The sequence below is a fragment of the Callorhinus ursinus genome, unplaced genomic scaffold (assembly GCF_003265705.2).
Source record: "Callorhinus ursinus isolate GAN/ISIS: 27379988/994484 unplaced genomic scaffold, GSC_fseal_2.0 scaffold3, whole genome shotgun sequence".
NCBI lineage: Eukaryota > Metazoa > Chordata > Mammalia > Carnivora > Otariidae > Callorhinus > Callorhinus ursinus.
Genome location: NW_027397065.1, coordinates 59,406,479 through 59,550,657, shown reverse-complemented (window position 1 = coordinate 59,550,657; position 144,179 = coordinate 59,406,479). Strand labels below are relative to the sequence as shown.

The following is a 144,179-nucleotide window of genomic DNA, read 5'->3' as shown; positions in this document are numbered from 1 at the left end:
TGTTCCCTAAGGATAATGAAGTTCTTAACTTTGACGCATAGTCAGAATTACTGAATTGTAAAATTGTTCTGAAATCTTTATTGTACTGTCAAATTTCCTGTACTAAATTAAGCTCTTTGTAGAAAAGAATTAGTTTTGTTCTTTCATTTGCCAATAAAAACCCTTGTCATGGTCTCAATTTCCATGTTCCAAGGAGAGTAGGAAATGGGAGAAAACAGTTGTCAGCAGGTGTGGAAAGAACACAAAGTGCTAATCATTAAAATGATCCTCCAAAGAAAAAGGTACTTAGGCCAGCCTTCCCCAGAACGTTAGGGCTCAAAAGGGCTTCAGGTCCTGCCTGTTGTTTGAAGTGTTGAGTCTGTGCCACTTTTCCCTTTCCAGATCATTAAGAATCAGCTGTAGCAAGATTTATAATGTAATTTGGGTTTGAATAAAATGACAGCAGAGTCAGACTTTCATGCCAGGTTATCCATACTCTATTTTCAGTCATTCTCACCATACGACATCCCAGCCTTTGAGCTGTTACTAACCAGGAAAGAAAGAACTGGATCAGCCTAAAACAGAAGTGGCAAACTGGCCACCCGAAAGCCAGACTCAGCCTGCTAGATCCTAATGTGTCATTAATTTATGTTATATGGATTTGCTACAAAATGTTTACATGCTAGGGAATTTCCACACAAAAATCCAGATTTCCAGGGGGATCTTTACCAACTGAAAGATCTAGTGAAACTCAGTTGCGTGGCAACCTGTGCTGAAACAGAGGACCAGCCATTCCATTCGGGATGACTTTGCAACAAGCCTGCTTCATTCATTTGTGTGACCCGCTTGGGCCCTAAAGGCTGTGAGGCCCATCATCCTGGCATGAAACCCGCCATAACGCCCAGATAGCTAGCATGTACCTCAATGCATCATCCTCTGCAAAAGCGAGAGGCACACATAACAAAGTCAAGCATCAGACATTCGGGAATCTTTGCTTCCTGTCATTACAATTGTGTTGTGTTTTTCTATGTTTTTGACATTTAAAATATTCATTTAGAGATGCAGGGCCAAATAACACAGCAGGATGACAGAAGGCAAAGGGCCTGGGGTTTGGAGTTAGGTACTTTGGATTTGAGCCCAGCTGTGCCAAAAATTAGCGTATGATTTGAATACATTCCTTAAATCTCTAAACCTTTCCACAGATCATGTTACCTGCCTCCCTACTAGTTATAAGAATTAAATGTGTAGTGTATGGTTGGCAAACTTGTTATATTAAAGGGCCAGAGAGTAAATTTTTAGGCTTCTGGGGCCATGCAGTCTCGGTCACAACTCCTCAGCTCTGCCACCATGGCATGAAGGCAGTCATAACAATGTGTAAACTAATGAATATGACTGTGTTCCAATAAAACTTTATTTACAAAAACAGAGAGCAGACCAGATTTGGCCTTCAGGCCATTTTTTGCCAGCCCACAGGTTAGTGCAAAATATATCTTATGGAGTCTGGTTTATCAGAGGCATTCAAAAAAATGGTAGCAGTTATTATTAATAATTTGTGTTTTTCCTATATCTTCTATACATTGGTACAAATTTGTTTTAACACTTGCCCCACTAAGTAAACCTAGTAGAGAGCTACTTACAGCAGTTTAAAAAACAGAATTTGGCTTATTCCTTGGTTAGGTAAAAAGGCAAATAGAAATATTTAGAGAATGGGTTCCCTAGACTGTCTATTCACATTAAGTGGAATATCAGCTAATGTCCCAAAAGCAGTTTTATCATCCCTGCCCAACAGTGGCATCTCTGACTGGTAGGGTCTTTTAAAACAATAAATGAGTTGAATGGAATAGCTAATCTCTGAGCTTTTTTCCAGAGCTACAATGTTAATTTTAAGACGTAAATTCTAGTTAGACTATTAACGAACTAGATAAATGTGGTATTCAGATTTATTCAAGAAGTGTTTATTGAATACCTTCTATGTGCCAGGAATTGTTCCAAGTGCTAGGGATACGATAAAGTGCAAGACAGGCAGAATAGACATTGAAATGAATTATGGTCAAAAAATAATTTAAAGGGGCACCTGGGTGGCTCAGTTGGTTAAGCGTCTGCCTTCGGCTCAGGTCATGATCCCAGGGTCCTGGGATCGAGCCCCACAGCGGGCTCTCTGCTCAGCAGGGAGTCTGTTTCTCCCTCTCCCTCTGCCTGCCATTCCCCCTGCTTGTGCTCTCTCTCTCTCTGTCAAATAAATAAATAAAATCTTTAAAAAATAATAATTTAAATATTTAGAACAGAAATTTTAAGTGCATCATAGAATTGGATATATAGATTCATATTGATCAGTTAGAACTAGTTCTAATCTAGTCTTTCCCAAATGTAATGAACCCTGCAATGACACCTGGTTTATGAGATCATCTTAGATAATTTTATAATTAATGTGAGCCATGTGGTGCAAACTTAGCTTAGTCCATCCTTTTTTGAGGGTGCAAATAATTTTGACTTCATGTGAATTGGCTCTTTCTTTCTTTCTTTTTCTTTCTTTCTTTCTTTCTTTCTTTCTTTTTCTTTTCTTACTTCCCCTTCTCAGCAAATTACTGACAAGATGTACATTAAAATTACCATCCTTATAGACGAAATAGAAATTGGCCTTAGATAGAATCAAATTTCTCATTCCCAAATACTAATGCTGGCTCTCAATAAAGACATAAGGGAAAAAAGATTTTAGGAAACCATGTTTTATTTAAATTGACTTCACATGAGGGCCTTTTTTTGTTGTTGATTTTTGTTTTTTTTCTTCTATAGTTTTTCCTTATCATTTACTACTTAATATTTTCTTTCTCATATTCTACATATATGGAGCACCAGAATATTTGAAATCAGTAATAGTGCCACCAATATTTTATTCCTATCTTTTGAAATAAGAGAATGTATAATTTTGCAGATATGTCAAACCAAAATTTCATTTGTTTTCAAGGATTAAGATGCTGATTCTTCCCCCAGTTCCAGTTCCAAAGATTAAAGGAATTGATCCAGATCTCCTCAAGGTACTTAATAAATTATCTAAGTGACAGATAACACTAATCAAATGCTACCTAAAGACCATTGTCTTCTGTTGAGAGCTTTTGCAAGCTATATGTATCACGTTCCATTTTTTAACCCCTCTGGAGGAAAGTGTTTCAAAATAACTTATCTTAAAATTAGGAGAATTTAAAAGTTCTAAACTAATGTGTTTTTTATTATATGGTTTTGTTACTATTGGTCTTATTGTAACTGTAATTTTAGTCTCTGAGTGTTATTTGCCAAATCCTTTAATCACTGTGAGTTTCTTTTCATAGATTTCATTTTCTTTCTGCTTTCTAGGAAGGAAAATTAGAAGAGGTGAACACAATCTTAGCCATTCATGACAACTATAAACCTGAATTCTACAACGATGACTCTTGGGTTGAATTCATTGAATTGGATATTGATGACCCAGACGAAAAGACTGAAGGATCAGACACAGACAGACTTCTCAGCAACGACCATGAGAAATCACTTAACATCCTCGGGGCAAAGGATGATGACTCTGGACGTACCAGCTGTTATGAGCCTGACATTCTGGAGACTGATTTCAATGCCAGTGATGTGTGTGATGGTACTTCAGAGGTTCCTCAGCCACAGAGGTTAAAAGGGGAAGTAGATCTCTTGTGCCTTGACCAGAAGAATCAAAATAACTTACCCTCTACTGATACTGCCCCTACCACTCAGCAGCCCAGTGTTATCCTGGCAAAGGAAAACAAACCAAGACCACTTCTGATTAGTGGAACTGAGTCAACTCATCAAGCTGCCCATCCTCAGCTGAGCAACCCGAGTTCACTGGCAAACATTGACTTTTATGCCCAGGTAAGCGACATTACTCCAGCCGGGAGTGTGGTCCTTTCCCCAGGCCAAAAGAATAAGGCAGGGATATCCCCGTGTGACAGGCCTCCGGAAGTGGTCTCACTCTGCCAAGCAAACTTCATCATGGACAGCGCCTACTTCTGCGAGGCCGATGCCAAAAAGTGCATCACTGTGGCCCCTCACGTCGAGGTTGAATCGCGTGTAGAGCCAAGCTTTAACCAGGAAGACATGTACATCACCACAGAAAGCCTTACCACTACCACTGGCCGGTCTGGGACCGCAGAGCGGGCTCCGAGCTCGGGGATGCCCGTCCCGGACTACACCTCCATTCACATCGTTCAGTCTCCACGGGGCCTCGTGCTCAATGCGACTGCCTTGCCCTTGCCTGACAAAGAGTTTCTCTCATCGTGCGGCTACGTGAGCACAGACCAACTGAACAAAATCATGCCGTAGCCTTTCTTGGATTTCCCACAAGCTGCGTATTTAATGGTAAAGAGTTGGCTAGGGCCTGAATGCTTAAACCAAAACAATGTTTAAACTTTTCTGGGGGCGATGAGGGGGTAGATTCTAAATGCCTTTTCCTGAACTGTTGAAACAGAATATTAAAAAAAAGAAGAAGAAGGCCTAAGCAGATAGATATTCCTATTGTGAATTGTAAATATTTTAAAGAATTGTCTCAAAGACTGTTTAGTGGCACTGATTGTCTTGTTAATGTGGGTGTTAATTTTGTGATACTAAGCATTGAATGGCTATTTTTAATGTATAGTAAATCATGCTTTTTGAAAAAGCGAAAAATCAGGTGGCTTTTGCAGTTCAGGAAAATGGAATGCAAATCAGAGCACAGGCTAATTTTTTTTTAATAATTGGGAACTAAAATTATAGGTAGGACGGCAAAAAATAGTTTGGATATGTAAAACATTTATTTTGACATAAAATTTATAAAGATATTTTTAATAATTTACACTTCAAGCACGGCTATTTTATATCACACTACACACTGTGTACTGTAGTTCATGCAGACCCATCTAAAGAATGTAGCGACTACAGTCTAAAGCTGGTTTACTGCTTTGGTCGGTACACCTAAAGAAAAACAAATAAGCAGGTTAGTTTTTTACCAGGCCCTTTTTATACCTCCCCAAACTCCTTAAACAGTTCTAAAATGATTGTAGTTACCTGCATTACTGGAACAGGCTCATCTTATTTAAATTTTTTTTTCAAATATTTGTTAATTGAAAAAACTTCCAGATGGATGCACAGGTCAACTTGTCGTGAACCAAAACAGTCAGACAAAAAACTCTTTCTTACCTGAATTTTGGTTCATGTCAGAGAGCTCCATAGTAGGAGAGGTAGAAAGGATAGCCAGGCCCTGTGGGCAGGCTGCTTGGGTGCTCCTGTTGTGCGGGGAGTGAGTTTTTAGTGCAGGCAGATCGTGAGAGGTAGGCCCCAGAACCTCTGCAGTAGCATCTCTTCAGACATGACTTGATTTTATTACATGATTACCGAAGAAGGGAATAAAGTACAAGAAGCATTTTGTAAGTTGAAGCAGGTCGAAGTGAAGTTCAGCCAGATCATGGAATAAAAAGTTCAAGAAACAGGTTTTTGTTTCACAGCCGATAGCCAGACATATACCCACTCTTCCTGGTAACAAGAAACAGAAGGAACAAGATTTTAAATCCGCACAGAGAAGTCAAAATTTTCTTAAACCCATAGCGGAAACTTTCTTCCTCACCAAACCCTTTCTCGGGTTTATTTAAAGTAACAAACGAAGAAGTCTCCTCATTTTTTATTTCCCCTCTGAGTGGCTTGGCCTCAAAGCGGGTAGTCAGAAGGAAAAGAAGGGGCCTGAAATGATGTATAAATTATTGTTCAATCCCTTAGTAACCTCAGCACCATTCTTAGGAGTGTTGGGATTGTTCCCCAAAAGGTTTGTCAAAGGAGAAGAATCTCATCTCACTGAAGAATGCTTCTCACTTTAAGTATTTTTTTTTTTTTTACATTTAATGAAACTTTAAAGTTAGCTGTAACTTAAATAGTAATTGCCATTTAGCTCAGACCTGTTTAGGAAACAGCTTAATGGTTGGTAATTTTAAATTCCCTCTTTCTTGCAGGAAGGACAGTGAAAAGCTAGAACTGGGTGTTCCAAGTTCAACATGTTACTTTGTAATAGGTGTTTAATAGGTTTTCTGCTACCTTGCTGCTATGGTTTTCTCTAAGAGCTACATAATTTAGTTTCATATACAATTTCATCAATGTAGAACCTAATTCAACTTAAAACTGTGTGCTTGGGAAAACTATCTTACTATTTCACAATAGGCTGACAACAATTTCTATAGCCAAAAATAGCTAAATACCTCAATCAGTCTCAGAATGTCATTTTGGTACTTTGCTGGCCACACAAGCCATTATTCACTAGTATGACTAGTTGTGTCCTGCAGTTTATATTTAACTTTCCTTATGTCTGTGGATTTTTTCCTTCAAAGTTTAATAAATTTATTTTCTTGGATTCGTCGTGGCATGCTTCTCTTGTCAAACACCCACATGAAAGGCGCCCTCAACCAGACCACAGACCCTTCAGTTCTCACTGGAAGGGGAGCTTGGCACAATTGGCTTCAACACATTGGCAAGGGATGTGGAGATTTTTGCGATGTGCTGGCAGCTCCCTACCTCTCTTTTTTGAGGAAACAGGAGCCCAGCTCAAAAATATTATTCTGGCTTGCCTGGACTGTGCCTTCTCCTCAGGCTGCAACACCCCATGGGCGGAGGCTCTTAGAGCCATGTTGTGGATGCGTCATAGCTTGTGTGACATGGAGAGCGGGGCCCATGAGGAGAAAAACGTCTCGAGCGTTGTCTTTAAGCGACATTTCTAGCTGGAGCATGTTGCCTGGGAGGAGGGAAAGCAGCTCCTCCCGAACCGTGCACACATGAGCACCAGTCGGTCTGTCAGACTACTTGTCATCACGGGAAGCATGTAAGTCGGGCCTGTGTGGGGAGGCTGGGCGGGTAGGCTGTGTAGGAGCCTGAGGGAGCAGGAAAGCCGTGAAGCGGATTCCTCCTCAGGAGACAGGCTCCAGGCGGGTTACCTAATAAACAGCAGTCTCTTGTGCAAGCGCTGGGTCCTGAGAAGCAAAAGTCTGTGACAGCATTGAGAAGCCCACAGAACAATTATTTGTTGCTGCAGCAAGTTGAGTGCAAACTGCCACAACTCTTCGTTTACACTAGAGGGTTTACGTTCAATATGGAAATAATTCTCTACCTGCTGCGTCTGCCCTTTTTGAGCAACTATTACCTGAAAGAACCAAGGGTGAAGCCTCAGGCTTTCCTACTTCCTTATTTGGAAATATGGTTTAGAACATCATCTCCCTTCTGTCACTAAGATATTGGAACATACACTGCCTTAACATTTACAAAACCAGCAAAAGCTCACCACTTTCAGCACCAAACGTGTTTCTTACATATGCTTTACAGAAGTCAGCCTTGTGATATTACAGGCTTATCGTTCACATGAGGCCCTTCGAGGTATCAAGGAGGGAATGGGGAGGAAGGCCTGTTTACTTCCCTTGGATTGAAAGAAGACAACCCTTTCTATGACAGAAGATTAATGACATATTGAAGATGGTTACACATGTGTTTCTGTATGTAAACTTCTCTGGTTCTACTGAGGCACACTAACCCTGAAGTCTATTCAGAAGTTATAGTACTTACATATTTACATAGTTTTACATCAAAATACTAAATGTTTATGTTTTCTGTGCAGGGTAAGAAATAGGGGGAAAATTGCACATTACTTAAATCCAAATGCTTTAGAATCCAAGATTTTACGTATTTGCTCAGTCTTCTTTGTGAGCTTAATATGTAAAGGCTGTGTATAAAGGGTACAGCTTCTGAACAAGAATTTGACCTTTGGTTTAAGCTCTGTTCTCTTGGAAATCTAGTAAGAGTATTATGCCAATTACATTGACATAGGCAATAAACATCTGCCTATGCCTCTTCCTGCACCTGAAAAGTTCCTAATTAACCAAACCTGCCTGTCGGAATTTTCCTCATCCTTCATGGCCCAGCTCAAATGCCTCCTTCATGCAACCTCCATTTCCCTTCAGCTTAAGTGATTGTTCCTGGTTCTAAACCATTTTTAATGGTGTTTATAACACTCTAGTCATTAGCTCAACTAACGACCACGTAAGATGGATTTACCAACATGTATTCTGGGGCATAACTGTTCTCTGAAATGTTCTTATGAGTAATTCTGTGGTCACATAAGTTTGGAAAACATTTCATACTACACTTCCCTCTGGGAGAGCCGGTGTGCCTCTTGACATTTTAAAGCTTCTGCAACACACACACACACGCGCGCGCGCACGCGCGTGCGTGCGCGTGCACACGTGTTTAAATTTAACACACCATGTCCTACTTTATTTAAGAGCGAAAAACATAATGGGGAAAGAATACCCGTTATTGTATCTATTAACATTTGGGAAAAGTTGCTCTGAGAATTCGTAGACCTAACGTGAAATAAAGTTATGATGAATTTCAGTTGAGTCTGAACCAAGCATCTTTATGTGATGCCATTAAACTTACTTTCTCTATAAAACTTCTTAAATAAAAGGCAAAGCAGCTACCTCTTTGAAATAACTGCAGATTCTTTGCAACTCAGATACATACCTGTTTTTCATATACGGAATGATATTTTCTAAGAGCTCAGAAGTCGTAGAGCATTCGTTGTCTTCTCTGTGGCAATGACTGTCTCCTTGCTGACACAGGCTGCATTTCCCGCCTCTTCACTGGAAGAACGGAGAATAAGGATGAACACATGGGACTGACCACCAACAGCAACAAATTCTCAGGCTTCCTTGGCACACCTGGTTTTGTCTGAAAGGCTTGCAACACTGAGAAATTATGATATCACTCCCCATGAAGAGGAGCATATTTTGCTGTAAAACTACAGAATAATATTACCTGGTATTACTTGAACAAAAATAATTCACTCCTTACTGCTGTCTGCTGAGTTAAAAAAAATTACCCAACAGAACTTCAAATATAATAGACTATTACACAGTAGTCCCAGGAAGCAGTCTTTGTAGGATATGTAGAAAAGCAATTTTCTATTGATTTATTTTTTAAAAAAAAGAATCTGCATATGAATCATTCTGTAGGCATTAAAAGAGTTTACTACTTCTGAGTCTTCCATAGGACCATGGTGATGTCATCCTGTGCCTCTCCCCTTTGCTCCAAGTTTGCTGTGGGCCACTGAATGGGACTGGACCACAGACCTACTCCTTGCATTCGTGATACAGTGAACTGGGGTAGGTCAAATTTCTTGATACTCTCTGCTCCCTTTATTTCCTAAAGTACCTCCAAACTAGGCTGTGAAGGAAGGTGTGATTCATGGTTCCCTTTCAGTCACCAAATGTGGGGGTGTAAGAGAAGAAGCAGACCCCAAGTATTCGTTCCCTGCCCATGAACTCAGTGCTTCCAGCTGACGATCCCTCAGAAGACCATCCCGGGCTGGTAGGTAAGATAAGCTGGTAGGCTGTGCAGGCCACCTCAGGCCTGATCCATGTATGGGCAACACCTCTCCTGGGAGGCCAGGGATGGTCCCGTTCTGGGGCCCGACAGCCAGTCATTGCCTCTCTCTGGACCTTGCTTTCCCCATTTGTTAAATGTTCTGGGCAGATAATCCAGAAGTGTACCATTCAGTATAGTAGCCACTAGCCACATGTGTCTTGTAAGTATAAAACACACGCTGGATTTCTAAGACAGTACAAACAACAACAACCATAAAATATCTCATTAATAAATTTGTATTTTGATTTCCTGTTGAAATGATAATATTTTGGATATACTGGGTTAAATAAAATTTAGTAGTAAAAAAATTATAAAAGGTTGTGATTAACTAGAGAGAATTACAACATTCCCAAGGAAATTTTATTTTATGGAGCATGTGAACACATGAAGAAAGTAAACAAGGTTACTCTCATGTTACTCAATAGGGTTCCTCTCACGAACATCCCCAAGCCATTGCCTTCCCCACCTTCCTTCCCAAGGCTCACCATTCTCTCTGAGAACCCAACCTCCTTCAAACCATTCAAGTGTGATTATCTCACTTCTTTAGAAAATCCCTATTTCCACAAAGGTTGGTTTGTCTCATCTCCCTACCTCCACCCCCAATAATTGGTGAGACAATACAGGGTCAGTTATCTTCCTCCACAGTTGAAAGGTAAAGACCTTGAGCTTCCTCAGGGTGTAAAAGGTCACAGTGCCAGTGAGAGGCAGAAGCAGGATTGTCCCTCTGTCTTCAAAGCCAGCCTTCTCACTAAATCCAATGCTTCCGTCATGCCTCCCTGACCCCAGGGACAAGCGTATCCACAGATCTGGAGCCAACACCATAAAGAGGTTTTAACAACAGTTACTGTGTGCGTACTGTTCACCAGGGATTTTCCAGATGAAGAGGCTATGATATAAGTGCAACACAGGTTCTGCCCTCAAGATCACAGTGGAGACAGGGTCAATCAGATGCACAGTGATAAATCCGTGTTAGCGCTCCGCACGGAACATAACAGAAGCACAAATAATCAGGGAAATAATCTGCCTAGAGCGTTTGAGGAAGGTTTTGGTATAAACTGAAGAAAAAAAGGGACAGCCATATATACTGCTCACATTTCTGCCTATCGGAAGGATTTTTCGTCACTATTGTCTTTGTAGGACACTCCTGATTGTGACTATAAATGTGGTTGGTACTAGCATATCATGCAAAACCATTTGTACCAGACCTGGATTTTTCCATCCTTAGTCAACTGGTCATAAGAAATTGCTCATGAGATGGGGCACCTGGGTGGCTCAGTCAGCTAAGTGACCAACTCTTAATTTTGGCTCGGGTCATAATCTCAGGATTGTAGATCACATGCCCCCCCTCCCCGGAGGGCTCTGCACCCAGCATGGAATCTGCTGAAGATTCTTTCTCTGCCCGTCCTGCTTTTCACATGCTCTCTAAATAAGTAAGTAAATAAATAAACAAACAAATAAAAATCTAAGGAAGGAAGGATGGAGGGAAGGAAGGAGAAGGGAGGAAGGAGGAAGGGAGGAAGAAAGGAAGAAAGAAAGGAATTGCCCATGAGAGTATACATGCAGTCTGAGAGACTGAGGGACAGGAAGCACGCAGGAAGAGAAGTTGTAGGTTTGAACCATCTGTTCATGCAAATTCCTTGTGCGTTCAGTGGCCACTCAAACCCACACTTAGACCCCTTGCCCTTGATGATGGATTGCTGCTGCACACTCCCAAACTGAAAACCTGATGAGCTAGTCAACACATAGTTCCTCACTGGCTTAGTTCCATGGCCGTTTTATGGCCCATGGTCAGGCATTCAGACTCTGCCAGGATCCAGTATCAAACCAGGAACTGTTTCTCAAAAAATAGAGGACAACAGAGAACATGATTTGCTCCAAAACCCTAGGGATCTGTACGCGATTCTCCTACTGGCACCATTCAGAAACTCCGTACAGCATCTCTATTTGCCACAGAAACTTTGAGCATTGTTGAATCTTCTGTACCACAACTCTCAGGGGGGCAGGGCTGCAGAAGCGCCTTTTCTTACTCCGGACCCACTAAAATCCAGCAGCCGTATGCGTTACCAAAAAATGTTTCAGAACAGCACATTCAAATACAATACATACTGCCTCCAAAATCCAAAGAATCCTGCCAAGCATTTTTCATGCTTACAGTTCAAGGTGCAATAGCTAGTTTTATACTTTGAAAGGAATAGTTTGACATATTCCAGACCACTGCCCCCCTCCCCAATCACTTATATTCTTAGACCATCCAGGCTAAAGAACAACACAAAGTGATATGGAGCAGGTAAGGGGCAAAGAGCCTTCTTCTAACACACATTTTAGTCCTGAGACTGTTCTTTGGCTTCTTGACACCATGAATGATTATTTGATGTCTTCATATATCTTTTATGGATTCTTTCCCTCTTATCTTACTTTACTGGTCCATTGTTTTAGTTAAAACTCTTGGTTACAAGTAACAGAAACCAAAGGCTGGCTAAAGAAAAAAGGGGAATTTATCTATAAAGGCACAGTGGTGTCTCAGAAAATCCAGGAAGAGGAATGAAGAGCCTCATGATGAATTGAAAAGGTGTCAAAATCCTGAAAGAAACTTCACGCCGTCATTCGGTTTCACTCTCTCGCTCTTTCTCTTTCTCTCCCCCACTCCCCTGAAAACTTGGCTTTCTGTTCCCCAGTGCAATTGGAAGTAAGAAGGCAGCCTCCACACAGCTCCTTGGTTGATATCACTTCCTTTCCAGCCAGACCAAAACAATAACTGATGATGTTTGGATTTCCATTTTAAACATCAGGAGGAGAATGGACTTTGCCCAGTTTGGGTCCCATTTCCACGTTCATCCATGTGTTAATATGTCAGGTTTGGTGTTTCTTTGTTTTGTTTTGTTTCTGGAAGAAGGGGTCACATACCATAATCAGGGATGCTGAAATTTTCAGAGAAAGGGGATTGAGTTGACATCAGATAAAACTATCTACTAGAATTATTTTCCCTCAGTGAAGAAGTTTCTTTCATTCTAGATTTTCATATTTTTTCTTTATTTTCCTCATTGTCTTTTGATATTAAACAAACATCTATGCCCAGCTTCTTTTAAACTTACTACATTCTGAATTGACCTTTTGAGATTTACAGAAGGAATTTGTTTTTGGAAGAGCAAGTGATTACTAGAGTCAACATAAGGAAAGTGGAATAAGCCACTAGCCAAGTTTGGGCTACTGGTCCCGAACCACCAGTCTAGACGAAGACAGAAACCAGCCAGTTTTCTCTGGTGGTGCATTGATCAAAGCATGTTTTTATTGTTTACATCTGTTCCATTTTAGTTGACTGAAGCTTATGATAAAATGTGCTTTTTTCTGATTAACTTTCCAGAAGTTAAATTTTTTACTTAAGAATAACCTTAATTTATGTGGTTGAATTTACTACAGCAAATTCTTCACCTACCAAATGTTCCACATCACTACTTAGTATGGCAAGAAGAAAGTTTCAGAAGGAATCATAGCTCTTACAACATCAGCATAGTGACACATAAAAATCAAAGGAAAAGTGGGTGACTCTTGGCTAAATGTTGAGCAGAAAATAAACATTTTGATAGTTTGGGTGCATGTGAGGGAACTGGAGTGTTTTTGCTGTCATCTCGTCTTTGAAGAGCATATATCTGGGAGGTAAGATGTAATCACAGAGGAGGATGAAAAAATCTGACCCGTGGACTGACCAACACCTCTTGGACATGCTGCGAAATCTGGACGGTTTGAATCTCTGAGTACCCAAAGCAGTGGCTGATGCCAGGTGATTCATCCTTCAGGCAAGAACTCCTAAACTACAGTACATGGGAATATTTTTATGATATTTTACCTGTATTTTTGGAACTATAAGTTCTTATTGCAATTAAATGATGGCATAGCTTAATACATGCCTTGTAATTACTAACTTGGATATTTTCATTCACCTTAGAGGATAACTGAGTTTTCTAGTCCTAAACCTATACAGTAGTTTACAGTCTAAAAGTTTACCTTTTTAAAATGTCCACCAAATATTAAGGCAAAATTAGCATAACATCTTACACATGGGCATTAACTGCATTTGTTTACTAGCTTTAGCCAAGTGTTTTCACAGAAAGTTTATTTTCTACTTACTTATGAGGTACATAAAAGAGGAATTACGCTCCTATCCGATTTGAGTCAAAGAACTTAATGAACTTGCCTAGAGCCTCACAACTACTTAGAATATCCCGTACTACACTCACATCTTCTCACTAAAAGTTCTGTGTCCTTTACTTATTTAAACTGTGTGGCCTTATTCAGACTGAGACTGAAAAAATTATGACTATCCTATTTATAACAATAATCAAATGTGAATGTATAGAGAAAAATATGTGATTTCATTGGTCTCTGTTCTGATTTTAAATTTATAGGTCTTCATTCTTTTTCTTTCTAAGCAGAATATTCTATATCTTAGTAATGCTGTTAATAAAATAACACTGATAAAATAAATTGGGAAATTTGACTTTGTTCTCTGGAATAACTTAAATAACAAAGAGCTTCTTTAAAGTTTTGATAGATCTTGATCCAGTGCATTTATGGAAGTAGATTGCTAACAAATTTTGCAATTTCTTGTATTTTGTTGAACTCTTAGTCAATGTCAATTGTCTGTGCTTTTCCAGTATTTTATCTAAATCTCTAATTGGTCATGAATTTTATCAAATTTATTTAGCTGCAGCTATATTCTTTCTCATTTGATTGATATTTGTGTTTTCTTTCTCTTTTTTCATCATTGAACTCATCAGATGTTTGTCTATTTCACTGCCCATTTCAAATATTCATTCTGGGTTTTATTAACAATTTTAATTGTTAAAAAACTCCTAGAAGAAAAAAGTGGAAAAAACTTGCCTGGCATGGATCTTGGCAATAATTTTTTGGATCTGACATCAAAAGCAAAGGCAACAAAAGTAAAAATAGACAAGTGGGATTATATCAAAATTAAAAGCTTCTGTATGGCAAAGAAAAAATCAACAAAATGAAAAAGCAGCCTAAAGAATAGGAATGGATATTTGCAAACCATGTATCCAATAAGGGATTAATACTCTCAATATATAAGGAACTCCTACAACTCAATAACAAAAATAAAAATAACCCAATGAAAACATTGGCAAAGAGGGAATTTCATGTCTATGTGGATTCCCTCTACATATGCCTATTACACAAACAAACAAACATGAGCAAACATCCTAAATAGATACTTCTCAAAAGAAGAAATTCAAATAGTAACAGGCATTTGAAAAAGTTCTCAACATCTTTCATCACCAGGGAAATGCAAATCAAAACCACAGTGAGATACCACCTCACACCTGCTAGGATGGCTATTATCCAAAAGACAAATGATAACAAGTGTTGGCAAGGATGTGGAGAAAAGAAACCCTTGTTCTTTGTTGGTGGGAATATAAATTGGTGCAGCCGCTAGGGAACAGTATGGAGGCTCCTCAAAATATTAAAAATAGAACTGCCATATAACCCAGCAATTCTACTTCTGTATTTGAAAGGAATTGAAAGCAGGATCAGAAAGAGAGATCTGCACTTCCGTGTTCATTGAATCATTATTCACAATAACCAAGATATGAAAACAACCTAAGTGCTCACCAATGGAGAAATGGCTAAAGAAAATATGAGACATATACACATACACACACACACACACACGAATATTATTCAGCCTTAAAACAAAGAAAATCTGCCATTTGTATCAACATGGATGGAGCTAGAAGAAGTTACACTAAGCAAAATAAGACACGGAAAGAGGAATATTGCATGATCTCACTTATATATATAATCTAAAATAGTCAAACTCACAAAAGCACAGAGGCTAAGGGGTTGGGGAGAGGGGGAAACAGGTTGATATGGGTCAAAGGGTACAAAGTTTCAGTTTTGCAAGAGGAATAATTCCTGGAGGTCTAATGTACCACATAGTGATGATAGTTAATAATACTGTATTGTATACTTGTCATTTGCTAAGAGGATATATCCTGAATTAAATCTCTACCCTCCCACTCCCCACACACAAAATGGTAACTATGGAGAGATAATAGGTATGTTAATTAGCTTAATTGTGATGATGATTCCACAATGTTATGTATATCAAACATCAATTTGTATGTCTTAAACGTACACAATTTGGGGGAGCACCTGGGTGGCTCAGTCGGTTAAGCGTCCGACTCTTGATTCCTGCTCAGGTCATGATCTAAGTGTTGTGATATCAATCCCTGTGTCAGGCCCTGCACTGGGTGTGGAGCCTGATTAAGATTCTCTCTCTCTCCCTCTCTGTCTGCTCCTCCCCCCCCACACACACGCTTGTGATCTTGCTCTCACTCAAAAAAAAAATTTAATTAAATTGAATGTATACAATTTTTATATGTGAATTATATCTCAGAAAACTGTTAAAAAAAAAAGTTATTTCAAGGAATCCTGGTCAGGTATGTGTTCCCTAGGAATGCAAACACCAGCTATTTTTTTTAGAGCATTTTTTTTAAAGATTTTATTTATTTATTTGAGAAAGAGAGAGAGAATGAGAGAGAGAGAGCATGAGAGGGGGGAGGGTCAGAGGGAGAAGCAGACTCCCCGCTGAGCGGGGAGTCCTATGCGGGACTCGATCCCGGGACTCCAGGATCATGACCTGAGCCAAAGGCAGTTGCTCAACCAACTGAGCCACCCAGGTGCCCCAACACCAGCTATTTTTGAGAAAGGATAGAAACGAACCAATGAAAAGAACTGAAAGTCTTGACAATGTGATTTTGACATCACACATGAGACTTAACCGACTGAGCCACACAGGCACCTGTAAAATTAATATTTTTAAAAGGATATAAAATGCTCATAATACAAGAAAAATGGAGGGTATAAAGCAATATAGTCAATATGGTCTAAACTTGATATAATGCACACATGTAATATATACACAAGTACTTGTGTATATTCTATAAGATGTGTTTATGTTATATGGAAGATTTATGGTATATATATCAAAATGTTAATAATGGTTATCTCTGGCAAGTGGGAATATGGGTGTTTAAATTTTCATATGTTTGCTTCGATGTAATTTCCTGCATTGTCTATAATCAAGATTTATTATTTTAGGGTCATAGAATAATATGTAATATATTTTAAATTTTCTACTGAAACATATTCTACCATATAACTCTTACTCCCAAAAATCAAAATGTAGGGAAATGAACATGAGAGTTCTAGTTTGTGGTTTTTTCTCAATCGAGGTTTTCATATTTTGTTGTTCCTATTATTTAACTTTCTTTGAAATTTTATATGCACAAACTTATTTGAAATATTGCCCTCATTCATATGAGCAGTGCTTTGAAGAGAGGAACCCAAATTATTGCAGAGTTTAGGATTTTTCCAGCAATTTCAATTATCGGGATTGCTCAGAACAATCATTGGCACACAAATCTATAATTATTTACAATAGATGGAATATTTGTAAAATGAAAATGTCATCCATAGCCCTGCTCAGGAATGTGACTTGGAAGTCTCTGAAATACCCATTACCCTGTCCTTTTATTAATATCCTCACTTCTACTACCTTTAGTTCAGGCTCTCATTATCTCATGCCTTAGTCTCCTAAATTGTCCCCCACTTTGCATTAGATTAGGAAAGTTACCTTTCATCCAATTTGAAAAAGATCATTTCTGGAAAATGGCAATAAATGAAAAAAAATAGCCAAACTCTTTCCACGGCAGATATGTTACACTCTCTCGCGTTTCCAGTAAGAGCAATATACTCAGCCTTCGCTGCCACTCCAAAACTTAGTGGCTTAACACAGCAATCATTTATTAGCTGGCAGGTTGGTGGGTCGGCCATTTGGGCTGGACCCAGCTGGGCAGTTTTTCTGCCTGTCTCAGCTAAGCTCATTCACTCATCCACTGTCAGTTGATGGCTTGGCTTGGGCTGGATGGTCTAGGATGGACACACCTGTTGGGCATTTGGTGCACTGTCGGCCAGAAAGGCTCTTCCACAGGGCCTCTACAACAGGGTAGTTCAGTGTTGCTTACGTGGGAGTAGTGGGGGAAAAAAATGAGAGTGAAAGGTACAAAGCCTCCTGAGGACCAGGCTCAAAATCTCACAACATCTCTTCTGCACTGTCATAAGGCCAATCCAAATTCAGGGGATGAAGAAACAGACCCACCTCTTGAGGGCAGGAGCCATAGGAATCTTTGGCCATCTTTAATCTACCACAGTATGTGATGATTATTAATACATTAAAAAAGTAAGGAAGTTTCAGATGACCAAACAAAAGCAATTTAATAATGAGTTTGATGTCCTTTATTCAAGGAAAAACAATCCACGGATTGGGGGAGTACAGTGCCTTCCAAGCATTGAAGCAGTCTTCCCAAGGGATTTTGGGCAAGCTTGAGTTTTATAGCCTCTTAGAAGAAGCAACATGGAAGCAAAGCAGGATTGGCTAGGAGGTCAGAGATTTCATTATAAGGCCAGCAGATTGCATTTTCTAGAGTAAGGTAAGCTAGCTAAAGCTGGGTTGGAGGACTATGGTTACTGTATGTTAGGTTTCCTTGAGAGATGTTTCTTGTAAGAGCAGGCTGAGTTAGGTTTAGATTTGTGACATGAGCTGGGCCACTAGGGCTGTCTCCATTTTGTGGGTCTCAACATACAAAATAACTTTATTAGAAGCAAAGAAGGTAACATTCTTAGCTACAGAGTCAGACTCGAATGGTGACTCAACAGTAACTCTTATTAACTCTTATATTTCCTCAGAGGCATTCATCTGGCGATCTCTCTCTCTTCTAATCATCTCACCCTATTTCTGTGGCTCTGATGCTCTTTTTCTATATTCCACCTTTCACTTCCTGACACTGTCTAAGAAGGTTCTGATTTGGTCGGGTAGTCTCAAACCATATAGAGCATACGTATAAGGCAGGTCACACTAGATCACCTCCAGAGGGCACCGGCTGCTTAAAGATTTCTGAGGAGAGGCGGGTCAGCAAGAAACTCCTTGCAAAGAGAGCAAGCCAGGATCACCTGTACATATCATGCTTTCCCTTATTCAGCTTGAACAATTCTAAGCCATCCTTCTAGAATAGGCTGAAACGTACAAGAATGATCTTCACTGGAAGATCTCTCTCTTTCCTTTTTTTTTTTTTTTAAGATTTTATTTATTCATTTGACAGAGAGACAGTGAGAGAGGGAACACAAGCAGGGGGGAGTGGGAGAGGGGGAAGCAGGCTTCCCGCGGAGCGCGGAGCCCGATGCGGGGCTCGATCCCAGGACGTTGGGATCATACCTGAGCCCAAGGCAGACGCTTAACGACTGAGCCACCCAGGCGCCCCTGTCTCTCTCTTTCAAATAAATAAATAAAACCTTTAAAAAAATTAATCTTCATTGTAAAGCTTCCCAGCATCCATAGGCAAAATCACTGTGTTCCTCCACTGTCGACTTGTGGTTATCTCAATTTCTGGACTAGTTACATTTTATAGTAATATAGTGGACCCAGCTCTGGGAAGGGTGGGCAAGGTTGTAGAAACATTTCTCCTAAGTAAAATGGGCTCAGATTGAAATTTTCTGGAAAGCTGCCTCTTGCGGAGTTTACTTCTAATGGCCTAAAAGTCTAGTATTGACTCAGCCTCATAGTTTTTGTAATGCTAATAGAAGGCAAGTCCTATTACACTGCTAAATGAATTAAACAAGGAGGCCATTGGGCTGAGGAGGCTCTAATGTCATGCAGGTTTGTTTTTTTTTTTTTAAGATTTATTTATTCATTACAGAGAGAGAGCATGAGTGGGAGGGGCAGAGAGAGAGGAGGAGAGAATCCCACGACCCTGAGATCACAACCTGAGCCAAAAACCAAGAGTCCAGTGCTTAACTGTCTGGGCCACCCAGGCAACGCACCATGGAGGTTTATCTCAGCAAACCAAAACCTAAGACTGTAAATTCCTCAAGGTTATGATATCAAACCCTAAGGACAACTGATCACAAACAGCCAGTTAGGCTTGAAGCTATATTCTGTTAATAATTTCCTTGCTTTGCTTCCACCTTTTCTCTATAAAAAATCTCTCCCAGCTCCTGTTGCTGGAGCCCTCCTAACCACTTCTGCTTTGGTACTGCCTATTCAAATCAGTTTTTGTTCAAATAAACTCTTAAAATTTTTAATATGCCTCAGTTTATTTTTTAACACCACCAAAGCAACCTGAGAAGTTCATTGATTGTCTAAGGTCACACAAGGGCAAAGACTTGCATCTCAATGAGATGTATTTCTGAGTGGTTCTCAAATGGACTCAACCAAAAGATGACATTTCATGGTCTTCAGTTCTATTTCTCTACCATTCTCTCACTACCATTTCTACTGAATCTGAAATGATGGGCTATTTCCTTTCAGATCTGTTTCAGAAACATAATTCATTGACTTGTAGATGACTCATTACAAACGATGAATTTCAGTTTTAGTTGTCGAACAAGAATTTGCTAAAGAATAAAGCAAACAGGCATTTTTTTCAAATTTTTATTTAAATTCTAGTTAGTTAACATACAGTGTAATATTGGTTTTAAGAGTAGAATTTAGTGGTTCATCACTTCCATAGAACACGAGTGCTCATCATAACAAGTGCCTCCTTAATGCCCATCATCCATCTAGTTCATCCCCCACCAACCTCCCTTCATCAACCCTCAGTTTGTTCTCTACAGTTAAGAGTCTCTAATGGTTTGTTTCCCTCTCTCTGCCCCCCTCCTTCCCCTATGTTCATCTGTCTTGTTTCCTAAATTCCACATATGAGTGAAATCATATGGTATTTTTCTCTGACTAACTTATTTCACTTACCATAATACTCTCTAGCTCCATCCATGTTGTTGCCAATGGCAAGGTTTCATTCTTTCTGATGGCTGAGTAGTATTCCATTGTGTGTGTGTATATATATATATATATATATACACCACCTCTTCTTTACCCATTCATCAGTTGATGCATGCAGGCTCTTTCCATAGTTTGCTTATTGTTGATAGTGCTGCTATAAACATGTACCCCCTCAAATCTGTATTTTTGTATCCTTTGGGTAAATACTAGTAGTACAATTGCTGGGTCATACGGTAGTTCTATTTTTAACTTCTTGAGGAACTTCCATACTGTTTTCCACAGTGGGGCAGATAGGCATTTATTTGGGTAATTAAGGAGACACAGATTCAGGTAGAAACCCGAGTTGCTGTCTGAGGAGGTGGGGTTATAAAGGCCAAGGGCTACAAGTGTAGTTTTTAATCATGTCCCTTATGCAAAACACGGTTTGAAAGCAGGTAAACTGGGCATGGCTGAGTTAGTATGCAAATGAGAGATTGAAACTTGTCAAATCACATTGGCTCCTTTCAAAGTGAAGAACACAAATGATTCAGGTGTCATGCTGAGGAGGGAGTTAAGCCCAGGCTGAGGGCTTCCAGCTGGCAAAAATTCATGATTCCTCCCATCAGGAGGTGCATAAATTTCTCCTCCCTTACCACCTCGCCTCTGACCCCATTTTAAAAGAGACTCTATTAGCTAGGCTTGCTTGCTCTGTTTTAAAATCTCCTTTTACATAATACGGTAACTTTGCTAGAGTCAGAAAATCCATTTGTACACTGTTACTATTACTGAGGAGGAAAATTTTCCCTTCTACTTTTCAAAGTCATGTGGTCTGGTCTAACAGTTAAATTGACATGAGACAGAATACCAGAAGAAAAACTACTTAAATTATGTTTGTACATACAGGAGGCCTGCAAAAGGAGCCAGATAATTGAAGCTTATACACCTTAGAGGGGCCTCGGGCTTCAAAGTGGGGGGAAGGCAATTTATGGGAAGATGAAAAGAGGAAATGTTTGTTAAACAAGGGTTACCCTGCCAGCTAGATAAATCAGAGGAAGTTACTGCTGGTAATAGGTCTCTTCCCAGGACAGGCCCCCTCTCTGATGTAAAATTACCCTTATAAAAAGGGCAACTTCTCTGTTTGCAGAGCTTCTCCTGTGTCTGTGGTTTCCCAAAGTATTCAGCTCAAAACAATCTATACGCCAAAGAGGACTACGCATCACATAATGCCTTGTGTTATTGCAACTTTTATCAGGATTTTTGGGTAGACATCCGTCTCGGCTGTATTCTAATTATTTGGCCTTATTTAAAAGGAGTTTATTGGGCAATGTTTAATTTTCCTTGATAATTTCAAAAATTATAACGGGCTAAATCTCTAAAGATGTGGCTGCAAATGGTAGAAGTCAAAAAGCTAAATCTCTTGGTTTGTTACTACCTTTCTACATAGAATGGAGGTCCCCCTATCTACACTCACTCCCAGACAGGAATTCTACTGATTTGTTCTAACTCTGATACTCGCTGATGAGGGAGCAGAAGGCAAGCTGAGGACAAAACACAAGCTAATACCCCAAAATCACCCCCCCACACACACACTCCCAGGTGGGATCTGTGACCTTCCTCAGGCACTCCTGGTCGCCCTAAAGCAAAGGGAAGGAAAAACAAAGGGTTAACTTAACAGAGATCACACTCCTGCAGGACAGGAGTCTCCCTCAGTTTACAAATATCTTAGTGACTTATAAGAAAAAAGCATTCTTATCAATAACCTAACTTACAGAAGGAAATGTAGGTAAAATTAAAAGTCCTTATAACCTGCAGCCCATTGACAAATACTTGAGGCTGGCAGAGTCCAATGTTGCTCCAGGAAGCTCCCAACTGTCTTCCTGTTTATGCCTTAGTAGAGGGAAAAACAACCTAAACTTGACAACGGCCTCGAGTATCTTGTAGGTCCTCTTTAGCATATGAAAGTTCTTTTGAAAACCTCCCTTTTTCCTAACCTCCCCAACCAACTCCCAAGTATATCATCAGCCACCCCTCACAACCCCAGGGCAGCAGCTCTTTCTGCCCACCGGTCTGTCCCCGGGCTTTAATAAAACCACTATTTTGCACCACAGACGTCTCAAGAATTTTCTTGTCACCAGCTCCGACCTCACCCCACCAAACCTCACCTACATTCAAAAACTACATCACTCCCTATATCAAATAATGGTGTCAGCACTTATGATGACCTCAGTTACACAATATCTAAGCCCTAAATATCCACTCTCTGACCTCCAAACACCCATTCCATTGCCAAGATTCAACCTCCACATACTCCTTGAATTTTGAATTTTCTCTTTTAAAAGTTCAGACTTTTATTGTCTGATTTCCCAAACTTCTCTTCCATCACCTCTGGTCTCACCAGATTTGTCTTTCTAAAATATAGATGGGATCATGCCAATCCTTTAGTTATAACATGTTGCTGACCTCCCCCTGCCATCAAGGTAAAATTTATCCTCCTTAGCCTGATTTTTAAGGCCCATCACAAATGGGTCCTGTGGCCCCGGCCCGCTACAGAGTTTCCAGCTAGGCACTTCTAACTCCTGTCTCAACCTAGCCAATCCTTAATCAAAATTCTGAGCTTTAACTCTGGTCTGAAGATTTAGATGGCCCGCGTGGATTCTATTTTTAATTAAATGACTTAGTGGTCTTACCCCTGCCTTGTGTCCTCTCTCAGCCTAAAGCCATCAAATCTGACCAATAGAAAGAACAAGCTTTCCTCCCCTGATCATAACAAATACATTTTTGAAATATCCAAATTCACCTGTATCCTTTTGAACAGCTCATTGACACGATGGTTTCTGAGCACACTTTAAGGAATTGTTTGCACTCGTTCATGGCTATAAAACAGTGACTGTTAGTGATGAAGCTCTAGAGGGAACCAAATGCCCGCATTCCTCTCAGGAGGTTTTGCAATGCTCTGAAGTAGTTGTGGGAGGGCTGTACCCCCTCCTCCTCAGCATCTCAAGCATCCCCAGTGCACAGACTACAACCCCTAAGCTTCCAAGCAAAACAAATAAACAACAGGGGAGCTTGAAAAACGTAAAAATCTGTGGGATGACAGTGCGGGAGTCAGAGGCACGGCCAACTTCATGGATATGTGCCCCGTGTAGTAGCCCAGGGTCGAGCCCCATGTAGAGAAGGGCCTATTCCTGGTTTAAGGCTCTGCTATTCTGTTCTGAAATTCTTAATTTTTTTTAACAGGGGCCCCACATTTTCATTTTGCACAAGGGTCCACAAATTATGTAGCCAGTTGTGGTCAAAAGATTTGAAGCCTGGCACTTTCAGCCACATTTAGCCTTTCCTATGGAAAGATTTGATGTTGAATTTTCTTCATCAATTTTTTTTTTAAAATCCAGGTCCAGTCATAAAATCTTTCAACCCCATTTCCCCGAACATTGGTTAGAAGATATTCTGCCAGCGTCTGTTTCATTTTAGCACTTGCTAACCCTAGGCAGTTGATTTTCTCTATTCCTTCAGTAAGCAAGAGGATCCAGGTGGGATTTAATTATCTCCAATGATTTCTTGTGTGTTTATTTTCCCATTCTTCTCCCTGTTTTTGGCAATATTATTTTCTAATATTTTACAACAGCTGTGATGGAATCAGCTTCATTTTTGAGAGCTGGTTTTGAGTGTTTGGCCTAAAGATCCAGGTGGAAAGGCTGGTGCCTTCAGCCCAGCAGCTTAGAGGTGTTTAACCCTTCAGCTGAGTCTGTGAGGCCATTGTAATTTAGGTTTCTATGGTAGTTCAGGTTCTTGAAGCTTAAATTAGTCGCATTGGTTCTCAGCAGTATTTTATTTCCCACTGTTGTCTTATTTGTTGCAGAACAAGGCTTTAAGAGGATTCAACATACTTTGGCAAATAAGGCAGCTCCTGACCTTGTTGCAAGCGGAAATCACCCAGTGGGCTTCAGACCAGCTGATGAAGGTGTCGAAGGGAGGTTATGACTCTAGATTCTCTCCTTAAAATTCTAACATAAACTCTGTAGGGATTACAAGATCGACTTAAATGGAACTGGAAATTGCCTTTTTGCAGCAACATCAATTAAGAATTGGACAAGAAGTCTTCATAATACATGCCATGTAGCAGAGGAAACAGTGACACTAAGCAATTTGAGAATCATGCAATGCAAATGAAGCCAGTGGATAAATTGTTTCATAGGAGTTGTAAATGATATTCAAGTATATTTGTCTCCTTAAATCTCTTTAAACTATATATACAATCGGTGTACGATTAAATTGCTATTGATGCTTCTTGGTAAAGATGAGAGATAAAAACAAATCACAGAATCCCATCACTCCATAACCTAGCAAGATGAACAAAACATAGATAAAACCAGTGACAAAGTTCAACAACAACAAAAACCAAATAAAAGAAAAGCCATAACCCTAGAACATAAATTGTAAAAGATGACAGCCAAGAGAATAACACAGGTAGGTTAGGGAGGGCTCATCTACTCACCCTCACCACCCACAGACATTACTGTTGAGTCAGAAAAGTCCTGACTTTATACCTTCTAACTATGGAGAGAAGTGGACTAAAGAAATAAGCTCCTCGGGGCACCTGGGTGGCTCTGTCGTTAAGCGTCTGCCTTCAGCTCAGGTCATGGTCCCAGGGTCCTGGGATCGAGCCCCGCATCGGGCTCCCTGCTCCGCGGGAGGCCTGCTTCTCCCTCTCCCACTCCCCCTGCTTGTGTTCCCTCTCTCACTGTCTCGCTGTCAAATAAATAAATAAAATCTTAAAAAAAAGAAATACTTCCTCATGATGGGTAGAACAAAGGGAAACACTTGGGCTGAGTCTCCGCTGAAACACGAGCTCTGGTCCTCCATGAACAACCCGAGAAAGAACCTATGTCATGAAGACATTCTCCCATGGAGTAGAATAAGTTCTTTATTAAAAGAACTTATTAAAAGGAAAATTCCATTAGTGAAGATTGAACACAATCTCAGAGGAGATGGCTAAGCCTGTTTTTCCAATAAAGGCTGCAAACATCTTCATCCAAGTTGTTCCCACATTTTATATACAGAAAAATGGTTAGAACTTAATTCCCAGTCTTCAACTATAATTCAGAGGCCAGATAGATTTGTGAACGAATTAAAGGCAAAATAGGAGATTTATATTTGAATGTATAATAGATATTACTAGAAATTACATCCCTTCAAACTCCATCAAGCTGAAAGCCTCTCTTAACTTGGTCATGAGATTCAAAGAGTGAAAAGTTCCTGTTGGGGATGGTCATGGAAAAGATGTGACTGCAGACTGACCCATGAGCTGGACCTGGGTACTCAGAGGCTCTTCATCCCCTCTGCTGTCCTTGAAAGGTGGGTTCCACTTGCCTTTCCCACTCCTAGAGGCTGCATAGCCTTGAAGACACAGCCTTGAGATAGTGATGTGGTGTTAAGAACCCCTGCACCGTATACATGACTGAACCTAGTTATGGTCTCTATGTAAACTCTGAAGGTTCGGCAGGTGGTTTGGTGATCCATTCATCTCATTGCCACCCAACACAAACCTCATAAGTTCCCTTTGTTTATTAAAACTGCCACCTACCAACGTGGAGTGGTTTGCTTCTTCCTTTGGTCTCTCCCTCCCTCGGAGTAGGGGGTGGCTGGTTTCAGGGAAGCTCCCTGGATGGTTACAAACCAATGGTGCCCTAAAACTCAAGAAGACAAGAACCAATTTCCTTGTAAATAGTGCCCATGGGAGATCTAGAAGCCACTAAGAGAGATGAGTGAAAAGTAAGAATAAGATCACGGAAAGTGAGCATTAAGAAGAAAGTGGGCAGGGGCACCTGGGTGGCTCAGTTGGTAAAGCATCTGCCTTTGGCTCAGGTCATGATCCTGGGGTACCTGGATCGAGTTCCACATCATGTTGGGCTCCCTGCTCAGCAAGGAGTCTGCATCTCCCTCTGACCCTCCCTCCTCTCATGTTCTCTGTCTCTTTCTCTCAAATAAATAAATAAATAAATAAAATCTTTAAAAAAAGAAGAAGAAGAAAGTGGGCAGAGAAGGGATGAAGGGAGTGAAATTTCCAAGGTACATTGCTGAAGGTGGAGGCTGTGTTTGCCTGGACCACCACAGCAAGGCCAAGTTAAGATGAAGCCATCTGGGGCAGTGTTTGAGTGCCAATCTATCAGGAAATGTAACAAAATGAAGAAAACCACCCAGAACTCCTCTTCTAGACAACTATGTGGGATTAGAGGGAATCTTTTAATAATTGACTTGGGTTGGAATCTGAGAGCTCCTGAGAGTTGATCCCTAAGGAGATAGGATCAGGTTAAGAGAGTGACTGAAAATTTGGAGTCAGGCTAGGAGTGTTTGGGACATGGAGGAGGGAAAGAAAACTTACAAGCAAAGATGTGGCTTTTCACTTTCTCAGCTTGAAAGTGAAATTCAAAGGCTCTAGCTAAAACATCAAATTCTGCCTGAACTGTATCAAGAACATGTAATAAAATTTTGCAGAAAATTAGTGAAAGAGGGAATCTACCACTTACAAAGGAAAAAAAAAAAGAGAGAAAAAAACCCTCGCAAACTGTCTGAAAACATCAGCTGTATAAACCCGAAGCACAACTCAGGGAGGGAAATGGATGAAGACCCGGGGAAAGAATTGGAAAGAATGACTCCCTTCTATCAAGGGCAGATTATCTCCAGTGAGAAAAAAAAAAATCTAGATGGTTTAGGCTCTATCCTGGAATCATATCCAAATTCCTCCCTGAGGTTGAGTCCAAGTAACATAGTTCCACAGGGTCATAGGGCTGGTGCATGGGATGGCTTTTACTTAATGAGTGTGAGTGGTGCTGCCGTCAGGCAGCCATGGGCCGGGACTGGAAGTTGCAGCTGAAGCTGAGACAATATAGTTCAGAAGTAGATATTGAAAAACGGGAACCTGATAAGGAAATAAGAGCAGGGAGCAGTGTGTCAAAAGAGCAAGCAGGAGGTAAGAAAGGCAACCCTGACGTTTATCTGTTGTTGGCAACTAACTTTTTGATGTACCCTACACATCTCATTTTCATCTGATCTGCTCAAGACTTCCCTTGACCACTATATGTAAAGCACCTCCCATTCACTTTTTAGTCAATATCCTGGATTTGTGTTTCTTTCTTTGCTCTTATTACAGTTTTTATTTATTGGGTTACTATTTTTCTCTCACAAACCAATGGTGCCCTAAAACTGTAAGCTCTCTGGGCTCAGGGACCACACCTGATTTGTTTATTCCTGTTCTCACATATCCCAGTACAGGTTTGGTGCCCAACAAGTATTTATTGACTAAATAGATGGGAAAGTGCCCAGGTCTTAAGAACGCAATCCTAAGAGACTTAAGTTCCAAATTAGGAGAATTACCTTACTTGTCTTTCTCTCCATAGTGCCTAAACCCTCAGTAGCTGGTACCTTGCAAGTACTTAACAAATATTTTTGAATGAAATAAGAAATGAAGCTGTTTGTAACCTAAAAAAAAAAAAATCAATGTTTATCACTCATCTTAAGAACCTTATATGAATAAATCAGTAACCTCGGGTTTCTTTACAATTGGGTAGGTTCATATGTTTATTTTCCAAATCAAGTTTTTTTTTTTTTAATGGATTCAAACATTGCTTTCTCTGTACTCCCTTTGTTAGTATGGCACAATAATGTAATTAATTCCTCTCTTAGGTTTCCCAGGCAGTTTCTGAGCAAATACTCAATGACTCCTTTCTGTTTCTCAGTTGGATGATACTTGATAAATAAAACTGTGAATACAACTATGAAAGGCATTCCCTTTTTAAAAATGAAATCAGAGGAAGCTCATATAGTTTCTCATTGACAGATATATTTTGAACTCACTAGACTCAAAAAAAAGCTAGTATCCATAAACTGGAAGAGAAGCTTATGACTCATTTCAAACTAGAAAAATCAAGCTAAATTTTTCTGACTTATTTCTGGTGTGTTGGTTCATTTCTATTTATTCTGACTATGCTAGACATTATGGAGAAAGATATATATATACATATATATAAAATAAGGTTTAGATGGGCGTTAAAATGGGCTTGTTTCAAAAAGCATTATGATATGGGTTACATGGAACATTTAAATGTTCTGATCAGATAGAACCAGTAATTCAAAAGGCCATTTTTAATATACTCATGTGTTGTTACTAATGTCAAGGAAAACTTACTGAGTAGTCAGAAGTTAAAAAATTTAACGACATATTTATATATATGACTAGGTAATATACATATAAATAATATATATATTTTGTGTGAAATTAATGAGCTAAAAAACATGAGAAAATTACATTTTTAAAAAACATTTTGATGAGCAATGTTTTGTCATTAGACCGGTTTAAAATCCTAAAATTTTAGCTTTGTTATTTAGTCCACTGCTCTTATTTTAAAATTGAAAAAAAGGGAGGTTGGTGCTTGGGAAGATGAATCAACCTTCCCAGATTACTAACTGCAGAGAGAGGACTCCATCCCACATTTCCTACTTTGACCTAGTTCTCTTGCCACCATGCTATACTACTTTTCAAATAATAAAGTATGGATTATCCTATTACAGTCTACATGTATCTGCTTGCCAAATTTTGGCTTTCATAGGAAATGGAATTAATAAAAATATATCTCTCATCTCCCACTCAAAAAAAAGTAGATAGTGCAAAGTTGGCAGTGGATACACTTTCAAACTGTTAATGACCAAAATTTTTAAATTATACTAACTAATATTTTTGAACACTTACTTTATGCCAGGAACTGCATTAAGCACTTTTTAAAATGCATCATTTCCTTTAATTATCACAACAGCCCCATGAGGTAGGCATTATTATTTAATGTCTATTTTACAGATAAAGAAGTGGAGGCAGGGGTGCCTGGGTGGTTCAGTCGTTAAGCGTCTGCCTTGGGCTCAGGTCATGATCCCAGGGTCCTGGGATCGAGCCCCGCATCGGGCTCCCTGCTCAGCGGGAAGCCTGGTCTCCCTCTCCCACTCCCCCTGCTTGTGTTCCCCCTCTCACTGTCTCTCTCTCTCTGTCAAATAAATAAATAAAATCTTAAAAAAAAAAAAAAGTGAAGGCAGCTATACTTAAAAACTTGCCCAGGATCATTCGGTTGATAAACAAAAGAGTTGGGGGCTTGAATCCACACAGAGTCCTATGCCCGGAACCATTAAGTTACCAAGATAAAGCTTTGTAGGTAGGAGACCAGATCCATTAGCCGGCTCTGGACAGCAGAGACAGCATTATATTCCTGCTTTCATCTCCATCACCTAGCACAGTCTCCTGGTACCTTATAAGCCTGCTTCCTAAGTTTTCTCGAATACATTTAGATAGTTTATTATTTATTCAACGGTGCTGACTCACTGATCAAAACTTAAAGCCAATGGGATTTATTCTTTGGTTGGGGAAAGAGTTAATAATATTAATAATTATGTATCTGGCAGCCACTGGGTGTTGAGTCCTGTCCTAGAGGAAATATCTAAGAAGCAGCAGATGCCGAAGGGAGCAAGGGCCGAGGAGGTAAGGGAGGAGAGGAGGTGGAACGCGGGTCGGGGCACAGGTGGGGCCAGGAGAAGGGCGGACCTGATGTTGGGGGAACTGGCTTCCGGGAGGGGACAGCCGTGTGGGGCGGACCGGCACCCGGAGGAGGAGGAGGTGTGGGAAACTGGGGGGAATCTTGAGGCGAGGCAAGTAAGCTCCAGACATTTTGTCGGTAGGTTCGAAATTCCCACTTTGCCCTTGGAAATTCTTTTTTTCAGTCCCCCTCACAGACTCCCAGCCCCTCCCCTCGGGCCCGGGGGTGCATAGCCCGCAGGGGAGCTGGGCTCCTCTGGCCCCCCGCACGCGAGCGGAGGGAGCAGCGCCCCGGGCTTCGCGACTGAGTGAATCCGCAGAGGGCAGCTGGGACACGGGAAGAGGGAGGAGGTTGCGAGCCCCTCCTCCGGCGGGCGGGGCGCACGCGGAGCTGGGTGGGGAGAGGGAGAGGGGGAGGCCCGGATGCTAGTCTGCGGTGGGGCGGGGGGGGGGGGGGGGGGGGGGGAGGGGGGGGGGGGCCCACCGGGGGGGGGGGGGGGGGGGGGGGGGGGGGGGGGGGGGCGGTACCATGAAGACACCTAGAAATGGACCGGATGGCTTTTGAGCCTGTGTGACAGACAAAAGGGAAAGCATGCAGTAACAGCCAGTGGAACGTGAGCGATGGTTTTATAAAGAAAAACACTCCCAAGAGTCTCATTAGAGGAAAGGAGTTGGGAGAAAAATCAAGCTGAAATTAAAATGAATTTAATTCAAGAGCTGGGATCTGAGACAGAACCGAAGTAAAACCTTTTTTATTTAAAATGTTAGGAACTAAAAAGAAAAAAGAAAGTTGGGAGGGAATATTTTGCATTAACTACTTCAGATTATCCTGTAGTTCTTTTAAAGAATAACAGTTTATCAAGTAGAGGTGATTTTTGAATTTTACCCCAAAAGGAGTTTTGCTGGATTTATCACGGGATGCTTTTACAATTATTCACCTGCCTTAAAGATCAAGTTGTAACTTTCTAAGGGATTTTATAGAGTTTTACTTGAAAATGTGATGGAGGATAATAATTCAATAAACTGAAAATATACAGCTAAAATTCTTTAAAAACCACTAGTAGTTGTTAATGTCATATAATATCAAAAAGAGAAAGGAAATGGGATTTCTTTGTGAAGTAACAAATTGTCAAGCAATGTTTGTTTTGATGTCCCTCATTTTAAAGAAGAACATGACCCCTAAAATTACCTTCAGTAATCACTTTAGGAATTTACTTACCTTTTACTTTGGACTAGCTGCCACTACCACTTTCACACACCAGGCACTGGCACATGGTCTTTCCTCAATCTAGAACATCTAAATTTCAAATTTGTATTTTCTCCTTCCAATTTGCTTGTGAAAAGCCTAAAGACAAGTGTCTCATACTTTTAGATTGCATTAATCCTAATTCTTCTATACACTCTCCCATCCCCAAATGTAAATGCTTGCAGTTTTGCAAAAGTCAATTTCTTCATCCTGACTGGAGGAGTTTACCTCTGGAATTCTGCAGAATTTCTTATGATTGGTTCCATAGGACTAAAACAAACTCATTCTTCACCTCAGCAGTTAGCTGGCTAGACCCAAAGGAATTGTGGGGGCAGGGGATACAATTCAGTCCATGGCAATAGCACACCACCAGGAAATAGGGCAAAAAATATCAGTGGCGTGACAGTTAATAAACATTTTAAACATCTTAAATTGAGACTACCTATATTTAAAAGTCACACATCAGATTTAACAATACACCAGATTTTAGTGCTATCACACTGATGGCCAGGAGATGAGTCGAACATGGCATAGTTTTTCGTATAATAGGAACAAATAATTTCTACATATGCACATAACATTGCACTAATTTTAGATTTGTTTAGAGAAAACTTGACTGGGGTGGCGTGGAGAGGACTGAGGAAGGCTTAATGCATTTAACTATTATTAATAATGAGTATAACAAAAATTTTCTGAGTGTAATGGAGCTCAAGTAGGTGCTCTGTGGGTAGAATACAGAAACGTTAGTATTTGAATTATCGCCACTATTGTAGTGCTTTAGCATTTGCTTATTTCTTTCATCTGTTTCTCACCCTGTTTACTCTTCACTAGTTTAGACATGAATCAAAGCAGCGAAGAATGTATGAAAAAGATCAGCAGTGTGAATCTTGACAAACTTATAAATGACTTCTCACAGATAGAAAAGGTATGTAAAGATATAAAACAGTTATAGTATAAAAGGAAAGGTGAAACAGATTTTGTCAGTGGGAGGAGCTGGGAATAAAGAAAAACGTAACAAAAAATAAACAAAGTAAAGATAATGGAAATATATTTTGCTAAGCCCTGTCTCATTTTTAAAATCCATATTTCAAATATATTTCATTTTGGATCATTTGTATTAATATATCAAAATGTTTCTGGTACAAGGAAACAGTTGATATACTTTGGCTAAAGTTAAAGGGAAAATACATACTTAAATGTTCAAAATGTCCATAAACCCAGGAATGTTTTAGTAAAAATTGAAATAGACTCAATGCACAATGTCTTACCATTATGACTGATATTTTTTTTTTACTTTTTCCTATCTGTCCCTTTTCCTTCTCTTTTGCCTAAAAACAGATCCCTTTGAAGTCTTCCCCCCTCCCCCGTCCCCCGCCACCCCTCTAACTCTGGACAAATCACATGATAGACCAAACCCACAAGCATATATTAGGTGTTTTCCCCCTCGTCTGCCCTGGAGAAGAATAGGAATAGCTGTTGAGAAGATGTAGGTAGATAAATGAAAGATTTGGGGAGTGGGCTTCTGAAGCAAAGGTGGGAAGGGGAATAATACCTACCTTTATTTTCTCTCCTTATCATTCTTTCCTATTCCTTCTTTTCCTCTGCACAGGATAGGATGGCCATAATAAAAAAATATCATGATGATGGGTATTTTGAGGTAACATTATCAACTTTTTTAAAACAATGAACTTGAGTTTTCTTAACCAAGTGACTCTTACCAAAATAAGAGAATAGAGAAAGAAATAAGAAGCGCTGTTGGTGGGAGAGGAATTGGTGCAAAGTTTTTGGAGATTATTCAGATATATCTATCCTATCCTTAAATATTTTAAATAAGAAATATTAATTTTTATGTGATAATGGTATTGTGATTATATTAAGAATTTTATCTCTTAGAGATACATACAGATGGTGAGATTTATGGAGTTGCTTTGAGATAAATTCAGAAGCAGAGAGAATAGGGAAGTGGGTAGAGATATAGATGATACAATGAATTGAAGATTTCTGAAGCTGTTCCTAGGGTATATGGCAGCTATTATACTAGGCACAAAGATACCAAAAAGATATGTTTATTCATTGTTTGTAATAGCAAAAAACTGGAAACAACACAAATTCTCAAAAGGGAGACTAGTTAAATAAATTACAGGGACACGTGGGTGGCTCAGTTGGTTAAGCCACTGTCTTTGGCTGGGGTCATAATCTCGAGGTCCTGGGATCGAGTCCTGTGTCTCAGGCTTCCTGCTCCCTCCTTCTCCTCTTCCCCTGCTCATGCTCTCTCTCTCTCTCTCTCTCTCTCTCTCTCTCGTGAGGGCGCGTGCTCCGTCTTTCTCTTTCAAATAAATAAATAAAATCTTAAAATAAGTAATACATAAGTAAATAAGTTACAGTGTACTCATAAATGAAACTCAATGGAAGTCTTTAAAAGAATGAAGTAGATCTATATGTGCTTATATGACGTAATCTCCAAGATAACATTCAAGTGGAACATCCAAGGTGCAAAACAGAGTATAATATAATCCTTTCCTATAGTTGTATAGTCATAAAATATCTTGGAAATATATATAAGGAATTTTTAACCATAGGACTGAGGGTTGGATAGTTGGAAAGAAGGGGATTCAAGTTAAGTCATATTTTGAATTTCATAACTCTTTATAACTGTTAATCTGTTTTAATTTTTCCCATGTTACTTTTTAAAATTAAAAATAAATTAGGAAGTTGACTTACATAAAATATATCCCAGAATTAATTATTAGAATTTTCAGTATTAAGTGGTCTGTATTTTCATTAGTCTTCATGTCATTAGGTAAAAAAAAAAAAAAAAAAATCAAAATAGCATTGCTTTGGTAATAATATATATTATTTCTTCTACAGAAAATGATAGAAACCAGTGGAAAGAATAATATACTGGATATGCAGTTGGAAAAAACTAACTATTTGTTAAAAGTAATGCAAACAAAGGAGGTCTCAATTAAAGAAGGTTAGTTCTTTGCTGCCTGAAGAAATACTAATTCTAATGAGTATTTTTTGGTACAACAGTAATTAATATTATACCATACATTTGTAGAACATTTTAAATTCACATAGAACTTTCTGGGCTATCATTTCATTTTATCCTTACTAGAGCCCTGATAGACAGATAGGGTTGGTATTACTAAGCCACCTCAGTAATGAAGAAACAAAGGATGAAAGAAGTTAATCTGTCTGAGGCTGCTAAACTAAGAAATGGCAAATCCAAGGCTCAATCCAGGCCTTCAAAACCATGGGAAAAATAACAGTTGAATTCCTACCTCACAGTTACACCAAAAGAAATTTCAGATGGGTCAAAAATTTTAGTGCCAAAAATGGGCTGTTCTAGTCCAAAGCTCCCCCCTCACTTCCGGGACAGCCAGTCCACATATACCTCTCAGCTCCCAGCAGCCAGCTACCCTCCCAGCTGTGGCCCCGCTTGTGCTCTACCCTCCTCTGCCCACCTGCTGGCCTGCGGGGAGCCTGAGAGCCTGGGTTCTTTGCAGGGCAAGGTGCTGCTCTTTGAGAACGTCTCCTTGCTTTGAGACACAATGGTCTGGGACGACACACAGATAAATGAGCTTCAACTGCACCTCCAGTCCCAAAGCCTGGTAGTGCTTGGCTTCCCTGTGCAACCAGTTCAAGGCATCTGGAGAAGTCAAGAGAGCCTGAATTCCCTCAAGTTTACCTGGAACTTTGAGATGTTCCCAGGGTGTCCTGACAGTGTTCTTGTGCCTGACACTGAAACCCTGCTGTCCTTGGGCCCAGCTGTGCCTTAGGTGCCCCTGTTGCTTGGGAGTCACAGTGCTATTGGGGTGGAGGGGGTCATCCATGATGGAGTTTTCTCTAAATTTGCATGGAGGAATGCTTGCTGTTCAGGGGTGTCCCCAGGCTGGGCACTGATCCTGTTCATCCCAGCCACACTGTTCCCAGACCAACACTCCTCACCAGTAAGGTGCCCTGTTTCTGGAGGGGAAAACAGCAACAATGGCAACAAAACACATACACAGATATTCCCTTGCTATGTTAACTAAGAGGGCCTAAAAACAGCAACAGGCGCAGTAGCAACAGGAACCCAGATCTTGGTTTCCAATACTATTTTACAATTAAAGGAACCAGGGCTCCTTAGAGAATGGCTGATTCTAGGACCGAGGCAGGAAATATATTAAGATGAGCCTGAAGCGTCTTGCAGTACCAGAAAGCAGGAAAATGCTCAAAAAGATAAAACACTCCACAATGATGGGGGTATGTCAAAGGGATACAAGAGCCAACTGAAAGAGTTCTCAATGGCAAAGCTGAGACAATTTGGCCAACAAACTAAATAAAGTAATATTGGGTTGTAACCCAAAGTATATAATAAATATCTATGAGCCCATACTGATAAGAATAGATAAATAAATAAGGGAGAAGAGACATCTTTTCTGCAGAATTCCTGATAACTTATGTAAGTGGTGTTCCCTCAAAGAGGCAAATCAGAATGCCCCACTCATGAAGTGTGGGTTGTGTAGAGTGACTTTCTTCACTGTGTGAAATATACAGTATAGAAAACAGGGTGGTGGAGAGTAACTATACAGTGGAGAAACCTGACATGTGTCACTTAAGGCAAACGATCAAGGTCAACTTGATGCCACATTGATAGTATGTACCCTTGATATGGTGTGATGAAAATGGCACTTCACCTCTGTGATCTTACCCCAAAAAACCCATAACCCCATCTAACCATGAGGTAAGCATCACACAAATCCCCATAAAGGAACATTCCACAAAATACCTGACCAGCACTCTGCAAAACTGTCAAGGTCATCACAAACAAGAAAACTCTGAGAAACTATCACACCCAAGTGGACACAATGAGTAAATGTAATGTGGTATTGTGAATGGGATCCTGGAATAGAAAAAGAACATAAGGTAAAAACTAAGAAAACCTGAATAAAGCATAGATTTTAGTTAATAATGTATCAACATTGGTTCGTTAATTATTACAGACATACCATACTAATGTTAGATGTTAATAGGGGAAACGGGGCATAGGATATTGGGCAATTCTCTATAATACCTTCCTGGTTTTTCAGGATATGTATTTAGTATAAAACCATACCAAAATATAAAGTTAAAGGTGAGAAAAAATGAAACCACAGAAAAAAATAGAAGAGAATATGGGTTTTTGTGGGGGTTTTGTGTGTTTGTTTTTTAGACAGAGAAGACCTTTTCAAATGTGACATTCATCTGATTAAATAAATTATGGCATATTTATTTAATGAAATACTAAGCAGCTAATAAAAAGAATAAAGTAGCTCTCTATATGACATAGAATAATCTCCAAGATACGGTAAATGAAAGCAACAATGTTCACAACAGCATGCTATCATTTTTATAAAAATATCTTTGTGCACACAGAACACCCTCTCCCTTATGCATCTGTGTATCTCTGGAAAGATAAACAGCATCAGCCTCCTGGTAACAGTGCTTGCTTTGGGGGAAGGGAAACTGATTAGTCTGGGGGCAGAGATTAGAGAGATAATCATTTTTCACTATATTATTGTGTTTCATGTGTATTTATTATTTGAAAAAATAAACACTTTTTAAAAATCCAGTTCTACTTATTCTCAATCTAATGGCCTTTTCACTGGATAACACACAGCCGTAGTAAAAGAACTAGTGGGAATAACAGCTTATAGAGCCAAGTGTGTACTAGTTCAGTTAGGAAGAACAAACTACGTATATGATTGGCTTTCTTCAACAATAAAGAACGAGACCATGATATTGTATTTTCTACATTTGATACCAGATAAAGAATTTCTGTGCCAGTTCAAGATGATAGCAATATTAGTATTGAGGGCCAAGTGAAAAAAAAAAAAAAAAAAAAAAATCCTTTTCATACAGAATTGTATTCAACATTTCCAAGTGCTTTGTGAAGTAGATATTAATGTTCAAATTGCTAGTTAATGGTAGAGCCTAAATTTGAGCTCAAAATAACCATTTATTTAATCAATTATACAGTATAAGAAGTAGCTTAATATTCTGAACTCTAACTTTTAGAAGAATTGGATAGGATAGTATTAATTGTAAAATCCAACAGAAATGATGTGGGTAAAGGTATGCAAAGAGAATTAAAAGCCATTATTCTAAAATAATGAATGGTATTCCACCTTATGAACAATATTTTTATTGAGCCAGTTTCCTTTGGGAAAAGAAGAAGTGTTGAGAGAGCCACCTCGTGTTCATTTTTGAAAACACACATTTTTTTTAAAAAAAATCAGTATACTTTCAGTTTCAGGGCTCTGTTTTCAATTTGCTGATTATAGTTGGCCCTTGAACAACACAGGTTTGAACTGCATGAATCCACTTATATGTGCATGCTTTTTCATAAATACAGTGCAATACTGGAAAGGTATTTTCTCTTCCTTGTGATTTTCCTAGTAACATTTTCTTTTCCCTAGCCTTATTTTATTGTAATAATAAGGCTATAATACATAACACAAAATATGTGTTAATGCACTTTATGTGATCAGTAAGGTTCCGGCCAACCGTCAGCTATTAGTAAAGTTTTTGAACTTTTTTTTTTTTTAAAGTAAACTCTACATCCAATCTGGGGCTCGAACTCACGACCCTGAGATCAAGAGTCACATGCTCTACAGAGCCAGCCAGGTGCTCTGGTAGTTAAGTTTTTGAAGAGTCAAAAGTTACACTCCGATTTTCAACTGCACAGGAGTCAGCACCTCTGATCCCCAAGTTACTCAAGGGTCAACTGTACTGAGATAACTCTAGCTACCATATTTCATGAATTGCTGGATTTATTCCTCTAAAAGACACAAAGAGAAGTGATGGCAGAGTCTATGCTTCCTTAACTTTTTTTAAGATATTAAGTAACTCTATACTCATGGTGGGGCTCACACTTACAACCCTGAGATCAAGAGTCGCATGCTCCACCAACTGAGCCAGCAAGGCACTCCCTTAATTTTTTCTCTTTTTTTTTTAAGGATTTTATTTATTTATTTGAGAGAGAGAGTATGAGAGATAGCACGAGAGGGAAGAGGGTCAGAGGGAGAAGCAGACTCCCTCCCGAGCAGGGAGCCCGATGCGGGACTCGATCCCGGGACTCCAGGGTCATGACCCGAGCCGAAGGCAGTCGCCCAACCAACTGAGCCACCCAGGCACTCCCTTAATTTTCTAATTGTAGCAACTAACATAGCAACATATGAAGTAGGCAATGTCAAATGTGATTTAACCATCATTCCGTTACTGGGAAATACCAAAGGAGAAAAAAATGGAGGATGGTGGACACTTTGAGCGGATGGGAGGGATGGTAGAGGGGATACGCAGAGGAGTGAAAAACCACAATAGTAGAACCTGATATCTGCATAAAGCTTTTAACTTCTACAAAATACTTTCATTTGTTGAAGAAAGTACATGGAGACTCAGTTCAGGACCTCTAATTGAAAGGCAGAGTTTTGCATTCTCCCCTCACGATATTGGTTCTTTCCTTTAGTCAATAAATAAAAATATTATCGAACACCTATGAAATAGTCACCATGTTAGGTGCAAGAAATATCAAAATTAATAAGATATGATCTTTACCTGAAAGAGTTCACCTTCTAGTGGGAGAAGCCACAAATAACTAAAATGAAATGTGAGAAATGGAGAGAAGAGATATAAACAAATTGCTGAGAGGCAGAGGAGAGAAATAAAAAACAATAACAATCTTGAATATGTGTGAGTAAATTTAGAAAGTATTGTTTTCTCATTTGGTTGTCAGAACAGTCATATATATGAGAATAGTTTTATATGTGAGGGAGGATGGGTATTACCCATACTTGTATTTTGCAGATGGAGAATATAAAATTCAAATAGGGTGTCATAGCTAGAGAGTGAAAAAGGAAACTCTACTCTAGTCCCTCAGACTCCAAGTTTCAAGGTTTCATCAGCATATCCTATAATTCCTGACAAAGTATTGAATAGAAGATTAACAGTAGGATTTGAAATGGGGAAAACCTATGTTTGAGTCCATACCTTCCATTTACTAACTCTGGAATCCTGGGCAAGTAACCAAACCTCTATGGATGACTGTCTCCCTTTGTAAAATCAGGCCAATAATACCAACCTCTCAGTATCATTGTGAATACTAATTGGGGTAATGTTTATAATGCACTTAACATAATGCCTGGCAGAATGAACACACAATAAATGGTATTATTATTATTATACCTAGATATCTTTTTATTATCAGATACAAATATGGTATTTAATATTTAACCATCAAAACAGATGCCCAACTAGAATGGAAGCCAGTCAGTATGCCATTTTAGTGCATATCCATCTGAATATCCATCTTGGGCCTCTAAAACTGAATGAAAGAGAGTAAGACTCAATATTTATTAGTTGTTAAGCCAAGCACATAAAGGTGAAATTGTCCTACTAAAAAAAAAAAAAAGTTGAAATTGTCCTTAAACTTTAAAGTTTTTTTTAATTTTTTATTGTTTTGTTAATCACCATACATCATTAGTTCTTGATATAGTGTTCCATGATTCATTGTTTGTGCATAACACCCAGTGCTCCACGCAGAACGTGCCCTCCTTAATACCCATCACCAGGCTAACCCATCCCCCCACCCCCCTCCCCTCTAGAACCCTCAGTTTGTTTTTCAGAGTCCATTGTCTCTCATGGTTCCTCTCCCCCTCCGATTTTAAAATTTTAATATTTTAAAGATATTAAGTTATTCTTTTGTGGGCTTTTCATCACTATATATTTAGCTAGTGTAATTGTAAACTTAAACTAATGCAACCTGTGCCCCCGAAACTTCTAGTGAAAATGAAATAGCAATAACTATCAAAAAGAGTCTTTCTCTGACTCTGCCCTCTTTCCGGGGCCTCCAACCTACTCTTATTACTCTAGAAGACACTCCTGAGCTAGTCTTCTTTATGGTAGTAAGGTAGTTAAGTCATAGGCTTTATTGCTGGACTGGTGGGGTTCAGGTTGTAGCTCTACCACTTACTAGTTAAAAGTGTGACCTTGGGCAATTTACTAAACTTCTGTGTGTCCATTTCCTCATATGTAAAATGAGGCAACTACAAGGTCCCACCTCATAGGGTTAGGAGGGCTAACTTATTCAGTATTTGCAAAGCACTTAGAATAACAATATAACATGTTCTTTTCAGGCCAGAGCTTTTCCACTTACCCCTTTCTTGCTTCAGTTTACTATAATATTGCCTGTCTATCGATCAATCACTCAAAAAATATTTATGGAGTGCCTGGTATGGACCACGACTTCTCTAAATACTAGGGAGAAATGGTGAACAAAACTGATGTCTGGAACTTACAGCCAAGTGGACTGTTTGAATTACAGAAGTTTCCATCTCTATTGCTACCCACCAAAGGTTTAGCTATTACTAGTTATAACCAAGAGTATATTGAAAGCTTATATTCACATGACAGGGCATAAATGCTTGCAGTGAAGGCCCCCAGACATGTCCAAGTATACCTTCCCTCTAGAACAAATATTCCTAAAGCACATGGAGCTGGGGATCCCTCCGATGCTGTATTTATTGTGCATAGAAAGCTCATGACCAAATCCCAGAATGCATTTGACTTGAAGGGTAATTAAAAGGTACTTATTATATTACTTACTTCGAGATAGCTTGTTGCTTTATTAAGATCTCATAATTGTCAATTAAGTATTTTATTTTAAGTCTTTCAACTTTGAGACAATAGTTCCAAAAAGGAAGCAAATAATTTTCAGATAAATATATCTTTCATATTTTAGAATGTGCTACTCTTCATAATATGATAAAAGGGCTACAACAGACCATTGAATCTCAACATGATTTGAAAGGTAAGTTAGAAAAAAAATCTTTAAAAATATGTTATATTTGAGTACCTTTAAAAATAGAGTTTTTACATCACTGACAGTAAATTTCTTTTAATCTGGTCTTGTTAAATTGATCAGCTAATGGCAAAACTCCTTATTACCAAATCATACTTTCCTAAATTATTATGAAATAAGAAATAACACGATGAACAGGACAATTCAGTCTTATTCTGACAGGGACATCAGGGATGTTTTATAATCAATCATAATAATTGTCTTTATTATTTTCAAAAGTTTAGAAATATATTTATTCTTGGGAGTACTTTTGGTCTTTAAAGACTGTGATTCAGTTTTGAAGGGTAGTCATTTACTGGTAGTTATATGATGAAGATACTATTCAAACTGCAGTGATAGTATGCTATTTAATTTTTTATCATAAATGAGGCTATGTTTGTGTAAATGAAGCCAACATCTTCAGCTTACCTTATTTTTGCTAGTCATGCTAACCCAATGTGCCTGTTCATTAACAAAATGGACAAAGCAACAAAGTGTTTTGTCCTGTTCTGATTTAGCTACAGTGCAGTGTTTATGGGATTTTCCTCTACTATATTGGAGATTGGATGAAATTGCCTTCAAAGTCCCTCCCAATATAAGACTCACATCAATTAAGAATTTTTCATTTTAGTCCTCTATTTTTATGATAAAGAACATACTTTATATATGGAAGGGAAGCATAATAATGATCTTACACACCATTTATTTGCTTTGGCATATTATTCCTTATTGTCTTTATAATGTTCTTTTTTTTAAGATTTTATTTATTCACTTGAGAGAGGGAGAGAGTGCACAAGCAGGGGGAGAGGCAGAGGGAGAGGAAGAAGCAGACTCCCCACTGAGCGGGGAGCCTGATGTGGGACTCAATCCCAGGAACCTGGGATCACGACCTGAGCCGAAGGCAGTTGCTTAACCAACTGAGCTACCCAGACAGCCCTGTCTTTATAATGTTCTAATTGAGATTTATCCTTAAGAATTACCATTAGTTCTTACTCCCCACCCCATTGTTTTACCTTAAAATATTTTTTCAAGGGTTGATTAAACAAATATAAAAATTATATTAGCAGACTTCACGTTTACACTGTCAAACAGCATCTGCAGTACAGAAAGGATTCATTTTCCTGGCAATACACCACTAAAAGCTGTTCCGGAGATCAAGGAGGGTAATAAATGGGAAACAACACCATCTCCAATGCCTTTTCTTTTGGCTGAGTCCTGCAGACTTCTGATCCCCTTATGTCCCATAGATTTTCACTTTTCTTGGCTCTAGCAGTCTGCTCACTTTTTTCACATTTGAATCCCATCCCACACCTGGTTTGGGCTTTCATTTTCCCATCTCAATGCTGATGGTTCAAAACAACTTTTCCCTTCTCTGTGACTAAATACACCTAAATTGTGGATGTTCATAATCCTTAGAGTGCTCTTATTCTAGGATTCAAATGGTATTTAACTGTTCCCAGGATTTGTTCAAATAAAACATCTACCAGAAATTAAAGTTATTTTGAAGCCCTAGAAAGGTAATGTTTAATATATTCATTACTGAATTATAATTATTTTTTGTAAAAAAGATACCAAATATTGACCAATAGTCAAGGATACAATCTTTTCACAGACATAATTGCCTGTCTTTGAAGTAATGTATGTTTGGAGTTTAGAGCATGGACATGGGTCTTTAGAAATAGAGTATGATTCATCACAATATATCAAATGATAGGGATTTTTCCTATATTATATTACTGTATATTATCTTATATGCTAGTTTAGGAGAACCCCCATAATTCATTGTATGAAAGATAGTGTCATTCTGACATCTAACTTATGGTTAGTTACTACCAGGGCAAAGAAAACAAGATTCAGAGATTTTTGTTCATTAAAAGAGGACTCAGGAATTTAAGAATTCAAACACATGGGCAGGGTGTCATGGAGAAGAGAGACACATGAAATCAGCTGCAAACACAGAACACTTCTAAAATCAGTAGAATTCAAGCTTATTTTTGCCAATTATCTCTAGATAATTTCTTGCAATTTAATATTGCTTTTTTTCCCTGTCTGAACTAAAGCTGAGTAACTTGAATTTATTTAGGCCCTTATACTCTATCAGGGTAGGTTTCCAGAAGGACACTGTTATGTATAGTACAACTTTACTTTACAAAATCAATCAATCATAGTAAGCAAAATGATAATCAAAATTGATCACTGATTAGAATGTTTTTAAAAGGACAATAGCACATGGTTGAGTGTATTCTCTAAAAGAATTATCTAAGAAAGTAAGCTAATCAATGATTAGTTTACTCCTAAAGAAAAAAGCATTGCTCAATTTAAAAGTAGTTTGAGGGGTGCCTGGGTGGCTCAGTCATTAAGCATCTGCCTTCAGCTCAGGTCATGATCCCCAGGGTCCTGGGATCGAGCCCCACATTGGGCTCCCTGCTCAGCGGGAAGCCTGCTTCTCCCTCTCCCACTCCCCCTGCTTGCGTTCCCTCTCTCACTGTGTCTCTCTCTGTCAAATAAATAAGATTTTTAAAATAAATAAATAAATAAATAAATAATAAAAGTAGTTTGAAAAGTGTAGAAATACTTCTTTCAGCATACAATAACTTAACATGTTAGCTTCTATAATATCCTTGGAAAAATGCTACATTCATATAAGCACATTCCCCATATGGAGAAATGATCTGCTATGAGTATATACTTCAGAATCTTCGTTATTTAAAAATTGCCTCTGTCCAAAAGAAATTTGCTAAAGGCACATTAAAAGAAAGCTAAGAACAAAACCCATAAACAAGACTAACTACATAATTTGCAGGGCCCCACACAAAAATGAAAATGTGGGGCCCAATGTGCCAAAGGTAGGGAAAAGTAACATTAAAGTTCTAAAATATAGAGCTTTTTTCTTTCTTCTGTGGTCTCTCTCAATTTGCCAGGGTTTTATACTTTTGTTAATGTTTCTTTAAGTAAAAAAGAATAAAAATTTTTAGTTAGGAACATAAATATTATGTTAGGAACATAAACATTTTAGTTAGGAACATAAACATTCATCTTTATATTGTACAAGCCAGTTTTGAATTCAAAGATACACAATACACAAAAGTACCCAATTAATACTTCATAGCTTGTACATGCATATCTGTTTCATTCTTGCCACAATAGTGAAAATGCTGCACAAAACTACCTAAACCATTTATTATTCATTTTACTTCTTGATACCTGCACATTCTACCAATACTCTCTACCTTCACTTCCTGATGAACAAAGAAGGACTAAGAGGAAAAGAAACTGTGAATTTTCCTATCCTTCTCTTTCCTTTTATGTCATCCTCTTTAACATAATTAGATGTTTAAGAGAGGGAAATAACAGAATTGAGAAAGGATATGATAGAGTTGCGTGGTCATTCATGTTTCTTAGAATGCTATTTCTTTCTTTCTGAATTTGAAGCAAGTTCTAGTTCAAAAGAAAATAAGGACCCTTGCTTACCTAGTTGTAAATGGAACATGTTCATCTTGTACTTGTACCTTTGAGTTTTGCTGAGCTCCCAGGCATCCTAAGTCCACTAGAATTCTGTGGTCATGGGGCATTGCAAATGAGGTGTATGAATATAGTGTCAAGGAGGAGTGGACATGGTTATGGCTCTTACTTTCTCTGCTCGCATGCATGCTGCATTGTCCAACTGGAATTTACTTAAAAATGTAAGTGCAAAGACAAAATTAGTAAGAAGTTCAAAGACAGAATTATCAAGAATGTGCAGACATTGAAGGCAGAAGCAAGGACAGCAGCCTTCTGAGTGCAGGGTCCCATGCAGCTGCACAGATCGCACACCCATAGCGCTAGCCCTGCCAATGAATAAGAAGAGAGTTAGGAAAATACTTGGATCAGAAGCCTAATCTACAGGTAGTTGCTTCAATATAGCACAAAAGTTAACTCTAAATCTTCTAGAAACCAAGGCAAAACAAAATAAGACAAAGAACAATGCAGTTATATAACTATTAATTTCCAATTAAAAATAATAAAATAAAAACACTCAGTTAATTAAAAGACAAAAACTTTTCCAGGATCTGAGTAAATGCTGCTGGAGGACAGTTCCAGTTTAAATCAACACAGCCTTCATTCAGGCAACCATGTAAGGAAACTTAATGTAAAAATATCTAGCTCATTATGGAATGAAATTATTACAAAGCTATGCAATCCAATCATCAATGATATTTTTTAAAAAGCCAACTCACTGTAATTGTATAATGAATACAAAGACAGTGTACACTTAAGGACCTCCCAGTTCAATACCAAAGGAGAATAACTAATTTTAGAAAAATATATCACAAAATTATTGGAGTCCAAGAGAATAAAATGAATTTTGCCTAGGCCAGAGAAAGATTATTTGTCAAATATCAGGACCAGGCAGACTCTACAATGATGCAAAATGCTATTGGAATTTATAGATACTCCAGCCAGAGCAGCCTTACACCTTAAAGAAGTGGCCAGAGTGGGAACCTGTGTTTGGAAATCTAACGTAGGGGCACCTGGGTGGCTCAGTTGGTTAAGTGTCTGCCTTCGGCTCAGGTCATGATCCCAGTGTCCCGGGATCGAGTCCCATATCGGGCTCCCTGCTCAGTGGAGAGCCTGCTTCTCCCTCTGTCCTTCACCCAGCTTGTGCTATCTCACTCTGGTAGGATGATGAAAAAACAACAGTGCCAACGATAATCATATGTTGCTTGTACTACAAATGAAAGCCAACATAGAGCCAACTGAAATGTAATATAAAGTATTAAGGAAGTTAGCTACATCTTCAGAAGGGGCTTTAGGTCACAGATAAGTTCTGTGGTTCTATTTAGCAAAATTATAGACGTGCCTAAGTCAGATAAGATGCAAGTAGTTTAACATTTAGATGGGTTGATCAGTTTTTCTGGAAGAGGGAAGATTTCTTATCATTAAAATGTCAGTTGTCCTCAAGTTAATATACACATTTAGTGCCATTTTAATTAAAATTCTCAATTGGGGATGGGAGAGATTGTATAAAATAATCTTAAAGCTCATTTGACAGAAGAAACAAATAAGAAAACTGAAAAATAAGAAGAATGTGGAGGAGGGAGAGTTTTGTTACCAGGTAACAACATGCCCCGAAACTGCTGTAATGAAATCAATATGGTATTGGCATAAAAACTGAAAAAGACATCCCCAGAAAGAATAGAGAACTAGATTCTAGAAACAGGCCCCAATATTTGTCAGTGTAATATATGACACAAGAAATATTTCAATTTATTGGAAAAAGAATGGCATTTTAACATATGGTACTAGCACAACTAGCTTTCCATCTGGAAGAAAAGAAAGTTGGACTCTTTCCCACCACATTAAAAATAAATTCCAGATGGATAAAGCTGCGGTGTAAAAAAGAACAATAAAAACTTAAAAGAAAATTCAGGATATAACATTAGCTGTATGCAGGATACAACCTGGAGCTGTGGGGTGTCCTCTTAACCAATCTGAAAACCTCAGATACTATATAAAGAGAAAAAAAAAAAAGACCGAACTTTCGTAATAACAATACAATAAAAGTACACAACAGAGGTGCCTGGGTGGCATAGTCAGTTAAGCCTCCAACTCTTGGTTTCAGCTCAGGTCATGATCTCATGGTCTTGAGATCAAGCCCGCCATCGGGCTCTGTACAGAGCATGCAGTCTGCTTGAGCTTCTCTTGACTTCTCCCCTCTGCCCCTCCCCTCTGCTATCTCTCTCTCTCTCTAAAATAAGTAAATCTTTTTTTTAAAAAAAAAGGGAGAAACAAAAATAAAACAACTTACATGTTATTTTGTCACACAAAAGTAAGAAAAAAACAAGTAATTTATTCAAAAAAGTGTTTTCAAGTACCAGTGTAGTTTTTTTTTATTTTTTATTTAAATTCAACTTAGATAACATATAGTATATTATTAGTTTCAGGGATAGAATTTAGGGATTCATCAGTTGCATATAACACCTAGTGCTCATTACATCAAGTGCCCCCCTATTGCCCATCTCCCAATTACCTCACCCCCCACCTCCCCTCCAGCAACCCTTCAGTTGAGAGTCTCTTATGGTTTGCCTCCCTCTCTGTTTTCATCTTATTTTATTTTTCTTTTCCTTCCCCTGTATATTTTATATCTACAATATACAACGAGCTCTATAAATTGACCAGCAGGGATAAAAAAGAATTTTTAAATGGGTAAAAGATATGAATAAAATTATGGAAATGTGTATGTGTATGCATATATATGATCCAGAGGTTAAGTGCAAGGGGAAAAGCTGATAAGGAAACACAATTACATCAGGGGTGTGGGAGTAGGAGAAAGAAGGAGAAAAAAAGAGGGAGAGGAAGAAGGCAGAAAGAAAATGAAAGAAGAGAAGGGAAGAGTGTCCTAAAAGTAGCTCAGAGTGTTTGATATGATCCTATTTATTTAAAATTATAAAAATGTATGTAGATATATGCATAAAAATTGCAGACTTGAAGGAATGTCCATTTTTAGGAAATGTTTTTTGCAAAGTAATATATATAGTATAATTTTATATTGGTAAAAATAAATAAAACCAGTACAAATGTGTGATATGTTTATAAATAATTATATAAGCTGGGAGAAAAGTAGGGAAGAAATACAGATCAGGTTGCTAACATTGATAACTTCGGTGAAGTAAGTGGTCAGGGAAGGTGTGTAGAGATGATTGGCTTCCCTTTACAGATGCTTCACTTACTAAGACAAGCAAGTATACTTTTATAAATTAGAAAACATCAAATACCTTTTCTTTCATCTTTCAGTAATGGATGCTACAGCATTTCTAATAGATACATGAGGTATTAGTTGCCTAGTTAGCACAAAGTTTTTTAGGCTGCTCCCAGCCCTTAATTACTGTGACAAAAACAAAACAAAACAAAACAAAAATAAAACAAACAAAAACAAGTATCTGCTTTTCCTTAGTTAACAAGAATGAGTAGAGAACCTGTCAAGCACTGCTCCTTCTTCATCATCTGGTGTCAGGAGATGGCTTTTGGTTATATATAAAAAGATGTTGACTATGGTAGGTCTGAAACAGTAGGGCAAATTAAAGATGCAAAACCATATTTTAATACATTTCATTTCATTGTTTAAGTTTTACATGAAAATACATTAAGTAAATATAACTATGCTCTCAATAATGTTTCTGTAGGATAAAACCTTCCTCCCTTTTTAGCTTAGATATCTAGCTTAGAATATCATTTATCTTCTCTTTTGGGAATGGTTTTATTTTCCTTACCTTTTCTAATACCAGTTAGACTAATCCTCAAAGATGGATCAATCCAACCATACATCTGCTTACTTATAATACTACAGTTACTGAAGGTTACTGGTAAAAAATCATACATTACAGACCCACATTAATTTATAAATCTCAGTTTCAACTTCATTTATCCTCGCTTTTCAAACTTTTCACCTTCAAACCGACTTTAAATCTGTTTCTTTCTCTTTGAACTTATTTTACTTTCTATTTCACTGAAAAAAAATGAAAGCTGTCAGACATAAACTACCTCGTTCTTTTTTATAGATTTTTATTTATTTGAGGGAGAGAGAGAACACGAGGTGGGGGGAGGAGCAGAGGGAGAAGCAGACTCCCCACTGAGCAGGAAGCCCGATGATCTCTGATGATTCCGATCCATCCAGGGATTCCAGGATCACGACCTGAGCCAAAGGCAGAACCTTAATGCTGGGAAAATACTAGGGTCTCCTAAAAAGGCAAACTTAAAAATTCCACACATAAAATGGCCTAAATATCATTAATAATTACATTCTCCATAATCTTTTATCCAAAAACTTCAAAGCTATCCATCTCTTTTCGTGCTTTGAATGAGCAATCAAAATAGTCCCATTTATTCAAGTTTAAAACTAAATTTCCCCTTTCTCAATATGGAAGCATAGACGGAATAGACGATAAAAGTTATTTCATCCAACATCGTGAGCCTACAGATATGGAAATCATCTATAACACAATCTCATAAACTACCTAAATCTTATAACCTACTACCTCTTCTTCCCACCGCACCCTTTCTAAAGATATACATACCTGGACATATCCTTACTACCTTCCTCCTTCACTTAAAAAAAAGAAAATCCTTCCTATCCAAAGTTAATTCCTCCACTTGGGTTTAACTCTTATCTCTCTTCTGGAGTATTGCGTCTTCAATTGTCCCTTCTTCTCTGTTTTTTATTTCTCTCTTTCTGCTGTCCATTCCTTCAGCATTTAAACAACTCAGATCTCTCCCATCTCTTAAACAAACAAGAAAACAATGTTTCCTTGACTTTGGATTTATTCCCTCCAGTTGCCCTCACTCTTTCCTTTTACAATCAAACCTCAAAGGAATGGCCTGTACTCACTATCCATTTCCTCATCTTCACATAGTCCTCATCGTCACGTAGTCTTCAACTTAAAATAATTGGGCATTTCCCAAAGTTTTCAGATTTGAAGTGCTTTCACTTGATCTTTTTATTGCGTTTATTGCCACTGATTATGACCCCTTTAACCTCTCTTTTCTTATCACCACTCTCTCCTGCATCTCTGGACACTTCTCAGTCTCCTTACAGGATACTCTTCTTTGGCCACTTCTAAATGTTTCTCAGCCTACCAGAAATATTCCCTGGAGGGCGCCTGGGTGGCTCAGATGGTTAAGCGTCTGCCTCCTGCTCAAGTCATGATCCAAGGGTCCTGGTATTGAGTCCCCGATCGTGCTCCCTGCTCAGCGGGGAGCCTGCTTCTCCCTCTGCCTCTCTCTCTCTCTGTCTCTTATGAATAAATAAATAAAATCTTTATTAAAAAAAAGAAATATTCCCTGGATATCTCAAGCAATCAAATTTAGCATAGTAAAGACCTACACTCATCATTTCACTCCTAAAATCTTCCTCTAATTTTTCCCAAACTGATGAACATTTTTCAATCACCCAAACAAATTACCCAACCTACAAAGCAAAGGTTCCCCTTTCTTTTTTGCCTCTGCTATCCATTCAGTCACTAAGTCTCCTGGTAATCTTACCATCTTACTATCTAAATAATTATATTCATTTTCCTTTTATGTCCTACTGCCACTGATCTAATTTAGGCTCCTGTTATTTCTTACTTGATCTATTTTTACTGATACCAATTTCTCTAGGGTCAAAACCCTCCCATTCATCCTTTACACTGCCAGATAATTTTTTTAACCTGTAACTAGTCATTTCACTTCACTGTTCAAAATTCTTTGACTCCGTAACCTAGAAAATAAAATATAAAGTCATTCATATAGAATATATCCACCTCCTATTAGGATATGACTTCCACCTATTTAGTACATCCTCCTCACCGTTTACACTCCAACAATAATGTACTTGAATTGTAATTTTCCCAAACATGCGATCCTCACTCAAACCCGAAGGCTTCTGTACAGTTTTCTGTATGTGAAATGCCTCTCTTCAGCATGGAGTAACCCGCATCATTTAAGTCTCATTGTCAATGGCTCCTCCTCGGTAAATCCTTTCCTGGCTTCAAGCTGATTGAGGATTTTCTTCCACAGGTTCCCATGGTCTTTCAGACACGCTACCATTACCGAGCAATTATCATAGCACATCGTAACTACTTCCACATCTGTTTTACCATTAGGCTCTTCTTTGAAGAGCTATAATTTTCTTTGTTTTAACATTCCCAGTGCTATGCACAGAGCCTCATGTGCAATAGAGGCTGTATGTATGTATTGAAAGCATACATGAATGGAAACTTGAAATGTTAAATATTTTCTCATATTAATTAAAAAGTACTATGTACTAGGATGCCCTCTGGTGATTTTTACACAGGTGAAAATGAACAACTAAAAAGAAATGCTGATCTTATGAAAGAGAAGTTAAAATCTCATGAACAGGTGAGTTTATATATTTTTATATTCAATCAAATTCCTGTAGACCATTTGTCTTCTCAAATTAGAAGAAAAGGGGGGTTGTTCTCATTAATGAATACAGCCAAAATTTGGAGAGGAAATAAGTATGTGTATATGTGTGGCAGAATTTTTAACGAATAAAAATCTTTAAAGAAATAACAATTTGAATGACTCTAGTCTCTTTGCAGACTATAATGCACTAATATATCACTTGCCTTACTTTTTCTTTCCACCAAAAAGAAATGCAACTATTTTGCTACATATTTACATATTTTTAAATTATGTTAATAGAATTTTTACTCTAGAGTATACTCTATTTTTTTCAAAGACTTTATTTTTAAGTAATCTCTACACCCAACATGGGGCTCAAACCCACAACCCCAAGATCAAGAATCACACACTCCACTGACTGAGCCAGACAGGCAAACCTAGAGTATACTCTATTAATTAGCATTTAAAACATTTTTTATTATAAAATAAATGAATCATTAATCTTTCTGACTTGAGTAATCTGTGTACTTTTATTGCATCATCCAAATGAAAGGAGGTTTTTATGTGGATCACCAATTATTTATCTCCCAAAGGCTACCATACCCTCTGCTACTTTTTCTTTTCTTCCATAGGAACAACATATGGCAGCAATTATAAAACAGATAACACAGTACCTAAACATAAAAAGTGCTCAGTAAATGTCAGTTCCCACTGCCCTTTGGGAGGTGTATTATGATAATTTTTTTCTCATCTCTCAGGAGCCAATATGTCAAACTCTGGCAGACCTCAGGTTTCCAAAACTCAAATTGGATCTTTATCAAACTTAGAACTTGAACTTGAAGGATCATTTCCAAATTCAATCTGGTCCCACACTTGAGATAGTTTAAATATCTCTGGAATATATCCCACCCTTTATTTTTTCTTTCTTTTATCCCTTTCTTTTCTTCTTTCCCACTCTTTCCTTATTTGGCTCTAAAGCTCAACTATACATATATATATAAAAGTTAGGGTATAATTGGGGCAGAGAGAGAAGGGCGAGAAATGTTTGCCTTCTTTCTCTTCTAAAATGTCAAACCATAGAATATTGCTTTGCCTAGGATACTTTAGGAGTTTTCAAAGGGGTGGAAATTAAAGAGAAAATACCATAATCCAAGATTCAGAAGTTCTTAATTAGCAGCTGTTCAAAGCAAACTAAAGATAATCTCAATCCAATGAGAAGTCTCTAGTACAAAATGTCCAGGTACATCCAAAACATATGGAGAACCACTCTCTAGGAAAACACTCAGGAGGTACTCAATGACCTTATTTGTAAGACTGGAAGAGGTTTTGTAACTTGTATACAGAGGATCCTTAAATTTTATAAAAACAAAACACAACATGGGGGTTTTCCCTCACAATTTAAAGTTTCCAGAAGGCAAATGAAAAGAAGGCAACCAAGAATAACTTGTTGGGACTTGGTCCCCTTAGAAAGAGAAAAGAATTGGATTCCTCAGAGCTGACACAGACTAAAGTTGGGGAGAAGAACCTAGTGCGGTACAGCCAGGCCCGAGCCCACATATTAAAATAGCCTTTATGCCTAGAGGCTGGAGTGAAAATCCTGTCTTTCCAAATTAATGGACACTTTCCACTTCAGTGATGGCATCTTCACGCGGCAAAATCAATGGGGAATGAAAACATACATAGACTTGTCTCTTGCAGTTTCTCAGAGCAGCAAATGCTTAGTTGAGTCAGGAGTAGTTTAGGAAAGCCACTCTGTGGTTGCCCATCTAGAAATCTAGATACATGCATGTGAAAAGTGACAGTTTATGAGATTCGCCTTTATATTCACCTGCCAAGGTTTAATCACAGCCAACGGTTAGATAGTTTGGCCATTCCTACAAGTTGCCAGGCGGGTTGAGTAGCACAAGTAGGTATCCACACTATCTCCCCTTGAACTTATATAATCTCGGCACACGTACCTCCATGTTTAATTGTGGACACCTAACCTCTTCAATACCACTGAATATCTGTTGAAAGCTGTGAGCACTTTCTGAGAAAAATGCTCAATAGTACACATGCATATATATATGTGTGTGTGTGTGTGTCTAATTTTCATACAATTTCAGAAAGTTAATGGATCTTCAAAAGCCCATTTACTGGGCTTAGGCTAGGAACTTTTGACTTAAATAATTCGTGTTGGCACTCTTATTCAGTCAACAAATATTATCCAGAGATATACAGGGAGTTGAGGATACAATGGTAAGTAAAAACCAAGTCCCTGCTTTTATGATGTTTAGTTTAGAAGCTTTTCTTGAACCTCTTGCCTTCCCATTAATGTACCTTTCTTAGTATCCTCTTTTACTTTTATTCTTGCCGCTTTCCTTTTTCCTGCCTACATCTTAGGCCTGTGAGTGGTTTCTTTATGTAGAAACATCCCTCTGGAAAAACTGTAAATTTTATCTTTAGGGGCTTTCTCTTCCAACACATTAGCACAATAATCACTTCTATGCTTCGGCAACCTAAGAAACCAATCACAGGCACCTGGTGAGAACTTCTCAACTCCCAAACTCATCCTTCTCTAGCCTCCTCCTTATAAAGCTAACCCTTACCATGGGTAGTACTTAACCTCCTTCTGGGAATTAGGGATGTATATATAATTTTCAGAAATAGAACTTCAGGCCACATTCAAAGGATTCATCCTATGTTACATTAAGCCTGCCAGTTATCAAACAGAACTTACTATTGGCTCTAAAGTATAGCTTTGGCTTTAATAGACATATTTTAATGCTATCATGGCATTTATTCGTTAACAATTAACAAAATATTTTGAGCATCTATGATATGTTAAACACTGGTGATGAGTATTCAGGAAGCAAAGATAAGATGTTCTCTCTAGATGGTCTCTCTCTCCCTGGACCAGAAACTGATCCTTCTCAAAGCTGATTATTCAAGTGATAAGCAATATCTTTCCCCTATAGATATGATTACTATTAAAAATTAACATAAACTTTGAGAATTTCACCTTTCTAATTAATGGAAGTTTGTTGTGTACACATATGTAATTGAGGAATGAATATATATTTTAATCTTTAGGAATATAAAAATAATATTGCCAAACTTATGAGTGAAATGAAAATCAAAGAGGAGGGATATAAGATAGAAATAAGGAAACTTCATCAGGATATGCAGCAAAAAAGTAAGTTTTTTATTTTTAACTTAATTAATTCTAAGACATCATAAAATAATTTAAATGCATGTATAAACTTTTTTCAGTAATTGCCAGTTTTCTTGAATGAACATTGCCTTGATGCATTTTAATTTAAGTTTTGTACCTTTCTATATATTTATGTGATATAAATTACAACATTTCTAAACTGGATTTATGGTTTTTGTAATTACCATTACTTAATCTGAAACAGTTAATGTCCTTATAAGATTACAGTGAAATGTATAATTAATAGCTTTGATATTTATATGGTCTGCATACGGAATATTATTTCAGTAATGAGATTTTCTTCCCTCACTAAAGCAGGTCTCATGAACTTATGTTGAGAGTTAACTGGTTTCATGAAAGTAATAGATACTTTTCTTAGTATGGGCTCATACTTATGTACAATATATGCAAAAATTTACTAGAAATGGTAAGTCAGAATATAAACCTACATCTACAAACTGCTATAAGAAAGCATAGAAGATAATCTTTGTGAACTTGAGTTAGCCACAACTTCTTGGAAAGAATTAAAAAGCACAAACAATAAAGGAAAAAAATTCTAAGTTGAACTTTATCAAAATTACTCTGTCCTTCAACACTGTTAAGTACGAGGCCCTGATCCCAAAGAATGAATATGGCTCAGATTCATTGGGGAAGATGGGAAAAAGAGTCTCTCAGCAGAGAGAAAATAAAAGCCAAGACAAATAGAGGGGGAGACGTAGGACATTTTAGGGAATAATAGTCCATCTCCTACCTTGTCTTTGTGCCATATGGAAAGGTTAGCAAGAGAAAAGCCAAAAACTGTGGCTAGGGCTGGATTCTTTGACCCCTTGAATTGTAGGATAAAAGAAATGGGAAGTGATTAAAGGTTTTTGAGAAGGTGATGGCCATACTTAGAGGTATGCTTTAGGAAGACTAACCTGGCAACAGTGATTGAAAGCCTGGACACAGAGTCCAAGTGAGGAAAAACAAGTCTTGAAACTAAGTAAGTAGTGAATTGGTCTTGGATGGAGAGCCCTTATTGGTGGGGTTTGTGGATGAATTGACTCTTTTCTCCCTAAAGTTGGAGATTCCCTTGAGGCTCCCATCCTGAATGACATGGTGTCATTAATAGGAATAGGAAAGTTGAGAGAAGAGGAAATTTGACGTAGCATAGAGATGTGGTGTGAATATGACAGATGCCCAATCATGTGGAATAGAGTTTAGCGGGGGTTTGATGTAGCTCTAAAATCATCCAGTAATTTGGAGTCCTCTGTACCTAGGAATCCAAGCTTTGTGTCCCTCTTTAACTACTAAGTCTCCTATTTATTCTCTCTCTATTATATATATATTATATAAAATTGATGTTTAAGAATACAAATCAGTTTATTTGTTCAAAAGTACTTCACGGGTAATTTTTGTGTTTCAAGAATTTTGTAGGGCCTTGTCAAAAATATATAAAAGCCACCCTGTATATAAATGGTTTCTAAAATATTTTTATTAATAAAATTTACTTTCTTGTGGATTGTTTAAAGTGCTAAAGATATACAAGTTTATAAGATTTTTGAAACATTAAGATGAATTAATTTTATTTACTTTTGTTCAGTTGAGTCAAATGAAGAAAAGCATAAAGAACTAATAGAGAAAAAGGAGGTGGAAATTTCAGAGTTAAATGCAAAGTTAAGAACTCAAGAAAAGGAAAAACAAAGTGAAATAATCAAATTACAGTTAGAGGTAAGTGTGTAAGAGTCTGCTAAATTTGAAGATGCATCCCTTAGTCTAGACTCGACTTTGTTGTTTTTTTTTTTCATCACAGTAAGATAAATTTCAGGAGTAGTTAAAACCCTGACACACACACACACACACACACACACTCACACACACAGAGGCTCACTCTCCATCACACATAGTTCTCAAACATCTGATACAACTAGCTACCCTGCCTTTCAGCACTTGGCCTGAAGGTGGGACTCTTCAGTCATTCAGAAGGTCCTGGTTTCCACAGAGGGTACTGTTTCCTCTGAGACTGAAGACCTGTAACTCAAGATTTCCCCACACTTTGTAGCTGAGTCTATGCAAGCTTCATAGGTCTACCATTCCAGCAGTGGAGAGAATGTTTCTAATCCTTAACATTTTTCTCTCAGCAGAAACTGTGGAACCCTGGTAAACCAATTAGAAATTCCTTTGGCTTTATTAAAAAGAGACAAGTTGCTCCCTAATAAATGTGTGGAAAATAGTTACCGTATGGGCAGACAAACCAGATTTTTTTTTTTTAATGTTAAAGGGACTTCAAATAGGGCATCTCAAAGGCTACAGTTCCAGTTCTAAGCTCTAAAGCCCTTTCAGGAGGTTGTTTAACTAGATGTCAGAATCTCAAAGACACGGATGTTTGACAGTATATTTGTTCTTTAAAATTTTTATCTAGATTCTACCCATCTCCACTTCCATCTTTCTTCCATTGCTTTTCCCCAGCCTGACTCCCACTTTACCTTGTGTTCTCAGAATTCACCAGCTTAGTTAGCTTACTATTCATGTTCATGAAAGTTTGGTATCTCTGGGGTGCTTGGTGAGGTCCAATACTGAAATCCATATAACCTTTGAGCAAAGGGGGCTGATGCTGACTTGAGAGGCATTTGGCTGCTGCTACTTTCTCTGGTCAATATGCCCACGACCCACGGACGGGAAGGGCCGGGGAGCCAACTGAGATCCCGTCGGACATGTTTCAAGACTTACCATCAACTTCTAATCCCTTTATTGAAAATGTGCATTTTGTTTGCCATTTGGCCCTGTCACTGGTCTAACCCAAGTCTGTTGTCTACATTGATATACAGAACGTTTTGTTATTCATCTTCATTGTAACTATCCATTTACCTCCTTAAACCAGAACACAATCTCACTGAGTTTGTTTTTAGACCACAAAGAGGATACACTGACCTCAACCTGAAGGGAAGAATTATAATGAAAGACTCTGTGGAACACCTGGGTGGTTGAGTCGGTTAAGCGTCTGCCTTCGGCTCAGGTCATGATCCCAGGGTCCTGGAATCGAGTCCCCCATCAGGCTCACTGCTCAGTGGGGAGCCTGCTTCTCCCTCTATCTGCTAGTGCCCTTGTTTGTGTTCTGTCTCTCTCCATGAGAATTTTTAAACCTGATTCAGGTTAATGTCAAACCAGTTAGAGTTCAAACTAAATCAACAAAATTATATCCAAATTCTACTACTCAGCCTCAAAGAGTTTACAGCAGAGTATATGAGTTTTTACCCCACGACTGTTGACTACACTATGTTTTCGTTACAAAAGGACATCCATGGTAACATGAAAATATTTTTATCCATCTTTAAGTTAACTAGATTCCCAACCCTGGTAATCTAGATTCTCTACCTAATATCTTAACAAAAATTTTGTGCTGACTCTATCCCAGAATCTCTAAGGTACTGCCCAGGCATTTGGTACTTTTAAAAATCTCTCCAGGTGGGGCACCTGGGTGGCTCAGTCGTTAAGCATCTGCCTTCGGCTCAGGTCATGATCCCAGGGTCCTGGGATCAAGCCCCACATCGGGCTCCCCGCTCGGCAGGAAGCCTGCTTTTCCCTCTCCCCCTCCCCCTGCTTGTGTTCCCTCTCTCGCTGTGTCTCTCTGTCAAATAAATAAAATCTTTTTAAAAAATAATAAAATAAAATAAAATAAAATAAAATAAAAATCTCTCCAGGTAATTTTAACATGCAGCAAGGTTAATCTTGTTTAGGTGTTCTTTGCTCTTTCTTAAAAATTGTTTCTTAAAGAAAGACTTCTCTATCTTGTGTTAGAGAATATACTTAAATTACAGATTATATGTTAAAAAACATAATGGATTATGCTTATATTTATAGAAATAATTGTTTTTAGTTGTTTAGCTAGAATGTTCTCAATAACTTTCTTTTTAAACTTGATTCAGTTTGATGCCAAACTAGCAAGAGTTCAAACTAAATCAAAATCATATCCAGATTCTACTGTTTTGCCACAGAGTATCTACAGAAGGGTATGTGAGATTTTATTCCGTAGCTACTGTTTAAGAAAATAAAGTTTCTTAGTGTGTTTCTATAAAAGCTGTCTAGTGTTTACTAACAATATACTTAACAGTTTTTCTTAAAATATATCACACAATCAGATCTTAGGTTTTGAATAATCTTTAAAAGTCATTTCCAATTTGGAGGTGACTGGGTGGCTCAGTTAAGCACCAGACTATTGGTTTCAGCTCTGGTCATGATCTCAGGGACATGAGATCGAGCCCCGCATGGGGCCATGTGCTCAGCCTGGAGTCTGCTTGAGAGATTCTCTCTCTCCCTTTCCCTACCCCTCCCTACTGCATGCATGTTCATTCTCTCTCTCTGTAAAATAAATAAAACTTTAAAAGTCATCTTCAATTTAAAGTAATAAATCTTAGCAGTAAATTAAAACATCAGAGAAGTCTTTGACTCTTCGGGCTATCTAAGGAATTCTGTAATATATTCTGAACTAGGGCTGACCTACTCTTCTGAAGTTATTTAGGCACTCAGATAATAGATTTCTTTTTGTTCAACTCCTCTTTTATGGTTTATAACTTCAAGCTATATAGGGAGAAGGGAATGAACTAGAACAAATGGTACTAATACGTATTTTGGTATCCTTATTCCAGTTTTACCCCATAAGCTTCTAAAAATAAAATTATAAACCTTTCAAAATAAGCTGTCTTTTAAAATATCTACTTAAACCAGAAATGCAGTTTTTGTTGTTGTTTTGTTGTTTCTTGTATTTAATCTTACTATTTCTGAATTTCAGTAACACATTTCTTTCTGCTTTATTTAGAAGCTTCAACATCTGCAAGAAGAGAAAAACAGGGAGATTGCATTTCTTCGTAATACCGTTCACGATTTAGAGCAACGCCTCTCCCTTGGCAAAGAGTCTCAACTTAACTCTACTGGCAAAGGCTCTTACCTTAAGCGTAGACGGTTTTGAGTAGGACAATAAATTCATTAGTTTCTACTTAATTTCTTTAAAAGAAGTTGAAAATTTGCTTCTGTCATTAATATACTGCCTAAACAATAACAATGAAAAAAAGAAAGCTTTAAACTTTTTAAATTGAGTTTATTTAAACAAATCCACATTCGTCCAATCGTATACTACATGCTTGCTTAATAGTATTAACCATAAAGGAGTTCAGGTTTATAGGACTTGGTTTACCTACTGAACCATCATTGACTATGGAAATACTTTCTAAGCAATCAAGAGATAGACAACATTCTTTTATCTTTTCCATTACAACTTTCAAGACAGACTATCTTAAATTTAAGAGTGTGATACAATGCTAGATAAAGAAAACAAGATATAAGGGCTTCATTCATATGTAATAGTAAAAATCAAGATATGACTCTTAGATATACAAAGTATAAATGGATATTTAAAATGTAGTCCTAGCAAAATATTCATGTGTCAGTATTTCTGAAACTTAAAAGACAGAATTCACTGAGTTCTTTAAAGGTTTAGTCAGTTAAAAACATAAGATTAAAAAGACAAAGATAATATTTTTTTGAGAAATAAGAAAAAAATGGAAAACATGTCTTTGTTGTTCTTTCTCCATTCTAAATTGCTAACTATCCAACAGAAACCCCTAGGTCATAGTTTACGTCTCTGTTCTCATTGAAGCAAGCAGAATACTGGAAAAAGAGAAAAAAAAACATATTAACCAAATGCTGCAATCACCTTTGTAATAAAATAATGAAAATATGGTTTGGGTCAAAATTTCTTTGACTTAAATTTTAAAATTTTGAAGCCAATATGATAGATTTCTCCATGTTTGTACAAATCCAATTCTTATTTTTGGGTCATTATTAATTAGGTGGCTTATAAAATGCTGGAAATGAAATTGTCTAGACTGACTTGGGGAGTATGTCTTATTTAAGTATTTAGTATGAAGGTCATTTTCACATTTTGGCCTTATGTTTTCAGCTTCAATTGGTGCTGGCTTCTGTGGGCTGAAGCTGCTGACTTGCTTGTCAGGCAGCTGGAGGTAAACGTCACTGTCAAGATTCAATGACGTTCTCCTCTGCCCAAAGTCCCTGTCAGCTGCATAGAGAGGGGAGGCTTTCTTTACATTGTCAGGTGATTGCAGACCTTGTTTTTTCAAATATCAGATGTCGTCAGTGTCAGCAACAGCTGTTAGGGGCCAACCCTGAATCTTTAGGCAATTTGCAGAGTAATTGATTTATACATCCCTTTCGTCAGAGCCTCTTTTGTGGAACAGAAGGTTGTAAACTTTCACTTCCTGCTGGCAGATCTCAGGTCTCTGGGTGGCCCTCTCTTTGGTGGTTCTTGTGTTTATGGTGGCAATGGAGGCCTCAAGGAGTGGGATGCTCAGCAGCATCTGGGGCTTCTGGTTGCTGATTCTCTGAAACCCCATCAATCCCATGATGCTGATGCCCATGCTTGTGATGATGACGATGGTGGTGGTGGTGGTGGTGGTGATGTGGCTGGGGAGCCTCAGTTGTGTTTCCCACAGTAGCCGAAGATACCATTTTACAGAAGTCTTCAGATTCCAGGGTCTAGAACAAATTTATAATCATTTATCAACAAATGTATAGGTATAGCAGGAGTGCACAAAAAATTATTTGTAGAGCTAAAATATGTAAAATGCAAACCAGTTAATTAGGATTGAACTGGCTTTGTTTTTCTAGTGTCATATTAATGAGATAAAAATTTGATACCGGTTTCAACACCTAGACTTTCTATTAAAATTTGGTTCCCATCATACCTAATTATAAACTGCTTCTTGTGCAAAGTTTGCATTTAATCAAGGAATCCTCAAGCATCTTACAAGGAAATTAACATTAATGTTTTCCAAATAGATAAAATAGAGCATAAGATGATTAAAATTCAACAGTTCACCTAAGCTTCTATACTGGTTAAATCAACAGCAGAATTCAAATTTTCCTAATCAAGAGCATTTCCTAAATTTTTAAGAATTCTGAAGAAGAATTTAAGAGATACATAAGGCTTAAAAAGAAAGCAAACCACTTTACTTACACTGCAGAAGCAAAGCTAAATAAACTGGTTAAAAGAACTTACATTGATTGCAGTCAAGTCAAACAAATATCAAATCTTAGAAGCAGCTGAACTACATGGAACCTTTCACACCTGTGTCAATCTACCGTTCTATCCAAATTTAATGTTACATTCTGAAGCAAATTAATTTCTCTCTGATAATTCAAAAATGCCAATAAACTGCTCAAGATGAGTCATTTTTCATGCCTCAGCTTATGTCAGGGAATGTTTTGAACTTCACTAGTTTTGTTACTGTGTCCCTCCTGTCAAGCTGCGGTGGGCAAGGAGCAAATTCCTGCCCATCTTCCGCTGAGCAAGAGGTTCCATTCTGCATCAATCTAGTTAATTTGCTGCAAGTCTTTTTTATTGTTCAGTGTACCCATAAATCATAGGCTTAAAGCTTACAGATATAGCAGTGTCATACGAAACTTCTACCTGAAGTGATTTGTAAGTAAAGTTAGTGAGTCTTTGGTCTCTCAAACTGATCTTCTAAGTGTTATGGTTCATTGTTTTGAAAAGTTAAAAATTCCACTGGATTTTTGCATGTAACTATTAAATGGTACATATTTTGGTTATTTCTAAATTACTTTTGAGAATTCAACGCAATTTTTAAAGTTTGTATTCAAATTCCACTTAGGTAACATAGTGTAATATTAGGTTCAGGTGTATAATATAGTGATTTAACACTTCCATACAACACCTGGTGCTCATCACAGCAAATGAATTCCTTCATCCCCATCACCTATTTAACCCATCCCCCACACCCACCTCCCCTCTGATAACCATCAGTTTGTTCTCTGTAGTTAAGAGTCTGTTTCTGATTCTTGGTTTGCCCCCTGCCATTTCTTTCTTTCTTTTTTTTTTTTTTTGCTTTGTTTTTCATTTTATCTTATTTCTTTTTTTTCCTAAGTTTTTACTTAAATTCCAGCTAGTTAACATTCAGTAAAATATTAGTTTCAGGTATAGAAGTTAGTAATTCATCACTTACATATAACACCCAGTGTTCATCACAAGTGCCCTCCTTAAAGGCCATCACTTGTTTAAACCATCCCATCTCCCCCCCACCTCCTCTCCAGCAACCCCTAGTCTGTTTCTATAATTAAGGGTCTGTTTCTTGGTTTGCCTCTCTTTTTGTTTTCCCCATGTTCATTTGCTTTGTTTCTTAAATTTCACATATGAGTAAAATTATATGGTATTTGTCTTTCTCTGACTGATTTCACTTAGCATAATACTCCCTAGCTCCATCCACACCATTGCAAATGGCAAGATTTCATTCTTTTTTATGTCTGAGTAATATTTCATTATACCCACACACATACACACCACATCTTCCTATTCATTTATCAATCAATAACACTTGGGCCATTTCCATAATTTGGCTATTGTAGATAATGCTGCTATAAACAAGGGTGCATGTATCCTCTTGAATCAGTATTTTCGTATTCTTTTGGTAAACACCCACTACTGCAATTCCTGGATCATAGGGTAGCTCTATTTTTAACTTTTTGAGGAAACTCCATACTGTTTTCCAGAGTGGCTGCACCAGTTTGTGTTCCCACCAACAGTGTAAGAGGGTTCCCCTTTCTCCACATCCTCCCCCAAACCTGTTGTTTCTTGTGTTATTGATTTTAGCCATTCTGACAGGTGTGAAGTGATATCTTGCAGTAGTTTTGATTTGCATTTCCCTGATGATCAGTGATGTTGAGCATCTCTTCATGTGTCTGTTTGCCATCTATATGTCTTCTTTGGAAAAATGTCTATTCATGTGTTCTGCCCATTTTTTATTTGGATTATTTGGTGTTGAGTTTTAGAAGTTCTTTATATATTTTGGATACTAACCCTTTATCAGATATGTCATTTGCAAATATCTTCTCCCATTCCATAGGTTGCCTTTTAGTTTTGTTGATTATTTCTTTCACTTTTGAGAATTTAATACTATAAATAATTTGATAAACTTAGTAACAGTTTGATAATGTTTAAAATATACTACATAATGTTCTAAATGTCCAAAGATTGGTAGTAGTAGTCTAATTTCAAAAAGCCAATTACTATATTTTATTGATCCTACAATGTATTTTTTTCACATTTTAATGTCTTTAAAATCAGAATGCATCCTACTGTTGGTGTTGTAACATTGTGGCCCACCTTAACTGACAGCATTTTTTTAAGTAGTACATAAAATAATGTGTCATTTAATTGACAGCATCTAGGATACAATGAAATAGGAAAACAATTTGCTTTGGCATATCAGATATATATGGTATATTATTCCTATTTACAGGTGACTCATAAATTTTAAGCATGTTATGGGAACTGTTTCTGCCTTTGTTTCAATATAACTGGGTATATTTGTAACTATTAGGCACTTGCGAAAATGCAAAATACTAAAATAATCCCAGAATATAAGGAATCAATATAGCTAGCATTTATTAAGCACTTAGAAGTTAGACATTGAGTTAATACTTTATTTGCATTATCTCAGTCTCCCCCTCTTTAAAAGCAGTAGAATAAGCTTCATAGGATTATAATGAAGATTAAAATGTGAAAAATTATATAACTAGAGTAATTAACCTGTTGTGCTTCATAACAACTAAATTAGTTAATTAAATAATTCATTAAAAATTGAGATGGCTTTCTTTACACCTGGAAAAATCTGAAGGATGTATAGCTCACAAATAAAATTCAGAATTATTTTTAGGGGCGCCTGGGTGGCTCAGTCAGTTAAGCGTCTGCCTTTGGCTCAGGTCATGATCCCAGGTCCTGGAATCGGGCCCCGCGTCGGGCTCTCTGCTGAGCAGGGAGCTTGTTTCTCCCTCTCCTTCTGCCTGCCACTCTGCCTACTTGTGATCTCTCTCTCTCTCTCTGTGTTAAATAAATAGATAAAATCTTTAAAAAAAAGAATTATTTTTAAACCTGAGTTCAAATTTTGCCAATTTGCCCTATTAAGGAAAATTGTTTGGAATTATTTTCCTTTTCAACATGGGGGCGGTTCTAGTTAATATATAAATTAAAATCAATTCTCATAACAAGGAAGAAATATTCTCACAGTTGTTAGGAGAGAAGTATCAGTAACGAGTAGAAAATCTATTCCATTGTGAAATAAACACAGTGATTCTGGCTACAGAATGGGCAGACAGTGTAAGCGCTTCATGGAAAAGCTGATAGTCTTACATCTTTGATAAATTAAGTAGCTATCTGGGCCCCAATTCCATTTCAGGTAATGCCATGGATAAGCTTTGCTATCAGTATGCTCTCTTGTGAACATATTCAGGATATTACAATAATGATATTTTATGTTAGCTGAATTCTTTGAGCACTTGGAACACATGCAATATCACTTGGTGGTATTTGAAATATGTGATCTATGCTGACTTTGTTTTCAAAACTCCTTCTAGATAAAAGCAGCAATATGGATCTTGAAAAGATGTCTTACAGTATATGTTACATAATAGAAAGAATGTGTAATTATAAAAATTACCATTGTAGTTTATTTTTAGTATAACCAACAGAAACATTGATTAACTAATTGGTCTTGAAATGACACTAACTTATTTAGATAGCCCTTAAAAGATTTTCTCTTTTCTCCCAGTAAAAATAATTAAGAAAAATAAAATACCATGAGAGAGCAGCTTCCACACTTCTCTTTACAATAAGTAATTTTAATGGCTTCTTCTATATACGGGAAAGTTAGGAAGGAGTAAGGCAAACCAAGATGGTATACAAGACGGCCACATCTAAAAAAAAAAGGGCAAACATAGTATCATTACAATGTTTTCTGTATCATGATCGTATGTAAGCAGTTTGGGATAGGTACTGTTGGGTTTAATGGTCTTGTAACGAAGACCCATCCATTCACAACTTCAGTAAATTTCCTTGAATGGGGTCTCAGATGAGCTCCCTGGCACTGAATACCAGCTTAGGTCACAGCAAGACTACAGTGAATCTAACACTAGCATTTCAAAATGTTACAGATATACCACTATTAATAATATCAAAACTACGTAGTTAAGTCACTGTGACTTGGTCAAATACAATTTGGTAAGAGACATAAATTCTACCAATGCCCAAACCACTTACTTATCATAAATTGGGCTCTGCAAATCACATGAGGTTTTCATAACCACTATGGCAGCACAAATTCCACACAACACAAAAATCACAGCATAACAAAAAAGATCCTCATGTCTTGGCCAGTAACCCATTTATTTAAAAAATATATCTGATGCAACAAAAATTTCAGCATAATGAAAGAAATGGAATTACAATACTTGGTATTCCCAAAAATGGTGGAGTTGAAATGTCCTTCTTGCCCACATTTTATCCAGAATATATAATATTATGTGAATATCAAAGAGCTACACTTTGCAACTATCTAAATTAGAAGTTTGCAGTCTGGGGCACCTGGGTGGCTCAGTTGGTTAAGCGACTGCCTTTGGCTCAGGTCATGATCCTGGAGTCCCAGGATTGAGTCCCATATCGGGCTCCCTGCTCCGCAAGGAGTCTGCTTCTCCCTCTGACCCTCTTCCCTCTCGTGCTCTCTCTCATTCTCTCTCTCTCAAATAAATAAATAAAATCTTTAAAAAAAAAAAAGTTTGCAGTCCGAAAAGAACATGTAATATTAAAAATATTTAGAGTAAGATGAAACAGAGCTTAGGCCTAAACAGAGTCTGGCTCACCATTTCTGGAGAGTCCAAAGAAAATAGAATCAACTAGTCATGTTGGTCATATCAAATAACATAAGCATCGAGGTTCCCTCAAAATACAAATGTTTTATTCACCCAAGGGATCAAAAGCAGATTTATGCAGGTTGGACTTAAAAGATTAACACACTTTATAGTTCAGAAATTCAGGTATGTCGCTTTTAAACTATTAATCAGATTAGAGATAAGCAAGGGGTCTGCATAGTATAGTTATTCATCTGAAAAATTCTTAGGTTAGAATTGTACATGATATACAAATTGCTCCTTTCTCGGAATTCCCATCTACAGGGGGGATGAGTCTAGTCAGTTTTCTGTATTTCCCTACTAGAATGGTAAATTCTTTTGCACAAAAGAAAGTCATTTCAAAAACATTAAAACCAAACATTTTAATGTGCTCGCTGAGTGTCTGGTAACAAAACAAAAGAAGATGTCTTATTTTAAATCACTTACTATTAAATTAAATGCAAAGGTTATATTTTAATTTGGGGTGTGTGTACACACCTGTCATATATGAGGAAGTCCTCCTTTTTCCCATTTAAGAGCATCCAGACATCTGTTTGGTTTTCTTCTTGTTGATAAACAGCAATATACTCTGAAACCTTATTTTTAAGATGCATATATTTTAATTGAGAAGAAAGTCCTTGATGATTAACAACAACATAAGAGATGTTCAAATATCCTTCTTTCTCCAGTTTTACTCGCAGGTCTTCCAATCTAAAATATTTAGGAAAAATACAAAAAAGGAATAATCTCATTTAATTTATTAGTGAATTCTCTCTCCTTGCTATTTTTTTACATGAAACTCTTTTACTATTTTTTACTTATATCTCTTCTTTATATTGTTGTAAAAAACTAAAAGTTACGTTTTGTCAATATTTACTGAGCACTTGCGCTCAGTTAAAACCTTATGCTGACTGTACAAGCAATAGCTCATTTGGTTCTCAAATTAATCCTACAAAGTGTATGTTTTTTAATCCATCTGACAGAGAATTCTACCCAATAAATACTTACTGAAGAACCTAACAAATATGTTTGTTATACATATAATTTATATATACATATACATATATATGTTTGTGAAATGACACAAGGCATTTGATGGCAAGTCTAGTGTTGATTGTACTCCAGCAAAGCACTCGCATTTGCTTTCTCTATCAAAATAGCTAACCCATTTGCAGGATTACATTTTAGAACATTTCATTACACAAGTAATACATATTTAGTAGGACATTATAAAATATAGGTCCACAAAATGAAGAAAATTTTTCTATAATCCCAGGAAAACCACTATATATATTTTGGTATATATCCTCCTAGTATACTTTCCTCTAACATGTTTTATGCAAACATGTATAGTTTTTCTAAAGATGTGATTTAATAAACACATCTTTTCCATTTCTATGTTTCTTTTATGTACGTATGTATGTGTTCGATAGCGTTCCCCTTGAGAAATCCTAGAGCACAGAACGGCTCTCACCTGGATGCCTGCAGAATGCACAGGTATCAGCTGGCTTGAAGAAGGGCCACCACTGTCACTGAACCACTTGATTTCACCATTGGATTTTGATCCCCTATGCTCCAGGCTGGAGGCGGCTTACAAAGGGAGCTTTGTCCCTGGCTCTCTGCTCCTCCCCATGGGAGAAGACAGAGAGCCAGGGCAAGCCCCAGGCTTCTCCACATTGCTGGGCTTGTCCTGTAACAGAGGAAACCTTGCTGTCATCTCCACAGGCGATTTTACAATCATAACCGGGAATTTCTATAAATCCAGCCAGTACCGTTCCCCTTCCTGTCAGGAGCTAGCCCGGGGATTCTATCCCAGTGTTGCTGGGCTCATTATGTTCGGCCTCCTTGCACCAAATCTTCCCAGAACAGTTTCAGAAAATCAGCCAGAGGCAGGGGAGTGGTCAAAGCACCTCTGAACTACCTGGCTTGGCAAGAAACTTCAGTAAGCATGCTGTGGAGATCTGCCTGAACAGGCAACCAACTACTTGTCTAGAACATGAAGGTTGAGAGTTGAGACTGTGGCCTCTATAACCAAGTAACATTCTGCAAACGTATTTTTGTTTTTATTTGAGATGCGGGGTGCCTGGGGGTTAAGAGTCTGCCTTTGGCTCAGGTCCTGATCCCAGAGTCCTGGGATGGAGCCTCAATCAAATCGGGCTCCCAGCTCAGCAGGGTGCCTGCTTCTCCCTCTGCCCCTCCCCCATCGCTGCCCCTCCCCCCCTCAAATAAGTTCTGACTGCTTCTTCCCACCCTCCACCAATCTAAGAAAGGAAAGGGTAAGTAGGGGATTCTGCACAGAAAGGAAAAGAGCCAGCATGGGAAGAGAACCCAGGAAGAAAGGAGGGAGCAGTGAGGGCACAGGTGGGGCCCTCAGCTCTGCAGGTTCAAGCATCCTGTATTTCGGAGTCTCCTGGCTTTGGTTCCTCTTTTGTTCCTCTTATTCTTTAAAGTCTAGCTCTATGTTAACAATAAAGGATTTGAATCTTTTCAGGTATAAAACCGCCTGCCAAAATGTTACTATCACATCTGAGGTAACTATGACCAAAGAAAAAACTCTGACCAAGGAGAAATGTCACCAATTGCTGTCCCTCTACCAAACTCACTGCAGTTTACACTCCGTCTATGTACTAGCAATCATGACTTTCAGAAGTTTCTGTGACTAGATGGCATGCTCTTGGGTAAAAAGATGCCCTCCTCTGAGTAGAAAAGCTCAGTATCTGACCAGAAATATCCCCGAACTAAGGCTAACTCTCCCAGCAGAGAGGTACACATAAAACAAGGGATCTGTAAAGAGGTGGTAAAAAGAAGGAACGCATTCAGCAGAGACGAGCAGTAAAAGAAAACTCCACCCATGAACAGGCTTATTCTGATATAAAAGTCTGTGGAGAGAGATCAGGACAACATGCTAGAACTGGGAAGTTGGCACACTTTCAGGCACTAATCTGGGATAAGAAAGTGAAAGTACATTTGGGGGAGGTAGGGGAGGGAAAGAGGGTGGGCAGCTAATGATAAGTTACCTAGAGCGAGCCCAGAATTAAGATGAGTGTAGAAAAGCTAGAATCAGATTGACTGGGGCTCTGGTGCACCGGTAGATGTAGATAGAAATTTTAAAAACCGGACTATCTTTCACATCATTTAATACCACAAAATTCCTACCTATATAGGGTATACTGATAAGAGCCTAACTAAAAGAGAGGGAAATTAAATGATTTATTAAGGCCATCCCAACTATTCTAATTTTTTAGGTTTCTAGTATTTAAAAAACAGAGGCTATATCTGGACTAAATCTAGGGCATTTCTTTAGGATGGCATTTATATTGACGGCACAATTACCCTTATTATAGCTACCACTCATTGAGCATTTATAGAACTCTACACGGGTGGTGCTAAGCACTTCTCTGTCAGTTAATCCTTACATCTATGTGACCGTCACCTCCTTCTGCAGCTCAGGAAACCTTGGCTAAGAGAGAGTTAGGCATCTTGCCCAAGTCCACACAGGTGGCAAATCACAAAAGAGACTGGATTCAAACCAGTTCTGCTAAATCCAAAACAGGACCTCTTAGCTATTAGATAGACTACCTCTAACAATTATAGTAGCCAGGGTTTTATTTGTTTATGCCCGAGGATGGCAAAGAGAACATCAAAGTAATTCGAGCTGTTTTGTTTTTTACTAGACTGGAGGGAGATCTCCTACTTTCTAGAATATAATTTCAGTAATTATAGAATCTTCAGCATAAATTCAGCACTTGGTATCCTCACTTCACCATATACATACCCTTGCAAGGGGCTAAATAGTAAATATAAAGGAAAAGACTTCCCCTTATTTCCCTCATTTAGTTTTTTGATGAAAAAAGACATAAAGCCATTGGCAGAGGGTAGTGGATTATGGAGTTCACACACATTTTCTTCTACTATATAATCAATAGGCTGTTCAACTATTTTTAAGATCATTTTTTGCATAATAAACATTTGATTATAATTATAGCTATCAGATAGCTGTGTAAAAACAATGAAGATAAATAACTCAACTGCAATTATTGGAAGCTGTTGAAAGTAGTTCTATATTTCACTAATCCCACCACTATTCAGTTAGGGAAACTAGATTTTTGGCCAGTTGCAGAGTTACATCTGTTTTAAATTCCCCATTAAGAGTTGGCCATATCTCAGTCTCGGCCCTTCAAACCCAGGGGCTGATTTTTCCTGAGAGTTCTCACTCTGCATTTCAGTGGGAGATAGTTAAGCTTGAACACGCAGTATTGCCATATAACAACACAACGCTGCAGAGTCACGGCGTTGGATTTCTCCTGCCTCCCCTGCTCCCATCTTTGTCCTGCGGACAGGGCAGAAATCAGCAAGGACTGCCTTGAGCCGAGGCAGACCCTCACCTGCCCCACCCAATTCCACATTCTTCTGTTCTCTTTCTTTTGTATTATTTTTTTTTTTTATTTACCCATCTCCCTTTTTAAAACTCTGTGCTAAGGACAAAAACATTTTATCAGACTTAAAATCAAATTATTTTCCAAACTCTAAAAGAATCAAGGTTGAATCAAATATTGGAAAACACAAAGTTCCTACTTACACAACCCCTTCCGAGCAGTCTCCTTCCTCTCTCTTTGCTCAGCTCTGCAGCTCCTTCAAGTCACAGCCAGAAGCCCTGATATTTATAGTCCTGTTGTTTACCTCTCTCCAGCCATAGTCCAAAGTTCATTGCTCGCTCTGGCTGTGACCTTGCAAGCTGAGCAAACCCTTGAACTGATCATTATAAACAACTTAAAAAAAAGTAGCAAGGGCTGCCAAGCATAAAATGGGGAGAAAGGGGTTTTTTTTGCAATTACTGATTTATTCCCTATCCTTTTTAGTCACCCCAGTATCTAGGATTTAATGGTACAGTCGGGGGCGGGAGGCAGGGCTAAGGGTAAAAGGGCCTCCAAGTCATGTTCTTTTTCAAACTATCATAGGGAAAAACATTTGCTGAGCCAGCAAGTGAAACTGCAGCTTTTTAAAAAAGAAAAAAAATGGGTGGTTATTTTTTTTTCCTTCTGCTCTGTTGTGGACAGGTTAGCCTAACCCAGACTGTGTGAGCTTTCTCAGAAAAGTCACCTGCTGTTTCAGAACTTTCTGGTCTCCTGTGGTTACAAACCTGCTTGGATTGTTTTGCTATGTTTAACACTTGGATCTGTGTGGGATCTCACAGGACCTCTGTGTGGTCATTGAAGGAAAGGAATGAGAAACTAGGGCTCCTAGCTGTGGGAAACCAAGCCTCATATTCTCATCATCTAAATAAAAATTTCTAGGGGTAGTAGTTGGACATGGAAAAGGGTATAGCTATTTCAAATTTTTCACAAATTAAATGAAAAGTCTTTTTCTTTCAGAAAGGGGTGAATTCTTTCTACTAACTGCTACATGTGAGCACACCATGGTGTATAAAGTGAGGAGCACTGTCAAATGATGCCATCCCTGGATAGTGATGGCTTTCAAGTAAGCCTTGCTTTGCCTATGAATGTATTTTGCCCAAACAAACCCCTGTTGACTGTTGTGTGCTGGGTACGTTGTATCACGGTCGGTAAATACAATGAGGCTCAGATGTTAGCCTTCCCACAAAGAAACATTGAATTAGAAGCTTGACTTTTGAAAGCCAAATTCTGTTTACTCACACGAAGCAGTAGGTACTAATCATTTTGGGTTCCAGATCCCTTTGAGAAATACTTAATTTCTCCCCAGGGGAAAAAAAATTGCAAATATACAAACTCACTTTTTGAAAGAATCTTGTGAAAAATCTTTGTATAAAGCAGATAGCCCCCTGGTAGCTCATTTCCCAAATTATAGGAAGAGTCATCTTTGGTCTGTCTGCAGCAGGAAATCCAGTATTTTCTCATCACCTCCTTTCTTTACAAGTGGCTTAGCAGCTGTCTCCCGCCCCAAAAGTTTCCCCCCACCAAGTGTGCATCTAGCTGCAAAGCAAAGGACCCAGGATTGTGTGTGTTCAGGCCAGTGTGTGTCTAAAACCCCGGGAGGCAAAAGGAGAAGATGGGGCGCTTCTGCCATCTGAGGAGAAGCCATTCTTAACAGCCTCTTCTGTGCCAGGCAACCTGCGACCAGTCAGCATTTTTAAGAAAGCAGAATATTCAAACAAATCTTTATTTGATGTTAAATCCAATTACATGAAATCAAACAAACATTTATTAGGTGCTTATGATAGGCACAAGTTCCCTTGTCCTCAAGGATCTCAAAATCTAATCGATAGACACACAGGTAAGCAGAAAAACAAAAGAAAATGAAAAAAAACCCACTATAAAGTGTGATTATGTCCTAAGGGCTACATGCACGAGGTTCTGTTGGAAACTTGGAAATGAAAAAAGGAGCATCTTAATCCAGCCTAGAGATAGGGCCAGCACGCTAGATTAGTATACTTCAAGCAAGTTCAACAGGCACGTTCTTAGATTTTACTCTCTACTTCAGAGCACCCCGCAAATCTGACCACAGCACTGTCTAGAAAGCTTTTTTTGTTCCAATTTGTATGAATGATTAAAATCTCCTGACCAGTTGCTCCAGCCACACCACACAATCGAACATTAAGATCATTGACTATATTCTTGCAAGTTCAACTTCATCCTATTGATCTCGTCTCTTATGACTTCCAACCCTGAAGCCAAGAATTTTCTTCATACTGTCTCATTTCTTCCCCATTCTTATTATTTGTCCCCAGAATGTTTATGCATTTATTTAAGCCATGTTTGTAATAAGCATGCTCACCCTTTTATAGTTAGTAGATAATTTCCATGGAGGATAGAATCTGAGTCCAAGATATACTTAAAAGAGAGATAAGCTATAAATATGACTTTATAAATCAGTTTATTAGCTATAGCAGTTGATCATACAGCATTGATCTGTTAACATTTGTAAAACATTGATGTCTCAAAATATTAGAAAGTGAAAGACTGCCATTACTGTGTAAAATATTAGCTCCCTTAGCTTGGTTGTTAGGTGGTGTTTTACATGCAAAGGGAAATGAAGACCTTCCCAATATATTGGGGGAAATAGCACCTGTTGAGCTGAATGATTCTTCCTTCCCTTGCATGTATAAGAAGGTGCCCTAGACTTTATCTTCTGCATTGTTCCAAATATAATATTGTTTGAGCATCCATGTTGAAAGATAAGCCACTGAGTGTGGAAGAGATGTCTGGAAAAAAGCAAGATGTTTTCAAAGGAAACGAGATAAATGAGAACAGTGGTCAAAAGAAAGCATAGAAACAGCAACTTTGGTTACATAAGGACGAACTTGATCCTTTGAGATCCATATGAAACTGAACTATGCTTTGAAGGGAGCTTTTCTTCAAGCTCACAACTTTACAGATCTGAGAACTGTTTGATATACGAAACACAAATCGTTAAGGAGGTACAGCGCCAAATTTCATGTGGGACTGAGCACAGAGAGCAATAAACAACAGACAAATTTTGCCTGAAATAGGATGTTATTAATTAAAACAAACAAACTTGTCAAAACCAGAGCTAATGCCCACAGCCCCTCATGGGATAGAGTGTTGGCATCAACATACAAGGAACAGGTAGGGGCCTCAAAAGGCCCCCAAATGACATAATCCCCTGAATTAATGAAACACCACATTCGTAGAATATGCCGTTTGTGTTTTGACCTACAGCAAAACCAGGTACATATTTAAGTTTTATAACACATTTGCTAATTGGTAGAATTTTGAGGGTTTTTTTAAAAAAAGCTTAGTTGTTAGGCTTTTTTTTTTGAACAATGAGATTAGTATTAATGATTTCTAAAATATTCATTGTTTGAAAAAATAGGGACTAACATATTAGCTAATTTTTAAAGCATTTTAATTAACATGGAATTTTTAACATTATGATGACATACCAAGAATCACATTCTCTGAAAAACCAATGTTCAATTAATTTATTTTAGCTTATCTTTTAAAATATCAGTATTGTTTCTCTTTTTTTTAAGATTTTATTTATTTATTTGTCAGAGAGCAAGAGAGAGAGAGCACAAGTTGGGGGGAGCGCCAGAGGGAGAAGCAGGCTTACCGCCGAGCAGGGAGCCCGATGCGGGACTGGATCCCCGGACCCTGGGATCATGACCTGAGCCGAAGGCAGATGACCAACCACCTGAGCCACCCAGGCGCCCTCTTATTCATTTTTTAAAGCCTTGCAGAAGTATTCTCTGTGTTTTAGAGTGGTGTCCACCTGACAATAGCTGCATTGAGGCTCTAACCCACACACAGATGTTGAGCTTAGAGAGGTGCTTAGGAGATTCTTGGGTCAACTGCAGCCACACTAGGCAGAGGTCATGTGGGAAAGTGGTGTCCTGTTTCACACCATCTGCCCTGTACCACAGGTACGGGGACCCCGTCCTCTTGGAAGAAAAAGCACATCGATGTCAAAGTTAACCAGCATTCCAACTAAATGTGTGGCTTTGATCAAGGACTCTTCCTGTGAGTCTAATAACTTTTAGAAAACTATTTTTATAAAAAGAATATTCCTGGTAAATCTGGCAATTATTTTGCACCTATAATAATATTGATCAATCCTTAAGTCATTTGTTTAGATTGGTGTTTAGAGTAGATTTTATGGAAAATTTTCCTAAGTGTCCCATCTAGTGTTCCCGAAATCTAAAAGGAAATGCAACTCTGGTTCCTAGTCTCATATTTTCTTGCCCTTTCTGTTTAAATAAATAAATAAATGACCCTTGCCCTTTCTGTTTCTTCCACTAGCCATTACCAAACTGCACTTCAAAGTGTATCAGACTATACTCCCACCCTAAAGTACATTGTAGCACTTGTTTCCATCATCAAATAGTTGTTTAATTTGAGTTTATTTCGCCATTTGTAAGTGTATTGACTGATTAGTTTGCTACAGCTGCCAGAACCACGTGCCACACATCGGTTGGCTTAAGCCTCAGGAATGTATTTTCTCACAGTTCTGGAAGCTAGAAGTCCAAGATCAAGGTGTCAGCAGAGTTGATTTCATTCTGAAACCTCTCTCCTTGGTTTGTATGGCCATATTCTCTGTTCTCACATGGTCTTCCTCTGTATGTGCCTATGTCCTAATCTTTTCTTAAGAGGATACCAGTCATGATGAATTAGAGCCCAGCTGACATCATTTTGCCTTAACTACCTCTTTAAAGGCTCTATTTCCAAATAGTCACATTCTGAGGTACTAGAGGTGAGGACTTCAACATATGAATTTGGGAGAACACAATTCAGCCCATTATATTGACCATTTGTATGTCCTCCTCTGTGACATGCTAGATCATGCCAGCTGGTATTTTACTATTAATTGGTTCCCCTTTTTAAATTTATTACAAACATTATTTGTATATTAAGGAAATTATGCTTTCTCTTTGTGTTTTTCTTTGCTGTTTTATGTATCAAATTACATAAGTGCATCTTTTAAATTCGGGCTTATTAACAGTATAAGTCTAGGTGCAGAAGGGATTTTACTTCTCTTATGCCCTTAAAATACCACATAGAAGCAAGACACCCCAGTTTTTCTTGGGGTTTTCAAAGTAGGTTTTGCTATAAGAGAGTTTCAATGTAATGTTGGTAGCAAGGAGACCTCTTAGCTATAAAATACAGAAAGCCAGTACTCGTATTCAGCTCTAGGTTCTCCTCTGTTACAGCCTTGTTATTAACCCTCTCAATTGTGCTGGAGCAAGCGGTCCTTAAAAGGGTCATTCTAAAACATTCTAAAAAGAAATAAAGAAAACAGGGTGTCTGGGTGGCTCAGTCCTTAAGCATCTGACTTTGGCTCAGGTCCTGGTTCCTGGGTCCTGGGATCGAGCCCCGCATCGGACTCCCTGCTCCGCGGGAAGCCTGCTTCTCCCTCCCCCACTCCCCTGCTTGTGTTCCCTCTCTCGCTGTGTCTCTCTCTGTCAAATAAATAAATAAATAAAATCTTAAAAAAGAAAGAAAGAAAACAACAGTTTGTGGAACCAGCTGTCTTTTTAGGCAGATAAATAATCACCTATATGGTTTAGTTTGAGAGGCACAAAAATACTTCCTCTGTACCTTACGTCCTCCCAGTAAACCTGTCCTTGGCTCCAGGAAGTGCTGGGATATAGCAGGTGGTAGTAGAGACGAAGGTTACTATCAGCACAGTAACTCAGCACTGGGACGAGGTCATGGGCCTAAGGAAATGAGGCCCAGGAGGGTTCGATAATGAAACTTAGAGCTCAGAACCGTGGAAAATACAAAGAGTCACGTTGTCATCACCACACACTATTTATCACGCCCTTCCTGGGTGGTGGTGTTCACCGAAAAGACACATGGTCCCTGGGTCTGTGGGAATCCTCATGTGAAGAGGGGAAGAAATTGGGTAGAGAATGTTCCTTCTGGAGGCAGAGAGTAAACAGGAGACCCACGGCTCCACAGTTCTCCCTGGAAACTGGAACTTCAGTACCCTCTGTTCCGGTTTTCCAACTTGTATAACAGTATCTATGGTTTTTTACTACCGGAACCTAGAATCACACACTGTCAGAGAAGGGAGACATCACCCTAGGCCAGTTCATCCCCCTCAGTGACAAATAAGGGAGCAGAGCCCCCATTTAAATAAAATGACTTCTCTCCATTGGGAAGGAAGGGGAGGAAGGCGGGAGGAGATCAGTTGGGGAAAGGGAGGTGTTAGCTATTTGAACACTATTGGCAATTCATCAGTAATTTACAATTAGAAAAGCAATATACTGGATTTCCCTTTTGAAATGAAACACAGGTTGTGTAAATAGGTGTCTGTTTCAGTCCTAAGATCTTCCATGGTTATGTAATTCAAAAATATAAATATTCGAACAAAGCAACCAATAGCAGAATATATACTTTCCCCAATTAGAGAATTAATGGGAAAATGGCATTTTTGAAAAATGACTCCATGATAACTGTTAAAGCAAGTTTTGACCTTTAGGTCAATAGCTTAATCCTGAATACATATTTGGGCAGGATTATCTAAAAGAAGCATAGGGGCGCCTGAGTGGCTCAATTGGTTAAGCGACTGCCTTTGGCTCAGGTCACGATCCTGGAGTCCCGGAATCGAGTCCCGCATCGGGCTCCCTGCTCAGCAGGGAGTCTGCTTCTCCCTCTGACCCTCCTACCTCTCCATGCTCTCTGTCTCTCATTCTTTCTCTCTCAAATAAATAAATAAAATATTTAAAATAAAAATAAAATAAAAGAAGCATAAAAGTGTGTGTGTGTGTGTGTGTGCATGCACATGCACATGAGCATGACCACACACACATGCACTGAGTGTGACTCCAGAGTGAGAGTAAGCAGAAGACACGCACATGAAAAAGAGTGGGAAGATATATTCAGAATTAGCCATGGTTTTCCTTCAATATAAGGGTGATTTTTAGTTCTTTGTGCTCAGTTGTTTTTTTTCTAACAAGTCTACAATAATAACGGCTGTCATTTATCACGTACCAGCCACGACCCTAAGTCTTTTCCAAACCATGGCTCACTTAATCCTCAAGCAGCGTGGGACCCATGCTTTATAAATGGCATGAGGCAATGAGATGTTGAGTAGCCTCCCCCAGATTTGGATCTAGAAAGTAGAGGAGCTGAGATCAAACTCATCAGTTCCAGAGCTCAAGGGTTCAACTGCTACAATAAACATGAATTTACTTCTCCTTGTAAATGTGTGCACGCGTGTGTGTGTGTGTGTTTGTGTACAGTCGACCATTGAACAACATGGGTTTGAACTTCATGGGTCCACTTACTCGCAGACACATTCGCAGTACTGTACTGTATTTATCAAAAGTATTTTCTCTTCCTTATGATCTTAACATTTTCTCTTCTCTAGCTTACTTTATTGTAGGAATACAGTATATAATACATATACCAGACAAAATATGTGTTAATCAACTAAGTTATCGGTAAGGCTTTTGGCCAACAGGAGGCTTTTAGTAGTCACATTTTTGAGGGGAGTCATAAGTAATATGGATTTTCAGTTGCACAGGGGTTGGCACCCCTAAACCCCACATTGTTCAAGGGTCATCTGTGCGTGATTGGCTGTATTTAAGGCGAGGCGCACGTATGCTGAGACTTGGTATATTGAAATAAATGCATGACACCTAAAGCTGAATTCCATTTTCCCGGTTGCTGGAGAAGAGTCACTATAACTATTTCCCAAACTACCTTAACTGCTAGGCCTTTTCAACTGAAGAAAGAATAAACATGCAGGAGGAGAAAGAAGGTACTGCAAAGCCTCTCCGGCTGTTTGCCTGGCAGCCAACCCAGAACAAAGAGCACGCTCTCAGATTATCCCTAGGAGCCTACAGTTCAGACGCTTCAGATGAGCATGCTGTGCAATTGTATTGTAAAGACGTAGACTTGAAGTCTTCAGACTCCCTACAGGAAAGCATTCTGAAACCTCTCTCCTAGGCTCTACATAAACACTGCTGGTGTGGAAAGTCACCACTCAGAGGTGGTATGCTGTCTGCCGAGTCTCCCACGTCACAAGTAATGTCTCCTGACACGCACCCGAAGTCTCATGGTGCAAACAAGCTCCATCCTCAGGAGCTACACAGAAAAGCAGATGCTCTAAACCTGCTATGGTTGGTCGTTTTGCACAGCTCCCTCCTCATCAAGTCTACCTTTTCCTTGTGAGATAACAAAGGTAAAGCTAATATTTGAGAGTAGTAAGTTCCAATGGAAAACATCTCTCTATGTTGCCTTGGTGTCATGATAGTCTGGGCTCATCATGTCCCCTCAAAGTTTAAGTAACTACGGAAGAGGAAGCTGGTGCTAAGTAATATGCCAGTAATGTTCCAAAGGTGCTGGAATGGACAAATATAGCTATAAAGCCAATCAGGCCTTAGGTAGGTAATATTCCAGGGTTCCTTTGACTCTCTGACCCCAAACCATCAGGCCCAGACCCTGGCCTCCAGCCTCAATATTCTTAAGACCTTTGGAATCATCCAGCCTTCAGAACACACCTGGACTCAGCCTTGGCTATTGCTTGCATCTTCCAACTTCAGCCTTGGGTTTGCCACAAACTGTGAGTCCTGGCTTTGCTCATGTTTGACATCTCCTGATGTACTGACCCTGGTTGTATTTGCTGAGTTGGCTTTTGCCTTCCAAACAAGGTTTTCACTTCTGGCCAGCACTTGCCTATTTATGCTATTATTTTTTTTTGTTATGTTATGTTAATCACCATACATGACATCATTAGTTTTTGATGTAGTGTTCCATGATTCATTGTTTGCATATAACACCCAGTGCTCCATGCAGTACGTGCCCTCCTTAATACCCGTCACCAGGCTAGCCCATCCCCCCACCACCCTCCCCTCTAGAACCCTCCGTTTGTTTCTCAGAGTCCATCGTCTCTCATGGTTCATCTCTCCCTCTGATGTCCCCCCCCATTTTTCCCTTCCTTCTCCTAATGTCCTCCCTGCTATTCCTTATGTTCCACAGATAAGTGAAACCATATGATAATTGACTTTCTCTGCTTGACTTATTTCACTTCGCATAATCTCCTCCAGTCCCATCCATGCAAGTTGGTACAGCTACTTTGGAAAACAGTGTGGAGGCTCCTCAGAAAATTAAAAATAGAGCTACCCCATGACCCAGCAATTGGACTACTGGGTATTTACCCCAAAGACACAGATGTAGTAAAAAAAAAAGGCCATATGCACCCCAATGTTCATAGCAGCAATGTCCGCAAGAGCCAAACTGTGGAAAGAGCTGAGATGCCCTTTGACAGATGAATGGATAAAGAAGATGTGGCCCATACATACAATGGAATATTACTCAGCCGTCGGAAAGGATGAATACCCAACTTTTACATCAACGTGGATGGGACTGGAGGAGATTATGCTAAGTGAAATAAGTCAAGCAGAGAAAGTCAATTATTTATGTTATTATTATTTCAGTGTCAGGACTGACAATTCTCATGACCCTGAAGGCTTAATCAGGCCGATGAAATGAGTCCAGACCACTATTCCCACCTTATCTCCCACCACACCTCAGGATGGCTCCCCTGTTCCAGCCTGAGGGCCTCACTTGCCTCTGGCACTCCGCACCGCCCCCCAACCTGCACCTTTGTCAACACATCCCCTGCCCCGAGGGCCGTTCCCTCTGTGCTCCAGTTCAGATCCTAGCTCAGGGCTAGAAGGTCAGGCTCTGGAATCAGACTGCTTCTGAGGGTGTCCAGCTTTTCTACTTATTAACTACACGACCCAGGGCAAGTTACTTAACAGTTAGTGCTTCGGTTCTCCCCTGTGTAGAACAAGAATAACAGTATTCTCCGTGGAGGCACTCTGGCTCCTATCCCGCATTTCTTTCCTCTCCCTCAGTACACAGCTCTGAAGTTTTGGTGCAGCTCTGTGCTCGGGTTAAACAATAAAAACCAAAAAGCCTCCATTTCTCAGCCAGTCCTGCCACTCGTAGGTCTATATGACACAGCTGTAACCAATGGGATGGAGTCTGAAGTCTGCGGGGGACCCCTAGGGCAGTTTTTCCTTCCACTTATGAACACTTGTGGTTTTCTTGATCTTTCTGCTGGGATGCCAGTGTAATGCCTGGAGTGGATCAGCCACTTTACACCAAGGGGATAGAAACCACAACTAAGCCGGTGGAACAGGAAGCTAGAAAGAGCTGGAAGCTTGATGATTTCTCAAGCACCTGCGTCAGCCCCAGACTGCCTGGCCCTGGACTCCTTCTTATATGAAGACAAATAAGCCTCCACATCATTATGCTGCTATGGTCGGGTTTCTGTTACCTAACAGCCTCAGACAGTTGTTGTGAGGATTGAATAAGAAAATACATGTAGGGTGCCTGGGTGGCTCAGTTGGTTAAGCGACTGCCTTCGGCTCAGGTCATGATCCTGGAGTCCCTGGATCGAGTCCCGCATCGGGCTCCCTGCTCCGCAGGGAGTCCGCTTCTCCCTCTGACCCTCCCCCCTCTCATGTGCTCTCTCTCTCTCTCTCTCTCTCTCATTCTCTCTGTCTCAAATAAATAAATAAAATCTTTAAAAAAAAAAAAAAAAGAAAATACATGTACACACTTGGCACAATGCCTGATTTAGTAAGTGCTCACGAAGTGTTTGTTGTTGTTGCTCTTTCGAACCCCTACTCAAGTCCCGATTGCTCCACAGCCGGCCACCCTGCCATGAGACCTCCCTCCTCAATGGACCCTCCAGCTTACATTCTGCCCCACTCAATGAGCCTTAGGTCTCTTCTACTGCTGTAATTTTGGTATTGTTGTTATTGAACTTGCATTTCCTAACTCTTCAGGGGGATAATCTGTTGTAGGGGGAATGTGTGATGCTCCCAGGTCTTCCCCCAATGCTTAGCCCAGTTCTGTGTGTACAGGTGCTACTCAGTGAATAATCAGTTGTTTGTTCAGGAACGTTAGGACTGCTGAAGCATTTGAAAGGTTGTTTTCTCACATTTTTGTTGTACTTCATGGCCAGATTCTTTAAAACTAAAGAATTCTCTTGATGAATTATACAGCCAAGAGGTTTTTATGAAATTATATAGGTAATAAACTTTCTTTAGCTTTTGGCTATAGAATCGATATTCTATCAATGGCAAGTTTTGAAAGGCCAGTGATTCAACATAGATTTTAAGAGTACATTAGCTATAAATACATATTTTCTTACTTATCAAGTGATACAATATTCCAACAAGCTACCCTCACCCCAGGCATCGGACTATAAACAGACCTAAGACTGGAGGAGAAAATGCACTGTCCAGTGAACTCTTCATACGCTGTCCTCTCCTTCACTTGCCCAAATGGCAGGTGGCAGGCCCCGCCTGCTTCCCCATATCTTACCCTATGCATCTCTTCTGTCTGGGTGTTTCTGAGTTATATCCTTTCATAATAAATGGGCAATCCAGTAATAAAATGTTTCTCTGACTCCCGTAAACTATTCTAGCAAATTAATCAAACCCAAGTAGGGGTAGTTGGAACTTCCAACCTAGAGCTGATTGGTGAGACACACAAGTGACAACCTGGACTTGTGACTGGCATCTGAATGCGGGAGGGGCGGCTTGTGGGACTGAGCCCTTCACCTGCCGGATCTGATGCTATCTCCATGTAGATAGTGTCAGAGTTGAGTGAAATTGTAGGACACTCAGTGGGTGTCAGGAAATTGCTTGGTAGTGCAGGGAAAAGACACACACATTGGAACTGGGTATCAGAATTATACCCTACTATTTAAAAGTGGTATAAAAATAAAAAAATATGGCAAAAGTCCCAAGAAATCTCAGGAAGGGAAGACATGGTGTTTTTAGTGTCTTGGTCACTGTCCCTAAGATGTGGGTTTTTTTTGTTAAATCAACAAATAATTATTGAGTATATAAATGTTGATATTATTCTAAGCACTGGATATATATTAAAAAGAAAAACTAAAACACCCATTCCTACTCGTATGGCACTTATGGTCTAATGGTAGAACAAAGGTCAATGAGGGCTATGCAACAGAGACTAGAAAACAGGGAAAGTAGCTGGTTCATAGAGTTGGTGAAGGCTTCCCTGATGAGGTAACAATTGAGCTGCAACCCGAATGAGCTGTAGGAGTGAATCAGATGTGAAGTTAGAGGAAGCTAGCAGAACACAAGCAAAGGCCTCTGATGGGAGCGAGCATGGCAGAAGGAAGGAACTGAATAAAGCCTGTGTAGCTGGGGCAGGGCACAGCATTGAAACTGGGGCCATGCACAGGGGCCAGACCAGGCCAGACCACACTGTAGACCTTGTGGGAGTTTGTGAGTAACAGAGCAGATTCGGATTTTCAAGGACCCCTTTAGTGTACAGCGAGGAATGGGTTGGAAGGTAGCAAGAGTGGCAAGTGTAGACCAGATAACCCAGAAGAGCTTCTCCAAAGGCCAATCGCTGCCTTTTTAGCCAGCAGCCCCCTTCTTGCAGGTGCCCAGGAGCTCAAAAAGGAGCTTGGAGGGCCCACTGACAACACTTGGCCAGAAGAGTTTGGAGCTGGAGGAAGGGCCAAACTCAACTTAAAGAGTTGTTCTAAGGTTTTTGCTGGACTCATACTTTCCCTCCTCGCTTTCAAGTGAGACTCAAAACTCATGCCTTGCCAACCTGGTGACCACAAATGCATATTCTGTGTAGTTTGTTGTCCTGAGAAAAGGGAGTCCATTTTTTTCTCCTAAAGTAATACCATTTAGAGTCACTATGAAAAGTAGAGAAGGGACTGATAAAGAAGAATCAAGAGTCTTCAGAAGGTTCTGTGTTTGTGTTGGGAAAGAATGTTTCACCTCAGGCGTGTGTGAGTTTAGCATAACAGCCTGGCGGGGGAGAAGAGCTGCATGACTGGCTTTCTGGCAGATTTCCAGAGGCTCCTATCTTCCTGGGTTTCCACTGCCAGTGTCTGGCTACAGCCCCCCCAGGCCTGGGGCCAGGGAAGCATGTATTTTGGTGAAAGGGAACACAGCATTCCTCAGAGCTGAAGACTTCACTCAAAATCTTATTTGCATTTGCTCTGAGAAAAGCTTGGAGTTTTCTTTTCTTGATCTGAGTCCAAAGGCAATGTATTCTGGAAAATATGAGAAAAAAATTTATGCCTAGCAACTAGAAGCCTCTAGAGAGGAAAAACAACATGTTTTTCTTTTTCTTTTTTCCTGAAGAAAGCTCCAGGAAGCAGGCTTGCAATCAATCTCTCCAGCATTCCTAAGCCCTTAGAGAATGCACACTAGTCATTTTATAGTTGCACAAGAAGTATCATTTCACCAGTACTAAATAAACACCACGAAACCTGGGTCTACATAAGATGTTAAAAGTTGCTTAGCAACAAAACTGGCTGTATTCCTACCTCCATTTGTTCAAATGAAACAAACAAGCAGCAACACTTAGCAACATGTTGGAGATCACAGCTGTGCGTCCAGGGGAAATGTTTCATGAGCCTGAGATCTGAGTCCCCAGGAGTGGAGGCCCTGACCTCAGTCTGAGCCATCAGGCTACACTTGCCTCAGACCCAGTTCTCATAGTACTTTGAAGAGATCTGTCTTCCTCGGGCCCAGGCGGTCTTCCCATCCTGCAAACTCCTGCAAAAAAATATGCTGAAGGTCACAACAATGTGTATATACTTAACTACTCAACTATACGCTTAAAAATGGTTAAGATGGTAAATTTTATGTGATTTTTTTTTTTTACCATCATAACATGCCTAAGGTCACACAGCTAGGAAATGAGAGAGGTGGCACCAAAGTCCCTGCTCTTACCCCTACCCCATACTACAATTCACCTTCAAGCTTAGTCTCTCACTTCATCTTATTTTAGTGCATGTCACAGCTCACACCATCACTAGTTTTTCTAGGTGCTTATTTATTTCTGTATTTGTTTATTATCTGCCTCTAACACTAAAACCAGGGATCATGGCCATCTTATTTCCTTCTGCAGCCTCAGCATCCAGGAGGGGTGGCTTAAACAATGGGAATCTCTTTTCCCACAGTTCTGAAGCTAGAAATCCAAGAACAAGGTATTGGCAGGATTGGAAGCCCAGCCTGCAGTACTTTATGATGGAAGCCCTAGCAAACTCATACTGAAGCCTTTGTAGTTCCACAAACGGAAGAAAAAGAATTTACTTAAAACTATAAAAATCATCTTTTCATAGTAAATATATTTTAACTCATCTATAACAGGTTTGGGACAGGTATCCCCCACTTGTCCAAAGTTTGCCTTACACCTCCTCGCTTGTACAAGAGACTTCCATTAGTACTTATTTTTGCAATCCAAAAGAAATCCAAAGAGGAGTTCTGCTTTTATGGAAAAAGGCCAACAGTGACAATAGCAGACAGCGAGCCTTGTAGGGGCAACACAGCCCGAGCAGCGAGAATGGCTCCACCGAGTTGCTCCCAGGGGGCTTTGCTCAACATCTCAGCATCACGCCATTTAGAGCTTTGAACCGTGTCTGTGAGCATCTGTGTTTTATCTTACTTAATTTTATGCATCTGTTAGTAAGACGTGTTACGAGGCATGAGAAAAATCTAGAAGAGGTTATTTTGGGGGTCTGGGAATGCTCAAAAATGTTTCTGTATAAATTAATGGTAATTTCTTCTTCGTCTTATGATATTTGGGCTCTGGGAGGTTTTATAGACATGTTCTACTTTCGGATAGTGGGAGAAGCCTCTATTTGGTGTAAGTTTCTTACTTAAGGAATAACCTTCTGTTAACAAAAGATGTGCATTGGAGAGAAATTAGAAAATAGGCATAAGCAAAATGAAGAAAATAAAAATCACTCATTTATCCTCAACTTATATTCTAGTGTAGCACCAACGATTTATCTTTGCAGATCTATACAGTAATGCTCCACAGTGTTCTAATGGATTATGGACTTTTCCTACATATTCTCAATGTGACTTTAGTCAAGTGTGACCAAGTCAGAACCTCCATGATCTCACCTGTAAAATGGGAATAATAAGAATGGCCTCCCTGACCTGGAAAACCTGCAAAAATAAGTGTTTTGTGGTTTATCTAGGAATAATACAGAAAATATTGCCGATATTTTTGGTGAAGAAAATCAATTTTGTATAGTTTATTTCAACCTAAATAAAATGTGACTTTTGTTTAAAAAACAAAAAAAAAGAATGGCCTCCCTGGGTTTTTGTCAATTATATATAATCAAGTACTGTGTATACTGTGGGTACTGTGTAATATATATATAATCAGGTATTGTGTATAAAACACCTGACTAAGTGCCAACTAAGTAGGCAAACAAAAAATACTCTGTATATTTTTACATAGCCAGCTTGTATTTTACCAAATGCGCTTGTTCTGCACATGCTATTTTTGCAATCTGGCTTTTCTCATGTTTGGCATAGTTTCATTACTAGCTATTTATTAAGTTTCATTTCTGGGTATATAAGTGCCCCACACATAAGAATGTTTTTTCTGGTCTCACTTAACAGCCTTTCTTCAGGCCTCTTGGTAGAGAATTCCATGCCATTCTAAGACTGCTGGTCTTTTAGCAGGCTCCTTGTGTTTGGGAAAACTTCCAAAAGCAGTTGAGTTTGAGAACATGTTCAACTTTGAGACATCGCCAAGGCAGCAAAGAATAAACAGAACTGTTCCTGCTGACTCTGCATTTTGCTGCCAGATGCCTTGGTTAACGTGTGGGAAGAGGAAACAAAATGGAATTATGAAATGAAATGCTTGGGAGCCCACAAAATGATGGTAGCCGAGTGGATGTTCGCTCCTCGGGGGCTTTTAGCAGTGGTTTTAAGGGTCAGCTCTGTCCCAAGCCCACGTGTCTGAACCAGAGCGAGGCTGCCGCAGGATGGAGGAGGCCATAGGAGGAGACTCCAGTGGGGCTGCCAAGGGTACCAGGAAGCTGTCCCCCCAGTGCACCTATCTTGGCACTCCCACCAAAAAGCAACCTCATTCACCAGAAATTCTGTCCACTGAGCTTTCCTAAAATGCAAAAACACATGAGACTATTTAAACCTGAAGTTCTTGGGATAAATGAGTTTCAAGTTCTTTCCTAAAGCAGGTCCTAATGGGGGAAGGGCCACAGCTGGAGAGAACACATGGCACGTGAGGGTAAGAAAGACACCCAATTCCAGAGGGAAGGCTGGAAGTTAAGTCCTGCTTACCTCCAACTGGGGAAGGACCAGTCTAAGCTGTGCTGGGCCATAGGGTGGTGTGATTGGTACTCAAGGTCTCTCATGAATACCCTATAGTTATCATGAGGAAAAGTCTACCTTCGTCCTGGGCTTCAGGGTATCTCCCAAGGACGTGCAGACCGGGATGGCTTCCACATAGATAACAACTGCTTCTATCCAAGCGGCACTTTGTGGAGTGAGCTTCGGCTCTATAGAAAACACAAGACAGAGAGCACCGTGGGTGCCCGCCCATCAGCAGCAGTTCTTTCTTCCAGTAATTCCATCCCATCAAGTCAACTCAACAAATATTTGCCAGATGTCCCTTGGGAACAGGACACTGCATCAGGGTTGATCTGCCAAATGAAGGCAGCGGCCTGCATTTCGGAGCTCTCTCACGCAGCACTACCAGCCACTTAATAACTGGAGGCTGCGGGCGCCTGGGTGGCTCAGTTGGTTAAGCGACTGCCTTCAGCTCAGGTCATGATCCTGGAGTCCCGGGATCGAGTCCCGCATTGGGCTCCCTGCTCAGCCAGGAGTCTGCTTCTCCCTCTGACCTTCCCCCCTCTCCTGCTCTCTCTCTCTCTCTAATAAATAAATAAAATCTTTAAAAAAAAAAAAAAACTGGAGGCTGCGAGGGAGTCAGCAACAGGAAGACTGGCCAAGGAACACTCACCCTTGCTGCCACACCCAAAGGTCAACTGCTGTGCCCCTCTGCACTGAAAGGGAAGGAGTACTATGATACCACAGGCCGGCCCAGTAGGGATTTTCTGCCAACCAGCTTTTTTAACGACAAAGAAAGAATCTCTCTAAGGATAAACAATTTAACATGGATCTTTAAATAACCCTAAGAAACAGATGTGACTGTTTATTTCATAAGAGACATAAGAGAGAGATTTTGTGGAACAGTATGTTTAAGAATGTGGGCCATTGGCAAAATATTGCTGCAGCTGGTCACATACATTTTAATGCATTTTTTTTTCTGCTTGTTTTTCTACAGTTTGGAAGCACAGAAAGTTGTCAACATAAACTTTATGCTATGAAGATGGCCCCAGTAGAACCCTTAAAATGACACAATTCCCAGAGTATTCCTCACAAGCACAACTAAGCAATCTTACTCATTTTTTTAAGGATGCCTGACGACATGAGCCCATTTCTTCATGTGGAAAAAATGTACATTGCCCTGGCCAAATGGATCACAATGCCTCCCAAGGCTACAGTCTCCTTCTAAAGGAAACTGCTCCAGGCCATTGATCCCAATTCAGGCTACCCATTAGAATCCCTGGAGAGCTTTGAAAACATGTCATTATCTAAGCCCCACTCCCACAATCTAATTCCAATATTCTAATTAATCTTGGATGGGGTCTAGTTTCTAAAGCCATCACAGAAGATTCTGTTTTGCAGACTAGATTGAGAACCACTGTTCTAGACCATTCCATAAGCTGGAGTGACCAGGCTAAATACAATCCCGCACTTCCTCCTCCATATGCAATTGATTGGACCAATGTATAACACTTGGCCCAAGGACAGCCAATACCCAAGTTGGCCTGGGTCCTTTGAAGTGGCCTGGGTTGGGATCTCTAAGACCATCCCCATAGTTAGAGATTTGCTAGGAGAACTCATGGAATCCAGCACATAGGTGGACTCACAGCTAGGATTTATTGCAGTGACAGTAAGGATACACCATCAGATCACAATGGAAAAGGACACAGGCAGAATCTAGAGAAATCCATGCACAGGCCTATGTTCTCCTTCTGTGAGGAGATACACATGAGCATGCTACTCTCTCCAGCACTGAAAAATGCAGTAACATGTGTATGGTGTTTCTGACCAGGAAAGCTCATTAGAGACACAGCATTCAACATTTTTACTGGGGGCTGATCACATCTGCACTCTGCCTATCACCTTCCAAATTCCTGACTCCCAGAAGGAAAGCAGGTATTCAGCATAAATCACATTGTTTATGCAAACAGTCTAGGCACAGAGAACCACCCTTATCAGTTATGAGAATGGTGGAAACACCCAGACACCAGCCAAGGGCCAATCTTGTAAGCCGGCCCTTCTAGAGACAGTCTCGGGCCTGCTGTGTTAACTCCTTTCTGGACACAGTCCAAAACAGAAGTGATAATGCTTTAGCTGGACTGATAAATTCTGTCTCAGTAATATGACTTGGGAAACAAGAATAGCCTCAGACTGTTGAGTTTTAGGGGAGAAATAACCAGACACAAAGAAAAACAAAGATAAGGGCATGGCTGAGTCACAGTGGTGGCAACACTCTAGTGAAGAGAACGAAGTCCAGTGCTGAGGGTTCAACAAGATAACTCAGCTATTCAAACTCTGTTGGTTCTTCTGTTTCCCAAATGTTGTTCCTCTTCTCTCCCTGAAACCTATCACCCCAACCTCTCCTGATTTTCCATGTGTTTTTTTGTGTCCCTTAGAGTCACTTTATAAGTTGATCCTCTCTACTTGTGGTTCATCCTCTCTATAAACCTCACTCAGCCAGAGTAAGTCTTGTTAGCTCTTTTAGTTAAAAGATATTAAGCCCACTCATGGCATGATGCTGACCCAGGACCACCTCAGTCATAGGCAAAGAAAGAGCAACTACCACCAACTTCAAAGAAGAGGGGAACGGCCATGTGAGTTCATCACCCAGACTAGGCTTCACAAAGCCACAGCTATCATTCTTGGCAACATGCTGCCTTCTACATCAGTTGGACTTTTGGCTGAATTTGTTGATACCTTTGCAGAAATGATTTTGAAGTTTTGGGCGTATAGACCATGAAGACTTGGTCTTCATAGGCCCAGAATTAAAACAACTGATTGAGAACTGTAGAAAAGTTCCTAGTTCTACAAACTTCTATCTATGTCTACTTATATCTTAGTTTCACCCACTTAATGTTTAGCTGAACATGTCTATGGACTTCAAAATATTTTTTAAGTAAGCTGTATGCCCAACATGGGGCTTGAACTCATGACCCCAAGATCAAGAGTCACATACTCTACTGAGTGAGCCAGCCAGGAACCCCTCAAAATCTTTTTAAACAGGGAAATAATCACATATATATTTAGTTCAGATGCTGTGAAATTCAGCCTTTTAGGTCAAAGGAGTAAGTCCTTCCTCTATCCGAGGAATACTAGTTTATTCCTTTTCATCCCTCAGTCCATCTTCCCAGTGCTAACACTTTCTGTCACCATTATATATCCCTTCTATCATCAGTGGTTATTGATTCAAATAAATGTTAGAATCTTAGACTTGGAAGAGACATTACAAATCATTTGAAATTCAATCCTCTGGGGCACCTGGGTGGCTCAGTCAGTTAAACGGCTACCTTCAGCTCAGGTCAAAATCCCAGGGTTCTGGGATCGAGCCCCACGTCAGGCTCCTTGCTCAGTGGGGAGCCTGCTTCTCCCTCTCAATCTCTCTCTCTGCCTCTCTCTCTCTGCCTCTCTCTCTCTCTCTGTGTCAAATAAATAAATAAAATCTTCAAAAAAGAAAAAAAGATATTCAATCCTCTGGTTTTAAAGATGAAAAGCTGTCAGCCCAGCAAGATTTATAGACTTACCCAAGGTCTCACAGATGGCTTGAACCAAAGAAGAATTAGAACTCTAATCTCCTGACTCACAGGAGATTTAATTTATTGCCACTCTAGGGCTCTTCATCCTGTTTTTTTCCTGTGCAATAAAATTTAGGTCCAAAACTATGGGTAATTTCTGGCTCTTTCTGCAGTGTTTATTTTTTCAAAGTCTGTTGTCATTCCCAGAAAATATTAACATTCACAAGGCTGTGGATCTGTGATTGTGCAATAAGTAAATAATACTTCATTCTCCAGTGTGTTATTGTTTACTGACTAAGATCACATGTTCCTAAAGAAGACAGTCTCAAATTTTGTTTTTTTGAGTCTCTAAAAATAAGTCAGCACAATGTGTTATTTGCTGGAGTTACGCTTAAAAGAGAATTTAACCTTTACTCACTCATTTACTTTTAAGACTATGTCGAGTGACGGTATTCAACTCAAAGAAGGTAAATGTTAACCTGCATAACAACTTTACTTGGAAGTTAGGCATCAGTTAATCTATTAGTAATCAATGAAGAAGAACTTAGTTAACCACTATTAAAATCCCAACACAGTTCCAGGGTTAGGTATGATAGAGAGAGGCAAAGCAATACAAACTAAGATACTCTCAGAACATTTAAATGCAGAAAAACATCAATAATGTGACAAGAAATATTTAAAATAATAAGCACTTAGATCATACAGTAAATCTTACAATGTCACAAGAACTCAAGGATGAGAGAGATCAGCAGATACAGAGCAAGTCCAATTCATATTTTAATATTTTCTGACTTGGAAGTTGTTAGAATAGAGCCCCTGAGGTGTAGAAGAAAGCAAGCCATCATTGGTATCCATCTGATTTTTATCTCTAATTCTTTCATGCATATAATGAGTGTTGATTGAGCACATTTTTATGCTAACAATTTGCTAGCCATTGCAAAGGATCCAACCATGGGCATATTGCTGAAACTCTTAAGGCCTCAGTTTCCTCATCAGTGAAATATGAGAAGTGGACCAGATAATACTAGGTCCCTTCTAGTTTTTATGTTCTGTGAGTCTAAAATCTCCAAGATGAAGAAAGAATTCTTGCTAAGTTCTTACAATCTATTGGAAGCTATAGGATTTGTGTGCGTGAGATATTTAAATAGGAATATCCAATTTTCAGGGGTTCTAGACTTTTTTGTCCTCCTAATACACAGGAGGATTATAACCTATTTCCTTCAGTGCCTCGGTCAGTACACCTCACAGTGGCTCAGCCACCTCTTTGCACAATTAGGAATCACTGGACTCAATGTTCAAATGAATGGAATAGTTGACAGAGGGACTAATGAGCAGAAATGGTAAAAAATAAATAAATAAATAAAAACTTTTCTTCTTTCATTCAAGAGAGACTCAAATACTTACCATGTTCCAGTCATTGTGCTAAGTACTACAGATTAAAAACAAACAAACCAGAAACACAGCCCTTAAGGGACATGGAGCATTGTAGCCCAGATCAACTATAGGTCACGATAGACTACACATATCAGAAAACCTGATGGGCTTAAACACTAAACACCATCGGAGGATGTAACTAAGATCCTAAAAGTATAGCAGGTATCGTAGTTGATTTCATCTAGGGACTCCAGCTAGTTGGTTTCAAAGAAATTTGGTTCAAGGTTCCCGGTTCCCCCACTGACTAGCAATGGTAATAAAGCACTTAGCCCATTTATTTTTATCCAGCGTAATAATTAAACTAGTTAACTATGTGCAATAGTGAAGATTTTTCTTAGGGGCGCCTGGGTAGCTCACTCATTAAGCATCCACCTTCAGCTCAGCTCATGATCCCAGGGTCTTGGGATCGAGCCCCGAGTCAGCAAGGAGTCTGCTTCTCCCTCTCTTCCCTACTTGTACTCTCTCTCTCTCCTTCTCTCTCTCTCTCTCTCAGATAAATAAATTAAATAAATAAAAAGAATAGTTTGGCTGAGAAAGGAAGACAAAATAAAAAGGTGGTAGCTGGAAGAAGACCTTGGGATAACATTGGGATTACAGAGATAAAACTTTTTATTTTGAAAGAAAAGAAACCCGAATATTTGTACCTCCTGTGAGGTAGGCTCTAGTAGCGTCAAAGAAGTTGAAAATACAAGAGAAAAAGAGAATACTGAACATTGCAGAGACGGATGCTGAACACAGGTGCAGGAATTTGCCTTGAGCAAATGACATGAAGAAGAGGATTTTAATTATTTCATTTTATTAAATGCTCACTCTGCCAGGCACCAGGCATGTTATCTTATTTTATCTTCACAACGAACGTAAGAGGTACATATTCTTTTTATCTCCATTCATCACCCTCTGTTCAAGTCTAAAACTGAGGCTTGGAAATTGTTAAATAACATCTGGTAGGAATAGAACACAAATGTGAACCTGAGTTTCATACCAAAATCTACATCCTAATACCTATGTAAACAGAGGTAAAGAAATGAGAAGATGTACAAGTACTGAAACATCTGTAGGTGACGGGGTAGGAATCTGTGCAAGTTTATGTTGGTTAGACTCTGCATTCGCGAGAGGGCAGAACAAGATGGCGGAGGACTAGGAGACCTGGATTTTGTCTGATCTCAGGAATTCAGCTGAATAGGGATCAAACCATTATGAACACCTACAAACTCAACAGGAGACCGAAGAAGAGAGTACCAACAACTCTCTGAACAGAGAAGCGACCACTTACTGGAAGGTAGGACGTGCGGAGAAGTGAATCCGAGGCGATATTTGGGAGGATAGACGGCGGGGGAGGGGGCCTCCGTCGGCCGCTTCTGGCAAGTGCTAGAGCCGCGGAGCACAAAATCGGACCTTTTAGACGTCGGCTCCGCGGAGGGACGTCGCTCCAGTGGCTAAGCGGGGGGTGGAATCCTCCCGGGACAGTGTGCTCTCAGGACCCTCAGGGTCACAGAAAGACCCGGGGTGCCTGAGTGCGGCAGAGCTCCCAGGTATCGGAGTGGGGAAGCCGGCTGCAGAGACGGAGCTGAGGCGCGGGCTCTCAGCTCGGGGTGGCCATAAACTGTGATCCGCGGCCCAGTCGGGGCACTGCTCCTCCAGCAGGGACCCAACAAGAGGCAGATCCGGGGAGACTCCCCTTCCTTCCCGGGGAGGAGCAGTGCAGGAGCGCACCGCAGGGATCTGCTGGGTTTGGAGAGTCCACACGGGGTCGGGTGCCAGAGATAGAAACGCTCGGTCACAGGCCGGGTGAGCGCGGAGTGCGGCCGGAGACCAGGGACACACTGCTTTTCTCTGGGGGCGCACTGAGGAGCGGGGCCCCAAGTTCTCAGCTCCTCCAAGTGGAGATTGGGAGGCCACCATTGTCGCCCTGGTCCTCCAAAGCTGTACCAGAGCTTGCAGGGAACAAAAGCTCCTGAGAGCAAACCCGAGCAGCTTGCTTAGCCCGGACCGAAAAGGGCGGGGCAATTCCGCCTCGGCAAAGACATTTGGGAACCACGGCAACAGGCCCCTCCCCCAGAAGATCAGCACAAACAGCCAGCAAGCCAAGACCAAGTTTACTGATCAAGGAGAACGGGAGAACTCCAGAGCTAGGGGAATACTGCACATAGAATTCATGGCTTTTTTTTACCACGATTCATTAGTTTTTCAAAGTTAATTTTTTTAACTGTTTTTTTATTTTTCTTTTTCCCTTTTTCAACCAACATCTTATGAATCCCTTTTTTTAAAAAAACATTTTTTATTTTACATTTTAGAGTCATATTTTATCCCTTCATAGTAGTTACCCTTATTTTTGGCATATAAGTTGTTCTGTCTTTAAAATTTTGAGATACAGTTTCTTCTAACAGATCAAAATATACCCTAAATCACTGGTGTATGGCTTTGTTCTAGTCTCCTGCCTGATCACATTCTCTCCCTTTTTTTTTTTAATTTTCTTCATTCTTTTTTCAAACAACTTCTTATCGTATCAATTCCTTTTATAAAATCTTTTATAATTTTCATCTTTATAGTTATCTTCCATCCCTTCATTGTATCAACCCTTATTTTGTACATATATAAGTCTTTCTTCCTTTAAAATTTTAGGAGGCACTTTTTTCTAACAGACCAAAATACGCCCCAAATCTAGTGTGTGGCACTGATCTATGCACTAGCCTGATCATATTTGGTCATATTCGGGTTTTTTTTTTTGTATTGTTCTGTTTTTGTTTTTATCTTTTTCTTTTTGTTTTTTTTTTTCCTTTCTTTCTTTCTTTTCTCTTTCTTTTTTCTTTCTTTCCCTTTCTTTTCCCCTGGTTTCAGGTCTTTTCTGATTTGTATGGAGTATATTTGCTGGGGACGTTGTTAACCTGTTAGCATTTTGTTCTCTCATTCATCTATTCTCCTCTGGACAAAATGACAAGATGAAAAAAATCACCTCAGCAAAAAGAACAAGAGGTAGTACCGTCAGCCAGGGACCTACTCAATACGGACATTAGCACGATGTTGGACCTAGAGTTCAGAATCATGACTTTAAAGATAGTAGCTGGGCTTGAAAAAAGCGTGGAAGTTATTAGAGAAACCCTTTCTGGAGAAATAAAAGAACTAAAATCTAACCAAATCGAAATCAAAAAGGCTATTGATGAGGTGCAATCAAAAATGGGGGCACTAACTGCTAGGATAAATGAGGCAGAAGAGAGAATCAGCGATATAGAAGACCAAATGATGGAAAATAAAGAGGCTGAGAAAAAGAGAAACAACTACAGGATAACGGGAGAATTCGAGAGATAAGCGATACGATAAGATGAAACAACATTAGAATAATTGGGATCCCAGAAGAAGAAGAAAGAGAGAGAGGGGTAGAAGGTATATTGGAGCAAATAATAGCAGAGAACTTCCCTAATGGGAGGAAGGAAGCAGGCATCAAAATCCAGGAGGCACAGAGAACCCCTCTCAAAATCAATAAAAATAGGTCAACACCCCAACATCTAATAGTAAAACTTTTGAGTCTCAGAGACAAAGAGAAAATCCTGAAAGCAGCTCGGGAGAAGAGATATGTAACCTACAATGGTAGAAATATTAGACTGGCAACGGACCTATCCACAGAGACCTGGCAGGCCAGAAAGGACTGCCATGAGATCTTCAGAGCACTAAATGAGAAAAATATGCAGCCAAGAATACTATATCCAGCTAGGCTGTCATTGAAAATAGAAGGAGAGATAAAAAGCTTCCAGAACAAACAAAAACTAAAGGAATTTGCAAACACGAAACCAGCCCTCCAAGAAATATTGAAAGGGGTCCTCTAAGCAAAGAGAGAGCCTAAAAGCAGCACAGATCAGAAAGGAACAGAGACAATATACAGTAACAGTCACCTTACAGGCAATACAATGGCACTAAATTCATACCTTTCAATAGTTACCCTGAATGTAAATGGGCTCAATGCCCCAATCAAAAGACACAGGCTATCAGATTGGATTAAAAAACAAGACCCATCGATATGCTGTCTGCAAGAGACTCATTTTAGACCCAAAGACACCCCCAGATTGAAAGTGAGGGGGTGGAAAACCATTTACCATGCTAATGGACACCAAAAGAAAGCTGGGGTGGCAATCCTTATATCACACAAATTAGATTTTAAACCAAAGACTGTAATAAGAGATGAGGAAGGACACTATATCCTACTTAAAAGGTCTATCCAACAAGAAGATCTAACAATTGTAAATATCTATGCCCCTAACATGGGAGCAGCCAATTATATAAGGCAATTAATAACAAAAGTGAAGAAACACATTGACAATAATACAATAATAGGGGGGGACTTTAACACCCCCCGACTGAAATGGACAGATCATCTAAGCAAAAGATCAAGGAAATAAAGACTTTAAATGACACACTGGACCAAATGGACTTCACAGATATATTCAGAACATTCCATCCCAAAGCAACGGAATACACATTCTTCTCTAGTGCCCATGGAACATTCTCCAGAATTGATCACATCCTGGGTCACAAATCAGGTCTCAACTGGTACCAAAAGATTGGGATTATTCCCTGCATATTTTCAGACCACAATGCTTTGAAACTAGAACTCAATCACAAGAAGAAAGTCGGAAAGAACTCAAATACATGGAGGCTAAAGAGCATCCTACTAAAGAATGAATGGGTCAACCAGGAAATTAAAGAAGAATTAAAAAAATTCATGGAAACCAATGAAAATGAAAACACAACTGTTCAAAATCTTTGGGATACAGCAAAGGCGGTCCTGAGAGGAAAGTCTATAGCAATACAAGCCTTTCTCAAGAAACAAGAAAGGTCTCAAATACACAACCTAACCCTACACCTAAAGGAGCTGGAGAAAGAACAGCAAATAAAGCCTAAACCCAGCAGGAGAAGAGAAATCATAAAGATCAGAGCAGAAATCAATGAACTAGAAACCAAAAGAACAGTAGAACAGATCAACGAAACTAGGAGCTGGTTCTTTGAAAGAATTAACAAGATTGATAAACCCCTGGCCAGACTGATCAAAAAGAAAAGAGAAATGACCCAAATCAACAAAATCATGAATGAAAGAGGAGAGATCACAACCAACACCAAAGAAATACAAACAATTATAAGAACATATTATGAGCAACTCTATGCCAGCACATTAGATAACCTGGAAGAAATGGGTGCATTCCTAGAGATGTATCAACTACCAAAATTGAACCAGGAAGAAATAGAAAACCTGAACAGACCTATAACCACTAAGGAAATTGAAGCAGTCATCAAAAATCTCCCAACAAACAAAAGCCCAGGACCAGATGGCTTCCCAGGGGAATTCTATCAGACATTTAAAGAAGAATTAATACCTATTCTCCTGACACTGTTCCAAAAAATAGAAATGGAAGGAAAACTTCCAAACTCATTTTATGAGGCCACCATTACGATGATCCCAAAACCAGACAAAGACCCCATCAAAAAGGAGAATTATAGACCAATATCCTTGATGAACATGGATGCAAAAATTCTCACCAAAATACTAGCCAATAGGATCGAAGAGTACATTAAAAGGATTATTCACCATGACCAAATGGGATTTATCCCTGGGCTGCAAGGCTGGTTCAACATCTGCAAATCAATCAACATGATACAATACATTAACAAAAGAAAGAACAAGAATCATATGATCCTCTCAATAAATGCAGAAAAAGCATTTGACAAAGTACAGCATCCTTTCTTGATCAAAACTCTTCAGAGTATAGGGATAGAGGGTACATACCTCAATATCATAAAAGCCATCTATGAAAAACCTACAGCGAATATCATTCTCACTGGGGAAAAGCTGAGAGCTTTTCCCCTAAGGTCAGGAACGCGACAGAGATGTCCACTATCACCACTGCTATTCAACATAGTATTAGAAGTCCTAGCCACAGCAATCAGACAACAAAAAGAAATCAAAGGCATCCAAATCGGCAAAGAGGAAGTCAAACTCTCACTCTTTGCAGATGATATGATACTGTATGTGGAAAACCTAAAAGGCTCCACCCCACAACTGCTAGAACTCATACAGGAATTCAGTAAAGTAGCAGGATATAAAATCAATGCACAGAAATCAGTGGCATTCCTATACACCAACAACAAGACAGAAGAGAGAGAAATCAAGGAGTCGATCCCATTTACAATTGCACCCAAAACCATAAGATACCTAGGAATAAATTTAACCAAAGAGGCGAAGGATCTGTACTCAGAAAACTATAAAATACTCATGAAAGAAATTGAAGAAGACACAAAGAAATGGAAAAACGTTCCGTGCTCATGGATTGGAAGAACAAACATTGTGAAGTTGTCAATGCTACCTAGAGCAATCTACACATTCAATGCAATCCCCATCAAAATACCATCCACTTTTTTCAAAGAAATGGAACAAATAATCCTAAAATTTGTATGGAACCAGAAGAGACCCCGAATAGCCAGAGGAATATTGAAAAAGAAAAGCAAAGCTGGCGGCATCACAATTCCAGACTTCCAGCTCTATTACAAAGCTGTCATCATCAAGACAGTATGGTACTGGCACAAAAACAGACACATAGATCAATGGAACAGAATAGAGAGCCCAGAAATGGACCCTCAACTCTATGGTCAACTCATCTTTGACAAAGCAGGAAAGAATGTCCAATGGAAAAAAGACAGTCTCTTCAACAAATGGTGTTGGGAAAATTGGACAGCCACATGCAGAAGAACGAAACTGGACCATTTCCTTACACCACACACAAAAATAGACTCCAAATGGTTGAAAGACCTAAATGTGAGACAGGAGTCCATCAAAATCCTAAAGGAGAACACAGGTAGCAACCTCTTCGACCTCAGCCTTAGCAACTTCTTCCTAGACACATCGCCAAAGGCAAGGGAAGCAAGGGCAAAAATGAACTATTGGGATTTCATCAAGATAAAAAGCTTTTGCACAGCAAAAGAAACAGTCCACAAAACCAAAAGACAACCGACAGAATGGGAGAAAATATTTGCAAACGACATCAGATAAAGGGCTAGTATCCAAAATCTATAAAGAACTTATCAAACTCAACACCCAAAGAACAAATAATCCAATCAAATGGGCAGAAGACATGAACAGACATTTTTCCAAAGAAGACATCCAAATGGCCAACAGACACATGAAAAAGTGCTCAACATCGCTCGGCATCAGGGAAATCCAAATCAAAACCTCAATGAGATACCACCTCACACCAGTCAGAATGGCTAAAATTAACAAGTCAGAAAACGACAGATGTTGGCGGGGATGTGGAGAAAGGGGAACCCTCCTACACTGTTGGTGGGAATGCAAGCTGGTGCAGCCACTCTGGAAAACAGTATGGAGGTTCCTCAAACAGTTGAAAATAGAGCTACCATACGATCGAGCAATTGCACTACTGGGTATTTACCACAAAGATACAAATGTAGGGATCCGAAGGGGTATGTGCACCCCAATGTTTATAGCAGCAATGTCCACAATAGCCAAACTGGAAAGAGCCAAGATGTCCATTGACAGATGAATGGATAAAGAAGATGTGGTATATATACACAGTGGAATATTATGCAGCCATCAAAAGGAATGAGATCTTGCCATTTGCAATGACGTGGATGGAGGGTGTTATGCTGAGTGAAATAAGTCAGAGAAAGACATGTATCATATGACCTCACTGATTTGAGGAATTCTTAATCTCAGGAAACAAACTGAGTGTTGCTGGAGTGGTGGGGGTGGGAGGGATGGGGTGGCTGGGTGATAGACATGGGGTAGGGTATGTGCTATCATGAGCGCTGTGAATTGTGCAAGACTTTTGAATCACAGACCTGTACTTCTGAAACAAATAATGCAACATATGTTAAGAAAAAAGAAAAAGAAGAAGATAGCAGGAGGGGAAGAATGAAGGGGAGTAAGTCGGAGGGGGAGACAAACCATGAGAGATGATGGACTCTGAAAAACAAACTGAGGGTTCTAGAGGGGAGGAGGGTGGGGGGATGAGTTAGCCTGGTGATGGGTATTAAAGAGGGCACATTCTGCATGGAGCACTGGGTGTTATGCACAAACAATGAATCATGGAACACTACATCAAGAACTAATGATGCAATGTATGGTTATTAACATAACAATAAAAAATTATTTTTTTAAAGATTTTATTTATTTATTTGAGAGAGAATGAGAGATAGAGAGCACAAGAGGGAAGAGGGTCAGAGGGAGAAGCAGACTCCCTGCTGAGCAGGGAGCCCGATGTGGGACTCGATCCCGGGACTCCAGGATCATGACCTGAGCCGAAGGCAGTCGCTTAACCAACTGAGCCACCCAGGCGCCCACAATAAAAAATTTTAAAAAAAAGAATCCGTATTCGCCATGAAGTATACAAAATTAACTACAGAGACAGAGGAGTTAGGACAAGGCCTACAGAAAAGGAATCAAATGGCTGGGGGATGGGGGGGATGCAATATTCAATGAGAATTTTCCAGAATCAATGAAAGACTTACATTTTCAGATTGAAGAATCACAATGAAACTAAATTAAATAAGTAAAAATGAATCCACACCTAGACTCGTCTGAGTAAAACTGCAGAACATGGTTGATAACGAGATAGACCTTAACAGTAATCAGAACAAAAAGACAGATAATCTACAAAGTAATAATCAGACTAAAGTAGACTTCTCAACAGAAAAAAAACTAAGTCCACAAAATAGAGAGCGTGCTGAGGAAACATGTCAGCTACATTACCATCCAAGTGGAGGAAGAAAATTGAATAAAGAAAGTCTGAGTATGTGTGCCATACACAATGACTGGCATACTTTTTCAAATAGTTCTTGAAGGGACCCCTGAAGGATGTACTTTGGGAAAAGGAACTGAAACAGAAAGAGTAGGGATCAAAGAGTCAGGTAAGTATTCAGGTAAATACTCATTGGCTCTTTGAAACAAGAATGATGACTGAAGAGGGGGATTTAAATGAGGTAAAATTAAAATATTAAACAAAAAAATGGAAGGTGGGAAGGTTTTGTTCTAAATTCTTTGTTCTAAAGAATTCTAAAGTCATTGTTTTGACTCTTCGGAGGATTTTGTTAACCTAAGAGTAACCATTATAGAAATAAAATTACAATCTCTAATTTCAAAGTGAGAGAACTTCAAAATCATGGTTGGATGTGACTAATTATAGGTGTGATTAATTTCTATAGACAAAAAGAAGGATTGGGCGCCTGGGTGGCTCAGTCAGTTAAGGGTCTGCCATCCGCTGCGGTCATGATGCCAGGGTCCTGAGATCGAGTCCCGCATTGGACTCTCTGCTCAGCGGAGAGTCTGCTTCTCCCTCTGTCCCTCCCCACCCCACACTCCTGTGCTCTCTCGTGCATGCTCTCTCTCAAATAAATAAATAAAATCTTTAAAAAAAAGGATCTACAGGAAATATGACAAAATATTAATATTTGTTAGCTCCATAGGTATGTGTCTAAAAATTACAATTAAGTTGTTTTTGGTTTGTTTTTTGTTTTTTGTTTTTTTTTTGTGAAGAGTAAGATTCTGGTGCTTTTAATTGACAGTTTTTACTCAATCACATACTCCATAATCACTGAACCTTCACTGAATAAGGAGGCTAAGCTAGCAGAACTCAGTTTTGTCTAGGCGGGGCCTTCTCTCCTGCAGAAGCAGAAGTAGAGGATATTTTCCTTTCTGTTTCTGTAAGCACCACGTCCTTGAAGGCCATTTGAACTTTGAGCAGGTGCACCAACCTCCCAGCAACAGTCCTAGCCCGTCCCACCAGTTCCCAGTGACCACCATGCTCTAGTTGGTAATTATCACTTAGATTCTCCCGGAAGAGTAATCTTAGCCTTTCAAAGTCCTTTCCAAGTCTCTGTCAGTCTACATGTATAATGTTCATAGTCTAATTGGGCAATTGTCATAAACTGATACACAGTATGTCACCATGATCACAGTCATATTTATATCGGTTATAAAGATAGATGATCGCCGGAGCCGAGCCCAGCTGATCAGGACGATCACAGACATGCTGCTTGCCGTCTTTGCCAACGTGCTGGGTGTGTCCTCATCCCAAGACTGGTCTGGCCCCAACATGTGACCAAGATGAATAATCCATTAGCAGAACAACGAGACCTATTCAATATCCAAGCTAGTTTTGAGTTCTGCTAAAACAGAAATCAAACTATTCTCATTGCAGTACTGGCTTAGAGGAGAAAAGCAATTTATTTAAAACAAGCTCTTCAAAACTTCATCTGGACCTCTTTTAAGGAAAAATAATTTACAGATTTCCACTACTGACATAAATTACTTTCACTGTAGTGATATATTCTCTCCCTTTTCTTTTTTCTGGTGCTCACAGCTTACTGAGATTCTTAGATCTTGAGTTTCTGTTTTTTTTAAATCAAATTTGGAAAAATTTCAGCGATCATTTATTTTTTGATCTCCCTTCCCACCCCAGTTAATCCAGTAACATATAATTAGGTTACTTGGAGTTGTTCCATAGCTCACTGATACTCTGTTTCTCTCAGCTGTTCTCCTTTCTCAGGAATTACTGTCCTGCACAATCTGATGTCCAATATCTTAAAATCCTTGTTTCATATATATTTTTTCCTGTTTTTTAATAATTTCCAGCAGGAAAGTAAAAGTGTTCCTGCTACTCCATCTTGGCTCCATCTTGGCTGGAAAGTGAACAATCGAGAGTCAATTTCAAAATCCTTCTCAAAAGAGTGTGGAAGCTTCTCTTTACCAGAAACCCTCAGAAAATGTTTTCTTCCGGTTCATTGATCATTAATGGTCATGTGTTCACCCAGAACCCTTAAGTCTTGCAAGGACATGGGACTGTGATTTTTCAGCTAGGCTTGAACCATGCGCCTCACTGCTAGATCCAGCCATGGAGTTAACTTCTCTGTGCGTTAGTGACATTTTGTGACAGATAATTCTTTGATGTGAGGGACTGTCCTGTGCATCGTCACACGTTTAGAAGCATTCCTGGGATCAACCCACAAGTTGCCAGAAGCACCTCCATCCCAATTGCAGCAACTGAAAATGTCTCCAAATATTGCCAATAATCCCTGGAGTGGGGGCAAAATAGCTCCCAGGTGAGAAACCCTATTCTAAAAACTCCATGAGGAGCTGCAAATACAAATGAATTATGAAGTGGCTACCAGAAGGGCGGGTAACCATAGTGTCCATTGTGATATACAAGCATTATATTTTGTGACAAATTAAGGGTAATGTATAATCCTTAGACACTAATAATAAGCATGTTATGGAGAAGTTAGAGAATCAAATTAGGTACATATAAAAAACCACAATGTAAAGAATGAAACCCTATAACACATAGTATGTATGTACATCATTAGGTCAGATCTGTACATGTTTTGTTTTTCTTACAAAACTTTAAGTTCACTATTGTGTAATATCAGCAACTGTACTCTGTTTGCTTCCTGTTTAGATTGGGGTCGATGGTTATGAACAGAGATCTGGTAAGTTTAGGGAAATCGGAAGACCATTTGGGGAACTTTGTTGTTTTCTAATAAGGGTGACATTGGGCTTAAACAGCAGAGGAATGTTCTCCCGGGTAGAAGTTCAGGTATTTGAGACAACATGGATGGTACCTGGTATTTGAAGAGATGAACTCTGGTGTATTTGGGCTGAGGCCCTGAGAAGCTGGCCCACTTGATATTCTCCAATCTTCTACTCACTGGGGTGGGTAAAGACACAGTTGGAGTAATAATCTATCTTTCTTGGAGAGGAAGAGCCACAGAAAAATAGATCTATATTTTTATATTGAGGAGGGGAGTAGAAAAGAAAGCAGCTCCTATGCCAGGCCCTACCTACTTGGTGGCCGCTTCTAGTTCCAGAGAATTAAGGAAGACTTTAAGGAAATAACAGTTGTTTATTTCCTGGGAAAATCCAGGTATGATTGCTTCGTAGGTTGTGCTGTGTGGAGGGAGAAGTGAATTGTGAAAGCCCCACACTCCCTCCACCCCACCGCAGGACACACCCCGAGACCCTGGGGCCCAGAAAGCGCCCTTTTCATTCCTGCTTCTTGGCATCGTTGAAGGGCGGGTAACCGCAGTGTCTCTATCACCACAGTCAGTTGGTGACAGAGAATGACAAGCAGGAATGGTGAGGTGCCCAGCATGTCAGCGAAGATGGCGAGCGGCACATCTGTGGTCTGTGATCGTCCTGATCAGCTGCGCTCGGCTCCGGGGATGGGGTATCATTACCACCGCTGTAAAGCATGACCGTGATCCTGCAGACACACCGCGTATCCGTTTATGTAAAGGCTGCCCATCAAACTGTCTGTTTCACCACAGCCGCAATCCTGTACTACTTTACAGTATGTACATCCCATACAACCTCCTGCAAACTATTCTGAATAAAAATCCGATGAGAACTTTCTTTTCTCTCTTTTTTCTTTTCTTTCTTTTTTTTCTTTCTTTTCCAGCCTCTGGTGCCCAGCAAGTTTGTTCTGCAAGAGCTTGAAACCCTACCAATATATGTCATCTAGAGGGGTTCCTGCCTTCAATACACACTGTCCTGAAACCAGCCCTGACACAAAACCCTTAGACCCCTGCACTGAGCCTAGAATCCTCTGTCCTCCCGGCAAGGTCTGCCTTGGGGTCCATGGAGTCCAACAGATTCTCGTTCAGGTTTCCCTCGCGCACCTCACATGGAGCCAGTGTTGGTCAGTCCCATTCCTTTCTTGTAAGAAGGCCTGATCTCTTTGTGCAATCGGTCTCCCCTTCTCCAGAACTCTGCGAGTTCCAGGCAAGAAAGGGGCTCTCTTTGTCATATCAAAAGTTCAGATCCCGTTCCTAGGATATAAGTGCATTCTACTCTCATCTTTGACAGTCATGAGGAGGCCACTCCAGTGATCTCATTCATAAAAGTGAAACAAATGTCTATACCAAGGTGATTTTCTATCTTTCTATACATATGGAATTTGCTCATGTAATATTTCTAAATTCTGCTTCAGCCACTCACCTCCATTATTCAGAATCTCCATCATACTGAGACAGCTGGAAGAATTCCAAAGGACATCTACTGATAGGTGGGATTGAAATCATGCTGCTTTTGTTTGAATATAGAATGAACATTGTTAGACATCAAGACCTTCTAACAGGTCCCAACTCCAAGGAATCCCAAGCTCCCTTTAAGTCGTCCTGGCTCCTATCTTACCATAAATGAGTCAAGAGTCCTCTCCCTACCTTCTTGGGTACATAAGGTTCCCTGTTCTTCCCCACTCCCAGCCCAGGGCCTCTCACCAGGGACTTGTCTCCACTTACATGGCTACAAAGGGCAAGCCCAGAGGTTCATAGTTTGGCATTCTTTCCTTGTCTTTCCTGGGTGTGACTGAGGAGTAAAAACTAGGGAGGAGGCATGCCAGAAAGTGGAAGTTTCTCATTTAGATCTAAAACATCTCCATCCTAAGAGCACCTGGCTGGTTCCATCAGTACAATATGCAACTCTTGATCTCGGGGTCGTCGGGCCCCACATTGGCTGTACAGATTATGTAAAATAATAATAATAATAATAATAAATAACATCTCTATCCTAGTAGACAAGCCCTTCATAAACTACCAGTCAGGAAAACTGCCAGTACCTCTGGCATCTAGCCCATTGCCAAGCACACAGTAGACACTTGTTCAATACTGAGTAAATGATTAAATCTATGCATTTCCATGCGTCTCTGACTTCAGCAAATGTCATCATGCCTTTGATCACATAATATATTTGTACTTTAACGGGAAACTCTTAAGGCAAAACAAATCATTATGGCTGTGAAATGCCATGGCTGTTTTAATAATAAGATTTCCACATTGGGGGATGTCTGAGTGGCTCAGACGGTTAAGGGCCTGCCTTCGGCTCAGGTCATGATCCCAGGGTCTTGGGATGGAGCCCCACATCGGGCTCCCTGCTCAGAGGGGAGCCTACCCTCCCTCTCCCTCTGCCTCTCCCCCTGCTTGTGCTCTCTCTGTCTCTCTGTCTCTCAAATGAATAAATAAAATATTTTTTAAAAATTTAAAAATAAAATAAAAAATAAAAGATTTCCACATTGGTCACTTTTGCTGTCTGAGGCTGTCCTAGTCAGGGTCATTAATGCTACTAGCTTCCATAACAAACAACCCTAAAACTTCAGTGACTTAATACAGGAGTTTTATTTCTTTTTTAAAGAATATTTTATTTATTTATTTGACAGAGAGAGACACAGTGAGGGAGGGAACACAAGCAGGGGGAGTGGGAGAGGGAGAAGCAGGCTTCCCGCCGAGCAGGGAGCCTGATGCGGGACTCGATCCCAGGACCCTGGGATCATGACCTGAGCTGAAGGCAGATGCTTAACCACTGAGCCACCCAGGTGTCCCAAGCTGTTTTATTTCTAGTGCATTTTGCAGTCTGATGCTGGTTAGGTGGCTTTCCCGGGTGGATTTCTTCTAAGCTTTGACTTGGGATACAGGCTCCCTTCCAACAATGGCTCTCCTCCTGAAAAGGAGGAGAGAATTGAAGATCTGCTGATGTTAGTGGCTTGTGTCACTTCTGCTAATGTTCTGTTGGCCACAACTAATCGTACAGTCCCAAAGCACTGGGAAAGGCGGTTTCCTTGAGTGCTCGGGAACTGAATGTATGTGGTTTAATGAACACATTGCTCGTTCTATGCCACCGGGGCTGAAGGTGAATTCCATGTTGGGGGACGAAGACCTCAACATTGTAAGCTTTGCCCTATTTCTCGTATGCATTTCTCCTCAGTGCAAATGGATTCATCATGCATATCCACTCAGTCACTGACTTAGAAATGAAAGTTTTTGCTATAATTGGAATAATTACAATAAGAACACTATACAACTAAGATTATTTCATGTGAAGAGTCTGGTTTCAAAATCCAGGGGTATATTGCTTATGAGATAAAAACTGTCCAGAGATTTAGTAAATACTGTCTGTTGATGGTGGAAGCGATAGCAAGGATTTCTCTGCCTCATCTGTGGCCGTAGCCCTTTCTATCTCAAAACTCTCCCTACCAAGTCCTGCTACTTTGACCACTTATACTCCGCTCAAGTTCTCAAGCCTCCTGGGGGAAGTGAAGTCAGTTCCACAGCCTCAGGCCAAGTCAGGGTGAGTTTTCTCTGCAAGTTAAGATTTTTGGTGCTAATCCTCACCTTCTAGAGGTGTTCCCACACCTTTTACTCCCATTCATTACGTTCACTGCTCCTCTCGGCTTCTGGAGGAGTAATTTCTTTCTTTAAAAAAAAAAAAAAGATTTTATTTATTTGACAGAGAGAGAATGAGAGAGAGAGAGCACATAAGCAGGTGGAGAGGCAGAGGGAGAGGGAGAAGCAGGCCTCCACCTGAGCAGGAGGCCTGACATGGGTCTTGATCCCAGGACCGTGGGATCATGACCCCAGCTGAAGGCAGACGCTTAACCAACTGAGCCACCCAGGTGCCCCGAATAATTTCTTTCTTACCTATGTCCCACTGCAGATCTGCAGGCCTAACTACTATGTCTGTGTGGTACAGTCAACAGATTGAAGGGGCCCCTTATCATTGGGTCTTCAATGCTTATTAGATGGTCTCCTAATCAACCATTGCCACTGACCTTACCATCTCCAGGAATTTCCAGAAAGAGGAGGATTCTGTTGACAAATTCTTTTTCTCCACTTCCCAGTTAGCTGCTTACACTCATAGCCTCCCTTACCCCAAGTCCGTGATCAAAGGGCCTGGGGGAAATCCAAAGAGGTTATCAGCAGTAGGAGCAGTGATTTTTTTCAGCCTTCGCTGGGAACCTGCTGTTGCTAGACAGAGTTCTAAGCGCTTTCAGTGGATTATCTCAAGGAATCTTCAGGATGCTTAAGGACTATGATCATTTCCTTTTTACAGATGGGGAACCAGAAAATTAAGTAACTTGCCCAAGGAACACACCGACATCGTACAGTGGTATGTGTGGCCCCTACAAAAGCAGATAACCAGGAAAGGGAGGAGGCTGTTCATTCCCCTCTCCTAGCGGTGGGACAACCGAGCAAAAAACAAAAACAAAAACGAAAAAACAATCCACGGGCGGGACGAAACAAGGCCCTGCTTCTCCTCCTTGCCCGCCTCCTTCCCCGGCTCCCCCTGCTGGGGCCCAGAGGCAGGCTCCCCGCCCTCCTCCCTCGCTGGCAGCCCCAGCTACCTTTCCACCGGCTCTTTTCCGACTCTCCATAGCTAAATGGGTTAACACAATTCAAAGGGGAAAAGAGAAGGAAGCTGTGTTTTGGCGTTTATTCCAAACCACATCCTTCCATCCAGTTTTTCCATTAATAATACTGGTACTTTAAACCTCTGATTTAAAAAAAAAAAAAAAATGGACCAGTCACACAGTCATGAAAAGAAAATCAGCGAGCCTTAAACGGTCAACATGCTGACTCTGCTTACTCGCTAAGGAATCTCCCAAGACAAAGTACAGACCGTTCATGAACCGTTTCCTCAGGTACATGGTGTGCCTCCTTCTCCCGTCCCCAGTGACAAGGAGGAGAGCCAGCTCTCCTCGCCCCAAGCAGCCGCCCCAAGCAGCCCAGCAGCCGGCGGTGAAAGCAGCCCTTCATAGCCCTGCATATGCTTACTGGTTTAACAACATGTATGTCGTGTTGTTTGCTAACCATGGGGCCCCTTCCCCCTTACATACCCGCCAGAGGAACTTTCTCTGGTTCACCCCCATAGTGCATCTCTAAAAAGCGTCTTAGATGACTTATTTCGCTCAGCATAATACCCTCTAGTTCCATCCACGTCGTTGCAAATGGCAAGACTTCGTTGTTTTTTTTTTCATGGCTGTATCATAGAGGGTATTATGCTGAGGGAAATAAGTCAATCAGAGAAAGACATGTATCATATTTTCTCACTGATATGAGGAATTCTTAATCTCAAGAAACAAACTGAGGGTTGCTGGAGTGGTGGGGGGTCGGAGGGATGGGGTGGCTGGGTGATAGACATTGGGGAGGGTATGTGCTATGGTGAGTGCTGTGAATTGTGTAAGACTACTGAATCACAGACCTGTACCTCTGAAACAAATAATGCATTATATGTTAAAAAAAAAAGAAGATAGTAGGAAGGGGAAAATGAGGGGGAAATCGGAGGGGGAGACGAACCATGAGAGACTATGGACTCTGAGTAACAAACTGAGGGTTCTAGAGGGGAGGGGGTGGGGGGATGGGTTAGCCTGGTGATGGGTATTAAAGAGGGCACGTATTGAATGGAGCACTGGGTGTTATACGCAAACAATGAATCATGGAACACTACATCAAAAACTAATGATGTAATGTATGGTGATTAACATAACATAATAAAAATTTTTTTAAAAAGCGTCTTAGGTGAATGAAAACACAGCAGCTTCTGAAAACCAAGTCAGTGTTCAAAACAGACCTTTCTGATCTTTTTGTATTACTTTTCAGAAAGGAACTTGTAAACACCATCTCTGTCGGGTTTTGCTTTGCCAAGGGAGCCAACGGGGTCCGTTAAAACCTCTCCACCTTCCCAGAGACTCAGACAGGGGGGACTATTGCCAATATATGCGTTGGATCCTCCTTTCCCTTTCCCTTGAAGACTGGATTCTGAGAGGGGGTCAATTAACCACTTCCTTTCTATCTCAATGAAATGATTTCATTTCAAATTCTTAGAAAAATCAAGTCAAAACCATGGAGTCTAACTTCAGATAAATCAGAGGTTTACCCACGTTTGCTGGCCTTTAGAAAGATCAACACGTGTTTTCTGACCAAAAACGATTCTTTTCACAGTTTTATTTGATTGAGAATTTATTTGAATGTTTCCTGACAATCCAAGTGGCATTTCAATTTGAGATGGAACTACAGCATTTAGGAGGAGATTTCTTGTCCCCTCTTGCGGGGCTCTTCCCCGGGCTCAGAGAAGCACCAGCAAACCCTCCGGCTGTCCGGGAACTGCCTTCAGATCGGCTGCTGCAGAACAAGGGCCATCGGCACTCTGGCGACGGGAGCCCAGCCACTCCCAGTTTAGGTTGACACATGCACCCACCTCCACATCTACTCTCATCATAACAGAGACAGACTGAGAGGAGAAGGAATAATCTTATGCCAGAGTGGATCTGTACAATCCACGTATTTTGCCTGTTTTCAGTATTTAAAATCATCCACGCACGTAGACCCATGCACACGTTTACCCTGTCGCCACGTAGAGCTGTGACAGGTTTCCTAAGTTAAGTAATGTCATGTACACATCATGTACTATCTTTTTGCACGTTTCATCATGTTTCCTACAGTTGTCAATTGTCCCTCCTCGGAGATGCAGGACATTGTGAGCTGGTTTGGCACACGGTGTGGGAGTCGGGTGCATCCCTCCTCCTTCTTAATGGGTTACTGCAGACACCTTTTACTTATTTATTTTTATGTTTTTTAGAGACAGAGCGAGCCATAGGGGTTGGGGAGGTAGGGACAGAGGCAGAGGGAGAGAGAGAGGGAGAGAGAATCTTAAGCAGGCTCCACGCCCAGCGCAGAGCCAGACACGGGGCTCCATCCTACGACCTTGAGAGCACGACCTGAGCCAAAATCAAGAATCAGTCACTCAACCCCCTGAGCCACCCAGGCGCCCAGCAGACACTTTTTAATGCTATTAGCAAAACAGCTTATACTGACAAGGAGACCAGGTTGCCAAATAGCTAAGGGTCAAGGCCTACATTTCCATGACAGGGTCGTGTCGGAGAAAGAGACAAAAACATGTTGCATATCAACATCAGGTGTTTGGCTCAAAGGCCCTTGTTGTATAAAAGCCATATTATATGTAAGGATTCTAATTTCAAGACTGATTTTGAGCTGTCATTTGCTCTGTCCTAAGACAGCCACTATCTAGACCATGATTCTAAGCTAGCTTTTGTCTTTATCACACTTCCCCAGAGTTACTGACTTGTGTTCTTCTAGAAAGGGGCCGTGGCTCGCCCACCGTGTGCTGCAGCACCTTGCACAGAGCCTGGCACATCGCCGGTGCTGTCATGGACATTCCCCATCTGCCCCTCGCCTCCTCTCCACCTCTCCGCACCCTCCTCCACCCTGCTCCGGGTCTGCACCACCCGGGGTTCCTCGCCTTCAGGTGCAGGTCAGTCTCCACCAGCGGAGAACATTGGCAGGGTATGGAGGGAGGGAAGAGGCAGAGATCAGAGCTTCTGTGGACCAGGTAGCAGCCACATTCCTCTGCTGAAGTCTACAAGGGCCATCAAGCAGTGTCTCCTCAGGCTACCGTTCTCACTCAATTCGGTTCCTTTTCTCATGCCCCCGCCTTTATAAACACTCCCCATTGAACTCTGTTCACTCAGCCCTTTTCACAAAGTCCCTATGAATTTGGGAGTGCCTGGGGTCCCGTCGCCACCGAGCACCGATGGCCCTTGTTCTGCAGCAGCTGATCTGAAGGCAGCTCCCGGGAGGGTTTGCCGGTACTTCTCTGAGCCCCGGGGGAGAGCCCCGCAAGAGGGGATGAGAAATCTCCTCCTAAATGCTGTAGTTCCATCTCAAATTGCAATGCCACTTGCATTGTCAGGAAACATTCAAATAAATTCTCAATCGAATAAAACTGTGAAAGTGTGTTTTATGATCGGGCCCTAACCAATAAGGATGCACATAAATATTTACACAAATGCGTAGAATTTTCTTCAACATGATATAATTCAGGAAAATACGTAGGTAACAACTTAGGGATGAAAGCTGTCTCAGAGGCCAAAGTCTTCCCAAGAGCACGGCACGTACTTTGCTAGCTTATGTGGTCACCTCCTCCACAAATCCCCTCCTGTGACACACACAGACACACACACACACCCAGGATGCTTACTTCTTGTCCGAAGAAACAACCCTCTGCACCACCAGAGAAACCCCTTGAGGCTGGAGGACGCCACAGTACCCCCTGGATTTTGGTGGTTCCAGCTCTTTCTATATACTTGCGCACACTCACACAGACACACATTCACTTACATACACCTATACACACAGACACACTCTCAAATACACACACACTCACATACACATCACACACTCACACTTTCTCCCCGAGATAGCTCAGAAAGACCAGGTCAAGAGGGATTCCCAGCTTCAGCTAATACTGTGTTGCAGACCCCCCTTGCCTACTACGCGCATCATGTTCCCTAGCCTCCAGGGCTGAGAAGGCACAGGTGACCCAAGACATCACCACAGTTTCTGCTGCAACACGAATAACATTCATTTCAGACAAAAGCCCACCGACAGGCAGTCTTCATTGAAATTATTTTAAAATAAATGACTCATGAAAGATGAAATTATTTTTTTAAAGATTTTTATTTATTTATTTGACAGAGAGAGACACAGTGAGAGAGTGAACACAAGCAGGGGGAGTGAGAGAGGGAGAAGCAGGCTTCCCGCTGAGCAGGGAGCCCGATGTGGGGCTCGATCCCAGGACCCCTTGATCACGACCTGAGCCGAAGGCAGACGCTTAACGACTGAGCCACCCAGGTGCCCGAAAGATGAAATTATTATCTTTCTATAAGTTTCTGCCTTGCCCATGGAACTAAAATATAACAGCAACCAAAAAACTGTAAAAGTATTAGACTGAAAGTGTTTTTAACAGAAATGGTAAATTTTTCAAATGCTTTGCAACTCATGTATCATTCAGTCCCACAAGAGTCCTATCCTGTCTTGCAAATACCTGTATTTGCAAATACTTTGTCCTTGGCTTTGGGGAACCTTTTTGTCCAGAGATGCTAAGGGACACCTCCTTCCTTTGACTCAATATAGAGAAACTCTCTGGTGCTTTTCCAGCTTCAGAGCGCTCTGTGGGACCTGGACAAAGTTCTGGATCAGGGGTCAGCTATGAGCTGTGAATGGCCAACCCTCCCTGCAGATAGGCTGGTTCTCCAGCCAGCACAGTGGGTTTGGGTGGACACCAGCAGCATCTATCTACACAGAGAATTTGCAAATTTGGGAGTCATCGTGTTCCCAATCTGTATCTCTTGTATGTGTGAAGAAATTGACTGAGGTAGTTCTCAAATAGTAGTCCCAAAGTTCCCTGGGAAACTGGGGCTGGGATAAGCAAGCAGAACTTTAGCTTCTGCTGTTATTTCCTTTTTACTTATTTTACATGGTGATTTCCAGGTAAGATTACTACAAATAAGTCATCCCATCAACAAAGGGTTACCCAATTTAAAAAAATGTTTTATAAGGGTGGTGCAGTCAGTTAAGCATCAGACAACTGGTTTTGGCTCAAGTCATGATCTCAGGGTCCCGGGATCAAGCCCCACATCAGGGTCCAGATTCAGCGTGGAGTCTGCTTGAGATTCTCTCTCCCTCTCTCCCTCTGCCCCTCCCCCACTCTCTCTCTTTCTCTCTGCCCCACCCACTTGTGCTGTCTCTCTCTCTCTAAAATAAATAAGTCTTTAAAAGAGAGAGAGAGATTATTTTTAAAAATAAATAATTAAAAAATAAAATAACTAAAAAATGTTTTATAAAAGATTGGAAACCACTGATGCACTATACACGGTCAGTGCCCTGATATCAGGGTCCTTGTCTATCACATTCATTGAGAACTCCAAAGTTTGGAGGAGGGTGGACACAAGATAAGCTTTTGAAAAATATCTGTTGAAAAACAAACAAACAAAAACTTATTAACACATTTAATTCTCACAACATCCTATAAAAAAGACGAGGCAGGTATTTTCTCTCACACTTACAAAGGAGGAAACTCAGCTTCAGAGACTTGACCAAATGCAGGTCACCTGTACCCACTTGAGTTTGGTATCAGTGGTTTATCAAGAGTAAATATGCCTGTGTTGGGGGGGGGGGGCGCTGTGAGGTATTCATGCCCTTTCTCCCTATGCTTGTGAAAAGGTGCCCAGAAATGAAGAAACAGCAAAAACGGCTTAGAAAATTTGAGTATTGCATGAATTGGAAGATCAACATATCGAAAGTTAGTAATTTGGTATAAAATTTTAATAAAAACCTCTGATCCGACTTGAAGGCACCCTTATGGACCAGTGTGTGGACAGAAATGTCACCCTCTTCACACAGGTCTCCTAATCATAATGCTGCAACCTCTTTTACCAGATCCTATTGGTCTGTCAGATTGCCTTTTTTGTCCCGTGTCCTTTCCTCGGCCCCCAGAGTCTCAAACCTCTAAGATCCAGAATCTACCCTCAGGATGTCCACTCTCCACTCCAGTGGCAATGGAGCCTGAGAAGTGTCTTTAAGATTGTGTTTGGGTGGCTCAGATGGTTAAGCGTCTGCCTTCGGCTCAGGTCATGACCCCAGGGTCCTGGGATCGAGTCCCGCATCGGGCTCCCTGCTCCCTGGGAGCCTGCTTCTCCCTCTACCTCTCTCTCTCTCTCTCTCTCTCTCTGTCTCTCATGAATAAATAAATAAAATCTTTAAAAAAAAGAGTTTGTTTTTCAATGTCAACTATACTTCAATAAAATATATATATATAAATTTAGAATATAATTTAGGCTAAAGCGATTATGTTGAATTTTACTATGCTTAAACAAACATGCCATTTCTTGGTATTCCAATGACATCCATTTGAATTTTTTAGTCCATGCTGTGGTACAAGTGTCCCATATGTTCAAGTTAATTGTATTTTTGCAAGGAAAAATATGCCAAATGTATTTATATATGTAATTGAAAGTATAAATTAGTCATGGTGACTCTAAAAAAAAAATTTTTTCAAAAAAAAAAAAAAAAAACTCTTATATTCATTTGCCTACCCTAATGGGACAAATATTTACTAGACTCCCAAGGTTTTTTGTTTGGTGGGGTTTTTTGGTTGTTTTGTTTTGTTTTGCTTCAGCTAAAATTATGTCAATTCATTTTAGTAATACAGATAATTTGTGATTCAGCAGAAAATCTAATACATGAAAAATCCAAACATAAATCAGACTGGGTCCTTACATGATAGAAGTATTTTTTACTTCACTAAAATATTCGGTGTTTAAATATCAGTGTTTTCTTATACATTCATCTTAACTTTTTAATACATACAGAGTCACAGCAAGTTTCTAGATATAGTTCTGCCAAGTCCCTCGGGAATGTGTTTTCAGTTAAGTTCTGACACAAATATTTTATGGGACAGCTGGACCAAAGACTGGCTAGCACCCTTTTCAAATGTTGAAAATTTTAATGAGAATAAAATCTAAATCTAATGCTATTCCATCTCCTCAGGAGTAAATAAACACCTTCCTCCTCCATTTTTATAGTGATTTTATTTTCAAAAAATTTACATACAAAAAGCTGTACGTACATAACTTGATGAGTTTCGAGTTAAGTATAGTCATTTTTTTTTGAAGATTTTATTTATTTATTTGACAGAGAGAGAGAGACAGTGAGAGAGGGAACACAAGCAGGGGGAGTGGGAGAGGGAGAAGCAGGCTTCCCACCGAGCAGAGAGCCTGATGTGGGGCTTGATCCCAGGACCCTGGGATCATGACCTGAGCCACAAGGCAGACGCTTAATGACTGAGCCACCCAGGCGCCCCAAGTATAGTCATTTTAAACAGTGATATGATTTGCTCAGAACTTTTTCATTTATATTTCTATTACATAAAGTAAGGCATACACATAACTTGTAAAAATGTGTACAGAAAGGACAAAGGACACTGATGGAGCAAATGCCTTACCTCTCTTCCTCCCATAAACCCAGGGTAATTTAGATTTGACTTGAAGCCACATCCCCAGCAATGGGATTCTGCATAAAGTGCTGGAGGTTGGTCGATGGCCAACTCACAGGACTTCAAACTGTTTTTTGTACTTTATTAGGATTGACACATCACGAGGTTAGAAATTGTACTGAACAGTAGCTTTGGTGTGTTCCACATCTCGGCCAGCGATGGTGCAGTCAGTGGAAGCCCTTCCTGCTTAAATGGAGACATCCCATTCCTTACTGGCCTTGACCTGCCAAAGGAGTTAGAAGCCTTGATTTCCCAGGAGAGAAGATGCCACAGATGGTGGATCTTAACTACTCCCTTTTTTCTGGAGGAGAAACTATTGCGATAGTTTGAAATGTATAGCTTAGAAAACTATCTGGGAAGCAGTGGTTTCTATTAGCATCTATTAATGTAGCTTGTTGTAATGTGTTTAGTAAAGGAAATAAGGAAATGATGTTTCTTTAACCCAAAAAGCACAGTAAGACAGGGTGTATGTATATATATACCATGCTGTATGTACTTCATAGGATAGCAAAGAATCCTGAGTCTTTTCTGGGACTCCACAGTTCAATTCAACAAGATGATTGCTATATAATTCTAAACCAATGCTGATTTATTTAGTATTCCCTTGAAATCAGACCCGGAGTGAAGCACTTGGTGCAGGAGTTTATTGGAGAGGTTATCCCAGGAAGCAGGAGTAAGCAGGCTTGGTGAGATAGGAAAGGTGGAGGAGTTCACGTAAAGGTGTGTTATTGAGGTCCCTGCCATAGACCATGGATGCTCAGTTCTGCTGGGACTTCTGAGTAGCGTAGTGGGCAGAATTTTCCCTTCAGTGGTTCTCCTGAAAGATAGAGGGTGGAATAAATACTATGATAGGATTCCCCAAGGGTTGTCCCAGGGCACTTAACTCTTTAGCACTTCTGAGCTGCACTCAGCAGGAGCCAGACAAGCTCTGGGGCATAGGAAAAAGCCTGGGTAGAATATGGAAAGATATAAGGCCAGAGTCAAAAATGAGTCACACCTGCCCATCACAGCTGCCCCTGAAATCAGAGGTGTGCTGAGAGGATAGGATCGTGGCCCAGAGGCTTTACCACAGAGTGAGACACTTATATACCTGCCATTTGCATTGTGTAAGCTCAACAGATTCACAAGTTCTCTTTAGAATAGAGAGTCTCCTCTTTTGGCCAACATATAATTTTGTTTGTGTTGATCATCAGGGTTCTCAACAATTGCTCTTAATTCCTTAAAAAAAAATAAAATATTTTCCCAATTTTAAACATAATGCTTGCTATACTAGATGCTCATTATAGATTAGTTTAACTCTTGACAAACTGGAACCAACCTAATTATCACACAACAAAAAATGGTGTCTGTGGTTGGCAGCCTCTAAGATGGCCCCCAATGATCTCCACCTCCTGGTAGTCACAGCTTTGTGTAGCCCCTTCACATTGCCCCAGGGTGGGTCTGTGTGAACCAACAGAATAAAGCAAATGTGATAATATTTCATGTCCAAGATTAAGTTATAAAAAATAAAATTGCAACCTTCTTTTCTCTCTCCCCATAGTCCCTCCCCCTCCCCCCCAAAACCCCCCATCCCCCCCACCACCACCACCACCACCACCGCCCCACCATCTTTTAGTCTTCTTTCATGGATCTCTCACTTGGGGGAAGCCATGTTATCATCAGCCCTGTGGAGAGGTCCACTTGATGAGGAAACAAAGCCCCTAGCCAACAGCCATGGGAGTGAGCTTGGAAGAGGATCTTCCAGCCCCAGTCAAGTCTTCAAAGACTAGCTCCAGTGGACAGCTAGAATGCAACCTCATGACAGACCCTGGGCCAGAACTACCTAACTGAGCCACTCTGAGATTACGGACCTTCAGAGACTGTGAGAAAATATATATATTTTGTTTTGTTTTGTTTTGAGCTGCTAAATTTTGAGGTAATTTGTAACACAGCAATAGATAACTAATACAGTGTCCATATAAAGTAGAACATTATATGGCAATAAAATAATAGATTTTCAAAGAATACTTGATGACATGAAATGTGATGAGTATACTATATTAAGTGAAAATAGTGGGAAGCAGATCCATCTGTGCAGTGTGTGTTGCATTATCTGTGGGTTTCCTCTGACCAGCAAATGTCCTTCCCCTCCTTCTGCTAATAGAACTTCCCCTTCTCATAGAGAAACAATTGCACGTGTTTTAAGTGGTGCTGACTTCAACCCGTGTAGGTCAAAGAAGTGAATCTGATCAAATCTAAGTACCTGAATCCCTTGGCACAACATGAAAGGCAGGCTCATGAGGACAATTCCTGGAACTTTTCTTCCAGGAGTTGTTAAAGTAGAGAAGGGCCTTAACTTCCAAATAAAGGTAAAGGTGGTAAAGGCATCAGACACCCTGGCTTGAGTATTCTTGACGTAAGTCAGCCTTGGACTTCTCAGTTATGAGTTAATAAACTCTTTTTGCTCAAGGTAATTAGCGTTTGGGTTCTGTCATGAGTAATACATAATATTATCCCAAATTTTTATAAAAATAAATAAATAAAATTATCTGCAAACAGGTAACATAGTGGACTCTGCCAAATGTTAACAATGGTTCTATCTAGATTTGTAGTTTCAAATTTTTTTTAAAGATTTCATTTATTTGCAAGAGAGAGATTGAGAGAAAGAGAGAGAGAGAGAGCCAAGAACAAGCAGGAGGAGGGGCAGAAGGAGAGAGAGAAGCAGACTCCCAGCTGAGCAGGGAGCCCGATGTGGAGCTTGATCCCGGACCCCGGGATCATGACCCAAGTCGAAGGTAGACACTTAACCGACTGAGCCAGCCAGGTGTCCCATGGTTTCAAATTAGTGAACTTGCTACATCAGAAATTTTTAAAACACAGATTCTTGCAGCGCTTGAGTGGCTCAGTCCGTTAAGTGTCTGCCTTTGGCTCAAGTCAGATCCTGAGGTCCTGGGATCGAGCCCCATGTCCAGCTCCCTGCTCAGCAGGGAGCCTGCTTCTCCCTCTCCCACTCCCCCTGCTTGTGTTCCCTCTCTCGCTGTGTCTCTCTCTGTCAAATAAATAAAATCTTTTAAAAAAAAAAAAAGTACAATCGTTAGTAATTTAGAACACTAATTATCATATTGATTCTCAAGGAAGGTACTACCCAAGTTTCAACCAGGGTTTTAGGGTTACATTTCTTCCTGAAATAGACCATTAACCTTTAACACAACACCTCTATTGCCACTGCCAAGCTCAATCAGTGTCCACACCAGGAAGGGATAGATAGAAGGGTCAATGGAATGGAAAAGACATAGGCTGGCAGAAGGAGAAGTGGATTCCTGACAGGCTAGAACAACTCTTCAGGGTGAAGTGGATGCTGAGTGCCTAGGGTTTGGGAGTCCAGATCCAATCCAAGAGATGCAATGTCCAGGAGGCATCGAGACACACTCACTGGGGACACAAGCCTGAAGCATGGCTGTGTCCTAAAGGCCTGAGGATGAGAAGAGGATTGGGAAAGAGGCCTCTGCAGAGGACCCGGGAGGAGAATCGGGGCTCTCAGCACCAGGGAACGGAGCCCGAACTCTGCATGGTGGTTCAAGGGCAAAAGAGTAACTGTAAAGTGGGAGCCTAGGTTTTAGAGCAAGTAGAGTCCTAAGGAGATTATAAATGTAGTCATTCAGGCAAAGAGGCTGGGTTGGGCAAGATGCTGATCTGGTATGAAACAGGGGCTTCGATTCAGGAACAAAACAGAGGCTGGTAAGCGGAACAGGGCACAACGTCTGAGCAGGACCCGTTACCAGGTCAAAATGGTGCTCAGCCACTGTGCCGTGGCCCAACAATCCTAAACTTCCGGAAGATATTTTGGAGTGCCTCAGGCAAGCGCGCATGCGCAGTGGGAGCCAAGTGCGTTTACGTCCGCAGGGACGGAAGGATTTGGGGGACGGGTGCTGGACAGATGGAATCAATACAACTTTAGAGAAGGGGGTGCAGCTGGGGCTCGAGTGGATAAGAAATTAGCAGCTCCTGGTGACTCACATGGGAAATGTGGAGGACTGGGCTCAGAGATATAACCAGAGCGGGGAGGCCTCTCCACAAAAACCATGGTTTTTTCTTCTCATGGACTTTGATGGTTTCAGTTTCCATCAGAAGCAGCAATAGGTGTTTCTGAATTGAGGTAAGGCCTCTTACACCGTAAAGGCCATTAACTCCTAAGGCCATGTTAAGGACTGCATTATACAGAAAACCCTCTGGGTCTGCATGTTTTTAATTGATTTTAGGCATGCTGCTGACCAACAGCTTCCACAGCCCCATTGGAATGTGCATGTGTCTCCTTTTAGGCTCCAGCTCTGACGGAGGAACAGAAATCTTGCAATTTGCCTCCCCTAGATCTAGAGTGGACATTTAAGGCCATACTAACTCCACAAGTCAAAAGGAGCAAATTCCCTCAGGGAATTCCAGGTCCCTACGTCTGGCCCAGGCCAGATCCCAACTCCCAAAGCTTGCTTTGGGACATCTCTTTAAACATGAGCCACAGTCTCTGGGGAAGGAGGAGCCAACTTCGGTGGTGCCTTGCATTAAATTGTAAAACTCCTGTCAGGAAGACAGGAGAAGCTTGTTTCTACTTTTGTTTTCGTTTTTTGTTTTTTTTTAGTAAGATTTTATTTATTTGACAGAGAGAGAGCAAGAGAGCACAAGCAGGGGAGGGGCAGAGGCAGAGGGAGAAGCAGACTTCCCACTGAGCAGGGAGACCAATTCGCAGCTTGATGCGGGGCTCGATCCCAGGACCCTGGGATCATGACCTGAGCCAAGACAGATGCTTAACGACTGAGCCACCCAGGTGCCTCCTTTGGATAAAGCCCTTGAGCTAACACAGATGGTTATCCTGATTACCAGGTGAATTTAGGATGGACTGTGTGTGACAGATGGGGCTAACTCCTCTTACTTGAGGACTAGTTATTATCCAGACAACATGTAACGGGCTCTATCCTCTTGACTATATAAAAGGACAGATTTCCTTCTGTCTTTGCAATCCCTCGGATTGCTAGTGGTGCTCACTGAATTCTGGTTTAATGCTTATTCAGTAATAAAACTGTTTTTCTTTCTCTCCTATTTTTGTGGAGAGGTTTTCTAGCATCAGGGAGCACAAGAATTCCTGTCCGCTCAAAGGTCCTTCCAGCCCAGCTAAGAATCAAATAGACATGAGGCAGATCAACAGGAGATCAAATTCAACAGCGTACATAGGGGGAATCCACATAGACTTGGGAGATTCCAAAGACAGTCAGGAAAATGAGATATAAATGTCATCCTGAACTAAAGAGAACGGTAAGGGCCTGGGACCTCAGAGGACAGGAATGCCCTTCACGGGGCAATAAGAAGAGATGTTTGGTAATTAGATGTTTGCCCTGCCGTACAGATGAGTCAATCAGATAAAATTTATCTCTGCTAATAACCCTTATTCTGGGCAAGAACTTCAATTTAGATTCTTCTCTGTAGTTAAGGGAGGGGAGAAGTTTCTCTTGAGCCAGCAAGGACTTGATTGCCTTTGGGTCAAAATGATCCGCCTGTCCAAGTGGCACATGGGAAGTAGGGGTGCTGTCCCGAACCCCTTGGCTAGCTTGGGAGATTTGGTTTTTAATCATATTTCCTCAACAGCAATTATGCCTGTTCACTTGAGCAGTAATTACCGCGCCTACCTCAGGGAGAATCACATACCCCAAGACACCCATTGCTATGCACCACTGAAGTGGAATTTGATCTGCAGAGAATGCAAAGTGTGACACGGTCTCGTAGAGGCGCGCGCACACACACACACACACACACACACACACACACACACACACCGTAAACATTACCAGGGAGCCGTCAGGCAGCACAACTGTGTTACCCTCTACCAGGTTTCCATGAAACTTGAGGATAGTGGCAGGAAATTAAAATGTTAGAGTTGGTATGCTGTGGACAGTTCATGAAGACAGAAGAGCTTTTCTAATGTACAAATTCTGGGTTGTCTGGAGGGATAGATTAAATTAGAAAATAATATGTTTATTATAAAAACATTTTGAAAATAATAGAAAGATGTCTATGACTATGGACAGTCACTATTAACACTTAGATGCAAATCTTTCCAATCTTCTCTCATAGTTTGGGCTTGGTTTTGTTTTGTTTTGTTTTTATTTTGTTTAAGACTTTTTTTTAAGTAATCCCTACACCCAGTGTGGGCCCCAAATTCATAACCCTGAGATCAAGAGTTGCATGGTCTCCTGATTGAGCCAGCCAGGTGCCCCTGGGCTTGTCTTTTTGTTGTTTGTTGTACAGTTGTCATCAGATTGTATACGAGTGCGTACCTAGCTTTTTTTTTCCTAAATATTGACATGAGCCTTTTTTCATGTATCCAAAACCTCATTGTATCTGTTTGAAAATCCATTGAGGGTGCCTGGGTGGCTCAGTTGGTTAAGCGACTAACTTCAGCTCAGGTCATGATCCTGGAGTCCCGGGATCGAGTCCCGCATTGGGCTCCCTGCTCAGCAGGGAGTCTGCTTCTCCCTCTGACTCTCCCCCTCTCATGCTCTCTCTCTATCACTCTCTCTCTCAATAAATAAATAAAAATCTTTAAAAAAAATAAAAAAAAAGAAAAGAAAATCCATTGAGTGGATGTAATTATTTAACCATTCCCCCACTAGGGAACACTTGAATTATTTCTAATTCTGGTGCTTTTTAATACCAGATATTAAACTGACAAGAAAATCTGCATTGCCTAAAGCTAAATCTTGGCATATGTTTACATAAGTCAGGCAATTTTTTTTTCTTTTCTAGTAAAGGGAGTACGTTTAGCATGTTTCTTGTATTCTCTATTCTTGAGAAGTGCACGGTCATTCCCTTAGACAGTGTTCTCAAGGTTCACAAGCTGGTTCTTCACAAATTTGACTTACGACCAAGACAACCTGGTATTGCAATTAGATTTTAAAACTCATTTTAGGGGCGCCTGGGTGGCTCAGTCGTTAAGCATCTGCCTTCGGCCCTGGTCATGATCCCAGGCTCCTGGGATCGAGACCCACATCATGCTCCCTGGAGACCCGCATCAGGCTCCCTGCTTGGCAGGACGCCTGCCTCTCCCTCTCCCACTCCCCCTGCTTGTGTTCCGTTTCTCACTGTGTCTCTCTCTCTGTCAAATAAATGAATCAAATCTTTAAAAAAATAATAATAAAAAATAAAACTCATTTTAGGGAACTCCAAATTTCATATCTCCAGTAGATGTCAGCTCTAAAACAGCCTCCCCAACCAACTTTCCCCCTTCTGGTGAATCACCTGGGAATCTTGTTAAAATGTAAATTCTAACTCAGTAGGTCGGTGCATCTAATTAGCAGCCAAGGGATGCCTGTGTTGGCTCATGAACACACTGGGAGAAGTCAGGCTCTCCAGCCGCACTTCTTAGTCTCAGCGCCTCACGCTGCAGTCAGCTGGGGGCTTTATGAACAGAGGATGTGATGCTTGCAGCCCAGCTGCAGGAACTTTTAAAGCTCCTCTGGATAATGCTACGGTGCAGCTAAGGTTGAGAACCCCAGCTCTATTCACACTACAACTTCAAAATCTACGCATCATAGAGCTAGGAACTGTTAAGCAAATGGAACTTTAGCTATTGTCTTGTCCTGCCCCAACTGTCATTTTATAGGTGACGAAACTTAGGCGCAAAGAGAACACACTCAATCAAGGTCTCATCGTGATTTTAGTTTAACACAATTTCCACAATGACACAAGATAACTGGGATAGTCTATTCTCATACAGATGCTTTAATCATACTCTCTGATGGGATTCTTATGACCTCAGATGAGGTCAGTCCACATTAACTTACTTTTCGTGTGTGATGAGGGTATGGAGGGCCTGCTTCTACATTTTCTTCAAAAACAAGGCAGAGAAGGGAAAGAGATGGAGGGAATAACACCAGTAGGTCCTCCCTTATTATCCTCTCTTGAGAAAGACACACATGGATGTGCCCTTTGTTCTTGTTCTTGTACTCACCCAGCACACAGCCCCACTGTCCTGTCATAGTCCATAGACCTCAAAACCATGCATCAGCTTAGACCCCAATTTCACCAATAACTGGGAGATAACACATATGGGGGTGCTGAAGGCCCCGCAATGAGAAGTTTACTATGAGGGGTGCATGGCTGGCTCAGTTGGTGGAGCACGCGACTCTTGATCTTGGTGTTATGGGTTTAAGCCCCACATTGGGTGTAGAGATTACTTAAAAATAAACTCTTTTAGAAAACAATTCACTCTGAAACTTCAGGACAAAAGAGAGATCTGTTAAGCCCAGTATGCCCAGCAGTGTTGTTTATGCTGTCCCAGCCAAGGGGCTCCATCCCTTCTGGCCAAGCGAAGTTCTCAGGCAAAAGTCTCCTCTGAGTGCCCCCGCCAGGTACAAGGGGCAAGCTCTGTCCAGCCAGTCCTGAGCTCTGAAACCAGAACCATGCTGCAATTCCTCTCATCATAAGCAGACAAATATCCCTCCTTAGGCCCCTCATCCCCCTCCAACCACTGCTTCTTTTCTCGGCTTTCCCTTGCCACAAACCTTCTAAATAGTGCTGTCTCTACTTACATTTCTACCTTCTTTTCATTGTGGTTTCAACCCACATTGATTAAGTGGTCACCCCTACCATTCCCCTGAACTTGATCTTGTTCAGATACCCCCTTCTTCTTCCAACATCTCAAGGCTCAGTCCTCAACCTTCTTGTCAATATACTTCCCTCCCCTTAGATGGTCTCACTCAGAACTGGGGCTTTACATACATCTAGATACTGAAGAATCTCAAACCCACATCTTTACCCCCAACCTCTCCCCTGAACTCCCGTCTCATGTCTCCAGCTACCTGTGTTTGGTGAACCCCTCACCCTGGTCAGCTCTCCCTCCAGCCTTACTCATTTCAGTAAATGGCCCAAGGATTCACCTAGGTGTTCAGAATCAAAATATGAGATCTTTTTTTTTGATCCTTTTTCATACCCCACATCTACTTCATCAGAAATTTCCATTCACTCTACCTTCAAAATTTATTTCAAATCCACCACACTTCACCACTCCCGCTGCTACCATCTAGACCAAAGAAACCATCCTTGTCCACCTACGTGATAGCAACAGTTCTCCACCCATACTCCCTGATTCCTTTTTCACTCCTCTGTGGTCAGATCTTCAGATAGAAAGCATAAGTTAGATCTTATCTCACCATTGCTTCGATGGCTTTCTTATAACATTTTGAATAAACCCAAACTCCTTATCACATCCATAAGGTAGAGAATATCTGGCTCTCGCTTATTTCTTCATCTTTATCTCCTTTCACTCTTTGCCTTATTCCCTTCAGTCTGGCCAAAATGACCTGCTTGCTTTTCTTAGGGTGAGCCAAGTTCACTCTGATGTTGATTGGCCTATTTGTCCAGACATTCTCTTCCTAGACACACACAGGATTCATAGTCTCCCATAGTTCTGATCTCTGCTCGAATGTCACATTCCCAGAGAGGTTTTTCCTGACTCCTCTATCTTAAATCACCACCCCTCTGTCTTCTTACTCTCCATCCTAGTCACGTTTTTATATTCCTTCTTACTTTTCCTGACATTATCTGATACATGTATTTGTTTATTGTTCTTTCTCTCCTGCCAGAAAATATGAGCTCCACGTGGGCAGGGAGATCCTGAATTGTTAAATTCTACATGCCCAGCACCTAGGACTGGGCCTGGCACCTAGTATGCGCTCAGTAAATACCACGGCAAGTGACTGGAAGACTACCACCAGGTGCAGGTGAGGACTCAGAAGATGGATCCCGGAGACAAATGAACTCCCAGGCAACAAGTCACGAGTGGATCTCCCCCTCTGACTTTCAAAAATGTTGTCCTTTTACTGAAGTTTCACTTGGGAATTTCCAGTGAAACATGCTTTAAACCAGTCTCTGAATGGTGGTCACAAGCCAAGACTTCACATATGCTCTTCAGAGAATAACAGGAAATAGGAAGAAGCGGTCAGGTGACCAGTGTCAGAACAGCTGAGTAACAAAGGGCACACAGGAAAAGGGACTTGGAGAGCTGTCAACTCAAAGAAAACCAGATGAGCTAGGATTCCAGGGAAAAGAGAACTGTTCGGAGATGTGCTAACAGTATCAGCCACTGCCCCCCCACCCCACACACACACACACACACCCCACAAGGAATTTATCAATGCTCAGTGGAGACAACAGGCTTGACCTTGACCCAGGCCAGTTCTGCAGGAAAATAGAAGGACTAAAATGGCAAATGGAAAACTTGATAAACCTCAAATAAACCTTTTGAAGAAAAGTAAACCTTTTCTCCCTATGTGACATTTGCTAAGTTCTGGGGCTATATGAGAGGCTGAGGGGCTATCCAGAAAGCTTCTGGAAGGCAGAGTGTTTTATCCCTTTCAGGAAACGAGACCATGAGCGGGGAAGGCCAGTCTCGAGCCCATGGCCGCTCTCTCCCTTCAGAGACCTGACGGGAACGGCATAGAGTAGGAGGCTCTAGAGCTGGGATGAGAACTTCTGAAGAACACAGCAGGATCTCCTCAGTCTTTTGGGGCTGATGATAGAGATCAGCATGTCCCTCAATGAAAAGGACAGAATGGCCCCCTGTGAAAGTGCAGCAAAGACAGACTGCAACCCGGCCTCAACTTTCCTCAAACCCTGATAAGCCCTCATCCTATCTGCCCTCTCTGGTGGAAGATCACATCAGATGAAGGCTTCACCTATCTTTGTTTCATGTTTTCTGTATGCAATGAAACGATATGTAACAAGGCAAGTCCATAATTAAGTGGGAAAACAAAGATAATAGAATTAAACCCATAGATGATCAAGATATTGATGCTAACCAAAAAAGGGAAAACTGTAAAATCAATAATATCTATTAGATTAAATAAGTCTAGTTTGAATATTTTTATCCCTTATGTAATCACTAAAAGAATAGTAAAATGATGTATGACCAATAGGTCAATAGAAGAAAACAGTGGAAGTATAAAAATGTCTGGATATTCCAAACGATAAAAAAAGAAGGAGAAATGGAACTAAATCTATGGGCCAAATAGAAAACAAATATTAAGATGGTAGATATAAAGTTATATCAGTTCATCACCAAGGCCTAACTATTTTATGTGCCATATACTCCTGTGGCCTCTTCTCTACCCCCAATACTATGGCCCAAATTCAAATCTGCAATAACCTATCACCTAGACTATTTCAATAAATCCCTAACAATTTTCCTTATTTCTGCTATGGCCTCCTTCAATCCATCCTCCTTAGAAATGTCACCATGGTTTTTTATTTGATTTTGAGCATGCCCTTCTTCTGCTTAAAATGTTTCAGTGGCTCCTATTAAGACATCACGAAATGAGTATTTGCTGAATAGTCGCCTTCTGAAAAAATAAGAGTGTGCAATGGCTCCACCTGGTGGCAGCACGGAAGAGCTGTTGGACTGCCTTGAGACCAGCCAGGAGGTGGAGAATGTGACCCGTTTTCACTCTTGCCTTCTTCTTCCAGGAGATCATGATTACCTGCCTTGAAAAAGAATCTGTAGCTGGTTGGACCTGAACTTCTTACAGGGCAAAGAGTGAGAATATTTTTGTTCCCAAGGAAGAAAAGGGAAGCCCCATATTGTGTTTTCGGAGCTGCATATATTGGGAAGATATGAATGGATCTAAGTGGGAAAAGGGGTAAAGTTTTAAGACACAGACTTACGCATCTTCTTAGATACCCCCAGCTACCACACTTTTCCCCTTCCTGGTTGCCATGCCGCTTTGGGTCTTGGGTGAAACACTGGCCCACCAAGTATGGGCTCTAACATCCTGAAAAGCCTGGTAGCCAGGATAAAGCAACCCAAAATGTAAGAGTCAGCTCCCCTAAAGGTAAAATGGGACCAATGAAAAACAGAAGCTTCAGGGAGCCAGGCAAATAAGCTACTTCTTCTCTCTTTCTTCAGCAAACTATCCAAGGCATGGTTTCTCCTTGCAAGTCCTGAGCGAAGTCCCCACCCTTCCTGGGCCCCATTGAAGGCTCAGGCAGCACAGTTACGCCCCACCGCCTTGCTTCAAGTCTCAAGGTCTGCTCCTTTCCTCACTCTCTTTCCTCCCTGGCAATCACCAGGGCTGGCACAACCCGAATGTGCTGTTGGCACCCGGACTGGAGAGCTGTGGCCAGGAGCACTCCCTCGCCAGCCACACTCCTCGTAGTGGGGGCCTCAGGGAAAGTCCTGTGGGGAAGAGAGCAGGCATTCCCCACAGGCACTGGCCTCGGCCTCCTGGAAGCTTTCCAAGGCATCAGTCCCTCATATCCTCTGTGGAGTCAAGCCTCTCCCCCATGGCCTTTGGAACCGTGGGCTGAAGGCTGCAGGCTGGCGCTCGGGACACTGGGCGGCGTTCACAGTTTTCCGTGAACAAACATCCACATCCTGAGCTGTTCCAGCATGACAGGCCACAGAAACTGTCCAGCCAAGTCCAAGGACAATTCAGGGCTGTGATGAAAGGGGTCACCCAGCTTGGGCTGGTAAGGCAGCAACCATGGCCCCAAATGTTCCTGGAACCAGGCTAATAACACTCGAGGGGCTATCTCCAGCCCCCTGCAGAATTCCAAGCCTGTTTTCTACAGGAAACACGTGGGTGTGCCTCAGTCTCCAGTCTTCAGTCTCCAGGCCTAAAGAAGCAGTGCGTCTGGGCTAAGAGATAAGGTGAGGTTTGCTCCAGAACTCTGAGGGTGTCAGAAATCAATAAAGGGCAGAATGGTGGGTGCTGGCATTAATCTTTTGTGACCTTGATTCAAAATAACAGAATTGATAGAATTGAGGGGGACATTGGACCATGCTGGGTGATGTCAAGTTGAATTGATTGTAGTATGGGTTGGAGCAGAAGTGGAGTTAGACAAACTTCAATAGAGGATCTTGTAAAGAAGGGTTCTTCAGGGGCTATTATAGCTTCCATCCATCATGGAAAGTCTGCTCTAGAATGTTTATGGTGTCTACTTCTTATGGCCTCTCTTTTGGGTAGGAATTGTCTGGTTTTATGGGCGAGGTTCAGTTCACAGTACTAGTTAGATCTGGGGCACATCTCCAAGGAGCCTTATGCCAGAAGGGTGGCAGTGGAAAGAGAGAGGCGAGTGGGAAAAACACTAATCCCTCCAAAATAAGTTTACATCTCCCTATTTTCATTTTCTACTTTTGAACATCCCAATCTATGGGGAAAGATTATTTTGTATGTCCAAGTAAGCAAATAAAGTACAAGATCATTGGCTCTAAGATTCAAACTCTCTGGGTGCAAATATGGGTCCCAACATTTATTAACTTTGTGTCAATATCACCTCTAAAACCTTAGGTTTTTCACCTGCAAAGTGAGGCCACTAAGAGTACCTGCCTCAGAAAGTTAATAATGGTACGACAGATAAAGTGCTTTCCAAAGTGCCTCATACAAAGAAAGCACTCAATTAATATCTATTGCTTCCATTGCTATTCTTTTTTTTTTAACTTCCATTGCTATTCTTTAAGGTAACAACTAGCCACCAATGAAGAATAAATACCAAAAAAAAAAAGTGTTTTAGTGTGTTCGTGTGGTGAAAGGATAATTTGGACTCTGTAAATCAAATATACCATGGAATTTCTTTGTAATTCTTATAGTCAATTCCTGAGCCTCTGTTTTCAGAAACACTGGTGGAAACAAATACAGTTTTCCTCCATTTAGCATATAGGTTGATCATGCCTTTGTTTCTATGTTTAATAGACTAGTTCTGTTCATTAAACAACTAACTCTGTCCATTAAACACAGTCTAATTTCATTAACAGACATTGAGGGTCTACTTTGTGCCAGGCTCTTTGCTGAATGCTGGGCACACACAAAAATGACAGGGTGAGGCCTGGCTCCCAGCCTCCTTACACTCTTAGTCTAGTTGGAGAGCGAGACAAGTAACAACAGGACCCCATAAAGTTGACTTGAGCATCAGAAAGACCATGCTGAATGCTCATGATGTCTTCTATAAGAGCTCACATATTATGATGGTGTACTGAGGTGAAATACTAAAAGATATTTCTTAAACCCAAGAATTTAGAAAACAGAAGGAATCAGAGAAGGCAGTGTAGACCCCACAAAATGGCAGCGACTAGAAGCTTAGGTGATAGACGGCAGATGGTGGATACTGAGGGACACGCAGACAATAGGCCAGTCACACCACTGAGTGGAGGCTGAGGATGACAGATTTATGATAGCACAGTTCTGGGCTGGGAGGGCATCAGGGAGACCCACACACAGAACAACGTAGCCCTAATGACAGCCATAGGGACCTTCTCTCCTGGGTGGGTGTGGGCACCAAAGGACAGATCACATCCCAGTGCTGGTGTATCCCTCATCTGAATTCAAGGGGATCAGAAGGGATGACTGTAAACAGAGCAAGGTGACAGTAAATGGTTCAAAGAATAAGGAAGAGGAACAATAAGAGAAAAGATGATGAAGGAGGAGCTTAGAGGGGTCAGCCATTCATGATAAAGGGAAGACAGGCTACACCTGAGGGGGAAGCACGCCCAGCCCCATCTCTAGCTAGTTCCCATTTGCCTGCAGACCTTTTTCCTTTTGCCCAGTGTTTATCAAACTTAGTGGAGATACAAATCACTTCTCATTAAAATGCAGATTGTAATTCAGCAGATCTGGGGTTAAGGGCTCTGTATTTTGAATGAACTCCAGTTATGGTGATGCTGTTTGTCCTCAACTCTGGCTACATGTTAGAACCACCTGCGGAGCTTTGAAGACAACACCAGTGCTCGGGCTTCACACCACCCAATGACTGAATCTGTAAGCATGGTGCTTGGGCATCAGTGTTCCTAGAAGCTTCCTCAGATGACTGTAGCTCCAGCAAGGGTTAAGAACCACCACTCTAGGGAAATATAATGATTCCCAAGTCTCATTACTTCCTATGTAAATGCTCCCCAACCTCCTTTTTCTTTCTCTGCCACTGCTTTCTATGCTAGTTCTCCCAGAAGCCCCTCCAACCCCCCTGCAAGATTAACTTCTCTCCCTCTGTTCTCAAGCTATCTAAGATTGGAGACAGCCTGGGAGCCAAAACAATCCCAGTCCCTTATTGTTTCCCCCACTCCAGCCCCATCCAACTTAACTGGGCTTAAGTTAGCCTCCCCTCCCTGCCGACCTGTCAGGATGACCAGGGTTGAGTAACCAGTGCTGACCCCAGCTCTCAACTTGCTCTTGCTTCTCAGCTTACTCTTCTACCTGCTCGATGGAAGACAATAAGCTGCCACAGGTAAGTTCATAATCGCTTGAACTACAGCCCTAACAACCTAATCTTACTCCAGTTCCTCATGTATGCCTAGGTTCCTTCCAGGACTTGATTTGGTGCTCAAAGAATAGGGTAATGAATGATGAGCCAAGTGGTGTAATGTATACCGAGAATCTGTGGAACATCATCTTCTGCTACCAATGGAGCTGACAGAAAAAACACATTAAGAAAGCATCCTGGTCCCTCTCCAGAGTCAGATGAATTACAAGGGATGGTGGTTGATAGAACCATATCTATATTGTCCTCCATTGTTTCCACTACATAGCCCACTGCCTGGTATATGATGTGTAAGTATGTGTGTAGGAATGGATATAAATATTCATGAATAGAGAACTGAATTTTTTATTTCTGACCCTCAGTTGATTGACAAATAAATAGTAGACAAGTGATGGTGAACATTTGTTTTTGACTTGTTAACAGAAGTTGTCAGATACAAATAAAGATAATATGTATATGAGCTTAGAAAGAGAAATTCCTTGCCTGAGTGGCTTGAGTGGAAAATATACAGAAATAATTGTATCCCTTCAGTGCTAACATTCACTGGACACGCTACAGAAATATTACGGTTAGCAGTGAATAAAGTGCTTTCACAAGTATAGAGCAAATTTTGCTAGTTTTCCAAAAGACCCTCTAAACTGTCCTCTCCATTTCTCTACCTCTTTTGCCTACCAGAGTTTTCCAATCCCATCTTTATGGGATGATGTGGCTTCTGGCCAGCAGGGGACACAGTGTGAGGATTGGAGGGAAGAAGTCGACTAGGGGTTGCAGGAGGGGCAGGGAGGGCTGGGGATTCCAAAGTGAAGGGCTGGGCTAATTCTCCATAGAAGGGCGCTATTGGGGGGGAAGGCTTTTTTTTTTTTTTAAGATGTTACTCCAGAGCTTAAGGACAACAGGAAACCTGCCTCCAAAAGGGACAATTGTACCATTTCACTCCCCCGTGACTCCAGCACCTTTTTCTGCCTGACTCACTAGATTAACTGCCTGTTCTGGGGCTCTTCCACTTTCAGTCCCAGGGGAATGAAGACCTCCAGACATTTATCCTTGGTGGTGGTAAGGCTCAGATCTCTGACTGATCCCATTCCTGGGGTGCCTCATAACCTCATCCCTGGACCCCTAGCTGTGAGCAAATAGTATCTGTGCTGTGGTGGGAATTTCCTTTTGAAATTCAGCCTATTAATGCTTGTTTATGTTATTGACTTCTTTGGTTGTTAAGAAGAAATTGCACTGGGGGGCACCTGGGTGGCTCAGTCGTTGAAGTGTCTGCCTTCAGATTGGGTCCAGATCTCCCGGTCCTGGGATGGAGTCCTAGAATCTGGCCCCCTCCTCAGTGAGGAGTCTGCTTCTCCCTCAGCTCCTCCCCCTGCTCCTGTGCTCCCTTGAGCAAGTGCTCTCGGGCGCACTCTCTCTCTCTCTCCCTCCCTCCCTCTCAAATAAATAAATAAAATCTTTAAAAAATAAGAAGAGGAGGAAGAGGAGGAGAAGGAGAAGAAGAAATTGCATTGAGAAGAGGAGTCACCTGCCAAAGGGTAGGCAGAAGATGTGCTAGAGAGGGTAAATATGGAACCAAGCAAGAGGAATGAGAAAGAGGGAGGAAATGTTCTGGTGGAACTATGGCCCAGTTAGGACTCACACGTTCCTTCTGACTTTATCTGAGTTCAGAGGAAATGTTTCAAATTTGTCTTGATTATTCAAACATTTCTTGTAGTGCTGAATATCTCAGCACCTGGAACCACAAGAGGTGTGGTAGGAAAGTTAAATGTTAACTGGGACTTCTGGCCAGCAGTAAGGTCTCTTAAAATTATGAATTCCAGTTTTTTTAAATGTCTCTGCTGTCTAAAGTGACATAATAGTTTGCACTCAGTAATAGTGCAGTGACCACAGAAAGCGTTACTGAATTGTAAGCATCCATTCATCCTTGCAGAGATGCCATTTTTTCATAAAAATGGAAATGGATGAGGCTTTAAACTATCAAAGATTTATTTTCCTAAGTCAGATAAGTTACAATTATAGGAGTAGCTTTGAAAAATATGGAATATACATACAGTTTGTAACTAAGTTGTACTATAATCTCACACAGCACTGGTCAGTGTTTTCATATCCTGGCATACATAGAGGACGAAAATATTTGGCACCTAGGATAAAGCAAAGATGATTGGAAAGAGGTTTATGGGGCTTGGTTTTAAAAACCATTACTTTCTAATATTATGATTATGTTAAAAACACAAATTATTCAGGAAAACAGTAAATATTAAATTATATAAAATTTCCAGGTACAATACTTTCAATGTTTTATGATAAATTTGAGTTTGTTTCTTTATATCAGTAAAATTACATTGTGACTCATTCTCTTTTTTTAAGATTTTATTTATTTATTTGATAGAGAGAGAGATCAAGAGAGCACAAGCAGGGGAGGAGCAGAGGCAGAGGGAGAAGCAGACTTCCCCCTGAGCAGGGAGCCTGACATGGGGCTCGATCCCAGGACCCCAAGATCATGACCTGAGCCAAAGGCTGATGCTTAACCAACTGAGCCACCCAGGCACCCCACACTCTGACTCGTTCTTGTTGGTAGAAGAAAAAAACTGGAGTTCACTGAAAAAAATAATTTTAATTCACTGTGCAATGATTCTATTTAAGTCACAAAGTGTATTACAAGACTGTGGTTTTTGGTATCTCTTCACATTATAGATTTAGCCATGTTGACATTCATGGTTCAGAATGTATCCCACCCCTACCCTGGCAAGATCTGGGGCTGGGGTCCGATTAAGTCTTATTGTTTACCAGGATTGATTGCCTTCAACATTGTCCCTCTGGGAAGCCAGCTTTTTAAAGGAAGAAATAACTCTACACTTGCACAAACTTCAGAGAGCAGAGGAAGGGAACAATTCCCACCTCATTTTGTGAGGCCAAAATAACTTTGATACAAAACCTGAAAAAGATATTGCAAAACAAAGGAAAACTTCTGGAAAATCTCACTTTATGAACAGTAATTCAAATATTCTAACAAAGTATTAGTGATATAGGCTGGCTGGGCCTGAGGACCAAGAGCGCCCTTGGGTTCACACAGGATAGAAATCAAACTCAAGCCAGCAGGAGGCCAGAGCAGTTTGTTGAAGGTATAGAGAGAGCCACAGGTACAGACAGAGTGTCCAGGAGTCTCAGAAAGGAAAGGGGAGACAGTCCCTTTGCTTGGGGTCTGGGTTTTTACTGAGGATTGTGGACTGGTGTACGTGTCCTCTCAGGCATCCAGGAACTAGTGAGAACAAGGACAAGGGTCCAGGTGTCCTCTGTAATCACTTACTCCTTGGAGCCAGGGGGTCTTGGTGTCAAGATGTCTAGCGCTGGTCATGTGGAAGACGCACATGTTGGTTTCATCCAGTCATGCTCACAATAGATAGTATCTATTGTGCTGGAAGGCCCTAAAGAAATCATAACTCTCCTTACAAGGAGGACATACACTATTTGTATGATAAGGCATGTGTAAGGTGGGGGTGCCTGTCCTAGCAAGAATACAAGCAGGAAAAGGGGGGGGAAAGCAGATTTTTATGGAATCCCTTCAGCTTCCCTTTCCCTTTAGGAAATTGAAAACAGCAATATGTATAAAAAAAGAAATACACTGAGACCAAATTAGGTGTATCCAAGGGATAGATTGATGAATGCAACTCCATGCATTGAAAGAATAAAAGAAAAAAATCGTATGATCACCTCAACAGATACAGAAAAACCATTTGAAGGAAATTTAATATTCATTCATACCAAAAAAAAAATTGTATACACTCATAAGGATCTTGCCACTTGCCTCTAGATTCAACCTTTAGTTCCATCTGCCCAACAAGAATCAAACAATTTTAATTTGTGTATAAAGTACCATGGACTAGCAGTCCCACAATAATTCCCAATAACAGAAAGGTAACTGTCCCCACATTCCTTTTTTCTTTTTTTTAAATATTTTTAAAGGATTTTATTTATTTATTTGAGAGAGAGAGAGAGAGCACACAAGCGAGAGAGAGCACAAGCAGGGTGAAGGGCAGAGGGAGAAGCAGACTCCTTGCTGAGCAGGGCTCCCAGGACCCTGGGATCATGACCTAAGCCAAAGGCAGATGCTTAACCAACTGAGCCGCCCAGGTGCCCTGCCCTTACATTTAGAGAGAGGAGGTGGAGGAGGAGGGGGATGAGGGGAGAGAGAGAGACACTGTGGTACTTCAGCTGGAGGTTACCTTGTAGAAATTATCAAGACGAGACTCTGGCTTCACCTAGCTTGGAATCACAGGGCCCATTTGGCGAGGGCTTTGCAGGAGGCAGCCTGACCTATCCCAGGAACAGTGATTCTGGGCTGAGCAGCAAGGGTACCACCTGTGTTCCAAAGCCTGTGACCAAGTATCTGATGACCACATTGGGCCTCTGTGTCCCCCAGACCTCTTCTCACAAGGAACTGGTTCCCAAACGCCCAGAACCCGGATCTTGCAGAGTGTTTCTCAGCTTGAATGTGAACACAAATCAGCTGCCACCGATGAGATTCAGATTCAGTAGGTCTGGGGTAGAGCCTGGGATACTGCATTTCTAACAAGCTCCCAGGTGATGCTTGTGCTGTCTGCTGACCACACGTTCAGTAGCAAGTTAGACTATAAATCCTAGCTTACTTCTGGCCCCGCTGGGAGGGAAGGGGGGAGAGAGCCTTTTCTGTTTTCCATGAACATTCAAACCCTCCTGTGGGCAACTGCAGCAGCACGGGCTTGCCAGCGCAAAGGAGAGAAAGAAAGGTCTTTGCCAGGGGAGGTATGAAAATGTGTTGGGAGCGTGGCGGTTGGGCACAGGGAGGTAGATAGTATCCAAGTATAAACAAAGCTCTGCACGGTTACTACTGGGAATCGGTCAGAAACACTCGTCTTGGGGCACCTGGGTGGCTCAGTCATTAAGCGTCTGCCTTCGGCTCAGGTCATGATCCCAGGGTCCTGGAATCGAGCCCCGCGTCGGGCTCCTTGCTCAGCCAGGAAGCCTTCTTCTCCCTCTCCCACTTCCCCTGCTTGTGTTCCCTCTCTCGCTGTGTCTCTCTCTCTGTCAAATAAATAAAATCTTAAAAAAAAAAAAAAAACTCGTCTTCAGGACAACAGAGCAGAGACAGAGTGCAGTCAGTGCAGTCTGAAATTTCTGAATGCGCTCCAAGATTTTAATGATGTTGGAGAATAAGGAGTGTTTTTTAGGCTGTGAAAACTATTTTAAATCTCAGTAAAGACATTTTAGGTTCAATCATCTGTAAAGTGATTAATAATAAATACACTTTATGAATCATCACTACCTTCCACTCTAGCCAGGTTTTAAATATTTTCCCTATTTTCTAAAACTTTTCACAAACCTCAAAACAATAATAGGCAATGAGAGATCAAGAGAGTCTTTATCTTTTCACATCAAATGGTAGGAAACCAGTAAAGTAGAATCAATTTATCCAAATGCTTTTAATTATTAATCAAGGTTAAGTTCCTTCATTCTTGAATGGGAATCCCGTTTCTCCTGTTCCTAACCCTTTGCCCTTACCCTTCTAATTTTCTCATTCTAAATCAGTAAGACAGGTGGAGAGGGAGAAATCTCAATTTTCCGTCACAAATTATGTCTTTTACCAACAAGAAAATGTAGTGAGGAGAACACCCTTATGGAATCCTGGAAGACAGGGGAAGGATTGCCGCCGAGGGAGAAGCTGGTGCTGGAAATAAGTGAAGAAAAGCAAGGAAATGAATATCGTCAGTCTCTCTCTCTCTCTCTCTCTCTCTCTCTCTCTCTCTCTCCCCATATTTATGAATATAAAAGAACAGTGGAGGATGCTTGAATAGAAGCTAAACACCTCTGAATATAATTTGTAGATTTGGTTTGGGAAAATTTAATACTTAAATAATTCTTTTTTTAAGATATTATTTATTTGAGCGAGAGAGAGCACAAGCCAGGGGAGGCAGAGGGAGGCTTCTCTCTCTCCCCACTGAGTAGGGAGCCCAATGCAGACTCAGTCCCAGGACCCCAGGATCATGACCTGAGCCGAGGGCAGCCGCTTAACCAACTGAGCCACCCAGGCGCCTCTATATAAAATAATTCTTAAGAATTGAAACCAAAATGAACAACAAAGGTCCTAAATGTGTAACAAATTTGTGTCAACCACACCAGGAGTAACTATTTCAAGTGACTTTAAAAAACTGTGATTTTACTGTTTCTCTCTAGTGGGATAGACCAAAGACTTTTAAGTGCCCCAAAGTTGTGATTTTTGGTAATCGCATTCTTGGTTTTGGAATTGTTATTCTGATATGGCTGTGGGTGCATTGTGGGATAACATAATTAATTGTGTTGCTGTAAAGTACTGGGCGATAGAACAAGGTGGAAACTTGTTTCATCTGGAGGAAGCTTCTCTCTCTGGTTCAAACTTCTATGCTTCCCTTTAAGTTTTTTGAGATGTACAACATAAGGATTTAATATACTGTATACAATGCGAAATGATTACCACAATCAACAGTATGTTAATTAACATATCCATCACTTCACGTCGCTACGTGTGTGCTGAAAACACTTAGGATCCACTCTCTTTGTGCTCCCCATTCTTGTGTTAGCTTTAAACTTTGTTCTTTAATGCCTAGTAGCTGCCTGCTGGTTCTGAATGTGAATGTTTTTTGTTTCTTTTCATTAGCTAATGATGCTGTCCTTGAGCCATTAGTCTTATTTAGATTTGAAACGCACGCTAATCGTCAAAAATGTGTCAGGGCTTAACCTGAAAGACAAAAGGCGGATGCGAAAGGACTTGCATTTTCCCGTTTATTTGAGGGTTTTTTTGCTCTCGTGCTTCACAGGTGAATGAATAAATTAGTGAAATGATTGTTCCTTTGGGGGCAGGGGTTAAAATTTCCTTGAGAAACATTCCCTCTTAATCTCTAAAACCCGTAAAGACAAATCCTATTACGTTATTACTGACCAAAAGCGGATGATTTCGTTCAGAAAAAACTTTAAATGCGTAGAAAACGAAGGGCATGGAAAGGAAAGGAGCCCCGCGCGGAGGCCCTCGAATGGCTGCGCACGCAAGGCTCGGGCCTGGGTCCGCGCTGCGCGCAGCTCCCCACCCACCCGAAGAGAGCCGGGAGCGCGGAGGGCGGCAGCGGAGCAAGGGCCAGCAGTGGAGGGGGTGGATCTGAAAGAGCGACGGGGGGCGGGGGGGGATGGGTGTGGAGACAGCGGAAGCTTGAGCTGGCTGCGGAAATCCCTCTGGGTGCACGACCCGCCCCCTGCGGGGCCCTGCCTCCCTCGGACGCCTCCGTCGGCCGACCACGGTGGGACTTCCCCTGGGCTGACTCGGGCTCTCGGGCCCAGGACCGGGGCTTGGGCCCCAACCGGCCGGGTAGAGATCAGGCTCCGTGTCCAGACCTTGTCGGTGTCTTTAACAGTGGAGCCAAGCAGTCCACAGGGAGGCTGAATGGGGTTCCTGCCTGCTCACTGCTTTTCAGAGAGCAGTTCCCCAGAGTGAGCAGATCCCTTTCAGGCTCGAATTCTGGGGCTGCAAAATCCTGCACCTGCTTCAAGCAGAAGAGGTGAAATGGGGCTTTCATTGTCTTTGTATATGTAGCTCCTTTCACAACACCTGGCAAAGGGCAGGCTTTCAATATATGCCTGTTAATTGAATGATGATGCAACGTCGATGACATTGAAGAGGAAACTGATTATGCAACATGCTAAACAGAGAATAGGTATACTGGCTGCAGTTTTACTGTGGATCCAACACAAGAATGTAAAAATCTACTTATATGAGAGACATTTCTTAAAAGCCACGTTTTCCATTTGTTCTTCGTGGGGATAAAGAACCATAATAGGGAATAGGGGGCGCCTGGGTAGCTCAGTTGGCTAAGCACAAGATTCTTGATTTCAGCTCAGGTCATGATCTCAGGGTCGTGGGAATCGAGCCCCATCTGAGCTCAGCACTCAGGAGAGTCTGCTTCTCTCTCCCTTACCCCCTCCCTGTGCTCGCTCATGCATGCTCGATCTCTCTCTCTCTAATAAATCTTTTAAAAAAAATACCATGATAGAACCATGGACTCCTACCATAATAGCATTGGTCAAATAATAATAATTATATCATGTGTCCCCTTACCTATATTATTTTAAACTATATTTTACATTTTAACTATTTTAATTCAATTAATTGACATATAATGTATTATCTGTTTCAGAGGTACAGGTCTGTGATTCATCGATCTTATATAATATCCGGTGCTCATTACATCACACGCCCTCCTTAATTTTTATTTTTTCCTCTCTTCCCTGATGATCCTGTTTTGTTTCTTACCTACATTATTTTATTAAATCCTCACAGCTGCTTTTTGAAATTAGTAATTTTTTGTCCTCCCTTCACAGATTAAAAAAAAAACTGGCTTAGAGAGTTTAAGTAATAACTACATATATTTAGTAAAGGTTGAAATAAGAATTGGAACCCAAAATATGTAACTTTCTGATACCTAAACCTCCTTTGTCTCTCTCCTCTCAGTTGTTATAATTTAGGAGTTCAAAAGTAGAGGACCAAAGCAGGAAGTTGAGAGTCCGAGTCAAGACTGGAGAATTGATCAATTACTTTGGTCCCCGCATCTTCTCTACAGAAATCACTCTGGAGACCCAGGTTTTCATCTCAGCTCTAGCGTAGCCTGTGCTTTGATTTCAGGTGATGAGAACATCAGACATCATATATATAAAGGACACAGAGTATATCTGGTTTTTCACAATGAGTAACCCCATTTGTGGTCTTTCTTGTTTTTAACCCTAATCCAATTAGTCACTGATACCAGTTCAATTTCATAAAATTGTGGTCAATACGATTATTCTTTTGACTTAACATCACCACACTCAGCCTTCTGAAGCAATTTGTCTCAAAAAGTAGTGTTACCACCCTACCTAATGCACTGTAATTTGGGACTGCACAAGAGACCAAACAGTATAAATTTCCACGCTAAGCTGAGTCCTTTGCCTCCTCTCTCTGTCCAGACACTCCATTTCTCCAGATCTAGAGGTGGAAGTCATGGACCAGCCCTTTTGCCACTGTGTGAAGCAGGCTTGGGATTCCGCAGAGGTGGTGCTGGAACCCCAACTGCCTTTGTCTCTGAGCTCAAAAGATTTGGGGCCGTGGCCACTCCCTTTCTACCCTAAGCTGGGGGAACCCCAGTGGGACAGTCTATATTTCAACTGGGAACTGCTTTCCAGTCTGTGTGGGCCACTGAGCCGGGCCTGCCCTCAACAGAGACCCTCATCTAGAGCCCAGAACACTTTGGAACCAGAATTAGACCTGTCTGCCTAGGAGTCATCATCCACGAGCCAGCAGGAGTCAGTCATCCCCCCAGAGAACAGGGCACTGCAGAACACTGGGGCGGCTACCTGCCACGGCTGGCTCTTAGCCAGATCCATCCAACTCTGGACATACCCCTGGAGCCTGAGATCTATGGTGGTGGGGACCTCCAGAGTGATGTTGTCCTCCCCCACCCTGGATACATGCTACTTTTGAACCCTGAGCCATGACCATGGCCTTAGGAAAGCTGAGGGATCAGGCTGGGAACTTGTATTTTGTTCTTCTTCTAGAGAGACTTTTCAGTTATAAAAGTCTCTTCATTTAGTCATTAATAAGACAATAAATATTGTTTTTATAGGCCTTCATAAATGTTTTGTGTTCTTTCTCAATAGTAGACAGAACTAAGAGGGAAGAGACGAGAGGGAGGGTACATATGTGAGGAAGTACCTCTTTCCCTTCAGTACTCTGAATAAAGGTATTGAGCTGGAGAAGGGCGAAGGGTAGGGGACAAAGCTCTGATCCTGAGCTATGCTTGGGACCGACTGGCAGTAGGCACTTAGAGGTCTCCTCTCCTTTGGTCCTGCTCAAGGGGGTAAAAAGTGTTCAATGTGGCCAGTGGCAAAGGAGTGCCAATTTTAGCCTCACAAAGTCAGCCTTAAGATCTGGGCAAGTCTGGGAGTGGATATGCAATGAGGCAGGAATCTGGGAATCCACTTAAGTAAGATATATTTCTGCTTGAACAATTCTTCTGAGTTTAGCCAAGGAACAGTTCCTACATCTTCATTTTCTCTGCCCTCTCTAGCCCCCAGCCATAGAGTCAGGCTTGAATGTATGATCGGGATCAGCAGCCACCCCACCAGCATGGGAGGAGGTCCTGGGAAACAGCCCTCCTGGCTCCTGCCCCAAAATCCCTGTGTTAATGAGATTAACACATCCAGAAAGGATCAAAATGTCTTTATTTAAATAATTTATTTCTTGGTGGAAGGGCTTATAAGAAAGGAAAAATGTAAAATTTCAGGTGCGATAATGAAGGGAATTTGTTTTTTCTTTTATATTTACCTTTTCCTCATCTAAAAATCATGGACAATGGCAAACTAACATTCTTGAAATGGGGGTGCCTGGCTGGCTCAGCCCATAGAGCATGCAACTCTTGATCTCATGATTGTAAGCTCAAGCCCCATGTTCAGTGTAGAAATTACTTAAAAATAAAATCTGAAAAAAAAATTCTTGAAATACCCTGAAAATAGAAAAAAATACTTCAAATACTTAACTATTTTATGGGGAAAATCAAACTCATTCTATCAAGGTTGTTAAAAGAGGTAGGGCGCCTGGGTGGCTCAGATGGTTAAGCATCTGCCTTCGGCTCAGGTCATGATCCTGGGGTCCTGGGATCGAGCCCTGCATCGGGCTCCCTGCTCAGTGCAGAGCCTGCTTCTCCCTCTCCCTCTGCCATTCCCTCTGCTTGTGCTCTTCTGTCTATCTCTCTGTCAAATAAATAAAATCTTCAAAAAAAAAAGATTTTGGAAAAAAAAAAAGAAAAGAGGTAGCAATAAGCTAAAAAAGTATGAAGTTGGGATGCCTGAGTGGCTCAGTCAGTTAAGGGTCTGCCTTCGGCTCAGGTCATGATCAGAGAGTCCTGGGATCAAGTCCCACATCGGGCTCTCTGCTCAGAGGGGAGTTTGCTTCTCCCTCTGCCTGCCGCCCGCCCCCCGCTTGTGCTCTCTATCTTTTACAAATAAATAAAATCTTAAAAATAAAATATAAAAATAAAGTATGAAGCTGAATGTGAGGTCACTATCATTTCTTTTTTTGGTTTTTATTTTTTGCAACAGAAACACTTAGTTATTTAAGCATAAAGCATTTGAGCACATAAAGATAACTTCAAATCCAACAGAAAGGTGACCACAGATTTTAGACTGAACATCAGAGAATAGCTCTCAAAAGCACACATACCAAGAGAGACACTGACAGAAATCAGAACACAATGAATCAGGCAGCCACCACCACAGCTAATCTCTTCAGAACCACACCACCCCTGGTAAGTGTTCCAATGCTGGGTCCTTCCGAGGGCTTATGAGGGATATGTGCATGGAATAACCCTCATGCACTGTTGGAAGGTAAATGCTGCATTCATGCTCAAGAACAATCTGGCAGAACTCAGTAAAATGAGGTTTATATGTTTTCTATGGCACAATTCTGCTCATGGGTTCACAGCCTAGAAAAATTCTCTCACAGGTCTGCAAGGGACTCGTATAGGTGGTGAAGGTGACCGTGTAGCAATCTGAGTATCCACTGGGGAGAGCAGATAGGTAAAGACTGGCAGGGACTCATCAGAGGCAAATATGCCAGACTTGGAAGCAACAGCTCACATGTCTGTGTAAAGATCTTAGAAATTGGCAAATGAGTGCAAAATGATAAATAAATTAACACACAATCTAATAGTTTTTACATGAATTGAAAATAAACGCAAACAAAAAATAAATCACATATTACAAGACTGGTTGATAGGAAAATACACATTTAAAGTAAAATAGTATTAGTATGCAGTGGAAGAAGGGAAAGCGAATAAGGAAAATAGCTAAGAATACCCATAATTGCATTCAAAAAGGAAAGGGTTCAGCAAAAACACTTGAAAATGTGACTTTAAGTCAACCCACTTGCCTACAGGGTATGAAAATCATCGCAATTTTGAATGTCCCTTTCAGGTAATTTAGTGTAGACAAAAATAGAAAAATTACAATTCTAAGTAGGTATGAGACTCTCCTTTTCCCTACCCAACTTCATTATTCCTCTGCTCATTCCCTTATCTGAGACACATGCTTAAGGACCTTGGTTCTCAGGCCAGCCCTCACATGAATTTGTTTTGTGATCTTGGATTATGATCCAACTTCACCAGAGCCTCATCTCCACTACCAGGCAATGCCTCTCTGATATGCGGGAAGAGAATTAGATAAAGTAAGTGTAACTCGTCTAGGCTTGTCGGAAACATGTCTTTCTATATCCAGTAGAAGCTGTCAATAACTGGACCCTTCTCCCCACCCGCCAGTCCTTCCTCTGCCTGATTCAATCATCAAAATCCTTCGAATTTCAACAGGCGCCCGCCAGAATGACACGATTTTCTCCTTAATCCTATCAGACTCTGAGGCAATTTGCAAGGCAAATCCTCCAAGTATTTGGATTGTCTTTTCCTACCTCCTAGACCCGCCAGAGCAGTATTAAAGGCCCCGCTCAGCGCCGGACTCCAGCGTTTGCCTCTTCTCCTAGACGGGCGGCGCGCCTTGCTCGCTCGGGACACCCAAGCTATGGATCCGCACCCGCCGACGCTGGAAGAGCTGTCTTGCTGGCGGGCACGTCCGGAGCCCCACGTGCCGCCGGGCCTGAGCCGAGAACAGGCCTGGGCCTGGGCGCTGGATAACTTCCCGGCGCTGAGCCGCCGCTCCTGCCAACACCCCCACTTCTGCGGGGACGGGAACAACTGTGCGTGCGGGTTGCTGCGCCACGCTTGGCCCGGGCACGGAGCTGCTCCCCGAGCTGAGAGGGGCCGGAAACACTGCCGAGACCCAGATGTCCCCGCTGAAACCGCGATGCAGCTGCAGTCACCGCAACAAGAGGTAGATGCGACAGGCAGCGCTGCCCACTGGGGCCTGAACCAGCCGGGGGATGCCCGCGCCAGCGGAGGGGGACAGACCCACGGCCAGATCGCCTCCAGGAGCCCAGGCCGCCCTCGGAAGCTGCTGAAAACCGGGGCTTAAAGCAGGGTGGAAGCCGGACAGGAAAGGAATTCCAGTCCACAGCACCCCTTCAAACCGATGCCCTGGAAGGAGCCTGTGACATACCAGTCGAAGTTCTTAAACTGCAGTAGAGAGCATTCCTTCTTTTTCCGACTTACGGATTTTTTTAAGTTAGAAAAAAATGCTCTTGATGTTTAGATCTACTTGTGATTGTCATGGTTCTCTTATAGAATAAGTAGACAACAATTAAACCCTTTTTCCTATTCTCCAGTGTGGACTTACTTCTCAGAGGGTGGCATCAGGATGGGAAGGGATACGGGTGGCCTTGGGGCAGGAAGAGCTGGGGGTGAACTGGAGTGCTCTTTCCGAAGTTCCAGGTGTTATTGGGGAAGGAGGGAACAGCAGAGGACACGGGGGGGGGGGGGGGGGGGGGGCGGGGGGGGGGGGGGGGGGGGGGGGGGGGGGGGGGGGGGGGCGTCTCTCTGGATGCTGAGTGTGGCCTACTAGCAGAGTGCAGAGAGCAGGCATCAGTGTTCCTTGAATGTTTTGAAGGATGCATTAGCAAGGGGGAAGGTATAGGTTAAGTTTAGGGGGGACAAGAGGAAGATCTCTTGAGCCTTGTCCTATCTCAATTGACAGCCATGGGGTTCCAGGGCATCAGCCCCAGGCCAGACAATTCGGCAGCTACAGAAACTACCTCTCCCACCTTCTCTTGGGGTCGGCCTTGTGCCAGCAACCACACGGACACTACTTCATGATCCAGCAAAAATGAGGGCGCTTAAGTGCAGCCATTTGGCACAGTTGAGGCTGTGCACTCAGAGGCTTTGCCCCTCTCAGAGGGGCATCTGAGAGTTACTCTTTCCTGCTGGCGTCCTAGGAGAAAGATTTCTACATCTTCAGACCTGCAGCCTGCACACTACGTG

At 40.7% G+C, this 144,179-nt stretch overlaps 3 protein-coding genes and 1 long non-coding RNA gene across 18 annotated transcripts in view; 2 read left to right on the top strand and 2 right to left on the bottom strand.

Annotated features, from left to right (window-relative positions):
• GHR (growth hormone receptor) overlaps nucleotides 1–6,352 on the top strand; it is a 257,534-nt gene extending 251,182 nt beyond the window's left edge. For all 8 annotated transcript variants that reach the window (XM_073890948.1, XM_073890949.1, XM_073890947.1 and 5 more), the window contains 2 exons: nucleotides 2,945–3,014; nucleotides 3,331–6,352. In XM_073890948.1, the coding sequence (XP_073747049.1) occupies nucleotides 2,945–3,014; nucleotides 3,331–4,302 (1,042 nt within the window). In that variant the 3' untranslated portion in view covers nucleotides 4,303–6,352. The remainder of the gene's footprint in view (nucleotides 1–2,944; nucleotides 3,015–3,330) is intronic.
• A 23,387-nt stretch (nucleotides 6,353–29,739) lies between these two features.
• CCDC152 (coiled-coil domain containing 152) lies at nucleotides 29,740–59,692 on the top strand. Of its 5 annotated transcripts, none has more exons than XM_073890942.1 (9): nucleotides 29,740–29,762; nucleotides 31,899–31,987; nucleotides 33,931–34,036; nucleotides 40,826–40,894; nucleotides 50,736–50,800; nucleotides 53,879–53,981; nucleotides 55,582–55,709; nucleotides 57,905–57,988; nucleotides 58,795–59,692. In XM_073890942.1, the coding sequence occupies exons 2-9, from the start codon at nucleotides 31,901–31,903 to the stop codon at nucleotides 58,942–58,944; spliced, it is 792 nt and encodes a 263-aa protein (XP_073747043.1). In that variant the 5' UTR covers nucleotides 29,740–29,762; nucleotides 31,899–31,900; the 3' UTR covers nucleotides 58,945–59,692. The 5 variants fall into 5 exon arrangements, with proteins under 5 accessions (XP_073747043.1, XP_073747041.1, XP_073747044.1 ...); XM_073890940.1 differs by lacking the exon at nucleotides 29,740–29,762 and adding an exon at nucleotides 29,873–29,955 and having other exon boundaries at nucleotides 31,894–31,987; XM_073890941.1 differs by lacking the exon at nucleotides 29,740–29,762 and adding an exon at nucleotides 29,882–29,929.
• On the bottom strand, nucleotides 59,053–70,466 carry SELENOP (selenoprotein P). The gene is made up of 5 exons (XM_025867336.2): nucleotides 70,309–70,466; nucleotides 67,204–67,419; nucleotides 66,228–66,440; nucleotides 64,643–64,760; nucleotides 59,053–60,527 (listed from the first exon to the last, which is right to left on the bottom strand). The coding sequence occupies exons 2-5, from the start codon at nucleotides 67,404–67,406 to the stop codon at nucleotides 60,324–60,326; spliced, it is 738 nt and encodes a 245-aa protein (XP_025723121.1). The 5' UTR covers nucleotides 67,407–67,419; nucleotides 70,309–70,466; the 3' UTR covers nucleotides 59,053–60,323.
• An 11,582-nt stretch (nucleotides 70,467–82,048) lies between these two features.
• On the bottom strand, nucleotides 82,049–89,984 carry LOC141371457 (uncharacterized). Of its 4 annotated transcripts, none has more exons than XR_012376416.1 (4): nucleotides 89,859–89,958; nucleotides 86,398–86,507; nucleotides 83,511–83,742; nucleotides 82,049–83,234 (listed from the first exon to the last, which is right to left on the bottom strand). It is a non-coding gene; the product is annotated as an uncharacterized lncRNA (long non-coding RNA). The 4 variants fall into 4 exon arrangements; XR_012376419.1 differs by having other exon boundaries at nucleotides 83,666–83,742; XR_012376420.1 differs by lacking the exon at nucleotides 86,398–86,507 and having other exon boundaries at nucleotides 89,859–89,984.
• Nucleotides 89,985–144,179: the final 54,195 nt, after the last annotated feature.

Bases quoted from the DNA above. Each gene is read 5' to 3' on its own strand.
- CCDC152 (XM_073890942.1), top strand. From the start codon at position 31,901: ATGAATCAAAGCAGCGAAGAATGTATGAAAAAGATCAGCAGTGTGAAT. The intron at 31,988-33,930 runs GTATGTAAAGAT...TTTCTTCTACAG, and splicing joins ACTTCTCACAGATAGAAAAG to AAAATGATAGAAACCAGTGG. The intron at 57,989-58,794 runs GTATGTGAGATT...TGCTTTATTTAG, and splicing joins CACAGAGTATCTACAGAAGG to AAGCTTCAACATCTGCAAGA.